This window comes from Tachysurus fulvidraco, chromosome 15 (assembly GCF_022655615.1).
Source record: "Tachysurus fulvidraco isolate hzauxx_2018 chromosome 15, HZAU_PFXX_2.0, whole genome shotgun sequence".
NCBI lineage: Eukaryota > Metazoa > Chordata > Actinopteri > Siluriformes > Bagridae > Tachysurus > Tachysurus fulvidraco.
In genome coordinates, this window is record NC_062532.1 from 14908609 (window position 1) to 15052787 (window position 144179).

At 36.7% G+C, this 144179-nt stretch overlaps 3 protein-coding genes and 1 long non-coding RNA gene across 13 annotated transcripts; 1 reads left to right on the plus strand and 3 right to left on the minus strand.

Moving 5' to 3' along the window:
- Window positions 1-36364: 36364 nt before the first annotated feature.
- On the minus strand, window positions 36365-45006 carry copz2 (COPI coat complex subunit zeta 2). 5 transcript variants are annotated; one of them, XR_007137811.1, is made up of 11 exons: window positions 44850-45006; window positions 43413-43481; window positions 42887-42971; window positions 41543-41634; window positions 41349-41404; window positions 40879-40956; window positions 40505-40556; window positions 39931-40109; window positions 38337-38375; window positions 37924-37956; window positions 37149-37256 (listed from the first exon to the last, which is right to left on the minus strand). XR_007137811.1 is itself a non-coding variant. In XM_027138996.2 (10 exons), the coding sequence occupies exons 1-10, from the start codon at window positions 44865-44867 to the stop codon at window positions 37209-37211; spliced, it is 570 nt and encodes a 189-aa protein (XP_026994797.1). In that variant the 5' UTR covers window positions 44868-45005; the 3' UTR covers window positions 36365-37208. The 5 variants fall into 5 exon arrangements, 2 of the variants coding, with proteins under 2 accessions (XP_026994797.1, XP_026994798.1); XR_007137810.1 differs by lacking the exon at window positions 37924-37956 and having other exon boundaries at window positions 36365-37256; window positions 39935-40109; XR_007137812.1 differs by lacking the exon at window positions 37924-37956 and having other exon boundaries at window positions 36365-37256.
- A 1874-nt stretch (window positions 45007-46880) lies between these two features.
- Window positions 46881-56823, plus strand: nfe2l1a (nfe2 like bZIP transcription factor 1a). Of its 4 annotated transcripts, none has more exons than XM_027138994.2 (6): window positions 46881-47028; window positions 48679-49285; window positions 52544-52732; window positions 53526-53615; window positions 53735-53878; window positions 54400-56823. In XM_027138994.2, exons 2-6 carry the CDS (start codon window positions 48776-48778, stop codon window positions 55669-55671), a joined length of 2205 nt encoding a protein of 734 aa, XP_026994795.2. In that variant the 5' UTR covers window positions 46881-47028; window positions 48679-48775; the 3' UTR covers window positions 55672-56823. The 4 variants fall into 4 exon arrangements, with proteins under 4 accessions (XP_026994795.2, XP_026994791.2, XP_026994792.2 ...); XM_027138990.2 differs by lacking the exon at window positions 46881-47028 and adding an exon at window positions 47335-47474; XM_027138991.2 differs by lacking the exon at window positions 46881-47028 and adding an exon at window positions 47438-47589.
- Window positions 56824-58130: 1307 nt separating this feature from the next.
- cbx1a (chromobox homolog 1a (HP1 beta homolog Drosophila)) lies at window positions 58131-75720 on the minus strand. 3 transcript variants are annotated; one of them, XM_047800482.1, is made up of 6 exons: window positions 75486-75720; window positions 68179-68282; window positions 63973-64147; window positions 63259-63436; window positions 62982-63073; window positions 58131-58672 (listed from the first exon to the last, which is right to left on the minus strand). In XM_047800482.1, the coding sequence occupies exons 2-6, from the start codon at window positions 68225-68227 to the stop codon at window positions 58528-58530; spliced, it is 639 nt and encodes a 212-aa protein (XP_047656438.1). In that variant the 5' UTR covers window positions 68228-68282; window positions 75486-75720; the 3' UTR covers window positions 58131-58527. The 3 variants fall into 3 exon arrangements, with proteins under 3 accessions (XP_047656438.1, XP_047656437.1, XP_047656436.1); XM_047800481.1 differs by having other exon boundaries at window positions 62982-63094; XM_047800480.1 differs by having other exon boundaries at window positions 62982-63100.
- A 22704-nt stretch (window positions 75721-98424) lies between these two features.
- LOC113638046 lies at window positions 98425-104431 on the minus strand. Its single transcript, XR_003439499.2, has 3 exons — window positions 104283-104431; window positions 100700-102005; window positions 98425-99944 (listed from the first exon to the last, which is right to left on the minus strand). It is a non-coding gene; the product is annotated as an uncharacterized LOC113638046 (long non-coding RNA).
- Between the last annotated feature and the right edge of the window lie 39748 nt (window positions 104432-144179).

Below are 144179 nucleotides of genomic sequence, written 5' to 3' on the forward strand. Positions count from 1 at the left end.
GTTCTGGGTGAGCTTCATGCAAATGTTTTTCAGAAGCACCTAGAAGAATTGATTTGCTTTAAAAAGACCACAGAAAGACTAGACTAATTTGGGGGTGTGATGGATGTCAGAAATGATTTTTACAGTGTAACCACGTTTCCACAAATTTTTCTTTGGAGGCTTTGGATTCTAACTGTAGAAACAGAAGACTTTTACATTAAACTTCACACATAACATTAATACCTTTTAGATACTTCTCATGCTTCACATGTTTGACCTGTAGTGTTTTACCTTTTTATGTGTGAATTTTACACATGATTCATTTACTTTCATATGTATGAAATAATTGTATTTATTGTTATATTCACATATACAGAATATAAGATCTTTCATCTGTTTTCACATGGAGTCACACACATTGCTTACATAATCACATGGAAAATATAAAATAGCCGTGTGATTTCTTTAGAGTCAGTTGGAGTGATGTACTATCATGACTGGAGATCTAAAATCTCTTGGCAGTGGCTCGGAAATCAAGTCAAGTGATACACTAACAGCTGTCTTCATTAATATGACTAATTAAAATGCAGCATCCCTTATGGCTTGGTTACGAGATGTGATTGAATATGACAGTGATCAAGTTGTCAACAAAAGTTTTTTTTTCCAGTCATGCACTCATACACACCATCAAACAGAAGACCGGTCTGTGTTCTGTCACACACATACGCATACAGACTCAGCTCATGGAAACGACTTTAGCCCAAACTTACATCCTGTCTCCAATCATCCTACTAGGAGTCATGTTTCTGCTTCCAGTTACCAGAACCCTGCCAATCAATGATTTTCAAATCCCACTGTGAGTGTGTGTGTCAGTGTATGTGGGTTTGTGTGTGTGTGTGTTTTTAAGGAAGTGAGAGACATAGCACACATGGCCTGCTGACCTGGAACTTCCATTTATTACCCACGTGAAGTCAAATTGACCGTCGTAAAGGCTGTGTGAAAGCACAGACCAGAATCCAGCCAACTACTGACACTGCACAGAGCTGAAAGTGTGTGTATGATTCATAGAGGACAAATAAACTTCTGACAGATCGAGTTGATCAGCCAGAACAGAGACCTGGGCTTTCTTCAGTCATGAAAGACTTTTTTCATTCGTCTGTATCTGGTCAAACTACAAGCCAAAAATATCCTATTAGTTATTGCTGTGATGTATATTAATTATTGCTTTAGCTTCCATTATTTAATAATATTTAAAGAATTAAATTCTTAAAAACATATTCATTTGGCCATACTGTATTCCTCCTTAGACTGTTTTGGTTTATGGCTTAACATCCCTGACGTTTCTCAAAGCCCCACCCCCTTGAGTACCATAACTAAATCTAGCCAGCTTTCAAACCCAGCATGTTAAATATGACAGTTTTAATTACATATAATTATTGAATTAGTAGTATCGCAATGTCTCAGTAGTGCAATAATGCTAAAAATATAATAGTTAAACCCTGCAGATTCTGGTCTCCTTCAACAAGTTTTTTTCATAGAGAGTATACAGGGGAGGTTAATATATGATAAATAAAACATGGCAGGATGACGATTCACCTTGGATCTCATCTTGGATAATTTGCCCCCAAGAAAAAGAAAAAGAAAAAAAAACATGTTCTGAAGATTCTTATTCCTCTAATATTTCCAAACTTTCTATTTGTCTCTCTTGTTGTCAAAACTGCAAAAAAACAGCTTTTCATGTTAAGTCACATTTCCAAGAAACCCCAAAGCATGACATCTCAGACTCTTTATTATTATCCATAAAATATGCAGATATGCTTCCATACAGGTCCTTGTTAATGATTTTAAAACAGAAATGATAACGTAGTAGAAAGAGCACATTTATGTAAACCACATCTAATAATCGTTAATTAAATTTAATAATGAGTTCAATCACTGAGTTCAGTTGTATATGCTAGTGAATTTTTCAATAGCAAAGAAAAGCTCTTTAAGCTAAACATGCTGACTGGTTAGTTAAATATATATCTCTCTTTCTTTGGCCTGTGTAAGTAAAATTGTGCCTAAATTAAGATACAGTAGAAGCAAATCTGTATAAAATATTATATTTCACACATGAGCTACAGGCAAAAAGGTGTTAGTTGTGCTCAGATGTAAGCTAGATTTAGTTAGCTAGATTAGCAGGGAGTTTACAGGCTAATAACTAATAACATACTGATTATCTAGCCACAGAATTAGCATGTAGTATAATAAATAACACTGACTGACTTTTCTGAACTGGACTCATCTATTCGCTTTATTATCAGTGATGAATTCAAATCATTTTACTGCAATGTAATTTCAAAAACAAAAGCAAGCTAGCTTTTTAAACTCTCTTTTCCCCTTTTTTCTGGGGCACAGAAAATAATGTTCTATAAAGTTACAAGAAACTAATACAATGGATTTTTCAAATGGCATCTAAAACAAGGCAGAAATAAAAACCCCAGGCATGACTTAACATTTATTCTTTAGCAGATAATAGCTTTTAGCCCGGGGAGAAAGTTCACACTGGCATCCTTCATCATGGTTTTCTAGAATAATTTAATTATGAGGGGAAAAGACTTAAAAGACTCACTTACATGTGCCTGCTTTTCTGCTAACAATGAGAGTATACACCAGAATGGATAGATAGACGCTTTCTGAACTAGCCACCAGTGCAGCATGCTAGCAATGAGTTAGCCAGCATTAGCTACAACCAAGGCACCAAAACGGACAGAAAAATTCATAACCAAAATTATATCTGAGTATAAAATTAATTTGAATTAAGTTTCAAAATCTCAATTAATACATGGAAATTTTGTAAATATAGGATTTTTGACCAAAGCTAAATTTTTTTTAGAATATTGAAAAACTACCTAGCTTACATCTAAGCCATCAAATTTCATATAGAAACAAATAAGATATTTGAGGAACCAATGACTGCTGCATCTCAGTATATACGTATACTATGTACTACTCTTTTTTGTAAAGAAACACTATATACATTAGAGTGTGTAGCAAAAGAGTACTCAGACATACTTAAACGTCACATAGCAGAAGAGAACGTTGTTGTCTAGTTATAAACACTGTCAACGTAAACAAGCTCCTTGTTGCATTTCAGTTATTTTTCGTTCATTGTTCCTTGTATAATTTATACTGTATGTATTTCTACAAGTCACTAAGTACCCAACTAGGACAATATTAGGACACATAACAAGTAAATTAGGACACAGAAAATGGCATTTACGGGCCTATTTAAATCAGGCCAGGAATTTAGTATTATATAATACGTTTGTAGAGTGTGATGGTAAATTGTCTTCTTGATAACATACAATAATCAGTAATAGATGTTTGGCAATTAAATTCAGGCACCTTAATAAAACACTCCACCTATGAGCTGAGATTCTCACTAATTCTTTCCTGGCATATTTGTATATATATTCCATTGACCAACACATCATTTAAAGTTAAACCCACAAATACAGAGATGAAGCACAATGTTAATCTAAACGCAAATATGATTTAAATCTCACTGAATAATAATAAATACAGACCATGTTTTATCACATAATTTACTCATTTGACTCATGTTGCTTTTTAATGATGGTAACAATCTGCATGCAGTACAAACACCCACACAAGCAGACACACAAGCAGGCATAGAGCAACTGCCAGATGTCTTTTCCAGTCTCTTGTCGCCAGCAGGACTTTCTGTACAAACAGCAGGGGTCACTCAGCAGCCCTCTGAAAGGTCAGAGGTCAGGTTCCCAGCATAGGGTAGCCATGGAGACAGCATCTGGAGAGTGGCAGCTAGGGTGGAATTCTGTTGCCCTTTCAATCTGTCCACTATTTCTACAACCCACAAACACATACACATGCAACGTATACAAAATAATCTGGTTTATTTTCAACATTTTGAAATCCTAAAATATTTTATGCTTTTTAAAACGAAATGTAAATTGAAGTACTAAAAGAATGCTGTTATTTGGTGTTCTAAGTCTAAATAACACACACACACACACACACACACACACACACACACACACACACACACACACACACACACACACACACACACACACACACACACACACACACACAAAATCAAATAAATATGACTATATTTCTGAAGACTATATTTCTGGTGTCCTTCATTTTGGCTTTATACACACACACACACACACACACACACACACACACACACACACACACACACACACACACACACACACACACACACACAAATATGGTTATATTTCTGCTAATTTTATTATTAGTTTATAATAGACTTTATTTATTGGTGTCCTTAATGTGTTCAGTGTCCTTCATTTGGGCTTTATTCAAGCACACACACACACACACACACACACACACACACACACACACACACACACACACACACACACACACACACACACGTCCCTATTCCCCAGATTTCATCCCTCAGGCCTCGGCTGCGGAAGAGCACAGAGTAAACCAACGTCTGCCGTCCTTCCTTCAGCATTCTAGCGGAAAACGTTCCTGCTCACCGAAACCCAGGCTTGTGGAACAGAGCAGCCTTATGCTTTTTTGCTGAGCAGTGTCCATTTCACCATGCCTGGAAGGGACGTTACGACATGGTCAAAGGTCGAGGCTGCCAAGAGTTTGGGGAACGGAGCTGGAACGGCTTGCTGGGTGGCCTTTTCCTCAATGGACATTACTGTCTAATGCTTAAAAACACGATTGCAATCTATCACATTCATTAGCATTAGCAGCTAATGTAATTACATACTATATTTGTATGATGAAATGCAAGCATTCCCAGATGCAGCATGGACTGGGATTTGAATAGAGGGGGCATGGGATTATACTGTCAGTTGGGACTAAATGAGAATTTGTTTTTAAAGATGTCTATAATATTTAAACATTACATTGTCAAAAATGAAAACATATGGTAAACAATGCCATGATAAAAGATTATAAATATGTATTAGATATGCATTCTATTCCAGCAGTTTATTATTATAACACTTCTGTAATCAAACAATGTTTTGCCATAGTTGATATTTACTGAGATATCTTCAAGTACAAAATTGGGAAGCTGTTGAATCTCAGTGAATGTAAATAATATGGTTTATGTAAAACATCTCATTGAAATTGAATTTTGAGAAGTCTACTGTAGGCTTATATCATTTGTACAGTTATTAGCTTTCTCTTGGTAACATCACAAGAGGATTTGTTTACTGTGCACTATAAAGCTTTATGAAAGACGTACATTTGTTGGTTTAAACATCAAAACAGATCGCTGTTGATGGGTTCAAAAGTTCAGCAATTCACATGCAGCAAACATAAAATGAGTTTATGAAACAAATCTAAGAAAAATCTAACCGCTGACATACACAATTTAAAGATGAAACATCATGTTATGCTTTAATATTTTTTATTATTAATTATAAATGTATCACTTATTTCTTATTATGTGCAATATAAAATCACTCTTTCCATTTAACAGAAGGATTAAAACATGCAGAATAAGTTTGTCATGAAATGGCACTGCAGTAAATCAACTAAACCAACATTCTGTGATCGTTTTCTTTTTTCCAAACAAACTAATTTATCTCTCAGCCTTTGCTGCACTCGTGTACAAAACACTCCATATTAAATACAGACAACTGTTTAAAACTTTCCTGGTCTAGATTCTCTATGTTTGAAAGTTTTTCTACTTGATGAATAACGGATCTGTTTGAGCTTTGTGTGAAAAGAAAGTCAGGATTGTTCAGATTTTTGAGTGGTGAGAGATTTTAAGTGAGAATCTTCTTGTATTGTGTTCAGCTGCCACAAAGGTATCAGTGATGATTGTGTGTGTGTATGTGTTGTATCAGGTGTCAGGTAGGGTGAGGGGAGCAGACAGCGATATGTGGGTTGTTTGATGATACTGTTGTAAATTCAGAAGGGGCATTTGACAGTGATGTAAATGACAGGTTTGGGTATAGATGTGTGTGCATGCATTTGTGTGTTGAAGTAAGCTGTAATTGTAACCTTAGTGTTAGAAAAACAACACTTTTGCCCTTGTGTTATCAGATAGCAAAATTCCTTATACACACACACACACACACACACACACACACACACACACACACACACACACACACACACACACACACACACACACACACACACTCTCTCTCTCTCTCTCTCTCTCTCTCTCTCTGTTTTTGCCTTTGTAGTATTTCCTTTCTAATCTGTGTGTAAGGCCCGACTGTCACATTTCCTTTTTCCCTACTCACACAGATCAGCCTTTCCAGCACAGACAATAGTCAGACGCTCTCACATTCCAACAAGCTATTTCCATAGACATCTTCAGCATGCCTTTCAGCTCTACATCTCCACTGTCAATCATGCTGCTGAATTATGGCCTTTCTGAGTTGCCGTTGGCCTGGTTGCTGCATATCACAGACTGGCTCAATTCGCTCTTTGTGAGCTTTCTCTGTATCTGTGTGTGAATGATCTGTGTTTGAAAAGCACTCCCTTTCTCTTCACTACTCTGAAGGGCCTGACCCCATCGCCATAAAACACGGACTACGCTCTCTTTGAATGACACACGCAAGCAGGCTCTCACACACATACACGTGTGCCCAAGCGTTTAAAAAAGATATGAATATGAAAATTCTCTTGTCTGCAACACATTACTAGCCAAGAAATTGAAATATGAGGAGCAGTTCAAAGGTCTTTGTGTTTGCCAGCTGACTCAGTGATGGACGTATGACGTTTAATTAGAAGTGGACAACAATGCGTCAGTGCTTTCAAATACACTAATGATGACCATTGTGTGTGTGTGTGTGTGTGTGTGTGTGTGTGTGTGTGTGTGTGTGTGTGTGTGTGTGTGTGTGTGTGTGTGTGAGCTAGTACTCTAATAGAGCAGCCTGTAATAGAAATATTCTTGCTGAAATACAATGTGATTAATTTAATAAATCTTTGTCATAAGGTAGCCTGAAAGGTCAAAATGAATGTAAAAGCAACATTGTAGCATTTTTATGCTAATTTACTATTTTACAATATTCGTAGTGCAAAAGACGAATATTTTGCCACGATTTCCTGTACAGAGAAAAGAAAGCCTGTTTACTCTAAACTTAATGAGGATAGAAGTTTAAGGGAGGTTTAAAAGTCTGTTACAAAACATACAAAACACAGGTTGTCTGTGGAAGTGTATAAAGTAGATCGTTTTGGTATTGAGATTCTGATTGGCTGAGCTGTTTGAAACTGTTGTAAAATCCTCAAGGTACACACATCTATTTGTGTATAAATTCAGCAGGTTGTATACCATTAAAACCATCTTACAGCTACTGTTCTGTCCATGCCTTTATCTTTGGCTGTTGTGTTGCTTAGCAACCAAAGCTTGCTGTTACTGTAACTGGCATTGTGGAAGCATTGTATAATGTGAATATTTGTAATAATAAATTCAATTATTTATTGAACAGTGGATTATATCGTACTGTTTATGTAAGAAGCAATAAGCCACATCATAACATTACACATATTTGGAATTTTACGCTTACAAACAGATGTAAAATATCTGTCAGTGGTAAGCAAGGGTATGCTAGAGAGGTTTAGAGATTATGTTAAAATGCTATGGCATGTCTTTGATACTTGTTCTAGTGATTTAGACTTTAGCAATACCAAGCTAGGCATCTGCATCATCACCATCACTGCAAGCGTGTTGCTATGACTACCATCACAATGGCATTTTGGTGGCCAATTGGAGTCATTGCTGATGTAAACAAGAGCTGGAAAAACATCAAGGCCGAAAGTGACCAAGCTATAGGAAAATTTTACATCCTCAAAACCAGTGTTTTATTTTAAGCAAACCAGTGGTTTGTGTAGTTGCTTGCTGTATCAGAGGGTGTGAATACAACGTGCAAGCATATGTGTGTAAGTGTGTGAGTGTGTATATTTGTGAGCGTGCATGCAATTTGCATTGAGAAGGCAAAGATGGTCCCAGCAGTCCATAGTACTTGCCAGGAAAATAGATATCATTATGGAACTGTTTGATATGCATACTGACATGCTCAGGCTCCCCATGCTCTCACACACACACATACACACACACACACACAGAAGCACCTGACACTCCATCATGATGTCGTCCCTGCGCCTCCCGGGGGGCTGCAGGCGCGAGTCGGCGTCAGAAACACATTACAGAGGAGAGATTGAGGAGCCAGAGGCCATTATCTCTCCTCTACAGCACAGTGCAGCTCTTCTCCTGCAGAGAGAGAGAGGGAGAGAGAGAGAGAGAGAGAGAGAGAGAGAGAGAGAGAGAGAGAGAGACAGAGACAGAGACAGAGACAGAGACAGAGACAGAGAGACAGAGAGCATGAGCATCAGAGAAGCAAAACAGGGAATCCTAGAGAAAAATACATTTGTGTGCATGAGCATGTTTATATGTGTACACATGCAAGTTGTTCCTTTACTTGCTCTGACAGAAAGAAGAGTAACACAAGAACTCACAAAAGGAGAGAGAGAAAACATTAAAATAAAGAAATTCAGAGATATTCCTTCAGGTAGTCTTTATTTTTTTAATTAAATGTTGAATCCTTTTGTTTTTTTGTATCTTTTCTATAACATTTCTTAAAAGCTTCTTCGAGAATACTGGATAACTAAAGTGGACCTAATCACTGACAGATCTGTATTAAGTATTGATGCCTTTTTTTCCCCATGAAAATTATATTGATGTTTGTCAGAATAATGTTTTTATAACCAAATCAAGGTTTTGTGTATTGATGTTTTTAATGATAGGCCATTGATGCTTTTTAGACTCATTAGACCCTGGAAGTATGCATCTCTATGGATTGTATTCACATAACGGTTTCCTTAGTCATTGGCAATCAATTGCTTAAGGAAGCTGCAGAGAATCTCCTGTGTTTAAAGGTAGTGAATAGAAAGTAAATGTAGCATTAGGTTTTATATTTTTCAGTTTCCTGTTTCATGTACACTGCTGCGTAGACCAAATAAGAGCAAACGTGGATTTACTTCTGTTTAAAAAAAAAAGAAAAGAAAGAAAGAAATATCCTCAAAATGAATTAGTATCTGTTTTTATGGTAACATTCTCATTCCACACTCTGAAATATATTGTAGTAGCTGAACTAAATTGGGAATACGCATGTAGTGTATTGATATTGCATAAAAAAGTGAATGATGATCCCTCGATTATGCAGCTTTTGCAATTATGTCATTTTATTGCAGTGTGTAAAATGATTACACTGTAATGACAAACCTAGCCATGGTGTAAAGCTGAACATAAATTTCTACATGGAAATTGGAAAGTCCTGTAAATTCTACTTTTGCTTATTAGACTGTCATATTATCATAGAGAATAAATTCTGGCTGTGTTTAATATACTTTCATGTTTCTGCAGAAGGACTGTGTAATATCATTTATACGTGTGTGTCTGTGTGTGTGTGTCTGTGTGTGTGTGTCTGTGTGTGTGTGTGTGTGTGTGTGTGTGTGTGTGTGTGTGTGTGTGTGTGTGTGTGTGTGTGTGTGTGTGTGTGTGTGTGTGTCTGTATAATGTGTGCACTTTTCCAGCCACTGCAGTGACCAGTTCGGGACCAGGCAAGGGTCAGAGATCTGCCAGGAAAGACAGATGTCCCCCATGATTTCATTTCATCTGGAGATGAACTACATAATACTTCTCTGAGGTGGAAAAACTGGTACAAAAAAGAGGAGCGTGAGGGAGAGAGAAAAAGAAAAGACAGCAGACCAGGAGAGAAAGGCCCTTTTTAAGCCATATAAACGCTTCTGTCTCAGCTCTGACACATACTATGACAAATTAGGATTAAGTAAGGCCTCCCATGCTCCCAGCAGCGAGTGATTATTAGACAAAGCTGGAAGTTGTCTTCTTCTCATCTAGCTCCAGGATTAAGGCGATCGTAATGAATCGCCCTCAACTAGCTGTTTAAGGTTTGTTTGGAAACACACAGCATGGTGATGAGAGGAGAAAGTAGAGCTTATTTTCACAACGGTATTAGACAGGTTTTGGATGGAGTCATAGGGAACAACCTGGAACGTAGAGCAGATTTTTTTGGTCTATGTGTACAGTGCGTCGAGAGAATGATAAAACATTGTAAAGTCGAGAATTAACGTATTTTTCTTGAGCTGTCTCATACTGTTAAGCTGTAATGACTAGTACTTTTTTATTCACACTGATCTAACCTTTAACACCAACAAACATGTCCACATGAAAATAAATAGAATTTTATATTGGGGCAGTAAAATAATGTCTGTGTTAGTAGAAAGTAATATAAAACTAAAAAGGAAGATTTTAGCAGACCTGACATTTAAACATTTAAATGTTTCTTGATTTGCCTAATACTAATATTCGCCACCTCTATGACACACATAATAAAATCAAAAAATGGCAACTGTGACAACTGCTATGAAGTATTAACTTGCCGCCTATGAAGTTTGTCACGCTTGACTTCACCCCGCCTCAACGAGCTCTCAGACTTTTGATTGGTCACTTGATAAAAGTCATTCATCATGAGTGGACATAAACCAACAGCAACGCTTATGACAGCTGCCATGTTCCCTTTCTGCTTTAGAATTGCACAGTGACAGAGTTTGTTGGTTAAAGTGTTACTGACAAACGTTTAATCAAGCCAAATGTAACATCTACAGCCAGAAGGGACTTTCGTAATGAGGAATAATGAAACTAGCCTTCTGGAGGTTTGGAAACACATTCCTCCACTCAGCATTAACCCTAACGTGTGATGAATGCTGCAACATAGAGCACTGTGGGTTTCATAGAGTTTGTTATCAAAGTTATCAAATATGTATCAACTATTTATCATATACAGCAAATATAATATAATATAATATAATATAATATAATATAATATAATATAATATAATATAATATAATATAATATAATATAATGAATGCCTGATTATTCAATTATTTTAGCTTTGTAATGTTTGGCATGCACACAATTTGAAATGAAAAGCTGGACTCTGAAAGCTGTGAATAAAGTTTCTTATTTCTTCCTTCAGCTGTTTATTGCATCAGGTGCACTTACTTGATAATAAATTATTAACAACAAAACTAGTGCAAGTTATATTTTTGAAAAAAATCTTTAAAAAAATTCTAAGGAGAGAAAATATCACTGTGCACCTTCACCAAGTACTAGGCCCTTATTTCTGCAGTGAGCTGAAAGCAGCACTACAAGATTTGTAGGGAGATGGAGATTTATAGAGAGGAAGAGATGAAGAGAAAAGGTTGCAGCTGGACTGTCCTATATACATGGAAGGTCTGGAGAGCGGGAAAGGGTTTCTTAGGGATGGGGGTGGGGTCTTGTGGGGTGGATGTAAAGCAGTGTTTGCCCTCAGGGGTATGTGGCAGGCCAGCGTGGGGAGGGGAGGGGGGTCTTGACCCTCATCAATCTCACTCAAAGCCACAGTAGTGGGGCGCAGCCCTTAGGCACAGACAAACCCCAGCTCCATACACACAAGGGCAAGGAAGAGACCCTGCTATTATACACAGCAGGAGGATGACACACACATACACACACAGCCATACTGACAGTGAGGTCCTGCCAGTGAGAATGGAGTAAGAGAGAGAGAGAGAGAGAGAGAGAGAGAGAGAGAGAGAGAGAGAGAGAGAGAGAGAGAGAGAGAGAGAGAGAGAGAGAGAATGAGGAAAAGAAACTGACTAAAGAGTGAGCCTGTGTGCTAGAATGATTTAAGATGATTAGAGATGATCGAAGATGATTTTCTAGGAGTGAAAAAGTTCTCAGACTCTGTCAAATATGAGTATAAGTCTTTATTAGTACCATTTCATGTATTTAATACTTGATAAAAAAAAACACACGGTGTCTCAAGGCTGGGATAATCTATCTTCAATATGACACGGCACCTGTCAAATGTATTTACTAAATGTATAGTAAAAATGATGAAACATCAGTGTCATAGTAAAGTGTGTAAGGAGAGAGAGAGAGAGAAAGAGAGAGAGAGAGAGAGAGAGAGAGAGAGAGAGAGAGAGAGAGAGAGAGAGAGAGAGAGAGAGAGAGAGAGAGAGAGAGAGAGAGAGAGAGAGAGAGAGAGAGAGAGAGAGAGGCAATGTAGAAATAGAGTGATGCTGTAAGCAGGAATATCCACTGGCATGTATAATGCAACAAAAAATATGTTGCATTATATTCCAGGACAGTTTTTAGCAGAAGCCCCTCACCTCCATCATACTACACACAATCTGTTTGTAGTATGTTCAAGTTCAAACAAAAGGCTGCGGTCAACCAAATTGTCATTTAATATTTAATATGTAATGTAAGTAATAAATAAAGACCAAACCCAAATCATTCTTCTGTCATCAGAACACAAATCAAAGCCCACACTCTGCGGTAGTGAAAAGCAGAAGAGGAACACTGTTTAACAGCCTGCTTTGCGTTTAAGCATTCCACTTATTAGAGTGCAAATAAAGTCAATTATTTCCATTGACTAAAGTTTCTGATATGTACATGAAAGATGCAGTGAAAGAGGGAGAAATGGGGAAAAAGAATGAGAGAGGGGAAGGCAGAGGACAAGGACCAAAATGCAAAAATCAATTTGCCGACTAAAACAGATGACCCTAAATGCTGGATGGGGCCGGTAATGGCGGGGGGCCCTCCCACGGTAAATTCAATTTGCCCAGCCCCACCAACTCAATTTACGCTTCTATTTGGAGGCAGGAGAGAGGAGCGGCGCCACGGGATCAAACATCCCCACGGCCCCTGCGGCTCTTCTACATATGTTCCTCTTCCCAAACCTAATCAGACTGCTTTCAGCTGGAGCAAGGTTGCTTTCTCGCTACCTTTCTCTATTAGCTTATGCCTCTCTACCTCTCCCTTTACCACTCTCTCTACCTCTTTCTACCTCTCTACCTATTTCAACCTCTCACTCAACCTCTTTCTCTCTTTTTCTACTAAATGGAAATGCTTGAGCATAAAAAAACACGTAGTTACCACTGCCTGACATTAAAAATTGAAAAGTAGCTCAGCAGTCAAACATGTATATTCATATATTAGTATATATTTTGCTTACATTATCAAAATCTCTCTGTTTCCTTGTCCTTGACTTCATTCTATAAAAACTTTCACATCCGTACAATTTACATGTTTATCTTCCTGCAAGATCAGAGATCAAGTTAGATAGAAATTTTGTTCATGTCTTATTCACTCCTTAAACTTTCACATTATTATTATTATTATTATTATTATTATTATTATTATTATTATTATTATTATTATTATTATTATTATTATTATTATTATTATTATTATTAAGTAATCAGCTTAGATATTATTCTATCAGCTCATATTATTCAGTAGCTATTATTATCTATTCAGTAACTCCATTGAAACTAACAACAAAGGTATGTAGATACAAAATTAAGGAATGTAATTTTGGGCCCACTGAAAGCTCTTGGGACTTTAAGGAGTTAATAGTACTGGTCCGAAAATGAATAATTCAGATATAATGATTATTCTGATATTCTGAAACATTACTCATGTGAATAGCAATGATTAGCAAGTATCTCCTTTTTAATGATGTGCTATTCTTTATAAAAAGCAAGCTAAAAAAACAACATGTATTTATGATTTATAATGCATATGGTCACACAGGGATAATTATTATGCCATGAAAAAATATGCATCCAGACACGCCAGTGATTGTCAGTCAGTATAATCATTATATCATTACGGACACAGTAAAAATACAAGGAATAAAAGTACAAAAATACTCAAAGATTTGTTTACACTGCTATTTTTGGTCTGTTGAACAAGACACAAATACAAATTATTTTTGCTTAAATCCAGAAGTTATAATAACCTTACAGTATATCTTACACTTCAATATTTCAATTGTATGATGTCACTTGATTGTATATATAAAAATCAAGTCAAGTCAAACAGCCTTCATTAGAATCTCCACCTCTTTTACTCATTCTGTCTCTCTCTATTTTCTCTCACGTGATTGTTCTCTCTCTCTCTTTCTCTCTCTCTCTCTCTCTCTCTCTCTCTCTCTCTCTCTTCTCACTGATTGGATAGAAAGGTGCTTTTCTCTATTCTTATTGGATCTCTCTCTCTCTCTCTCTCTCTCTCTCTCTCTCTCTCTCTCTCTCTCTCTCTCTCTCTCTCTCTCTCTCTCTCTCTCTCTCTCTCTCCTTCCTTCCCTCCCATGATGCTTGAGCTCGGTGAGCAGGAGCCAGAAGTCCGTCCAATCATTGTCTGAGCTATCAATCAAAGCTGACGGGCCCAAGCGACATGAAAAGAACCCTCAGTGGCAGCCATTAACTGAGCGCCCCCTCCCCTCCTTCCCTCTCTCTCTCTCTCCCGTTTGCGCTCTCTCTCAGCCCCCCACGCTTTGTTTTCCTTTCAGCGGACAAAAACAGACTGACAAGATGGAGGGCTGGACATTAATCAAACCCCCATGGAACCACCTCTTCCTCCAAGATAATAAATAAATTCAGCTCCTCTCATTGGACAGATGCTCATGATGGTTGGACCCCTCTCTCTCTCTTTCTTGCTTTCACTCTCTCTAATTTTAAGGGTCCTCATCTGCTCTTGAGCAGGGTAATTCCCTACAGATCAGACGAGGGCAGGTGTTCTGCTTGCCAGCCGAGACCAGGCGCCCCCTTTCCTCTCTGGGGGCCTGGTGTTGCCCTGACAACTGGCCAACCTGTGCCCCGTCTCGCTCTCGTTCACACTCCTTCTCCCTCTCTCTATTCCATGCTTGCCTTTTAACCGTTGAACAGGACTTACTGCTTTCGGTGGTTGCCAACGGTCAACCCATGTCTCTGCATGTCTGGTTTATCCATATGCCTGACAAACGCCTCTGTCTATCGTTCACTCTCTCTGGTGTTACTCTATCTTGCCTGTCTCAGACATTTTCCTGGCTGTGATATTTCCTGAATTAGAATATGTATGAGCACAAATACATTTGTGAGTGTGCATTGGGTGGCGGTTACCTGTCTACATCACACTGATACACACATTACTCAAAATCACAGCTTGCCCTCATAACAGAATGTATCACAAAAAATCACACAGGTAATGAAGCACAAACTCAAGGCAGGAAAAAGTCAGAACACATGAAGACAAATGAAAGTAATCAAATGGCTTATCTTTTCTGTCCCATTAGAGCGATCACATTGCATTTTGCTGCATGGGCTATCCAGAGCCAGCTATAGCATTTTTTATTTTTTTTATTATTCATTATATTCATTTTATTATTTTATTATTCATTTTATTATTCATTTTTTACTTTTTTTATTATTCACAGCAAAGAATTCATGCTAACTCAGGGATTAGCATGTGTGACCCTCTAGAGCTACTGAAGGCATTTGAGATTCCTCTTTGAATTAACATGAACATAGTTATTTACTTGTACACATATGATCTTGGCTAGTGGGGAAAATAAAGACATATGAAAAGTTAACGTGGCACATGGAGGTGTGTGTGTCTGCTACAACGGGTACCACGGCACCCTGCCATGCAGGGCATTGTGGGATATGTCCTTCGCTGGCGTAGCTACTCAAATGATGTATTACAGCTCAGTGGGAATCGTATGGTGCTGCAGGAGGAGGTGCTACACCAGCATTCTGCAAACATTTAATTTCTGCTTTCCTTCTTCATGTTCTTGACCAGGTTCATTTGGAGCCCTGCTGTGGGCCTACGCATGTTTGTGTTGGCCCCATTACATAAGCATAAGGAGCTTGAAAGGAAGTCCCATCAAGCCTCCTATCATCAAACAGCGTAAAGGTTTTAAAGCTATATCATCATGCAGAGCATTTTGTCCTAAAAACACAAACAATATTATTTCAGATATGAAATTCTCCTTTTGTTAGGTGATATGAGAACCTGGCACATCTAGCACACATACTCCAGATAGCAGATAAGAAAAGAACACAATAAGGATGTCCAAAAATTGTAGCTACAAAAGAACGGCATTGATTTCCTGTTAGCAGATCTCCTGCATGAAAATGGAGGAGGGGGACTCGAAGATGGCTGGATCCTGAAAGATATGGTCCCAGTACCAAACTGTTGTTTTTTTTCCGTGCTCTGATCTGTTGTATCATTGACATATGAATGGATTAGGTTCATGTATCACTGATAATGGCCCATCCCATTGCTCGTATGTCAGTGAGCCAGTGTGTGTGTGTGATAAGCCCTATTGATTATGTACCATATGCAGTTCCCACGCCGTCCTTTGTCCCCAGTTCTTCACTGTTTTTTCCTCCCTTATTTTAGTAGGGGGAGGGGAGAGGTGGCACAGCTGGCTGGTGGAAAGATGAGTTACTCACAAAGCAGCTTGCAGTAGATCTGGGCCTAAATCTTTTCTGTGTATGTAGGGATACAATGGATACAAGAGACACTAAGATATTCTGGACCCTAAGAAAAGTCTGTGGTTATTACCAGAGCAGGTACTTTCCTGGCAGATTCAGCTAATTGTAAAGATTTTTTTATGGTTTTAAATAAAAATTAAATCAGAGTATTTAGTCTTTTATTGTTTAAATCATTTGTATTTATTAGTATAAATATAGCTGGCAACACACCTGATTAGCAAAGCTATGACAACAAATGTGCATCCTTATCCATCCTTTTCAACATTTTTGTACAACCTGGTATTATTGCTGACCAGGCAACAAAAATGCACATTCATGCAATTCATTCAAAAATGGATAAAAGTCATTGCTGAAGAAACACGTTTTATTTATTTATTTATTTATTTATTTTTATTACCAGAACACATAACAAAACTATACAAAGCTCCTCATTTAATATACATCCAGATCACAGACCTTAATATCCTCATTTCTAATTCCAGATTTCAGATTCATGTTATTTGTCACTCTTAAGCACTTTTGTATGTTGCTCTGGATAGGGCGTCTGCCAAATGCTTAAATGTAAATGTAAATAAAGATTACCTGTAAAATCGGCAGCAAAACCTTTAGGTTAAGATTCACTTTACTAATATTTAACCAATATAAACCTTACAAAATGTTGATAAAACAATGAACAATTGTCTTGTTTATACAAAATGTCTGCTAATTTTTAAGCTAATTTATCACATATTGGTTAATGCAGGTGTTCATTCATTCATTCATTCATTCATTCATTCATTCATTCATTCATAGTCCATTCATATTTAAGCAACATTAATTAATTTTTAACAAGTCGAACTATATGTTTAGGAATTTGTAGATGATTTTATTTCTAGTTCATTGATATTGAACTTTTTTAAAGACCTGTTACAAAATCTTTTGATTTAACGTGTTATTGATGTTCAATTTCATGTTTATTAACGTTGACTAATGCAGTGATGCAGGCATTTTTCTGTGATGGGAACATGACGGGAACATTAATTACTTAATTACAAATTAATTGAAATGTTAGTTGATTTTGGTAATTGTGAAAATTTTAATCATGGATGGAATAAATAACAGTAAATATTAATCAATGTTAATTAAATAACCATTAATTAGTTTTTGTTAATGTTAATTACTACACATTAATATTAATGCCTATGGTTTAATGTAAGCTAATGACAATTAATACTGCTTGTTAAGGGTAGTTTAATGTAAAGCGTTATCAAGACAGCTACTTAAGACAGCTGTTAAAATTTCTGTCTGCACAGCTTCAAAAACATTCAAAAGAATTTAAAAAATCCACCATGTGCGTAAGTAGGTTCACAATTACATTTATCTTGGCCCAAATTGGTCTGTGAAATAATACTTAATTACTTAATTTGATACAACAACTATGTTTACTCTGTGCTAGAGTGTAACATTCCGGACAACCTCTCTTGTAAAAATGAAGAAGGAAAAAAAAAAAGCAATGCAGCTTATTGGTCAGTTTGTGTGCTGTGGACTCTGTGATTAACAAGGAGGAATGTTGTTGAAATAACATTCATAAATGCCTGTTTTTATTACAAGCATTTTATTACATCAAACATATGAGAATATGTCAAGGATTTGCATTTTCTTTGTGGCTTTTAAGATTTCATACATTCATATTAAAATGAAGGACATAATACTTTATATACTATATTGTACTTTTAAATTGTGCTCTTCTTATTCAAATGAATTCAATAATGAAAAGCTTTTCTCACTATTCTGTCAAGAGCAACATTAAACCACAGCAAAGTAGACAAAAGAGTGCAGACACACTCGAAGGTACTAACAAAGTGATGGCATTTTATAGCCATCTATTTTCTATGATTAAGTCCATACAATCACATGTAGCTATGAATTGCCAGATTTATACCTGATGAACCTCCAGTTCCAACCTATACAATAAAATCCAGTAAATGAAGACTGTTTTTTCTAATGATAAAAAGATCTAAACATACTAGCAACACATGTCCTTTGTAGCCAGTAACAAGATCATAGACAAAACCAAATCTAGGATAAAAATTACCTCATGGATGATTCACTCCTGACCGTCTTCCAATTTATATCAAAGCCAAATCCCTAATGGCAAGAGTGCTAGTGGAGGATTGGGTCTGGAAGCTGATTGGCTGCAAAGTTTCCCTCTTGCACCCTATGAATTTTGGATGGGGTATTTTCCAAATGCTGTACAAGACAAGACACATCCAGATATTGACCCAGTTTGCACAAAGTTATATGATTAGTGATTTATATGCATTTTGGAATAAAATATTTGAACATCTAAGATTCTGAGTTATTAAAAGTTATTAATTTACAACCTACATACCACTAAAGAATTAATGACACAATTCATTACAATAAACAGTCTTAATTCATCCATCTTTTTCCTTGTATGCACTCCTATTTTTACCAACATGCTCATGGTGTATAGTTCCAGTTGTCATAAAAATGACACATGGTTAAGTTAAGGTTCACATTTTCAAGCTTTGTCTCAGGGCTTCTTTAGTGCACACCTTTCAAACACTATTTTTGACATATAATACTTGTTTAGAGATTTTTTTAAAATTGTAATTTACTTATTTGACAGTTCAAGGTTATATGCTTTGCTCAAATGCTTAGCAGTTTTAGCTTGCCACTGCTGGAGTTTGAACTCACTGTCCAATTGTCCAATTCTTAAACATGTTTAGGTCTTTGCCTCTATCACCTTCTTCCTTACTGCACTCAAATATTTGTTATTATGGCTCTGGTTTGGAATTTATTACTGCTCTTTTATTTATAGTAGGTCACACATTCATGAATAGGTGGTGAGTACCAAAGGAATTTCATATGTGTGCAACCTAACAATTATATCCCTAGGGAACAACAGCAACAGTAAAGCTCCTGCACTCTCAGAAACATTGCACTAAATTGTATCTTTCATTGTTGCAAGGTTTGTACACTTAAGTTTTACATTTTGTACATTTAAAATCTGTTTTATTTTGAAACTTGTTAGTCTACCTTTAAAAATAATTTAAGGTACCATAATTAGTTCTAGAGGACAGCTTGATATGTACCTACTGTACAGGTAAAATACTGCATAATGTACAAACGTTGTATGCTTGAGGGCAGAACCCTCCACTTCTATGTGATTGGGACGATTCAGTCTTGAATCATTGTGCGATATTTATTTTATACCTCCATTTTTGCCCATTGATTCCACTGACAGCCAACCAATACCTATGCAGTCCTATGTGAGAATTTTCTGTAAGAGCTGATTTTCTCCTTAAGGCAGTCCATCTGTCTCTGTGCTCAACATCATGGTGATAACATTTACCCTTGAGCAGGTTTGGAGATTACTGTAAACCTGTAATAACAGCATTACAGCTATGACAATACAGCACAACAACACATAAGCACTCTATACACAGATAAGAACACAAGACTGCAATGTCTCACTTTTATATGGTGGCAATCTCATGGACTGAACAGTTTATTGATTTCAGCCTCTAAAACGGATTGTAGTTGTGATAGACTGAGACATTCAATTCCCTCTTTTGATTTTTTTCTTCAATTTTTAACAAAATGTTCAACAGGAAAAGAAATGTGTACCCCATTTAAACAGATACAGATAATGCACACATGTAAAAACTATCTTCGTATCAAATCATATAAGAAGAGATGAATATTAAACTAATCATTTTTACTGATTGAATGCAGGACAGTTTGTGTAACATAGTTAGATTGGAAAACTAACATGCCACTAATGGTATTTTGAATTAAAGCAAAAATTAAAATGCAGCCCATTTCTGAAGATTCATATCAAACTCTTTTAGTGATATTGATGTTAATTGAGACATATTCTTGATAAAGAGCGCAATAAGCCACTGAATTTTCAAACAATCCACAGATGGAACTGCAGTGAGAGAATTCATTTCAACAGGCTGTTGTTATTTCAGTGAGAGAAACCAGATCCTGGTTATCAGCATCAGAGGATCAGCATCACCTAGTAGACTGTAAGGCAGTTGGCATCATTAACCGGACTTGGAGCTTTCCCTTGGGTGGCCACCACACGGGCTAATTAGCCAAATGGCTAATGTTTACATCCGCCCGAGAGTTAGCAATGACATATCACTGCAGCTGCTTTAAATTTGCTTTCTCTGTTTCCATCCATCCATCCATCCATCCTCATGTTTTCTCTACTAATAGGATTGGTTTATATGTGTATATATATGAACACTGACAAGAAATTCTTAAATGACTTCCAGTAGGTGTAAAAACTACAACAAAGATAAATCCTTTCTTTACACAGTAGTGTCCAGCGGCCTAAGACTACATTGAAAAACTGAAGTTGAACATTTTTGAAATTAACATATTCAAATTTAAGTATACATAGTTTCAGTCACTATTATTGTAAGCTTCTAATTTATAAATAAACTATAAATTTAAGCAGTTTTGTGATATTGACTATTTTAAAGGTCAGAGTTTCTGTGAGTTTCTCTGGTTTACTGGAGCTCATTGAATAACATTCACATGGATCTGACATGGATCATCAGGTTTTACACAATGTGTAGAGTCCATGGCAGCTTGAGTGTGTGCTTTCATTAAAGCACAAAGTGAGCTTGTAAAATATTAAAAACTAAGAACCAAATAGTCACCAAATGCTTCATATACCAAATACAGAAAATTGTGTGAATATTTTTAAGATTCTACTTTTTATTCAAGTAATTGCTGATAATATAATTTGTAATGAAAAGACAACATTTTCTAAAAAAAAAAATGTAAAAAAAATAAAATAAATAAAAACAGTTAAAACCTTATTAAGACATATTAAAAATATCTCCATTCATTAAAGGTATTTTTGTTAGTTGGTTAGTTAGTTGGTTAGTTAGTTAGTTAGTTAGTTAGTTAGTTAGTTAGTTAGTTAGTTAGTTAGTTAGTTAGTTAGTTAGTTAGTTAGTTAGTTTTTTTGTTGTTGTTTTTTAATTTTTTTTACTGATGAGAAAAACTAGAAAAAAAAACCTGTAATGAAGTTTTTGGTTTATTATTTTATTACTACACCTAGTTACTTCACCTTTCTTATCACGCTACTTAAATTACAAAATAACCATATATTTTGGTGTGTTTTGAGATAAATAGTTAGAAAAGTTAGAGTAAATTTTGCTTATTTCCATTTAATCTTCACCTTCATAGTGTCCAAAACTAAATTCTCACTCAATTATCTTTAAGAAACGACAATTCTCTCCTTGTAGTCAATTCACTCTCTGATTCTCGTCTTAGTTTGGTTTGTGAGAGCACAGATGCTGGAGAAAGGTTGAACAAAATTTGACCCTCTCTAGTTCCAGGTGACCCAGGGGGAATACTAAATGTGTCCGGAAACACCTGAGGTTCTGGAAGTGGAGTCTGAGCAGAGATTCCTAGGGGAAATCCGGAGGGATTAAGAGCCGGGGTGGAAGGGGGAAGCTAGGGTTTGGGTTGCAGGGGAGCTGAGCACTCATTAACACATCCTATGCTCACAGAACTAAGAGTCAAAGGCTAATAAAGTGTCTGCTTGCCTTCGTGTGGATCTTTGGCTAGATGAGCAGATGCTGTACAGCCTGAAGGAATACAGAGCATTGTGTTTAATAGTCTTTTTTTTTTGTCATAGGCAAGATTTGCATTCGGTTTTATTTCATTAGGGTACACCGTTGCAACTTCAATGTATAGCTTACAGAAAAATCATGTGCTTGTGATTAAAAATAAATTAATCATGTGACAAAAATTAGATCTGAAAAATGCAAACACATGCCCTAACATATAAATTTGTTAAAAAAAAGAAAAGAAAATAGAAACACATGCACTCTGTGAGCATGTGCGAAACCCAACATGTTTGAAGTGTCTGAAAACCACATGTGTAAATTTCATATGTGAAGTTCATGTGACTTTTCTGTAAGGGTATTTATTGTTGGCTTTATTGAAACAGAAAGAGTTGTGTTCTATAGAGTCAAAACATATTATAAATCTTTAACTAGAACAGGATGTTATTCACCACTGAGTCTATCATTGTACAGTAGCACATCCTGGCCTGGCAATATTTTCCCACTTTTTCATGATAAAAATTCTAGATCTAATAAATTATAATGGCATCTTCTGTACACAGCATTCCGGTCACCCCACAGATATCAGTTGGTTTCACTTTATGGCTAAGCTGTTCATACATACTGATCATTCAAAGCCACTCCTTTGTTGATTTGGATGTATGCTTTGGGTTATTGCTCGGCTGAAAAGAGAAATTCCTGAAAAGAGATTCTGCACTTAAATTCAACTGGTATTCATGATTCCTGAATGTATATTTACAATCACACCCATCAGTGGCATCCAAATCAGGATGGGTTCCCTTTTGAGTCTGGTTCCTCTCAAGGTTTCTTCCTCTTACATCTCAGGGAGTTTTTCCTTGTCACAGTAGCCTCAGTAATCTCAGGCTTGCTCAGTGGGGATAAATACAAACACATTTTAATATAAGTCTAATATCAATATTGAATTTTTTTATATAATATTAATCTTTGAATAATATTCAACTTTTGTATTTTGTTTATTATGTTCTGTAAAGCTGCTTTGAGACAATGTCCATTGTTACAATTGCTATACATTTTAATTGAACTGAATTGATTCCCATCACCTTAAAAAAAACACAAAAACAACAAAACTCCAGTTTCTGGCAGAAGAAAAGCAGCACTAAAGCATGATGCTGCCACCACCCTGCTGCTCCATGCATGGTGTTCCTTCGGTGGTGTACTTTTTATTTCACCCAAAACATGCCTATTGGAATTTTTATACATTTTTGGAAAAGGTCTCATCAGACCATAATACATTTTGCCATGTTCAGGGTGATTTATATAGTTGAACTTGTTTAGTTGAATGTTGTCCATGTAGCCATTCAAATCCCATAGCCTAGACATGGGAAGAATATGAGATATTGTTGTCACATTAAGAGAGTATTCAGTTGGCAGCTATTTTTACAGCTTCTTTAATAGTGTCATAGGTCTCTTGGCAGCCTCCTTGGTATTTTTTTTGTCTTGTTGTTAATATTTTTAATTTCTGATAGACATCCTATTCTTGGTGATGTCACTGCAGTGATTCATTTTCTGCATTTGTTGATGATGGCCTTGGCACATCTTATTTTTTGGAAACATAATTCTGTAAGGAGATATGACAGTGTTTATTGGATTTGTTCCTCAATTTCTACAGCACTGTTGATTTCTCTGATTTAAATGGTCAGAAAGTGTTGTATAATGTTGAGTGCTAGCTGACAGGAAAATCACAAGTTTATATTAATACATTTGTCTAATATATTCTAAGAGTTATCTGACCTTTGTGACAGACACTTTATCAGAATTAATCCTAAACCTATAAATAATATGGTGACGCTTTCTGTGAAATATGTATATAACATATAAATATATAACTTGAGTTTGAAGAGTTAGTGCTTTGTAGATGTCAGAGGTAAATCTGTTGCGTTAAGCTTTCTGTCATGAAAGAATGGACAAACTGGCACTTTGTGGTGTCTCTGTTATAAACTGCATTGTCTCTTACTATCTTCAAGATGTCCCACAACAGTAAATGCTGTCTTGTCATTCTACAATGAATAAATAATTGAATTGTTGAATAAATGCTATGGAAAGAGTAATTTGTGCTGTTATAGAAGCTCAATAGACTTCAGGGTGGTAATCACAACACCCCATTGTTGATTATTTTCATATAAGCGCACACCCTGTCGGGTTTTTTTGTTAAATAGTAAAAAGTACACACAGTTGTTCCTTTCAGAGGAACTCAAACTTTGCATCGATTTTTTTTTTTTGAAAAATGGCTTTGTTTCTTGCTTGTTGCTCTCTTTCTTTCTCCCTGCGGGGTTTAAGAGTCGATAGGACCCAAAAAGAGCTCATACATTGGCACTGAGTGAGTTTTGATTGACCAGACGGGGTTGTCTGTGATGACCTTTGACCAAATCCCATCATCAAGAGGGACAGCTTAAACCATTTAAGGGACAAAGAGAAGAGTCAGTCACCCAGGCGACGATGATTCCTAGGGACCAAACAAGGGAAGGCCTCACACATCACACACACTTTTTTATGCCTTCAGAACCAGTGGTCAGTTTTTTTTATGAAGGTATTGACTATTTTCATTTTATTGTTTCTTTAAAAAAAAAAGCATGGCAGGAATTCGGAATTTAGCAGAATTAATTTGAAAGAGTTGTTTGATATTCTATGTATCTTGTGTGTGTGTTTGTGTGTGTGTGTGTGTGTGTGTGTGTGTGTGTGTGTGTGTGTGTGTGTGTGTGTGTGTGTGTGTGTGTGTGTGTGTGTGTGTGTGTGTGTGTGTGTGTGTGTGTGTGTGTGTGTGTGTGTGTGTGTGTGTGTGTGTGTGTGTGTGTGTGTGTGTGTGTGTGTGTGTGTGTGTGTGTGTGTGTGTTTTGCTCCACACACACATCTCTACAGCTCTTTACTGCTGATGGACAGCTTGAAGGCATACTCAGCAGTGTGCGACTCAGTAAGACTCCCTGCCATGCCAATGCCTTCTTTTATTGCCAAAGCTTTATCCCCACACTGACTTCATAAATATGCAGAAGCTGCAGTTACAAAGCTTTTCCAAAATACTTGGCATGGAAAGAGCAAAGGCCAACACTTCTGTTCCAGACAATGCAGGCCATTCCGTGTCCAGGGCACCAGCGTGGACATGATGCCACAGTAGGCAGGCCATGTGAATGATGAAATAACCAGTTAGGTAAATTAGTTTGTGAATTTAATCATTGTAGTGATGATTAAATAATGATTTTATGTTGTATCATAAAAAGTGATTAGAAAGTTCTGAGTTCATGTGAGAAAAGTTATTTAAGGGGGACACAAAAATGGGTAAAAAAAATAAGAAAAATATTTGGGTCCCTCATGCCGAATTAACCCAGCATGACACAAATGAACAGTGGTAATGCAGAATCATGTTAACACTGCAGATCTTACTTTAGCACTGTAATCAATTTGTTTTATTCTTGATGAAGAGGGCAAGCAAGCTTCTCCTATCCATTGTATGGCACATTTTTGAAGCAAATGAAAAGGTATATGAAAAACTGCTACAAAACTTGCCTTGTGGTCTTTATCACGTTCTAGAACTTTCCAAAGCAATCTGCATGTCCTCAGCCAGGGATGTGCTCTGCTCAGCATCAGCCATTTTGGCCTTTAAGGGATTACAGTGATGTCATTGGCAAGGTCTCACCCCTATTGGCAGTCATCCTGCTGCAGGTCACAGTTAAGTCTGAGCAGCATGGCTTTTGCATGTGCAATAATTCAGAGTTTGACTTTGATGATAATAGCACTAATAACGGTTTGACAGTGACGGATGGATGAAGGCGGTTTGGAAGCTTGTGAAGTGACCCTGAGCCCAATCACAGCACTTCCAGGTTAAATGTGACCTCAGGCTGCTTAAAATGGGGTGCTTTGCAAAGCTGCAAAAGGTGCTGAATGGAGAAAGGAGAGAGGAAGCGAGAAAAAGAAATGTGAGCTGTGAAGGGACAGGTTGAAACACAAAGTCATGTAATACATATGCATTATTATCTATGAAATGTAACATGGATCCCAGTGTCTTCTGGCTCTCAACAGTGCACTTAAGAGATGCAACAGAAATGCCATGATCAGCACACAGCACAAATGTTGCATTTAACACACTGCCTCCACGGCCATGCCGCGGTCTCCTGATCAACCCAGACGCCTTCCTCACCAGTGGTGGGAATGCACGGACAGGCCATGTGTTAGACATTAAATGCAATCAGAGAGTGCGTTTTTTGCGAGTGATCCAAGAGATTGAGAGAAAAGCAGATCCAGGCTGATGAATAGCAGAGCCCTTCTCATGCCTGTCTGCTTACAAGGAGCCTGGATAATCAAACCATGGCCTGTTTTCTTTATTTACGCCACACGTCAACGTGGGAGATTTATCGTGATTGTGCAATGACTCTTGATTAGCAGGAATATGTGGTCAAATAGCTGCAGAAACGTCCACTAGTGTTTCTCATGCAAGAATGAGTTTTGTTGTGGGTTGTGATGAGCAGTGTCACAGGAGAAAAATGCATGGGTGAAATTGTTTTGAAAATAGAGCGGTGACAGGGACAAAGTATCCTTTGTGGCAAAGAAAATGGCAAATTTTGCATTGTCTGATTATTACCAATGAAGCATCTTCTAGTCCAGCTCATAGACAACTGACATCTGCTTACTATGCTGGATATATAAAGAAAACCATAAAGAAGCCAGACAGAGGAAAATATACCAAGATCTTTAATTATATCTGTGCCATGATTTAGATCTCCACATCAAACAACATTAAAAATACATCTCAATAAATCAAATAAACACACTGCAGGAAGTCTTCTGATGCACATTGCTAACACACGATGCTGTGTCATATGCTGCCCAAGGCAAGAATAATCAGCACCGTGTTCTTCCACACTTTCTACTGAAGTTAAGAATAAGCCATTGTCTAACATTCCTCACTCTTTCCATTGATCCTAATCTATCACCTTTAATCACTACCAAAGCCCAGCTAGAGAAGTGCTAAGTAACACACTACCTGTCAAATCCACTGGGGTAAGAATTAATTGAATCATGGGGGAAAGTTTGGACAGTGAGTGGTGTGAATGGGCCGAGTACTGAGACCTGGGGCACCCCTGAAAGTCATAACTCAGAGCTTAAGAGCGGCAGCCCGCTCAAGGAAGCACCGTCTGCCAATTGATTTACTATCATCCCAGGTCTCAACCCCTTCATATGATTATGTGCCTTATTAAGTGATTTGCTGAGCATGACAGATTTACTTTATTAGCTACTTTCCTTGGCTGCTTTTGCTGCTTTTGCACTTGAGGACATTTCTTTGAATTGGCTCTTGGTTCTGCCTTAATGGCGTTCAAATTGTTATTCATTCTACCTTGCCTGAAGGATGTCCATATTACGCTATTTGAAAGAGATCCAAATAATTAGAATCATTTTTGTCCTTTCAGATATGGACTACTAGGACTACCACTTTTTTAAAGTGCTAATCTTGTAAGTTAACTACTTTATGGTAATGTTCACATCATTTTGCACAGTAAGGTAAATACCTTTTTGAGATTTTACAGACATTTTTGAGTGGGAGTGGCTAATTGACAGATTTTGAAGGAGCAAGACAACTTTAGGAGCAACCTAGCCTCTAGCAATGTTAAGTTGAGGGGGTAAAGGCAGCGAGTAAATTTTGGTAAACCTTGTAATAGACAAGAAACAACAAAACTTGAATGAACTTGAAACAAACTAACCATGGTGCCTTTAGAAAGTATACATGCCCTCGTGATTGGTTCTTTTTGAAAGCAATACATAAATTTTAAGCAAATCAGTTTTTTCCTGCTCATTTTGAAGCTGTCTACAAAGATTTAAATAAATAAAGTATTTTTATTAATATTTACTTGAATTATTCTATTGCCGAAGTTACAGATTTGAGTTATACTTGATGTATCTCTATGAGTTTTGCACATTTTAATTTTGGAAATTTCTCTCTCATTCCTGAATGCAAATTCACATGGAGAACACTGGGCAGTTCTTTTTTGGTCAGGCCAAATACCAAAAAAAGAAAAACCATTGCTTTGTAGTTGTCGCCCAGTGCTTCAGCTCATTTTTTCCACTGGAGCAAATATTTTCACTTTAAAAGTAGATATCTGGCTGATTATAACATGTTCTCCTCAACAATCTACTTATACATCAATGTTGCCCAGAATAGCAGCAGGCTTTTCAGATTCTCCTGCTGAAAACCAACCCTAGAGCATGATGATCCCACCAACACGCTTGATCTCAGGAATGGTCTTACCAGACACTTGGGTTGTATATTATGGTTTGTCTTTAGACTAAATGGCTCAATTTAATCTCATCAGCCCACATTTTTTACAAAAACTCTCAAATTTTATGAAATGCCCTTTCTCAGAAGTGGATTTTTTCTGGGTACACTCTAGTAGAGGCTAAGTCTACAGAAAGCTGATATTTCTGACTACTGAGACGTGTAACACCTTTAGCATTAAGCTTTTTCTGACATTTGCTTTTCTCATCCAGTTTGGCTTGATCTTGGTATACATCTAGTGTGTGGTATGTGTCATATTTTTTTAACTTTATTTTAAATGATTTCAAAGTGCTTTTAAGAAGGTTCAAAACTTTGCAGCTGTTTTGATAACCTTTTCCAGTTTTTTGAACATTTTTCACTTCCTAACAACAATTCTCAAAGCTTTATGGCAGTTCCTTGGTCTACATGACAGCTTAACTAATCTGATTTGGCATTTCAGCTGAGACCTGCCAAAATAAGAGATATTCTATACTAGTTCTAATTTAGACTGTTAAAAGAAAGGGGTATGAATACTTATGTATTAAGCAGATCTATTTTTATTTTATTTTATTTATTATTTTTAAAAAATAACCATCTAATCTACATAATTCATAAATAAATAAATTACTTTATTTTATTTTTGTAGATGGTCAGTTCAGAATGAGCAAAAAAAAAAAAACCCTCCTGTTTCAATATACTTCAATTTTATGTTATAATACCACAAAAAGAGAACAAGGAATGAATGTGTTCTGGAGGCACTGTATGTACAACAATAGACTAAAACTTCCTGATAACTTACAATAAAACCTGCTGTGTTCAATATAGCAGGTGTGGTTCCCATTGTCACTGTGTGTGATAACTGTGGGTTTAATATTATAATAATAAGCATAAGCTAAATATAACATATTCCACAACTCTCAGGTATGAATTTGGGAAGTGGATGCTGAATGTTTAAGGCTCTAGGCAAGTGATTTGGATAAGTAATTGCAGAAATAGATAGAAGTAATAGATAAAATGGGTAGGCAAAAAAGTCCGCCTCAAGCATTCAATTAAGCATAAACATAAATGTTGCCGGTCTATTGCCACTATAACACTGATGTAAAGGCATGGTGTGGTATTTAGTGTGTATTTAGATTGATAGCGTGAACTTCTGGATTTGGCTAAGGAAAAACATTTGTGTGTGTGCGTGTGTGCGTGTGTGTGTGTGTGTGTGTGTGTGTGTGTGTGTGTGTGTGTGTGTGTGTGTGTGTGTGTGTGTGTGTGTGTATTTGGCACACAGTTTAAGATTGCCATCAGAGATTAGACTTAGTCCTGACACAGATATTTCCCCAACACTTTGCACTATAGAGGGTCACTCTGCAGCCTATTCATTGAATGCTTACTCACCAGGCGCTGACTGCATAGGCCAACAACAGAGGCAGGCAGTGGCCCTGAATGCCCTTAATGCTGACTAGACTCTAACAGCCAATGAATGGAGCTGTCACTACTGTCAGTCTCACTTTTTGTGGCACAATCGCCCTATCACACCCACGCATGCCATCCTGTCTGCCTCAATTACAGCCCAAAAGGGACAAGTCCAGGAAAACGCTCCACCTCCTTTGTGACAATGTTGAAAGAACCAATCGAGTCACTCAGCACCAAGAGAAAGAGAGTGAGAGAGAGAGAGAGAGAGTGAGAGAGAGAGAGAGAGAGAGAGAGAGAGAGAGAGAGAGAGAGAGAGAGAGAGAGAGAGAGAGAGAGAGAAAGAATTTGCATATACTGTACATGAATCTCAAACTTTAGCTAAAGGGATGTAACTTAACTGCATATTTAATCATATAGATTTTAAAATGTGTTACTTTTTATGTGAATGTAACTGTTGTCATTATTTAAATTATACTAGGCAAATTTAAAATACAGACATTAAGAATTTAAAATATGTTTCAAAATGCTAATATACAGTATTTGTGACAGTATTTGTGACGGTATTTGAACACACCATTAATAAAATTATAAATGTCCTTTAATAAAAATATTAGCATATGTAGCGCAAAATCAGGATTGCAAACATTGCTATAACTGGTCTAAAACGTAGTAAATCTCTGTTATGGCTCTTATCAATAGGATGTTTTTAAACGCCATGGTAATACTCGCTCGCCCTCTGCTGGTCGAATTAAGCCATGCACAGTACTTCCTGCGGCCCTTTGCAGCACTCTCAGTGATTTGTCTCTGCAGTAAACTCTAGTCAGCTACCGCAAAAAGCAAAGCAATATCGTAGATTTATTAAGTCCGAAATATAATTAATTATAAATATATATATATATATATTTAGAATTAATGCAACGTGCAATAAGTAAAGATAGTGTTTTGTTATCTGTTTGCAAATGACCCAAATTCAAAATATTAATTAATTATAACGTAAGTTAAAACCTTATATAACTACATGCATGAAACATGTATTTACCTATAATATATGTTAATGTAATATAATATATGTTAATGTAATATTATTTGTAATAATTTCTAAGAATAATAAGCACATAACATGTAGACCTTTGTGTCTGTAGGTCAGCAGGAAATATTTTAATGTTTTAATATTTACACATCGACACTGTTCACTGTTTTTTATTGTTAATTATCATTTACTACTCACAATAGTAATAATAACAGTAATAATAAAATAGTAGTAGAAGCAGTGTGTGTAGTAGAAATAATAGTATTACTGATCTTAGTGTTGTTTGTGTTATTGTGATAAGGATTTATATATTATTAATAGTAGTATTTCTAATATTACTAATACTACTACGATTTAAATCCTTATGACAATTTATATTTGTATTTTTATTACTATATATATACGTATATATATATATATATATATATATATATATATATATATATATATATACGTATATATAGTATATATATATATATATATATATATATATATATATATATATATATATACGTATATATATACGTATATATATATACGTGTATATATATATATATATATATATATATATATATATATATATATATATATATATATATATATATATATATATTAGTAATGTTTTTTCTACTACTTTTACTACTACTACAAATAATAATAATACATCGTAGTAGTTGTAGTAGTAGTAGTAGTAGTAGTAGTAGTAGTAGTCGTAGTAGTGTTGCAGTTCTGCGAGAGAGAATTCTATAATAATAATAATAATAATAATAATAATAATAATAATAATAATAATAATAATAGCCTATGCAAAAAGCACATAATGTTCAGAGTTTAATAACGTCATAATGCAATATTTAATTATAAGATATGAAACATTAAATAGATCTATATCTGTATATCTATACGACTGTGTTATATATATATATATATATATATATATATATATATATATATATATATATAACACAGTATCAATAAAATACACACACATCACACACAAAAACATAGATAGATAGATAAATAGATAGATAGATAGATAGATAGATAGATAGATAGATAGATAGATAGATAGATAGATAGATAGATAGACTCCATTTTCAAAACTACTAGTGTTTTATCCTCGAAATTCTCAGAGGCTTCACTCAGGCTCACATCTCACCAGACTAGTATAAATTTTAGAGGTTAAAAAATCCCCATTGCGTGGAATCATTTATTTCCCCCAAACGACTTCAACTGCGCTCGCCACTGATTACTTTCCTGTTCTAGATATATTATGTAAAACCTCGACACTCCACCTTCACATTATTTTCAGGAACCTGTCGGCATGTTTACTCTTCGCGAGGATAAATCGTCTTTTCTTCCCCCGCTCGTTCGCTTCCATCTCCCTCCTTAACTGTGCTGAGCCCGAGGCCTACAGTTGCGCTCGGGCTTATTTGTTTAGGATGGCTGTGCTATTTATTTCCCGCGCTGTGTTTGGGCAGATGGCGGCTAAAGCAGTGCCAAGCGCGCCCGCGTGTTTATTTGAAATGACCGTGTGGCACGCGAGCCTGGCGGAGAGGCCCTCGCGCGCCATGTGCTTCTCGGGGCCTGTGCGCCCGAGCCGAGAGGCTGCCAGGCGCCGTTTGCTTCTGACAAGAAGCAGGCGAGAAAATGGCGCTGGCGCGGACAGAGCGCTTTTCTGTGAGCGCAGGAACTCCATACGGAAAGCGCCTGGCTTTTACGGATGGAATAATGTAGTGTAGCAACGAGTTCAGACATATAACTCAATGTTCATTCATTCAGTGTTCTAACTCTGGCAGCTTCTACAGAATTTTGTCATAAAGAAAGTAACCAGACCGAAAGCTATGGAACATTACAATTTCCTGTGTCACGTTAAATGGTCTTCAACGCTATTTACCACCATCTATTTAATTTGAAAATGCTTTGCATATATCTAAAAAAAAACCATAATATAGAATTCATATGGTACTAATAACCTACTGAAATATCTCTCTTGCTCCAACAATGTTCAGTATAAATATTTTATTGTAAAACCTTCTGTCATCTATTTCATTCTCTACTCTGACTTTATACATTCCAACACCACCATACAGTATTGGGTCTCGTTATTATTACTGCTACAAAGTTGTAGCAAACTTCTACTACAACCAAAAATTTTCAAGAAGTCCTTTGTGTGAAAGGTCCAGTTGATTGACAGCAAAAATTATGTTAGCCACACCCCCGTGAATTTAGCCATGCCCATCTCACTGATACGTCACTTCATGAAAAACCAATCGTTAAGAGACCGATCCATCAATGTCAGCTTATTCACCAATCAGAGTGAACCTATTAAACTATTTCCAGCCAATCATATACACTCTGTTCTCATCACTCCGTATATATGCACGGACTCACTCATGAATGAGCGTGTTATTATGAATTTACAGGGCCTAAACACTTGATTAGATCTGATAAAGGAAGGAAAAAATAATAGACACCTATGTGTACTTTGGGATTAGTACCTTTTATCGATTTGTTTCTGAACTGTCACAAATTACAAACAGTGCACAGAATGCACCGTTTAATAAAAATAAAAAAAAAAATCCTGCACAAATGCACAAAAATTTACCAGTTTTTGTTTTTGATGTTCTTCCCAAACCTGTCTTCCCAAAAATGTCTTTCATTATTGTGAAACTCTCGCAAAACAATAGCACAGATGAACATTCACCCACCGCGCGCGCGCACACACACACACACACACACACACACACACACACACACACACACACACACACACACACACACACACACACACACACACACACAAGCGCATGCGCGCAGGTCAGCGACGTGCAAGGAATTGAAAAATGAGTATTAGTTCAAAGGTCTTACCATTCACCAGCTGACTCTGTGACACAACACGACATCATTTAATTCTTGTCATGCCATATGGAAGAGAGAACATCACTGCTCGATGTTTAAAGCGTAAGTTGTTACATAGCATCTATAAAGAGTACTGCCATACAGTCCCTGTGTAACCCTTAACCCCAACTCCTCAGTTCTGTGTCGCATTACATATAAAAGCCTCTCCCAAATGATCAAATGTACCCTTTGAGAAAGGGGACCATTAAGGATACAACTTTTGTACATTTATTATGTATCTTCATACATTTAAATATAATTGAAACTATATTTAGACTTTAAAGACCACCAATTTTATTATTATTACTATTAAAGCCAGATCGAACCACACCATATGTACATTTCCAGTGGAAAGGTTACGTACTAAAGTTTAAAATATGTATTTTAATGGTAGCAGCACCGCGACAAAGGAAATACAGTTTGGTACCTTTATTGCTGGATGTGCAAGAGGAGCTATCCGTGGTGCTGTCATTAGGGCTTGCTTTTTAAAGTCAGAAAACGCCCTTACAACATCCTTTCAACACATAGTACTGTTTGACTTTATAGAATAGAGCTTTAGAAGTGTAAACAATTTATTATCCTAGTGTCCAGTGAAGAAAATTAACTAAAAATTAAAGTCCCACAAAAATTAAACTGAATAGATTAAATTGTTTATATACAAACCAGGTTGGAGTTCTCTTATAAACATTACACGTAGGTAAGATGTTCTAAACTTCATCATGCTTTAAGAAAAACAGTTTGAATGTGCTTCAAGTTTTAAATTCTATCTCTTTGGGTACAAACACCTGGGGTGCTTCAGACGGGACTGCAACATTTGCCTATTAATCTAGAGGTTTTAAGATATACAATTGGAACTGAATGGCCACAGTATCATGAAGAACAATAGTTTGACTCAGACTAATCCTGAACTGCTTAGCTGCTTAAATTAGATCCTGACTCACGTGTTAGTTGCTTTTTAAATGTAAATGCGGAAGAATGCAACTGAAGGTCATGTAACTCAGACTGTCATTACAGCTGCAATTACGTTGATGCTGTTTTGTGTGGCACGTTTTGATGAATTACCTATGAACGGCTTGTGACAGCTGGAAATAAGTCCGAAATCTTTTAACACCACTGGCTGTTAAAGCGTCCTTCTTGAGGATACAGTGACACATGCGTGACATCCCTCTCCTGTCTGCTCCGTTAACACGCAAGGAAATGGAAAAAGAAAAAGAACAGCAGCGTATGGTGGTATGGATGAGTCAGAGTAAGGAAGTATGAAATCATAGATTAATCAGCAAGATCATATAGCTTTTTGGCCACTAGATGGGGCCATTCCTTGTGTCGTCGAGAAACACACACACACACACACACACACACACACACACACACACACACACACACACACACACACACACACACACACACACACACACACACACACTTAGATAATAATAATAATAATAATAATAATAATAATAATAATAATAATAATAATAATAATAATAATATATTACAAACAAATAATAATATTACAAACAAAACTTTTACAATTAAAAACAGATTGTTATTATTATTATTATTGTTGTTGTTGTTGTTGTTGTTGTTGTTGTTGTTGTTGTTTATACATTCCAACACCACCATACAGTATGGGGTCTCGTTTTTATTACTGGAACCGCAGAACAAAATTCATTTTTAAATGGAAAAGCATCTATCTATTTAACTATCTATCTATCTATTCAGTCAGCTTGAAGACTCAAACTGCAAGTCTAATTAGCGTTTCAAATGTGTTTTTCCTATAATAAAATAATTAGTGTAGATCGTTTATATAAAATCCAGATAATGAATTGGCATTTTTGGTGTTTGCAAGATCTGCTTTTAAAAAACCCTGTGGTAGTAAAAATGCAGTTTTCAAAACATATTAAATGGGTTATTAATATTTTCCCAAGTGTAGCTTTTAAGGTACTCTGTGGAAATTAAACCGCTGATTCTTTAATCTAACGAATATCACAGGATTATTATCCGTATACACAATCATGCCTGGGTGTGTTAAAAACAATGTACAATGATTTAAACGTTTAACTACGAAGTGTATTGTTTAGAATTTATATATGCTGATGTAAATTACAAACTTTTTGCTTAACCTCACAGTCGCCACTATTAGTTCCAATAATGTAATCACTTGCATACTTTGCGAATAAATAAATAAATAAATAAATAAATAAATAAATAAATAAATAAATAAATAAATAAATAAATAACGTGGCTCAGGTATTATTTACACTTTTTAAACATTATCTAACTTTAAGTCAAATAACTGCAATTCGGTGATGAATATATTAATATTTTTACAGTATTGTCTGAACCGTGTAACTCAGTCTGCTTTAGAAAAAATAGACCTTTCACATATTGTCATATACCCAGTTTATTATTTTAATTATGTCTCATTTGTCATCTGCTAACGAAGTATTAAAGATGTAGTATTCATTAAACATTTGTATTAATTGAATAAAACTAAACTAGTGGCGATAACATTACAAAACTGGCTTCTTATTTTTTTTGACGGTAAAAACAGAGGTGGGTTTGGATAAAACCAATCAGGTTTGCCTGCAATCCCTATTGGTTCTAAAATACAGGCGGCGCACCGACGTCACTCTCAGTAAGTTTAAGTGTCCAATAGTATTGCGAGATACGCCCCCTGCCTCATTAATATTCATATATACAGAGCATCCAAGCGGGCGCAAATGCTATTGGACAGTTCTTTCCCGGACCTCCTCCCACCAGCACGAGTCAATGTCTAGTCAAGAAAAGAAGCTGGAAGACAAGACTGTGTTATGAAAATGTTTATTAACATCCACAGCTAATTACCAGATCCGTTTTAAGTGTTTCTAAAATAAAACATCACTCAGACTATTTCTACCAAAATAAAAACGACGGATTACTCAATGCATAATAGAATTATTAATTCCTTTTACGCGCAATAAGGTTACAGGTCACCTTATGTCATATTAAAGTTTTCGTTACAGACAGCTTAAATAAATGTATCTAATGATAAATACAGGGCATGAAAATTCCGTCCTTATATTTATTCAGTAAGATACAAGTTTATCTTTACATTTCTCTTTGGTTTCTTAACAAAACATTCAAAAACATCTGGATAGTGCTGGGCCTGCTAATAGGCCCAGTGTAACAAAAAATACAGACGTAAACCAAAGTAACAAAACCACTTGTACGAAGTGTCTCCGATCTCCTATTATAAAGCAGATATAAGTTTGGCTACAACTGAAAGAAGTGTGCTACAATCTTAAAATAATAAATACAAAACTAAGTCACAAGTTTTGATTACTCTCAGTTTGTTTGTTTTAAATTATAGCATCTGGTGCACATGCTGAACATATTCAGTGCAAATCAGGTCGATTATTACCGTCCAAATTATTAAATACAAGGAACTTCTGGAACAACTGCAATCAAACTTAAAATGTGTTGAAAATAACTCTTCTTCTTATTTTTATGCACAGTATAACCTGTTTAATAAAGCATTCAAATCTGAATGGCTTAATAATAAAAACAGCTGAACCTACAGCTAGTATTATAATTAATTAGCCTAGTGGGTTTCATACAATATAAAATCGAATGGCTGCAATATTACAAATCCAGTCAGTGTGAAGGGGATTATTTCAGTATTGACCACTTGATCTGTTCTTTTGCCGTCTGTAACACCTGAAAAAAGGGGACAAAAATTAATAATAGTTTTAATGTTAATTTAATTTTAATTAACTTTAACATAAACAAGTAATATTTTTTAATATATATTTTAGCTTATACTTATTAAGGAAATTAATAATAGAGTTTTTTTGTTGTGGTTCAAAATAAAACTTAATTAAAGGCAATGTAATAATAATAATAATAAAAATAAAAAAAACACGGATAATAACGATCTATAAATATGACGGACCAACGCATAAAATCCGAAATAAACAAAAAGATTTTGGCCACCAGGGGGCGCCTGGAGCTCGCTATAAAACAGCTACATTAACTCTCTGAGTTTTCCATATAGCACTTATATTTTATATAGTAAATACGATCAGAACTGAGATATAAACCGACTATCAGTTAAATATTCAATACTTTTATGATTAAATTTCTGAGCAGAGATTTTTAAATCATCTCGGTATACAACTGTCAGTGTGGACTCTTATTTTGTATTCTACTAAACTAAATATTCATTCATTCTTTCATTCATTCATTTTCTACCGCTTATCCGAACTTGATCTCAGGCGTCTAAACTAAATATTTCCTACTAAAATATGTGTTTGGTCCAAGCTATTCTGTTTGCATATACATGTGTATTTGTAGTGATTATATGTTTTAGTGTTAATACACTTACATTAGATGTGATAGCCAGTTTCTCAGTGATATGCTGCATAAATTATGGTTTTGGAGCAAGGTTAGTACAGGACAGTTATCTCAGAAGGTAAACACAAAGCATTACTGAAATGTTAAATTAGCAACATGCACAAGCAAAGACTGAGTTAATCTCTTAATCTTAGTTAAATTGTTAAGAAGAAGAAGAAAGAGTCAGCTGCAATGTGTAAAAAAACAAAAGCCTATAAAGCAACATGTGGGTTAGGATTTAGTTAGAAATTTAATATAAAATTGACTGCACAAACACTTTAGTCTTCTAAATATCAGGAATATGTAATTATGTAACCGTTTCATCACCAGCTATTCAGTGCTCTATGTCTGGTATATGGAGGTGTGTGATGTGTAAGTGTTTAGAATGTGTGTATGTTGATTCACCTGAGCCACACTGTGTTCTGAGAGCGGGTTGTCATCAGTCTGAAAGAGAAGCCAAGATTGTTATACTAAGCAAGAATCTAAAGCACATTTATATGCAAGATACACAGGTAAGAAGAAGAGGTCTAAGACAGAAAAAGTGTGTTCAAACAGAAAAAGAAAGAGAGAGAGAGAGAGAGAGAGAGAGAGAGAGAGAGAGAGAGAGAGAGAGAGAGAGAGAGAGAGAGAGAGAGAGATTAATTTGTACTTGTTGAATTTGGACTGTTATTAGTTTGGCTGAACTTAAAAGAAAATTCCACCCTGAAACATGATTATATTGAAATATTTGTCATGTATACTAATTTGTTGGTTGGCGCTGTACTCTTGCAATTTCTTTGAGAAGCTATTGGTCATGGAAAATCAATATCTCAAATATTACGACTAACAATCAGATGTCACCATTATCTTTTAAAAACAAAAGAACAAAAGCTTCTTTTATCACTGATGTTCAATGTTATCTTAAATTCAGTGAAGAAGTATTGGAGACAGCAAATGTGCAAATAAAAGATGAAGAAGAAAGTAGCTTTATGATGCAGTTATGGCAGGGATACAACTAGGCTAGTTAGTGATTAGTGATGCACTGAGAAGAAGTAGGTAGATGAGCTAAGAAATTACAGAAATTTTAAATGTTTAAAGTTAAAAAAACAAAACATTAGATTACAAATAAGTAATGAAGATTGCATATTAATTCTAAAGATTATTATTAAAGTTGTTGGTGTATTTTCTTTTAATTTCATCATGTCAACACATTTATGGGAAACTGAAGCAAAATATGAAATGGACACATGCAAATTAATCTCCTCTTAGATCAATATTCTAAGACATCAAAAAGGAAATCCAAGTAAAGGCAATTGCCATACAGACCAGCAGTGATTACTGAGAACTATTACTCAATCTGAGGCAATGACATATTGACTGGATCGAGGCAAATTTGCAGAAAACGTACATATACATGCTAGGGGTGTAAGAATACATCGTGAAACGATGCATTGCAAAGCAAATGTGTAATATCAACATTCTATTGTAACTGAATGTAATGCAATTGCACTGCCTGAACACCAGAGGTCCCAATCTGCACAACCCATAGAGAGAGATTGAGCTATAGAGGGCTAAGAAATGATTGATAGTCTCATAGCTCCTGATTGCAACGACCAACACACAGTGTATATATTATATATCTGTTATCCAGTCACATTATCACGTTATACTGTTTTTAATGTTCTTGTAATGCTCAGTACTTTCAAAGAACACCATTCCACACCTCTGTGATCTACGGTACCGGAAATCAGAAGTTATCAATAAACACATTGTTTATTGAATTAAAAATTTTGATAGAACTTTTTGATTTTTATGATATGTTGATGCTTTTATGATATTGTTTAGAATATTAACCTCTGTTTTCAGCATTTTTTATTTAGTTTTCAGAGACAAATGAATAGAATAGAATCGTGACCGGAGTGTATCATTACACCCCAAATACATACTAAGTCTCACACCTTACTGTGAAGTTTGTTCCTGCTTCAAAAAGAGAACACACTTATCCACTCCATGCAGTTACCTGCCTATATCCTCTCTCCCTTCCCATCCACTTTTTCCACTTCTCTCTCTTTACTGTGAGAAGGAGGTAGAGAGGAAGGGTGTCTTTTCTTAAAAAGCCTGGCTCTTCTGTGCCTGTCCCTCCATGTTACTTGTGATGTAATCGAACAGGACAAAGCCAAAGCCTTGCTCTGACACACACTGACAAGGTAGAGGAGTGTAAATATCACTGTGTGAAACAGTGTGCATGCATACAGCATGGATTACAATGCTATCTATTATGTTTTATGTTATTAACAACACAAGCATGGAGATAATCGGTGTAGATTAAAAGACATGAAGCAAAATCACTTTTTCACCCGTCTGCCACATTTCTTTTAACAATAGCTGACCAATTAACTACTAAACCCAAGTCCCATGAAGACCCCTGGACCAAGGAGTCCACCTTTTAAAAAACAGATTCAGCAAATAGAAGCAGACAGCACGAGCTTAGTATGATTTGTACGCTTCTGCCATTAGGCCACATAGAGCCTGTAGCGGCCATGTTGACTTTTGTTGAAATGTGTTTGCTTTCCTCACAGTGTTAGTGCTCTTACCCTGTAGTTGACCTTCTCAACTACCTGCTGAGGGTCGCTCTCCAGGATCACCCTGTCAACCAAGACCAGCAAACAATCAGAGGCCAGATTTAAATAAAGAATGTGCTGAGTTACTGTCTCTTACTGTATGTATACTGTGTATACTGTAATCACACTGCTATATACTGCATTAGAGATACCTTAGTACAAGCAATTGTGTGATGTCACTGCATTAAGATACATTTAAGGTTTTTAAAGTGCTCCAATGCCATGATTTACTACAACCCCAAAGAAAGCCTATGTGACCACTTCAATTTTACATTAATAATTAAACAAGTAAAAAAAAAAAAAGATATAAATCAGCCCTGTTTGTGTTCATACACTAAAGTTCTCACCCTCCATCAATGATCTCATCCACCACCAGAAAAGCTCCATCCAAATTATCCAGAAGACATCTTTTCTCCACGTTTTTCCTAAATGAAAGGGAGACTTAATTTTAGTCATTTTTAGATCCTCTATTACCTTTTTACTGAATGAATAATAATAATAAGAATCTGAGTATTGGTTTTGTTTAAAAAAAAAAAAAAAGCAGAGCACAGTTCTCAATTTGTATTTATTATATAATAATAGAAGCATGTATTTTTTTTTAGCTCTTTAAGAAGTTGCCATGAATGTGGCAATCATGAGCTTGACTGTATATCTGAGTAATTTAACAGTCTGGGTGCTTGGCATGGCAGAAGTATCCCAATTATAACAGTTAGTCATAAATACAAACAGTTCCTTGTGGTAGACTACGAACGTAGGGGTTTTGGATACAAGTACAAGTATATATTTGAGGTGAATTGTGTAATTAATGTAAACAAACCTCAGGATCTGATTTAGAGACTCAAACAGACAGTTCAACACTGCCATCAACATCAGCTGTGGAAAATGAGAGAGTTATATATGTTACAATTTCTCTGTTTGGTTGTTTAGTTGTATTTGATCCATTATAATGTAACACTTTATACAGGGTACATGATAATACACAGAGTACTCGTGTTGTACAGAAAAGCTCACCTCATTCTCCTGTGCACTGCCCACAACATAGAAGAACAGGTCTATGCTGCTCTTGTACACTATAGTCATGCCCTCCAGGAAGGCTATTTCATCTGAGAGGTCAAAAGGAGAAAAGTAGCTATGGCTGTTTTTCAATATCATTCGATAATTCCACAGGATTATTTGAGACCACTCACACACACACACACACACACACACACACACACACACACACACACACACACACACACACACACACACACACACATACACACACATACACACACATACACACACACACACACACACACACATACACACACACACACACACACAAAAGCACACACAAGTACACACAAGTACACACAAGCACACACACAGTCACACACACAGTCACACACACAGTCACACACACAGTCACACACAAGCACACACAAGCACACACAAGCACACAGACCATGCCTGGGGACTGATATTTCTGAAATAAAAGTTTCAAACTAGATAAGTAACAACCCACAGAAACTGTGTCAGTGAATCACTATTCAATTTCATTTCTTTTAGAAATAAAGGAGTAGTAAACATATAGGTCATGCATTATTACCATGACATAAGGGTCTAAAATAAGGGTGGGAACAACAGAGTGGGTTAGCAGTACAATATCTCACAGTATCACCTCATGGGCCAGAGGGGAACTTTCTATTGTATGTGTTTCATTCATAAGTCAGAAAGAAACAGCTGAAAATGGATGAAACTGTTGTTCCTGCCCTGTTGTTTAAACGTAATCTGAGATACAGGTGTGAAAGGGACACTGTGTGGTTTCTAATCCCAAAGAGACATGTTTGGAGATGTTGTATACATTTTGCTAAGCATTTTAATCAATATGTCTGTAAAAAATTAAGACAAATTCATACTGGTCAGGGGGTTAATCAGTAAACTGAAATAAATTGTCTAACATTGAAAATGTTTTAGTTAGGCAAAGTGCAGAATAAAGTTTCTAAATTTAACTCTGTAATTGTCTCTTAGACATTCCCTTTGTCCCTCTGGGGAAATACTTCTATGATTCTATGAAAGACCATCCAAGGAACCTTGAATGTTGAAATTGACTTGCTTTTCATGTTACATCACACACAGAAAAATATGCTTAAGTTGAAATGATCTTTATTATTTCATGTACCATGTCAGAAAAATGACACCAAAATAAATAAATTGTCATTTATGGTCACTATACTTTTACTTACTACAGCAATATTTACTTACTCTTCATTCGCTGTCATTTTAAACTGAAACAAGTGCTTTATACCATCAGTATTACACTTTTTTACTCATACACATTCTCAAACACAAACAGAAAGCTGAAAAACCTACTGTCTGCTTTATGTGTTTTGTTGAAGACGTTCTTCTCGAAATTTTTCTGCTCCTTCATAGAGGGATACAGGTCTGTGTCATAGTACTGAAAGTACAAAACAGTCCATTGTAAATCACAAGCTTTAGACACACACACACACACACACATACACATACACATACACACACACACACACACATACACATACACATACACACACATACACACAGCACAAAATAATCCAATCAAAACCAAATCAAACAATAATCCTATTCATTGTATCAGCCTATGCTAGTCTTTAATAGTAATGTTGCTCATTGGGTGGAGTATGTATGGTGTAATCGAGATTAAGCCTCGTATATGATAATCATTCTAGTTAAGGTGAGGCTTAAGGGTGTGTTCATTTTCATTTTTCATTTGACTATCATCAGAAGCAGGACCGCAGCAGAGCTCAGTTGACTAGTGCAGAAGAGGAAAATGTTTTTATAACTGATTTATAAAAAGATAAAGCTGTAAACAATAATCAGAAAAAAACGTGCAATTCACCTTTGAAAGAAGTCGATTTCCATCATTATCCAAGATAAAGACTGCTTTAACTGTGTACAATGAAGGTTCCTGTGTAAAAACAATATGTTTATTAAACAATATCTTACAGGGTTTTCACTTTTAAGTACATATTTATCATATATCTATATATATGGAAACACTGATCAATAAATAAATAAGCTTAAAAACACTAGGTTATGGAAGCAAACAGGTATTGCTGTACAGAGCACTTCTTCTTCTCACACATTCATTTTGCAAAATCTCTTCAGACCAAAGTTCTGTTATGCACTGACTGCCACAGATCCAGAGTCAGAGTGTACCACAGAACTTGGGCCTGGAGGACTGACGTGGGCGAAATGGTGGCTGCAGAAAAACTCAGCACCTCACTTTTACTGTAAGAGATTCAGTTAATAAATATTATGATTAGGTTACATTCAAGAGTAGCGAAAAAGTGCAGGAAAAAAGGCTCCACAGAGGGATAGTTGTCTGTTCCCAATATCAGATGAAGCATTTGGTACAGTGTGCATTTACACACCAACTTGTCTGAAAATACATATTTCTGCCCTAAAAGACAAATGTCAGCAAGCTTAAAGGCCATTGTTATAGCTGTGGTTGGATGAGTGTGTAAAAAAAAAAAAAAAGAATAATCATGGTGGCTGTGCATAGATATGGACCTTGCTAAACCTTTGAGAGTCAACTACTTCAAAAGGAGTGAAATGAGCAAGGAAATCGTTTCCCAGCTCTGAAAAGACACGGTGAAGAGATCCACCTGTGGAATGAATTAGACTGCTGTGCTGAGGAGCTTCATAACAGAGGACGTGGCACCCACATCCCACCAGGCAGTGCGCACACAGCACAACTCTTAACTCCACACAACTTTATACAACTGGCAATCAAACACAGCATCAAACAAAACAAAGGCATTGCACCTCGATCTCAGTACAGATTATTTACATATATATATATTTACATATATTTACATATATATATATATATATATATATATATATATATATATATATATATATATATATATATATATACACACTATAGTATCAGTACACTTCTGTGTTATTATTGATACATTTTGCCATATACGTAACATATGAGTAACATTTGTTACTATCGCCTGCTGATCCACGTATTTTCCGTTCAAGTGTCACGTCACTGCGTGCATTTTGATTCTTCAACGCATATGTTTTCTACGGATTTTAGTCCCCTTCTGTCTAGCTCGGTCATAAAACAATCTACAGGTCTTTAAAATACTCATGTTAGCACGACAGCTTGTTTTAATCACGTCAAGATCAGAGCGTGCTGTTGGGACAATCTAAGCCAACATGATCTTTTATCAAGACTAATCAACAGGTGGCTTGTTACACCGCGACAATGAACATAAAATATATGTCTGAAAAGAAAAGAAAATGTCAGATAGCCTACCAGAGTCACGGAGTCCATGGTGGTGTTTTAGTGTTGACGTGGACAGCTTTGAGCTGTCACTACTGGAGCTCTCGTAAAAACCTCTGACTCATACGGGGGTGGAGCGAATCCGCTAAAAAAAAAAAAGGCCAAATCCAACCATACGCACTTCACAACTAAATAGTGCGCTCTAATAGATACTACACCGCGTATAGTGACATTTAGTACGGAAGTGCGCGGTGCTAAAGCTAGCGAGGTAAACGGAATTTAAACTGTGTTCTATTCGCCGCCATTGTGGATCTCAACCCCTGTACAGTCTGATTCCGTAATGCTCCGTTACAGAAACAGAATGGCTGCAGTTGCACGGTAATATGAGTCTCAATTGGCTTGGAGTTTGGAGGAATCGCGTTGGCGTCTGAGACTTTTACCATATGAGCATTTTTTTTACTTAATATTTAATATATAGCCGTAGTTGAGTGAACTCAGTAAAGATAAGATAAGATAAAATAAGATAAGATAAGGTTAGATAAGATGAGATCAGATGAGATAAGGTGAGATAAGATGAGGTAAAGCAAGATAAGGTAAGGTAAGATGAGATAAGGTATGATAAGGTAATGTAAGATAAGATAGAATTGTGTTAATCAAAAAAGGATTTTTTTCCAGAGACTGCTTCAGTGTACACAAGAAAAATAATTATAAATGAAATATGCAATAATTATAAATAAATATACAAAAAGGTACAAAAAAGGTGCGTTAGAATTAAGATAATATTGCACATGATGTGATCTGTTGTGGGGGGCACGGTGGCTTAGTGGGTGGCATGGTGGCACGTTCGCCTCACACCTCCAGGGTCGGGGTTCGATTCTCACCTCCGCCTTGTGTGTGCGGAGTTTGCATGTTCTCCCCGTGCCTCTGAGGTTTCCTCCGGGTACTCTGGTTTCCTCCCCCGGTCCAAAGACAGGTTGATTGGCATCTCTGGAAAAATTGTCTGTAGTGTGTGATTGCGTGCCCTGTGATGGGTTGGCACTCCGTCCAGGGTGTATCCTGCCTTGATGCCTGATGACGCCTGAGATAGGTGTTTTGTGTGTTTTGTTGAAGACGTTCTTCTCAAAATTTTTCTGCTCCTTCATAGAGGGATACAGGTCTGTGTCATAGTACTGAAAGTACAAAACAGTCCATTGTAAATCACAAGCTTTAGACACACACACACACACACGGGTAAGACATGCATGGTAGGTTGATTGGCATCTCTGGAAAAATTGTCTGTAGTGTGTGATTGCGTGCCCTGCGATGGGTTGGCACTCCGTCCATGGTGTATCCTGCCTTGATGCCCGATGACGCCTGAGACGCCTGAGGCTCCCCGTGACCCGAGGTAGTTCAGATAAGCAGTAGAAAATTAGTGAGAGAGTGATCTGTTGTACATTTCCCATGCAATACATACATACAAAATTGTACAAAAATGTACAAAAGTGCTTTGAAGTTTCTATCAATGAATACATCAACACTGGTTCACTAAGTTACAGATTTAGGATACCATCAACCTAAAACTCTGTTGGAAGCTTTTTTTACACATAAAAAAAAGAACAAAACAAACAACCAGTGACTCAGCTGTGTGGACATCTAGGGGACGTTCATTTCACCACCTCAGTGCCAGAACAGAAGAGGGTCTTGATGTACAGTAGTCTCAAAATGACAAGAGACTGAACAAGCACCTGAGCAGCCTGTGTGGATGAAAATGGTTGAATCTCTCTGATGTTGTGGAGAAGAAACCTACATGATCATGTCACATTAGCAACATATGAGGAAAACAACAGCAGATTGTCTGTGGTTACCCCAAGGTTGTGAGCAGTGGCTGAAGGGGAGATCAAATTGAGAATAACTTTGAGGCTTAAGTCTCCAGGCCATTCCCATGCACTTTTTTTTTTTTTAGACATTTCTAAGAGTAACATATTTCCAGTGGCAGGAGGAAGTTTGACATTTGTCACTGAACACGTTTCTAGTTGGTCCTAAGGGTGTCAGTTACTCATGACACTGTGGCATATGTTTTCCAGGTGATTCACACTGACAGAGGTGGTTTGTTACATCTGTAAGTCAAGATACACATCAGCAGGCGAATTGGTTGTACTTCTGCCTCACACCCAGTTTCTTGGATCGGCTCCAAGTGCACCACAACCCTGATCAATATAAATGGTTACTGAAAGTGAGTGTAAAATGTTATAAATTGTAACCAGTTTGTATCAGTCAAACTGTATATAAACTTTTTTTTTTTTCCTTTGTAGCCTGTTTTCTTTTTTCTGGTGAAGGTGATTTGGTAAAATGTGTAATATTATACACAAACCAAAAAAGTTCTCATCAAAGATATATAAAATTCATTATCATGATTCAGCTGTCTCTGGTGTAAATAAGCAACAGCAATAACACATGCCAGACAGAACAACAGTTACGAGGATATGTAAAGCAAAGGCAACACTGGTTTGTAAAAAAAAAAAACCCACTAGTGTCATCGAGCAGGGAGGGCTGATTACTGAGCAGCCACTCAGCACATAAATACACACCCCCTGTTCCACAGAGAAACACTAAAGCAGGTTCGCCGGTAGGAAGAGGAAAATTTTGCCCTAACTTCTGATAGTTTCGTCTGTTGGTAAGGTAAGGAGTACAGATTTATTACTCATTTGAATCACGGTTAGTTTATAGACCCCATAGCGCGAGACACACGTGATACAAAAGTGCCGGTGGAAAAGCTTGAAAAGTTCCAGTTACTGTAAGTATCAAAATAGTTACAATTACATGAGTTCGGACTAAGCAAGGCTTAAACAATCAATCCTTTGCCGTTATTTTTTGGAAGGTATATAGATATAGCATATAGCACAGTCTTCGGTTAGCAAAAATATGTTGCAGCTGTTTTTCTCATCCCAGATTAGATCTTTGTCACGTTTCTTAGTTACGAAAGAAAAATTTGGGTTGAGTAACTGGCATGACACCAAACCCAAACTGTCAGCTATATTTCCCGGGAAGCGTTCAGGTTACGTCACGCGCTGGAACTCAACCGCCGTTTGAGGTAAACAAAGAGGTCAGCGCGACACGACATCTGTCTTAATAACTATTTTAGTTCAAAAACACTGCTTTATCTTTTAAATGTTTAGTCTTTCTGTCAGTTTCGAGACACACCACTAGTTGGATGCATTCCAATAAGGAAATCTAATGACCTTATATGGAGTCCCATTATTTGCATATGGGTTTATATTGAATTATATTCCTTTATGGCTATATGGGACCTGTAGGGCATACTATTCAAAATAATACATTTTTAAATAAATGGAATGCTTATTTAAACTCCATGTTTAACAAGTGTATCATGTAAGTGATAATATTTTGTGGGATGGTTGAATTTCAGTAAACATATGATTCAATATTATATTGAAATCTATTAAATATATAACATTTTAATGGTGGTATTGTGATAGCATTGCCACCTCTCAACTCCATGGTTCCATATTCAGTCCCAAGCTCGAGCTACCCTCTGTATGAAGTGCCACCTCCAAAAAACATGCCAGGTGGTGTGTTGTTGTTGTTTTTTTTTTTTTATTTCCCCTAAGTATGACTGGGTGTGTGAAAGGATCTGTGCTAAAAACGGACTGGCGTCCCATTCAGTAAATGTACGTGTGACATAAGTTGCATGTATGTAGATATGTTAACAAAAATAATGATCTTGTTAAATTATATGTTATGATTATTTATAATCTACAGCATGTCCCCCGTATAGTATGGGCACAAAGGGACATGGCTTAGTTTATTTGTCAATCCAGGAAAATATTTACAACAATCTAAGTCATAATATTCTTACTTTTAGGACTTTCTGAGACGCATCACATTCTGAAAAACAGGTCTGTGTATTGAAATACACTACTTCATCTGCCATACTGCTGATAAAGATCCCATGCAGGGCCATGCAACCCCTGAAGAAGTACTTTACAGAAGGCCTAATTCAGGTGGCCATTGTCCTCAGTTTAGCTGGGATACATGTAGATGTGGATCCTTACCTTCCTCCAAATAACATCAATATCGAAAGCCCAGATCTGACCCAGTTCAGTAAACCTAAGAACTCCCCACAAGGATATGGTCTCCACATGAAGAGCCCAGATGTGGCATCTGTTCCAGCTCCCAGGTTGATGCACTGGGTGCGCTCTCTGCCGCATCTGAACATTCCATCAGCACAGCTTGAGGCCTGGCTGGTTCACAGCGAGTCTGACAACAGTGGAATGACTTTACCTAGTCTAACTGGTTCTTGGGATGGTGGTGGCGATCTGGTGGACATGGAGGACTCAGCAAGTTTGACCTTGAGGATGGGAGGTGGAGGGATTGGAGAATTGGGGAATGATCCATTCATGGATGATGGAAGTTTAAGGGTGGTGACAACACACTCAAGAAGTCAAATGGATAGTGAAGACGTTAAAGAGGTAAGTAGCATATTATAGATTGAGGTTTAGAAAAATGGTGCATTTTTGCTTCGTAAAGTCTGATTAAAAGAAACAAGGACTGACACTGATTTATTCTTGTACTGTACCAGTACAAGCATATTATTTCCTAGTTATGTTTTTCTTTAAATGCTTGTCATGCCTGATTACAAAAAAGTTTTTTTGAGGACTAATTTTATTAAAAAAATATATGTTTAATTCACTGAGAATACTATTGTCACAATAACCTTTATTGTTGATGTGCACACAACAAGAGTTTTCTGTCTTTTTGTGATTTATCGAGCAATATAGAATAAAAACCTGAATATTCATCAAGGTATGTCAGGGTCTTTGCAACAGCAGTCAATTTATACAATGCTGGCAAGAACGTGTCAACCTACAATCAGTGTAGGTTGAATATTTCTCTGCTCCACAACAGCTGGATTCAGAAATGCTGAGCTGATCTTTGTGTTAAGAAGTGTTGTCAGTAATACAAGCAACATATGCACACACAAAAATGTACACTGATAAAATCTGCATTTCATTCGCGCACACAGCATATGTAAGATGTTTTGTTTAGCTAAACGTCTTTTAGATTTTTCTTTTCTTAAGATAAGTTCCATGTAGTACTAGAATATAATGTTTATGCAAATTACATGAATATTTATGGACAGTGCTGAGGTTAATATGTGAGCCAGTGTCACAGACAGTATGATAAGTGGTGACAGACAGTGTCTGTGTCCAGACTGAAGGTGCTCAAATCCTTTACCAAGTTCCAGCATGCATTTGGCTTTAAGCCCAAATTAACTGGCAGCTGGGGACTTTATTTCAGTATTTTACTTTCATTCCATCATCATGTGGAGAGCTGGGGGAATTTTGCCTTTGCTTTTCACTTTCATTGCCAAAGATGCCACAAATACATGGCTACATATAATAGCACCCCTAGTGGCTCAACCTGCCCACACCATAGAAGGCAGATTACATACTGGATATTGTCACTTGTTGTGTCAGGAAACAATAACCTTCTCATGTTACATTCTCAAAAAAAAACCCCTAAAATTCTCATGTTGATCTATGAATTTCAGGTAAATGAATTCTTACAAAAAAGACATGTGATGGAAAATCTATACAGTTATCAGTCGAGGTCAGACAGGCTTGCCTCTACATGACCTGTCAATCTATTTTTGGATTAAAGAACATGCTTGTTGCTCTAGTACAGAAACAGTTGTTGGTTGTTATGATGTGTGCAACAGGCTTTGTCTTTGTCATATTTTATACTTAACCCAGCAGCCTGTCTTATTATTAACATTCGATACAGATGTATATAAAAATTATGGATTTTAGACTTTGAACCTCAGGTGCTTCTGTTGTCTATAACTGTAGTCTATTTACTTTCTACCGGGACTGACAAAATTTACAAAGACCCCACACTGGCAGAACAGATGAAGAGTCTTATTTGGGACATTAGCCACCCCTCCCTTTCATATTCAAAATCCCCATAAATGTCTTACTGTTGGCTTTATAGAGGTTCTTGCATTTACTAGGCAGGCTAGTTGTGACCTGTACCCTGAAGTATGGATTCAGTTTGGCATCAGAGCTTGTGTTTGTTTTTAGCACAGCTTGGCTGACCCCAGACTGAAATGTTTTGTAATTTAAGGAGGCATCATTTGGACCAGCATGTACATTCACTTTTGCAATGCTTGTTTACCAGCTGATGATTAAGTAACTCCGAAGCTTCAGTATACTCAAATCCACAAGATACTCAAATCCACAAGATACACAAGCATCAGAAGTCATTGCTAATCATTTATTTCTATTTCAAATTTGGCCACAAAAAATGAATTATATTTATTTAGCATTTATAAATGTTCTGTCCAGACCAAGATAATGGTTGTTTTTATGCTTCTGATCTCCTGGCTTGCACATTCACTGGGATATTCCATAATGGGAAAGGGGTTTTCAAATCTAATTTTATTAGCCCAATGACACATATAAGCTGTTGCTTTCACTACATCCTGGCTAGAATGGTTTATTTATATGCAGTAGGTGCCTTTTAAACAGGTCAGGGAACATATGGTGAGTATATAAAAATAGGTGCTAGATTAATAAAATCGCTAAAGGCCCTGATTGACTAGATTTGCTAAGAATAAATGAGCCACCAGTAAGGAAGAGCTCTAGAGGTTACTGAATACCTTGATGGGAATTTCCTAGAGAAATATAACAGTAAATGGTTGGTTGTAATGGATCACAGATTAATTAGTCTGGTTATAATTATAGTTCTGTACATGTCCTAACTTGTAAATGATTTAAAGACTATTTAAAAACATATAGTAGTGTTGACTAGCTAGCCATGGTGTTTGAGACACAAAATATCAAAAGGTTTTTTTTTTACACAGTCTTAAGATTTACAGATTATGGGTTACAAAGTGAGGTCTGGGGACCCCCAGGGGTCCATGAAGTACAGTCATGAAGTACATTTCTTTTAATTTGTTACAATAATGGAAATCAATCTACAATCATTGAAGGTATCAGATTTACTTTCTTCTAACAGTGAATTGGCTGAATTGCAGTGTAGTTGGCTGTATTTTATAAATGATTGTTAACGATCGATAAGTATGATGTATGACAGACATGATGTATGACCAAAAAAAAAAATTCTAAATTAAAAATCCAGAATACTATTGTGCAGCCAGAATTTAAATTTTGTGCCCATTATGTAAACAATTCAATTGTGTTCATAAAGTAAATTGTACAGAAGTTTGAGAATCTACATATGAGTATGAGTAAGGTTATGTCCTTTTATTGATTGGCACCCTGTCCATGACCATGCCATGATTCTCTTAGGAAAGGCTCTAGGGTCCCCACAACCTCGAGTCGGATAAGCAGTACAGAAAATGGATGGATGGGAGTGCCTGACAAAACAAGCTATACTTGGCCTCGACGTAATATGGCTTAAAGACACCATTATCGACGCTGTTGTTGATTAACAGCTAACTAGTCGTGCCATATATAAAGCAAGTTGCTGTTTGAGTAGCCACAAGAAAAATTCTTACTTGAGCTTTATATTATATATCACAACGTACTGTAATGATTCATCTTTTGAATAGACAAAGGGTGTCTTAGGACAATTGTCCAGCCAGAGTTTTTGTGTGATGGTCAGGTGTCCAAAAATAATTGCCAACATAGTGTAAATAATCTGGTCCACAAACATGTTACAGAACATTAGTATGCGGTGTTGAACTTGAAATCTTGTATCCACAGGAAGTAGATGAATTTTCAATATGGCAGCAAGAATTTAACCAAAATATGGGCCAGGATCAACTTCTTCAAGGACAAAATCAGTATTTCAGTCTGATTAATGAAGACGATGAGGATGAGCTCATGATGGATGGATGGCGGCACGCAAACCCATTTTGTAACCCATTGACCGGCATGCGAGAGGACGTACAGGTATTAAAACTATTTATAATACAGAAATATGAACAATAATAAACATTGTGCACAAAAATAGTCTGATCAGAGAATTGGTGACAGTATGTAGAACCGAATTAGAAGAAATTTTGGCGGCTGTGGGTTATGTTTCACAGGACAGGAACTCGCTATTCTTGTAAAAGCATGTGTAATGGACTACTTGTTGTACTTAAAGCAAAAATTCTAAAAAAAAAAAAAAAAAAAAAAAAGTTTATGCTTCATGGTTTTCTATTTGTTTATTAGATGCATTTTTAAGACTACATTATAAAATGATTGTGTCTGTAATGCTGCATTCTTTCATTTCAGTGATTTCCTTTCATTGCTAAAGTAGTGGTGTTTTTGGCTTCTTCTGTAATTATAGTTTGTAACATTGGCAGCCAGGGCTAATGATCTAGTGTTAACAAGCAGAAAGTCATTTGAAACTCACCTGTTTTATGCTTTACAAAGAGCCTATTTTTAATTGGGGTTGAGATTTATTTATTTTTTTAAAATTATGAACGGTTTGAAGATATATTTTCAAATTTCGAGACTTTTAAGGACCATAATTTCCGTCTAGATAGTCTGACAAAGCTTACCATTTTAAAAATTGATAGCTCAGCTTTTTTCTTTTGTTTGCATTTTGAAACTAACAAATCTAACTTGTCTGAATGATTTGTTTACACGCTTCAGTTCAAGTTTCTTATATTGGTTCTTTGTCTTATACTCCAAAGAAGCACATACACATACCCTGGCTGAAATCATAAATGTACATCTTCTGCTTATATTCTATCAGTTCACAGGTTTACAGGAAGATAACTCCTTGTCTACTGAGGAATGTTTGCGTTTATTGGAGGCTGGTTTCCCACTAGGACATGAACAATATGTAAGTTGGCCAGCTGGATTTTGGCCAAAATCACATGGAACTTATCATTCATTATCAGTTTAGAGTGATTATGCCTAACATGTATGATATTATCAGATATATGAGGTTTTTTTCCCCAGTTGACAGATCTTGACCCAGTCAGAATGGATGAAGACCCACTGCAACACCACAGGTCTCTTTACTCAACTCTGTTATCTCAGCAAGAGCCTGTGCTGGACCTAGAAGAGCAATGGCAAGATGTTTTGTCTGTCTTGGGACCACAGGTAACCACAACACCTTTTCTTTGTATCTCAAGGCATCTGTTGTTTCATGTTTTGAATGTTTAAATGCTATTACCATCAACAGGACATTGAAGTGACTAGAAAAGTGACAGCATAGCATATCAACAGGTCTAATTACCTTAGAATGAAAATATTGCCTGTGATTGCAATGGTTCTCTTGTCTTTAAAGACATTAGTTGGTGGACTGGCTATGTCAAATTACTACATGTTAAAAAAATTTTTGTATGCATACATGTGCCCGAGTATCATCCAGGCTGAAGTGGTTACTGAAGACGATGAATAAATATTTCTAAAATAAATCACACAACTTGCAATTTGTAATTATTTTCTTTTTTAATACGAAGTCCTGGATGGTCAAATCACTATAGCTTATTTTTTTCCACATGCTGTATCTTGTATTGAGTCAGCATGTGCTGCATAAGAACACACTAAAATGCACAAAATTAGATGTCTTCAGACATTTGAATCTGTTTTGGAAATAAAATTAAATGTTCTCTCTGCAGGACACGAATGGAGATGATTCATTGGACAGTTCCCACTCCAGTAATGGAGGAAGATCAAGAGAAACCAGGAATTTGGGGAATCCAATACAGCAAAATCTAAGCTTAGATCAACCTTCTTTTTCAAGATCCAGTCCAATCTCCTTTGCAAGCGAAACAGCCTCTAGAGACGACAGTTACATTTCTAACCAGGACGATTCCTCTTTAAATGTTTCAAACTCCTCTAATGTTAATTTGAATTTTAATGACCCAGACATCATAGACTTTCTCCTGTCACCTACACCAGAGAGCTCAAATGGAATCATACGCAGTTTCTCTGTGGAGGAACTGAGTCAGTTAGGTCATTTTAGACCTCTGTTAGAAGAATCCATGTTTGGTGAGAATAGTCTGTTGGATCTAACACTGGACGATGGATCTGACCAGTCGGAGGTTCCCAAAAAAGAGGACCAAACAGACTCCGACTCTGGACTCTCTTTGGACTACAGCCAAAGTCCAGCTTCCCCAAGTAGATCTGAATCCTCATGTTGCTCATCATCGTCATCAGTGTCATCAACATACTCATTTCCTGAGACAGGGGCTGTAGGATACACTCCCATCAAAGAGGAACTGATGGATGAGGAAGGTGCAGTTGGAGGTTATACCCCAGAGCTGAACAAAATGGACTACACAAATTACACGCAATTCCAGTATTCCCCCTGGTTTGAACATATAGGCCATGATCATACCTACAACCATCCCCACTATACCAATCAAAGAAAGCCCTTTAATGAGTACTCTGAAGAGCCCCTGGAATATAAACTCCAAGAGGATCTCGACACCAAGGATGAGAAGCGAGCACGTGCCATGAGGATTCCATTTTCAACTGACCATATTATTAACTTGCCTGTTGAAGAGTTCAATGAGCTTCTTGCCAAGCACCGCTTAAGTGAAGCTCAACTCGCACTTATTAGAGACATTCGGCGTAGGGGCAAGAACAAAGTCGCTGCCCAAAACTGCCGGCGCAGGAAGATCGATATCCTACAGGATTTGGAACATAGCGTTGATGGCCTGCAGCGTCACCGTACAAGACTTCTCAGGGAGAAATTGGACGTTCTGCACTCAGTTAGAGAGATGAAACAACGCCTTAATGACCTCTATCAAGAGGTGAGGAGTAGACTCAGGGAGGTGGATAGGATTCCCTGCTCAGCCATGGAATTTGCTCTGCAACCAGGCAATGACGACCATGTTTCAAAATCCAGACGGAAGTCTGACAAGAAGCAGAAAGACAAGGAGTGAAGTTGAGACTGAATAATTCATGTTCTGTTTGCACCTGTAAGCCAGACATTGAAAGATCCAATGCAGAGGTCATGTCAGAAATTACCTAACCATTCATTTTGCAGTAGAGTGGATTTCTGAGGTTATTTGGGGGCTAAAAATTATACCCAGCTACAGTTATGTGAAGTGGTTGATTGAGGAATGTGTGCAGTTTAAGCAAAGCATCAAACATCTATTTCATCAGTCAATTGAAATCTCTTTGAAAACGGAGAAGATACTGGCAGTGATAACATTGGATTTATCCTAAAGTAGTGGGGTCTGGGCACCTCAAGTGGGTGTGTATTTTTGTTTTTATTTTTTATTTATTTATGTATATATATTTTTTACAGTTGAGGATATCACAAAACAATTATCAAAATGAAATGTATTATTGAGCTCTTGCTGTTATTCACCTCATCAAATCTGTTCATCACAAACAAATACCTGAATCTGATCTGTTATGCCTGGGGAATGTTTTTAAGAATAGGAAGCTACAATAAATAGCAATAAAATGACTATACACATGCAAATACTGAGCATAAGAGTGATGCTCATAAAATAAATCTGTGTAGGGACTGTGAAATGTATTTTTTACAATTAAACGTGTCCCTGGATGCAAAAGGATTGAGAAGCCTGATCCTAAGAGGTTCTGTGTTGAGACCACGACTGTTAGAAATGTTAAAACAAGGTGCTATTCTAGAAGTTTGGAATAAACAAGTCCCATTTATGCAGCTTCCCTTACCCCCAGACAAAAGAATGAACTACACCGTAGATGATGTACTGTAACTGCAGGCAATACTGTTAAGTTGTTGATCAGAACTGAATAGCATTCATGGACTCGAAAAGCCTTACTGTCAATCAAGGTTTAAGTCTAGCTCAGATGTTATTCAAATCCTGTTATCTTTTCAAAGTGTTTTCTGACTCAACACATTTACACACTGGTTACTCACTGGTTACACACCATCTTTAGACATTTTTTGGTACTTGTTTTCTACTTCTCTTCTGTACTGCATTATGTTGGTTGCATTGATAAGAGTTTGCATATGCTATATTCTTACTTTTGTGCAAGTTCTCGATAACAAGCAGGGCTTGTAGTTTTTGTTCTCTTTTTTTGATTAAAGAGATTAGATACGATCTGTGTCGTGGCTCTACTTAAATTTTTAAGGCAGTCAGTTTTACACGTTGTTTGAAGATGAAACAAAGCTGCAAAAGAGAGGTTAAAGAGCAGACACTCTTAATAAAAAGTATTTATTTGAAAAAAAAAAAAAGAAACCAAAAGATGACAACCGCATTTTAGACTGATAGTAAACATCTAAAAGAGGAAAAATACAGATGAATTTACAAGAACCATGACAAGTAACAGAAAGAAAGAAAGAGAACACAATAGGGTTTGTTTTTTATAAAGAAAAAAAAAAACAAAAAAAAAAACAAACACTAATTGTGTCTTATAACACAAATATCCAATGTGCTATCTACTCACTAACAATGAGAAAGTAGCATTTTTAACTAGTGGGATGCAATTCTGAATCTTGTTTACCTGTGAAAATTTGAATTTATTCATTTATTTTTAAAAAGAAGTTGATTAACCCATTTTTCAGAAGCTAATGTGTCACCATTAGCCTGAGCCACACATACCTTTGATAACCCTGTAATTCATTTTCCATTACAGTGGATCACCTGTGCCCACTGCATCCATCTATTAAATGTAAATTGTCCAGATGCAAAATCTATACCCACTAAACAAACAAAAAAACATGCGATAGGATTATAGGAAAAGTAGCTTCCAAAGCTTAGCGAGAGGTTGTAAAAGTCAAAGCAGATATTAATTTAAAAACATGTTCCACTTCATCCTCAGTTTATATGAAGCTTCAATCAATCAATACAATTCCCAGAGCACAGCAGATGCAGGAATTGAAACGTACACACGCAAAGATTCCACTTTTTAGAGCAGGATGCATTTTTAAATCATGAAATCTAGTTCCTGTATTGTTAAATAATGCTGCAGTCATAGACAGCATTATCAGTTTACACTATGGCATGAAGCAACAGGTCATCATTTAATACACTACAGCAACTAAAGGCTGATGACAGAAGTGGACAATGAATGCAACAGACCTGAAAACAACCACTATATAACATCAAGAGGTATTGGGCTTTGGATAAACGTTATAATTGCTATTAATTACGCTCTCTGAAAGACTGAAAGTAGGGAGAGACCATAAACTTGCTTTGATGATAATATTAAAAGTGAGCACTTTTGCAATAATTATTAAACCGAAACTGACCAGACATCATAAATATGTAAATACAAAGAATTTTCTTTTTTTTTTTTACATTTATTTTGAAAGTGTATTCAATGTTCTATTAATGTACTACAGAAGTTCTGTGAAGACCTGGACAGTGAAAAGTATTTTTAAAAATGACATTAAAAAAACAGAGAATATTAATGAACTGTATAAGTTTATTCTTGCTTAAAAAAATACTGATGTCTATGCTTCACAACACATCATAACAGCAAGAGTGTACTCACATAAAACCATATCTAAGACAAACATTGACTTGCAGCTTGGTAGACTACATTTCCCATAATCCCAAAAGAAAACAAAAAAAAAGGGAGAAAGGAGATGGATTAAATGGACAAGAGTTTCTGCTGTTGCTATCCAGACTCTTTAATATTTAATCTCCAGAAAACCCCACCACTGTATGTGTTCTACACAATTTCCAAGTGTCCAAGATTTATGGCAAAAGTTAAAAAGTTTATTAAAAAAACAAAAAAAAGGCAAACCAATATCTGCCACTCTGCCAATAACAACCATGCTGCTCATTTCTGCTTGCTTTTTAGTTTTTGTCATCTTTCTTCTCCTCTTCCTCATTGGGGTACGAGTGCCACGTTAGCCGTTCCTCATAGAATGAAATAACTACTTGTGGACACTTCACGTTTGCTTCCTTTGCTGGCACAAGATCTGCCTCATCTGAATTTTTCCTGCAAACAGAGAAAACATTCAGGTGTAATTCATATAACTTTTTCCCCCTCACATTTTTGTAAATATTTTATTATAACTTTTCATGTGACAACACTTACGAAATGACACTTTGCTACAATGTAAAGTAGTGAGTGTACAGCATGTACAATAACAGTGTAAATTTGCTGTAGCTATAACTCAACACAGCCATTAATGTCTAACCCGCTGGCCACAAACGTGAGTACACCCCTAAGTGAAAATGTCCAAATTGGGCCTAAAGTGTCAATATTGTGTGTGGCCACCATTATTTTCCAGCACTGCCTTAACCCTCTTGGGTATGGAGTTCACCAGGGCATCACAGGTTGTCATCATGGAGCTCTTCCACTGCTCCATGAGGACATTGCAGAGCTAGTGGATGTTAGACAACTTGTGCTCCTCCACCTTCCGTTTGAGGCTTCCCCACAGATGCTGAATAGGGTTTAGGTCTGGATACATGATTTGGCAGTCCATCCCCTTTAAACCCAGCTTCTTTAGCAAGGCAATGGTCATCTTGGAGGTGTGTTTGGGGTAGTTATATTGGAATCTAGAGTCCCTGAAGGCAGGGGATCATGCTCTGCTTCAGTATGTCATAGTACATGTTGGCATTCATGGTTTCCTCAATGAACTGTAGCTCCCAAGTGCTGGCAGCACTTATGCAGCCCCAGACCATGACACTCCCACCACCATGCTTGACTGTAGCCATCTGGTAAATTTTTTTTATTCAGGAAAATGTTCCATTATTATATCTCTGTGAGGGGCAAAAGTATTTGAACCTCTAAGATTAGTATTTACATTCAAGGTCAAATTAGAGTCAATGAGATGACAATCAGGTCTCCAAGAGTGCCCTAATCTATTTAAAGAACAGAGAAATATCAAAGCCTAATGTTCATGACACGGGTTCATGGAAGTGGATCATGGCAAAAACAAGGGAGATTTCTGATGACTTCAGAAAAAGTTATTGCTGCTCATCAGGCTGGAAAAGGTTACAATATCATCTTCAAAGAGTTTTGATTTCATAAATCTATAGTCGGATAAATTCTGTACAAATGGAGGAAGATAAAGACCATTTGTACCAAAAACCTGGAGAGATGGTGCCATGAGAACAATCTTCTCCTGAATGTCAGCAAGACTAATGAGTTGATAGTGGACTTCAGCACAAAGCAGGAGCGGTCATACCAACCGCTAAACATCAACAGGACTCCAGTGGAGAGAGTGGACAGTTTCCGATACCTTGGTGTTCACATCAAACAGGACCTGTCTTGGTCCTGTCACATCAACACCCTGGTGAAGAAGGCGTCTGTACCATCTGAGATGCTTAAGGGACTTCAAACTCTCTCAGGTGCTAAAGACTTTCTACACCTGCAACATTGAGAGCGTCCTGACGGGTAGCATCACTTGCTAATTCGGGAACAGCACCATGCAGGACAGACGAGCCCTCCAGAGGGTGGTGCAGTCAGCTAAACGTACCATACACACCGAGCTCCCTGACCTGCAGGGCATCGACAACACGCGGTGCCAGACCAGGGCAAGGAAGATTGTAAATGATCTCAGCCATCCCAACAATGGACTCTTTTCTTTGTTGCATTCAGGGAAACGCTTCCGCTCCTTGAAAGCAAACACAGAGAGAATGAGGAGAAGCTTCTTCCCGCAGGCCATTCCGAGTCTAAATCAGGAAACACTCAGGATCTGGATCTAGTACTGGACTTCTCCCCTTCACTGTTTTTCTGCAAACCTTTTTGCACTGTCACTTTAACTCTGGACTTGCACAGCACAGTACCACTTTATACACACACCATACTGCACAAAGACAATAATTAAAAACCATACGCATTTATGTATATACATTATTTTTCACTTATATTTTCATATTTGATAGTTTCTTCTTATATAGTTTATACTTTATTTATCTACCTCGTTTTAGTTATATTTTTATCCCAAATTGCATTCCTTATGTTTGAATACCGGACAGATGCAAAAAGCATTTCACTGCATGTTGTACTCTGTATGTATGTGTATGACAAATAAAACTGAATTGAGTTGATACCCTCCCCAGAAGTGGTCAACCAACAAAGATCACTCCAAATGCCAGACCTGTATTAGTCTGTTGGGTCAGAAAGGAACACACAGTAACTTCTAAGCAACTAAAGTCCTCTTTTACTTTGGCTTATGTTAATGTTCATGAGTCTGCCATCAGGTGAACACTGAACAACCTTCAGTGAGGAAAGCCACTACTCTCCAAAAAGATCATTGCTACCCATGAAGTTTGCAAAAGATCATGTGGACAAGCCAGAGGACTATTGGAAAAGAAAATATGTGGAGGAATGAGACTAAAATAAATCGCTTTGGTTTAAAATGAGAAGTCTTATTGGAGAAAGGAAAATACTAAATTCCAGCATAAGAACCTTATACCTTCTGTGAAACATGGTGGTGGTAGTATCATGCTTTTGGCCTGTATTGCTGCATCTGGGTCAGGACAGCTAACCATCATTGATGGAATAGTGTATTCAGAATTATACCAGTGAATTCTAAAGGAAAATGGCAGGACATTGTGTCCTGATGGACACCTCTGTCTATGAACTGCATCTCAAGTGAAAATAGGTCATACACCAAGACAACGATTACAAGCATCCAAGTCTGTCTACCAAATAATGATTAAAGAAGAACAAGGATAATGTTTTGGAATGGCAAAGTCAAAGTCCTGACTTTAATCCAAAAGAAAAATTGTGGAAGGACCTGAAGCAAGCAGTTCATGTGAGGACACCCACTACAATCAGAGTGTTGAAGTTCTTCTGTACTGAGAAATGAGAAAATTCTTCCAAGACATTGTGCAGGATTGATCACGTTACTGGGCGCTTGCAGTTATTGCTCCACGAGGGATCACAACAGATACCGAAATCAAAGGTTCAAATATTTGCAAGCAGATGTGTAATGCTGGATCGTTTTTCACTATAATTAAATGAAGAACTATAATATTATTGCCTCATTTGTTTGATCGTGTTCACTTTGCTTACATTTAGGACTTGTGTGAAAATCTGATGTTTTTGGCATATTTATGCAGAAACATAGGAATTTCTAAAGGGTTCACAAACTTTCAAGTGACACTATGTGCGCATATATACATGTACACACACACACAACCCCCACCTGTGGATGTCGGGCCCTCATACCACCCTCAAACTGTCAGGAACAGACTCCATGAGGGTGGTATGAGGGCCCGACGTCCACAGATTGGGGTTGTGCTTGCAGCCCAACGTTCTGCTGCCTGCAACATTCTCCAGCATGACCGGTTTGGCAGTAATGGTGTGGGGTGGCATTTCTATGGAGGGCTGTGCTCGCCAGAGGTGGCCTGACTGCCATTAGGTACCGAGATGAGATCCTCAGACACCTTGGGAGACCATATGCCGGTGCAGTTGGCCCTGGGTTCCTCCTAATGCAAGACAATGCTAGACCTCATGTGGCTGGAGTGTGTCAGTCAGTTCCTGCAAAACAAAGGCATTGATGCTATGGACTGGCCCGCCCGTTCCACAGACCTGAATCCAATTGAGCATATCTGGGACATCATGTCTCGCTCCACCCACCAAGGCCACGTTGCACCACAGACTGTCCAGGAGTTGGCGGATGCTTTAGTCTAGGTCTGGGAGGAGTTCCCTCAGGAGACCATCCGCTACCTCATCAGGAGCATGTCCAAGCATTGTAGGGAGGTCATACAGGCACGTGGAGACCACACACACTACTGAGCCTCGTTTTGACTTGTTTTAAGGACAATACATCAAAGTTGGATCAGCCTCTAGTGTGTTTTGCCACTTGAATTTTGAGTGTGACTCCAAATCCAGACATCCATGGGTTAATAAATTTGATTTTCATTGATAATTTTTGTGTGATTTTGTTGTCAGCACATTCAAATATGTAAAGAATACTTTGTATTTAATAAGACTTTCATTCATTCAGATCTAGGATGTGTTGCTTAAGTGTTCCTTTTATTTTTTTGAGCAGTGTGTGTGTTTATAATGGTATATTATGGTATATTATGGTATTATATATAAGACTGGAAAAAATATATACCCTGGTCTGATTCTTGAATTTGCTGTTAATAGCAAAAATCAAGAGGTTACATTGATATGTGAATAGGGCAAAATGAGAAAACTTTTAATAATAATAATTCTACCTTAATATATGGCCTCAATGTTGGCCTCCAAGAACCCAACTCTAGAATCTCTGCTCTAATAACTCATTTGTTTGACTGACAAACAGGGATGCATGTTGTCTGAACAGAAAGATATCTTCACCCACCATTTCATGAGGAACATCAGCTCTCCGCTGGAATCTGTGGCTCCAATAATGCGTTCAGGATCCAATCCTCGAGCAAAGCCTCTTGGCTTTTCCTGCAACAGGATAGGAGATCCCTGCAACTTTCATACATTGATTTAAATTTGGGTTTACTGCTTTTCAATTACTTAAAAAGTACCACTTATCTTAAAAACCATAATGAAAGACTATTTACATGCTGTAGGTTAAGCCTACTAGTGTTAATTTGCACTAGTGTCCATAAAGCAAATCCATTCCTTACCTCATCTTTCCTCTTCTTAGGCCTGTCTTCACTGCCTGTCTCGTTATCTGACTCTCCCACTTTCCTTTTGCCACCCACATCTTTTTTCTCATCTACTGCCTTCTTCTGTGACTGCAGGAACTCTGCTATCAGGTCTGGACAGTCTAGGTTATCTTCAGGCTCCCATGTGTTGTCCTCACTAAATAGGACATTAAAAGTATAAAACATTACAAATGTTTTTCAAAATGTTATATTAATAAAATAGAATTGTTCATCAATGTAAGCAAAAATGACCAGGGAAATAATTCGTAACTCCAAGAAAGATTCCATGCCAAAACACAGTAGACCTGGGATTCGAACTCATGACCTATCAACCGGTAGTCCAACACCTTCAGCACTAGGCTACCACACCCCAACGAATTTATTTACCCATATTTACTATGGTTATTATGGGTAATGTAATCTATGTTCTCCATACATTGTATGTGTTCTTGTTAATTAAGGTCCTGCTGCAAGAACACAATTTTCCTCAAGGATCGGTAAAGTACATCCCCCCACACACCAAACCATTAGCTAGTAGTCCAGTGGTATAGTGGGTAATGTAAGAAACCATCAACCAAAGTGAATGTGGACCAAAATTTTAATGAAAGATGGGATCATAAAAGTATTTCAAAATGATGTGCAAGTCATTCAGTTTTCCTTGAAGTAAGGTTAAGCCTTAATGCCTTCACTCACTCTGTGAAGCCCTTCCATTTGAGCAGGTACTCGACTCTGCCCTTCACCACCCGCCGGTCGAGAACTTTCTCCACCACATATTCTTCCTCTTCCTCTTCTACCACCTCCTCCACCTTCTTCTTGGTGTGCTTCTTTCCTCCGGTGGATGCCAGTTTGACAGTTGCCGGTGCAGGTTCTAAAGCACAGAAAAGAACATGGAGTCTAGCTTTGTCTTTTTGTTTCCCTTGAATATATCTTATCTAGTGCAGATTAAAATGTAGAGAACAATCCAATAAAAAGAAATGCAGCACTGGGCAGGGTTGAAGCCAAAGTTTGTGTTTTGTATTCCATTTATCTGTCGACAAGTCCACATATTTGTGCTTTTTTTTTTTTTTTTTTACATGTAATTATTGGTGAAATAACAACAATAAACTATCATTTAAAGTCATTAAAAAACAATCATGTGTATGAGCGCTACTACTCAGTCCTGAGGATTGTGTGTGCAGTTTGTAGATAGCATGAACATTAAATGTCCCTATGTACACTGGCTGTGTAGGTACGACGTGCAAATTTGTTATTTTGAATAGTAAAACCTTCATCCACATACAAATATACCCAAACTAGTCTAAAAAACCGTTTGTTTATAAGTGATGCTTTAAAAATGTCCCTTTTAGCTTGTAAGCCATTTAGAGTTTATGGTAGCTAATAGCACTAGGACTTTTTGTGTTTTTAAACAAGCAATGCCTAGTACAAGGTGTCCGATGCAGTAGCTGCTGGTCGTAAAGAAAAGCATGTACACTAGTGCAGGAACTTAAACATTCCCTGGAATCACAAACCCAGAATCTAAAGTCCATCATGTGGCTTCAATGTCATCATGATGTTAAAGAACACATTTTAGACCTGGCATATAGCATCATTGTAAACTACTGCAGGCTTTACAGAAAACAGCAAAATAAACTTATTAGCATTCAATTTACAATGAATACACAATTATTAGGCAAGTAAGTACTATGATCGGTTAATTATTTCTATGCATTTTACTCAAGTGCAAATCCAATCATATATAAACAGAATGCTAATTCTGCATATAAGATGTGCATAATTATTAGGCAGCTTCTCTACCTCAGGAAAATGGGAGTGGTGTGGTGAAAAAGAGAGAGTGGTGTGGTGGAAAAAAAAAGACCTAATGTGTGATATTGCCAGGTCCCTGTTAGCCTTTAGTGCCAGTGTTTCAGTACTGCAACATTCCTGGAGTGTCCAGAAGCGCGAGCGGTCAAGTGCTTGGTGATTAGGCTAAGGTAAGAAAGGCTGAAACACATTTTTCCACTGAATGATACTCAGAAGCTGAACCATCATGACTGGACCAAGAAATACCTGAAGACCTGTTTCTCATGGGTTTTATGGAGACCGATGAAATTAGAGCAACTCTAAGTGGATCAGTGGACCACTAATGGGCACAGAGTATCAGCTTGGGGGCAGGCACCAGCAAGGAGGAGAATGGGTACTGCTGTGGGCTGTTTCTACAAGACTCTTTCTTCAAGCAGTGGTACAGAAAGACATCAACATTCAAGAAGTTGATCTTTAAGCAGGACAATATTGTGTGGCTAGCTAGGAAAGGAATCAAAGACAGCAGAATGATGACCTGGACCTCTTCCTCACCTGACCCTAGTGAGAGGTTCTCAAGTGTAAAACAAGACAATTTCACCTATGTGACCATGCTATGGAAAGTTGTGGTGGCTGCTTCAGCTAGAATTGATCATAAGCAGATCAAGAAACAGATTGAGTGGACAGAAGGCACGGGAAAGTTAGTGAAAATTAGAGTGTCTATATTCATCACTGAAATGTTCTAAAGGGCCAAAAATGTCTTTTGGTACTTCATTTATGTTTGCTATATGTTTAATAATAATTTCAGGATGAAGTCACAAGTGGAAAAAACGTATTCAACATGTGGTTGCATAATAAATTTACATGCTAATAATTTCCCCAGAGAAAGAAAAAATATATATATATTTTGGATAAACATTCTATTTTTATGTTTAATACAAACTTCAGATCAAAAGTGACCATTCTATTTGCTCACCAATAAAATGTAGCTGAGAAATATGCCTAATAATTACGCATGCAGTGTAAACGCAGGGTATTAGACCGATGGCTGTCAAGCTAAACACCAAGTCTTCAGTAAAATATATAATGTCATTAAACCAGCAACAATTTTACTGTTAGGAACCCAGTATTGCTCCTTTCCACCAATAACTATAATTTAATCTGAGTTGGAAACCTTTTACATTTTCAGTTCAAAATGAGGGGCAGGGAAAGGGACTTTAGAGCAGAACTAGCACATGACTGGGAAATAAGCAAACACAAAGTGCTCATATTTATAATTAATTCAAAGATAAAGCGGATACGCAGAAAAAAAGTCAACAAATTAAGCGTTTCAGATGATATAAGTGATATTCTTGCTTATAGCTCAAAGTAACATTTTGTGTATAACCTAAACTTCTAAAATTGCAACACATTATTAGTTTATTTATTTATTTATTTTAAATCTTTGAAATTTCTAAGTAACAATCCTTGCAAAAATGTTTCATTTGGCTCATGCTCTCTCTCACACACACACACACACACACACACACACACACACACACACACACACACACACACACGTACGTCATGGTGGTGTTGCTACTGGTGCTGGGGATGACGTTCCCTTGATCCTCATTGGATTTACCACCAAACCTAGTGCCAAGGCCAGAAAGTTGTATTTTATACTAGAGAACACTTTTCCTCATGCCTGCCTACGTCCTGACTACAAACAGGATTTCATGCAGCTCCCTGAAAGGCTTTCTTCAGAGAGATCTTCAATAAAGCCTAGTTTTGTAGAATGTCCAGGTTGTCCTGTGAACAGCTTCTCACATCTGATATTTGGCTTTCTTGTCTCTCAGTTGTTTCTTGTACCATAGCCTATTGGCTCTTTGTAGAGTTGCAGTTTTGCCTCTTAAAGTCAGTTTAAAATAATTATACACACTATTGAATTTGTCCTTATATCACCATATATAATCCTGATCAAGTCCATTCAAGTTCCAAGTTGAAACCAAAACAAGCATGAAGTGGATAGATGGCAAAAAAAACATACCTATTTCAAACAGATATATATATATATATATATATATATATATATATATATATATATATTATATATATATATATACGTATATATATATATATATATATATATATATACGTATATATATATATATACGTATATATATACGTATATATATATATATATACGTATATATATATATATATATATATATATATATATACACATACATATGTATATGTATATATATAATATATATATATATATATATATATATATATATATATATATATATATATATATATATACGTATATATATATATATATATATATATATATATATAAAAAACACAACACTATTTTTAATGACCTTTTGTATGGCAATATTAAAAAAGGGTGTGTGGTTTTTAGTTTGGTTTTACTTCAAGCATTATAAAGCACAAAGCCTAAACTGAAAATGGTATATCTCCTCCTCTGCCACCACTCAGCAACTTAACTTAAAGTGGCCTATAGCAAGAAGCCATGATCAAAGAATAAAGTGCAGATGAAGTGGTATTACGGAAAAGAAACAATCACCATACAGAAGCCAAAAGCACACTGTGTAAACCGGTACTCTTTGCCTCAAATGAGGTTTTTGGAGCATTTGCATTGCTGCCAGTACAGACCATGGCAAATATTGCATCTGTCCCTTCATGTTAAATTAAGTTTATGGAAAATTTTAATTTTTAGCATTTCCTACCAATCAGCAATTTTCTATCCTCATGCTTTATTTAGATTACAGCCAGATCTTAGCCCAGTTTCATTAGACAAAGATTTAGTGCAAGATGTAACTTTACATTTTCACAAAATGTCCATTCATATTCAAAGGAGGACCAAAAGACTATTGAAAAATGGATCTATATTTAGATTCCTGGCCTGGCTCCTACTGTACATATAGCTGCACAAATAGAAGTATGTAAATGCTAAAGTAGTGTAGGTAATCTGAAAGTTATTTAAAAGCAATTCTAATTCATTTAAATTTACTTTTAAATAGGCTGTGCAACCGACATCACCACCACCAACACCACCCCATTCCCAAAACACACGGCAGAGAGAGTGAAGCGTAATAGAAAGTTGTGCAACACCTGAGGTGACACCGGCAGCATCACTAGTGTTGTCTGTTGGCTGGCTCATAATCGTCGGGGAAGAGTCTGCGGAACCTTCTGGTTCCTTGTCAACGTCAAAAGAGCTGAACAGAGTGAAAGTGCAGATTAGGGAGGGGTCAAGGGGTTCATAAATTAAGTGATATCAGGAGGAGAATAACAAGGCAGAAACATATGATTGGTAAGGACATACAACATTAATACTACCAGATATAACAACAATAATAAAAATAAATTTTAAATCACTTAAAAATTGTTAACTAACAGGTTTTTAAAATATAGTACGTCAAACACAAGCTCCACATTCAACCCATTAATAATTCCTGTCGACTATAAATCACTTTCAGCTTAAAAACTGCCTCATGCTGTTTTGTGCAGTACTTCAAATGTACATTTTAAGACTGGGTTACAATTAAACTCAGGTTTTAAACCAACACCAAACCAGCAAACTGTGCATCTGTAGTCGCATCAGTTTGGCTTTAACGGTTACGAAAGCAGAGATATTCACCCAAGCACAGCAATTATCCAGAAAAAGAATGTTTTTAACATGGCTGTGTAATTAATTACACAGCTTACTAAATCACAGCTTTGGCCTCTACAATTTGTCAATTCAACAGGCTCCAGTTAAGATATTTTCTTCAAATGGCATCCTCGCTGGCTATTAATGGATTAATATCATAATTAAGCATCTCTAGCTATAACCCACTTATCTTGACTTGACATCAATTTATTAAGCTCACCTAAGTGATGCGAACGTGTGCCACATGCAAGACTGCACATTACCTTATTAAACTGTTTGTGAGTGTCTTTAAGTCCTTCAAACTACTTTTGGATTGCCTGAAATCCTTCAGAAGTGAAGTCTGTAGCATCAAACATTACAAAATGCTGGAGAATCAAATTATTTCTTTTTACTTGAAGATAAACTTGTTAACCAATATCTTTTATATGGCGGTTGATGGCTGACAAGAACATGGCAAAAATGAATAAGAGGAGGAAACCCTATGAAGAGCCACTAGACAATTAGATTAGGTGGACTATAGGTTAAAATGTTACATTACCATGTGTATTATATAAACTCTACATTCCCATGTTGCTTGTTTGTAAATCTGAGTGGTTGCACTATTGCTGCCAAACACGGTTTATACTATCTATAGTGTTTTTGATTGTAAAGTTGCACACAGGATATATATACATATGTTAAAATTGCATTATTCTTCATTTCTTTTATAGCATAACATTACATTGTACTTGTGCCATGACAAAGATATTCTGGTCGATAATTACTGTGTATCTTATTGCACCAATGTTAAAATCACAAACATAATGCAATAAAATAATGCAATATTTAAAAAAAAAATCTTTCTGCTTTCAGTTTATTTGTACACATTTACATGGTGGTGTGAGGGATGTGGTATCCTAATGTTTAAGGTGTCGAACTACTGATCGGAAGGTCATAAGTTCAAATCCAACATTCTGCCAATGCTGGGCCCTTGAGCAAGGCCCTTAACCCTCAATTGCTCAGATTTTTAAATCTCTGGATAAAGGTGTCTGCAAAATACCAGAAATGTAAATGTGTGTGCATCAACTTGAACATGCTAGTCACGTTTTAGTTAATATTTCAGTTATTGAATATTGTTATATCATCATCATCATTCTAAACTCTACCGGCATTTCAACAACAAAACCCACATTCTGAGTTTTTCCTATGAGCAGGAAACCATGTTTCCGGCGCACCTGCGCACTAAAAAAAAAAAGGGCTAAATGTTTAGTAATGAGCGATTAAAGAAAATAAAAATAATTTCTGCAATCCAGACAATGCAGCACAGGCCATGGCACATATCTGTGACCTGTGTAAAGAAAAAGAAAAAAACACTGCCCCTGCAGTTTTTCAAAAGCACCGTGAGACCAGCGTGAAGTTGGCCCCCACCCAATGCAAAACGTCAGCAAAATAGTCTCGTTCGTTGCTGCAAAAATTTTGCTTGTGCTGCTTTGGTTTTTTAGATATTAAAAGAATAATTATAGGTAAATCTAGGTCACTCAGCCCCCCCACATGCTCCAAATTCACCCAACATAGTCTCCTTCGTTTGTGCTGTTTTGGTTTATTAAATAGTAAACACTGAATTATTGGCCGATGACGTCATCAGCCCCACACATGCACCAAATTCAACAAAAATTGTCTCGTTCGTTTGTGCTGGTTTGTCCCGGTAAAACTTTCATTTGTGCTGTTTTGCTTTTTATAATATTAAAATAATATTAGGTGGTCATTCTAAGGGCACTCAGTCAAGTCAAGGTAAGATCCATACAGCAAACCAAATCACATTAAATTGTCGCATTCACTATTTACCGTGCGCCTTCAGCTTTTAACGGACACAGCGATATGTGGAATGTAACAAACTCCAAGTTTTTACTTGGTACTCAATGTTCTGATGTGAATAACAGTAGTAATAGTAACACGGTCATAAATGCTCACACCAATAAGCATATAAACATATACAGTACCAGTCACTCTTTTTGGGTGGAACCGCTAGGCCTCTCCAGTTTTCAACAGCGTCTTCATTTGTCGGATGGACACTTGTGACAGTATCAGACTTCCCAGAACAGAAAGCTTCCATTTCTGGTTTAACATCTACACTAGAAGTTGTAGTGGGTAGTGGATTGGCTCCTGTGACGATCACTGTTCCAAAAGCTGCATCCTCTTCACCTTTTACCTTATCTTTTTGTTTTGCAGAACAAATCCACATGTTGCCTTCGATGAAGGACAGATGTCGTGCAATAAATCGATCCACCGAAATAGGCAAGTTTTCATGCTCGAAAAGACCGTGTTTGATGTTTTTGAACATTGCTTCAACATTGGCAGAACTTGCTGTGAGGCTGGTGCTTCGGAAGTGAGGGATCATTACCCCTGTCCAGAGTGGCAAGTAATTTGCCAGCCAGATTATATTTGGAATAATCTCAGGGAGGAAGTGCACATTGTCATGATCACCATTATCCATGGCAAGTGACCTGCTCTCCTCACATATGTCTGTCACCCACTGCCATAGGTCTGTCTGTGTTTGCTCACATGGATCCACTTTTTCCAGGTCCTCACCCTCTATATCTGGAATGATGACACACTCTTCTGCAATTCGAGCTTTCAGGTATTTCTTGCATCTTTCTGATATGTTGGGGGCTCCAGAGCTGTCATTTCCCTCTGTTTCACTGAGAGCCACAATAGTAATATTGTGTAGTAGCTCTCTTGCATCCTCCATGGACTGTGACATGAGAAGCTGTGCCATTGACCTCACAAAGAAATCTTTTATGTGATGCGTTTTTTTCTTCAAGCAGTCCCACTGGCAGATCATCTTGATGCAATGTGCAACATCAACTCGAACAAAACAAGGTGGTACTTTTGTTGACTGTTTACCAAGTAAGACACCATAACACTCATTGATGTAGGTCTTTAGATCAGGATGAGGAGTAAAAGCCTTGACCAGAGCTCCGAGCAAAGGCAGAGAAAAGTCACTCACAACCTCTTTTGGAGTTGGTGCACCTGCGCGTATCCATTCTGTCAGCCAATTTGTTATTGCGTTAACATCGTGTCTCTCTGACAGCATTTGCACCACTGGGACACTTGAGTGCTCATCCCCTGCCAAAACACCCTGATACAAAAATATATGGCCAGATTTGCCAATTGGTCTCTGTAGTTTCCTCACTACTGAGCCAGTTGCTTCAAAACTCACAACTGGGTTAGTAGACGTCTTTGATAAGGATTTGTACATGTGCATTTGTGTTTGACTCCAATAGTGACAGAAAAATTTGTTCAGTCCAATGTCTTTAATGCTTCCACTGTGAGGTTCACTGTATTTTAACATTTGCAGAGAAAAAATGGGATCCTTGTCACCTAACTCCAAGTCATTTCTCTCTTGCTTTGCTTTGCGCATGGTGGCCAAATTAGGCAGATGACTTGGCTCAGGATATCCAAAATCCATCAGCTTGGTTGCCTCCGATGCCCTCCATACATGGGGTTCCATTCTACCCTCACACAGTTCTTTGCAAACCTGCACATGCAAGTTACTGGACATTGCACGCTTGGAACAGCCAGTGTGAATGGAACAATCAGTGTTTTTAATTAAACAGTTGAGCACCACTGGGCAGTTTATTTCAGGCTCTCCGTCACATTTTATGTGAATGTGGCCATGACACTCCTTACAGTTGCCTCTGATTTCAATGTATTTCTCAGTGGCTGATAGATAGACCTTGGCTCTTTTAAAGACAAATGTGCAGAAGCATTTCACTTCTTGCCAAATTTGATGATTTATCACATGTTTCCAGATGCCACGCTTCAAAATTGTGCATTCCCTTTTTTGTGTTATAGATAACTTGTTTTTGTATTTTACTGTTTCAGGCATGAATTCAATCCATTTCTGAAATGGAACTTCAAGATCAAAAGTCCAGGAATCTTTTGGTCTGGGGGAAAGGGACCCTGGCTCAAAATCAGTGTCATCACTACTGCCACTTGTTTCATGATCACTTTCGTGAGAAATTCCTAAAGCGGTCCAGATGTTGTGCCTGTTTAATTTAACAAAGGTGTATAGAGCCTTTGCAGTAATCTTGTTTTGTAGCTGCTTACTAAGCTCTGTCCAGACAACCTGAATAGGCGTAGCTATATTGCCATTTTGGACTATGGCATCTTTTGCTGAACACAAGACGGTGAAAATGGAATCCCTGTCAACTGTTGGTTTCTTGGGCATCTGGGATAAGCAAAACATAATTACCCACTTAAATAATCCTGACTCAAAAATGTCATGTACAGTTGAAACTTATTTTCATGCATTACTATATTGGTCTGAATACATATTATAGTAATAATATATAAGGATAATATATCTTTATTAGGAGTGACCTTAGAATGACCACCTAATAAAATGTTAAATATTTAATATACTGAAACAGCACAAACGAAACTTTCACCGGCACAAACCAGATTATTTAGGACTATTAAGATCTGTAAGGACCAAAAGGAGAGAAAAAATGTAAATTTTACACCAATTATTAAGAAAGTTAAAAAAAATATTAAACCCCTGATTAATGAGAGATTTGTCATTAAAAGGAAAAATATTATTATCTAAAACTGAAGGGTTGTCACGCTTAGTGTATACATCTCTTGCACTAGATGTTCCACAATCTGTTACAAAAGAGGTAGATACAATTTTTTTCTATTTCATCTGGAAAAACCGACCACATTATTAAAAAGAAGTTATATGTAACCCAATTTAAGATAGTGGTCTAAATGTACTTGACTTTAATACTGCTAACTGTGTATTTAAAAACAAATGGCTAAAGAACTACTTGAACTCTAAAGACAATATTTGGAATATCATCCCTGAATTAATTTTTGATAAATTGGGGGGTTTAGAATTTTTGAGGTGTAATTTTGATGTAAACAAGGTTCTGATAAAGCGTTTTTTTTTTTTTTTTAATTATGGATGCTCATTTTTAAGCAGAACTTTTGTCCAGACAACTCTATAATTTGGAACAACAAATATATTAAGTTTAAAAATAAATCTTTATTTTACAGAAATTGGTACGATAATGGTATAATTTTGGTGATGCAGCTATTTAAGAATAACGGACAGCTCTTTAATTACTGTGAATTCCTAAACCATTATAAGATCCCTGTAACTGCTAAAGAGTTTGCAGTAGTATACCATTCCTAGTGGTCTTATTCAACTTATCAGGCAATATATCTTCTGAGCCTATTCCATTATATACAGATCAGTTAAGCATTAATGGTGTAAAAATTATAGATATAAAATTTCACTTTTATATTAAAAAAAATTAAGTACATTGTTGCCTAAATGCAAACCTTTGTGGAACTCGAAGTATAATCAGATTGAATGGAAAGAGGTCTAGAGTTTACCTAGTAAATACTGCCTCACCAATAAATTTATCCAGCAAGACAAGTAGTCTCAAGATTTTTCAGAGACATGGAAACTACATGTGTCTTTTGTAATTCAGAAGAAGAATTCATAAAAAAATATTTTTTGAATGTGTATTTACAGAATCGTTTTGGATTGATATTGAATATCCAATATTCAAATTCACAAAATTAAAGATTCGACTATCTGGTAAAGATAGATTTTTGTTATATAAAAATAAGATTTGGAGCAAAATTTGGTGATTAACTTAGTAATTATGTATGGAAAATATCATATACACAAACAGAAATGTTATAATAAACCTAAAATTATATTATTTAAAATATTGAGGCCCTAAAAGATGCAAGAAATAAAAAAGCGAAACAGATGTATAGAATTTTTTAATCCTTTTCTTTTTGGAACAATAAGTTTTCCCCCTGTATAGTTTTCTTTCTTTCTTTTATTTATTTATGTATTTATTTTCCCTTTTCTTTCTGTTGTTTCCTTTTATGCTACTATGAACGTAATACAATATAGTTGAACACACTGTGATCCGGTTCATGTTATGCAATAAAATAAAAAAATATAATAAATAAACAAACGGAGCACAAACGAACGAGACTATTTTGCTGACGTTTTGCGCGCGGGGGGCTAGGCAACTTCACGCTGGTATTCTGAGTTGTTCTATAAGCAGGAAACCATGTTTCCGGCGCGCCTGCGCACTAAAAAAAAAGGCTAAATGTTTAGTAATGAGCGATTAAAGAATATAAAAAATTCTGCAATCTCGATTACAATCCATACAATGACACAGGCCATGGCACATATCTGTGACCTGTGTAAAGAAAAAAAACACGATCGCCCCTGCAGTTTTTCAAAAGCACCGGGAGAGGAGGCGTTTCTTTGTTTCTACAGGGCGAGTGGGCAGAACCAACTGAAGCTAGCTGGGTTACGTTTACTCATCGCAATGCCCTAAGACATATCTCAATAGGGTTAACAATAAAATGAGAGCCACGACGGCAAAACGTTAAATAAAAAAAATACACGAGCTGTCATAATGTGGTTGCTTAGTAACGCGGTATCTCAATACAGCCCCTTTACAAAAGCTAGCTCGGCCCGCGCAAGAAGCTAACAGTGATTAGCGCGAACACAACACGCCTCGTTCTCCATGTTGACCTGCAGCTCACAACCACGGACTGAAGTAGTTCAATTTCAGGACCAGCTGACTGACTTACACAAGTGCATGAGCAGTTATTTAGCACTGGAAATAACATTAGTTGCCACACGTTAAAATGTTCAGTAAATCATTGCATACGCGACCGAAGACATTATTCAGTCTATCACTGAGCTAACGATAGTAAAGAAAAAATATGGCGACAAAACAACGTGACTTACCTTCGGATGAATAAAATATCGGCACAGCAACACTCCAAATGAGTGCTAATTTATGAGATTTTTTTTATTTAAAAAGAAGCCCAGGGCGTTTGAAATTGTTTTAAGAAAAGGTTTTTACAGAAATACACTCGTTACTCGGCCAGACAAAAGATTTTGCGACCCGCCAATTCCGACCGAGGCTGATGACGTATGAAGGTGGAATCATGGGAGTTGAAGTTTTGAGAAGGCACTAGATGTTAACAAGCAACTCGCACTTTGCGGCCTTGTCCCAAATGGCACACTAAGCCCTCCTCCAAGCCGCAATTGGATGATGTCGTCGAGTCTCGACCCACTTAGAGCTGCATTTTAAGCCTCATTGATACTATACATTATTTTACTATTAAATTATTATTATGACCCAGCAAATCATTAATCATGGCAAAGAACTCAAATTTATTATTCACTCAAAAACGCCTGTTGATTATATGAGAAATGTTTGCTGTGTGATGGCTGGTAAACTTTTAATCTTCATTTTCCATTTAGAGACAAATGAAGTACATGATGCTTAAAACATTGAACCCATCTGGTCCTGACAGACAATTGCAAAGGGACATTGGATAACTAATTGCTATGATTTAGGGTTTGCCAAAGAGCTTGATAAATATACATGGAGGACATTCACAAACACCCCTTTGAAACATAAAATGTGAAATAAAACACATTCTCATGGACCTACAAGTGAGTCTTATGGGCCAGGGCTGACCACTAATAGTGAATGGGTTTGATCAGGGCAAAAAGAGGCATGAAAGGAGAGAACAATGTCATGCTGTGTCTTTTAATATTAATCATGTCATGCAGCAGTATAATAAATGATTAAACTTAGTATCAACAATTACTTACAAATTCAAATTCTCCACTATACACAGGATTTTCAGTATAATCTTTGTACCATTTCTGCTTTGGTATTTAGACAGTTTACACTGATTTCCTGTTTGTAGCTCAGACACTAAATATGGGACTCTCTGCTATATAGTGAAGCATCACAAATGCACCACAATAAACACAACAGGAAACATTGAAAAATGTCCCAAAGGCTCACTTTTACACCCTCAACCCATTGATCACAGGTGCACAATGGTTCTGCACTTAACACCCCACGAGTGCAGAATAGGTGAAGGACGAAGGAAGTAGAAGAGGTGATATCAAGCATAGAGGAAACTTCAATAAAGTCATACCATAGTTTTAGCTAATATCATTAAAAGTAACAGTTTTTCCTAACTTGCCATATCTTAACGTTCCAGTTCACCTAAAGTTGAATGGTCTAACATAGCCAGATCTGCAGTCTCATAGCAAAAGTTCTCCGACTCCATAGTAGCTTTTATTGGCCAAGTACTGCCCAAGACTGTTTCTGATTTACATGTAAATCAATCAAAAGTTCGGTTTTCTCAGCATCATGCTAAGGGGCACGAAAATGTAAATGAATGTCCCTACGAAAACAGCCCAGTGTGCAAATGAATGAGTCTATACCGTGAATATCATTTACAAATTTCTGGCATTTAGCTGATCCTCATAAGCACCCACTGTCACAGCTGTAAACACAACAGCTTCCTTCTTCCATGAGAGATGTAGAGCCTCATGAAGGTTTTGTTTTCAGGCAGACCATTAGTAGCAGACCATCTCACAAAGTCAGATGACATATGTATCAAATGAGAATATATGTGAGTGAAAGAGAGAGTGTGTACATGCATTGTGCCCTGTAATAAACTTGCATCTCATTCAGTGTTCTCAGTATTAGCAGTATTTGTCTGAACTCACTGTGACTCATTTCTAGCATGTTATTTAACCAGCCTTACAGGCTTTCTCTTTGTTACCTTGATTCAGCTACATCGATAAATATATAATTACATAGTACAAGACCTTGCTTGAGCATGATGCTTCTGCAGTACACGTCCCCCAAATAACACTAGATACAGATGTCTTTTATAGTTTAGAAGATATTTTATTAATAAAATCATTCAGAAAAATGACAACAGTCATGATTAATCATTACAATGGGTAAGATAAAAATAAACCAAATAAACAATAATAATAAAAAATGTAGAAAAGACAGTACAATATTGACAGAAAAAAAAGACTCATTCACAGAAATAAAAAGAAACTTTTTGACCAGAAAATAGACAAAAACACTAAGAACCCACAAGACATTAGTCGGAAAATTCTGACAAATGTGAATCACAGGGACTTTTCTGGGGGAGACTAAATGCACTACACAGTGTGTGTGTGTGTGTGTGTGTGTGTGTGTGTGTGTATCAGTTTTGGCAAGTGTGTGGAACTGAACATTTTATAGATAGTAGTTGTAACAAATACCTAAAGTGTATTTATCACTCAGTTAAGATGTGCAGCTCTCTCACTCTCTCTCTCTCTCTCTCTCTCTCTCTCTCTCTCTCTCTCTCTGTGTGTGTGTGTGCGTGTGTGTATGCACTCTGCTTTGTATTGAGTCAGTCAGGATTTACATCAATTTCCTGATGTAGTGTTAGATTGTGTCAGTTTCTCCCATTTTTTTTTACACACAAGCTGCTGGTGTGTGTGTGTGTAATATATATAAATATATTCACCATCTATCTGTCAGGATAAAATGTCATATTTATTCACCCATTTTCAGTAAAACTGCTATATTTGTACACGGTGAGGTACACATTGAAGAACAAGAAGCCATGCGCGCGCGGGCGCACACACACACACACACACACACACACACACACACACACGCGAGCTGCACTGCTGTTGTTTTGACCTTTACCTTTTATGAAACTTAATGTCCTCTTGTGAGCCTGTGAAACCAATATGCAACTGAACACTTTCCAGTTTTGTCTCCAACTCTTCTATGTTCCTCCTCAAGGCATTATTTTCTTTTGTTTTGTTATCAGTTAGGTCCAAGGTTCTTGGAGCTCCTCAGTAATCGTGCTCCTGTGTCGTTGCTTTCTTATCATACTCCATCTCTTCCCACTCAGTCGAAGGACATCTTTGCCGACTGACCCATACACTCGGTGTGTGTGTGTGTGTGTGTGTGTGTGTGTGTGTGTGTGTGTGTGTGTGTGTGTGTGTGTGTGTGTGTGTGTAGTCATTAAAAGTGAACAGTAAAGGCGCAGTTCCTTATTGAGCCTCAGCAATCCCCCATCAGCTGGAACAGCAAAATCACTAAATGTCGACTGCACACTCTCTTATACTTTGTCGAATGAAATCGTCCCTTCAACCCAACAACACAGAATCGACCGGAAACATATGAAAAGCTTAATGTGGCACACAGCAATACAGTGAATTCACTTACAGTATCCTGGCGTTGGTCAGTCACCCTTTTCTGTTTAACGCCGAAAATGCTCATACTAGCGATAAAACATATTTTATTCTTAACAAACTGCACATTAGCAAACTTCTTAGTAAGTGGTACAGGACACACACACACACACTCGTACCCCAGAAGTAAGAGGGCGCCATCTTGTGTACGCATCATCGTCATTATTGTTGTTATATTTTAATCATGTAATTATAAAAAGAACCGAACAAGATATGTTAAATACCACACATATATTTATATTTTTTTAAATTTTCAACAATTTAATGTCAAGGTGAGGCTAAAACATAGATAGATAGATAGATAGATAGATAGATAGATAGATAGATAGATAGATAGATAGATAGATAGATAGATAGATAGATAGATAGATAGATAGATAGATAGATGGATGGATGGATGGATAGATAGATAGATAGATAGATAGATAGATAGATAGATAGATAGATAGATAGATAGATAGATAGATAGATTTTAGCTTTTCAGTTGTATGATCACAAATGAACAAACAGCTACTGTGAGAAATACAATAAATACAACGTTAACAACAGCAACAGTGAGAAATACAATAAATATGTATAATACATGCAATAAGTTCTTTAATTATGTTTTGTGCACATTTTAATATATAAGTAATTGTATTTCTCAATAGGAGAGGGAGATGAAGGATAAGAAGGTGTATCAGGTGCATGGGCGATTATACTGTTTTTGTATTGGTGATTAAAAATGTTCTTTAAGGCCCACGTCTGCTCATGTGTTTAATGGCTTCTGGAAAGAGGCTGTTCACACGTCTGGCTGTATTGACACTCAGTTATTTATAGGACCTGCCAGAAGGAAGTTTAATTAAGGAGTGTCCAGGATGTGTGGTAACAGCAATGAATTTCACTGCCTGTTTCCTGAGTAGAGAGGAGGTTGTGAAGAAAGGGCAGGTTTTTGCCAGTGATATTCTGTGTCCTGGTTGATAGTGCCTCAGAAACCTGAAAGATGGATACAGTGCTGTTTAAAATGGTAAGAATGTACTGTGTTGTGGGAAAGGAATAAATAAATCCAGTGAATATAAACAATGAATGAATGAATACAAAATATTGTGGTCATTTAATTAAAAATCAAATTGTCTCTAATGCCAAGTGACTTTTTTTTTTATTTCATTTATAATACTCTTAACATAACCTTCTCTAATACATGACTGACCCTGTGCTCTGATCCAAACTTCCTATAACAAGCTAGGCTATGAGATTAAAATATTTTTATTGTATTGTATTTACAAAAAGATTTTGTTTTAACTGCAAATATGCCATGAAATGATTATGCTATATTATGCAATTTTTTTCATATATTAAAAACGTACTATTTTTAGACTTGTTACAAGACCTAATTCTTGACAGTGTTTCCAGTCCTAGGGACATACGATCCTAAACAGATCAAATTTTAAACTATGAAAACATTTGATCCAGATAATTTAAGCCTTTCATGTGTGGTTTTAGGTAATTTAGTGATAGAGAATAATTAGAAACCAGCAGACAGATTTCATCAACTAAGAAACTATATATTGTATTTATTTTTCATTCAAGTTGGTTCCAATAGCATCTTTCTTGTTAAAACTGTGATTGCACAAAATGAGAAAAAATGTCTGATTATCATGCAATTTAATGCTAGGTATAAATTACACTGTAAGGTACTGTCTCTATCTGCCTGCTTCACACACACACACCACCATATCCAGGTCTTACACAACATTACCTAAGAGGAATATCAGTCTTGTGTGAAGATCCCGCGGTAACAACTTTTTTTAGCCTTGAAAGCTGGATGATTCATGACTTTGCTTCCGTGACTAAAATTAGTGGATTAACCTTTGAAGGGAATCAGTACTGCTAAAGAATAAAAATAGCTTAAGAAAAGAGTACTAGACAATACAAGAAGCATTACTAGACAATTGATGTAATGGTTTTCAGTTTCCCAAATAAAAAAAGTAGCCCCCCCCCCCCATCTATGTAACAATAGTTTCTTGAATTTCACATCATCTACTGCTATAAATGGTAATGGTAATGACAAAACATTTTAAGATACAGTCATAGCTCGATATACAACATTTCAATAGAAAAATATACACTTATAACTGGTGTTTTTTAACTTTTTAGCTTAACATATAGATACAGTGTTCAATGAGATTAATGTAGAACTTGCTTAAGATGTTATAATTAAAGATATGAGATATTTTTGGTGCATGAACAAAAAAGCTTGTCACCATATGAACATTATGCCCATAGTGAAGCATGGTGGTGGCAGCATCATGCTATTTGGCTACTTCCCTTTAGCTGGCACTCAAGATAGGGAGAATTATGGATAGTTCCATACACCAATATATTTTGCCCAAAAATGACACAGCTGGTGATTTGGTGAAAAGAGGAAGTCCCAAATTCAAATTCTTTTGAAAACCTGTAAATGTTCTTTTGGGTGTGCACAATGCCCTTTTATTTGTAATACATCTGAAGCAAGCAAATGTGTGATAGAATTGTTAAATCAAGATGTCCTTATTTGGTGGTGCAATGATCATATTTGGTCATTTGCTATATTATAGTATTAAAGGTCTATAAACATATGATATGATTAAGCTTGGTTGTATTTTTTTGAAAATCCTTTTTTGCATTTTTGTTATAAAAGGGGTGTGTATACTTTTTATATCCACTGAATTTACCCACAATTCGTACTTCTTTCAGTATGTGGACTATGAATATTATGTGGATGAAAAGACAAGCCTATATCTAATCTTGTGCTCAAGTTGCATTCAGGAGGAAAATGTGAGTTGCTCTGTGTTCTCTTGGTGGTCTTTGTAGTTTTCTTTGATCAATATCTTTTGAAGTGTAAAGGATCAAGGAGCTCAGTAGAGACTTTACTTTCTTCCACTGCAGATTCATGTCTTGGTCTGAATTGGAACAACAGCTGCGCTATACAATCCTCAGTTCCAGTACTTCATTCTGACCAGAAACTGAAAATAGCTGTGTTTTTTTCTAAGTCAATGAGACATACACATGCACGCATGCACAAATAGTTATCTTACTGTCCTTGTGAGGACCATCCATCAACATAATTATTAATGTAGCTAATTAATGCTGTGCTACTTCCATGCTACTTTTTTGTATAAAAGTCAGTTTTTGTCATTGGTCAGGTTAAGCAAATTGTCCCTATAAGATATGTGTGTGTGTGTGTGTGTGTGTGTGTGTGTGTGTGTGTGTGTGTGTGTGTGTGTGTGTGTGTGTGTGTGTGTGTGTGTGTGTGTGTGTGTGTGTGCTGGGGTAATGTAGAGGAAAGAGTTCTGATATGGAATGTGTGGAAAGCAAAGAAGGAGTAATAACAAAATTTATCACTGGCACAAGCACCATGATTGAGTTAATTACCCCATTATTCATGTAGGCCAGCAACTCTAAGTGTTGAGGGACATAGTGATACTTCACAGAGGAAGTGACACAGAGGAGAGCTGAATCCTCTCTCTCTCTTGCAGAGAGCTACAGTAACAGCAACGATTCTTTTAATGACCATTAATCGATGTTCACTTATAGTTCACAGAATATATAAAACCATTCGATGTGTTTAAGAACCTCAATTCCAGAGGATTAAATAACTGAAATGAGACTCAGAAGTTCTTTGGATGAAAAATACTAGTTTCTTGGATCGGTCCGATAATAAGATCAATATTTGGGAATTGAAGAAGATACAGTGACATTGTTTTTTTGAGCTAGCTCCAGCAATAATGATCTGTTTTATTTTAATTAACATGGCCAAATTTCAAGCTAAGCACATTGATCTTGTGCCTAATTTCTCCACTATATGATCAACAGTATATAAGGACACATGACCATAACACCTATATGAGCTTGTTGTTCCTCCCATTCTAAAACCACTTGCAACTATAACAGTATCTGTGTGGAATGTATGCCTATCCTATGAAAAGAGCCTATGTACTGTAAGGTCAGGCACTGATGTTGGATGATGAGGGTGTTCAGCAGGATTGAGGTCAGCCAGACCACCAGAGATGCTCAACATCAAACAAATCAGGAAAGATCTTTCCCCAAATTTGGAAGCATACAATTGTCTAAATTGTCTTGGTATGCTGTAGCATTAACATTGCCCTTCACTGGAACTAAGGGTCCTAGCCCAAACCCTAAAAACAAAGCCCCAGACCATTATCCCTCCTACACTTACTTTATTAGTGGCACTATGTATTCCGGTGGGTAGTTTTCTCCTAGCACCCCGAAAACCCAGATTCATCCATCAGATTTCCAGATAGTTAAGTGTGATTAATCATTCCAGAGAACACATTTCCATTGCTTTAAAGTCCAGTGACAGCATGCTTTATGCCACTCCAGCTGATGCTTGGTACTACGCATAGTGATCTTAGGCTTGTGCACAGGTACTCAGCTGTGAATACCCTCGTCATGAAGCTCCGACTGCACACTACTTGTACTGATGTTGCTTCCAGAGGCAGTTTAGACCTCTGTAGTGAGTGATGCAACTATGGATTTTTATGTGCTATACATATCAGCAGTTGACAGCCCCACTCTGAGAGTCTGCATGGTCTACTGCTTCATGGCTCCCAGACATTTCCATCTCACAATAATAGCACTTACAGTTGACTGGGCAGATCCAGATGGGCAGAAATTTCATAAATTTGACTTGTAGCAAGGGAAACACCACATGACAATACAATGTTTGGAGTCACTGAGCACAGTTTTATTTTTATTTTTTTTATTTTTTATTTTTGAATTACACTGCTTTCTGATGTCCACAGTAGAAGTATCTCTTCACACTCTTGGCTTGGTACCGAAGGGACCTGCAAACTCATAGATTCTTAGATTTGTAAAAGGAAGATAATTGTAGCTCAGTGGTTGTAGCTACTGGACTACTGATTAGAAGGTTGTGAGTTTAAATCTCATCACTGCCAAGCTGCTTTACCAAGGCCTGTAACCCTCAACTGCTCTGTGGTGAACTGAAATAAATGTAAGTTTCTCTAGTAGGACTCTTTCTACTGCTATTGTTTGTTTATGGACATTGCAAGGATATATGCCGGATTTTGGACTATTAGTAAATGGTGTGTTTGAACCATTCCTTAAGAAATGTAAACTCCACATTCCATGAACTGTTTCTTCTGACAGTTTTATTAATAAGCTATGTTTTATACCACATACTGCCAGCAGGAATTAGTGTAGTTTAAAAATAGCATTTTGTATTTTCTATACCTCAGTGCAGAATAGCTTTTGATAATCTCAGCTGAGTACTGTAGACCTGTAACTAAGAACTGCTGTTGTAGCCATAAAGACCATGAAATTCAAATTCACCAAACAACTGTGGAAATTTCTAAAGTACTGAGTAATAACTAGTCAAATGTCATAATTACTAAACATATTATCTTATCTGAATTAAGTTATAAAATCTCAGTTACTTCATTTGTGTGTGAAACTGTAACTGAGCACAACCATGTGACAAGATTTAATTACATAATTATAATTATTAGCTTTAATGTAGATCAAAATTATTCTTTGAAATTTTTCTTAAACACCTGATACAAAAAGTCCTTGTTGTGTTCTTTCACCTAAACATCAATGCAGTTAGATAACAGACAGTGAACAGTCTAGGCCACCCTGCTAAGCATCCCACTCAGTTAATATTTGTCAAGGTCTCTGCAACCCTGATATGGATAAAGATAGTTGCTGTTAATTTTTATATTTAGCTTTATAAGCAAAAGAACATTAAAAAAATTAAGCAAGTGTAACAAAGAATAAATTCTGTAAAATTAAATATTTTCTGTCACAAAGTTACAAACAAAAATAGAAATGAGAAAGGGATCTGTACTGCAAGAGAACAAAAGCCCAAAACATTGTACATGAAGGAAAAAAAGAGGTTATTTTTTTTTAATATTTGAGGAATATCTTTAGAAAAACAAGCAAAGATTGGCCAAGGTACTTCTAAAGACTATACTCGGCTGCCCCCTGCTGCCCAGCAAACACATTACAGTGTAAGGCGCAGACTGTAGAAAAACTATCCAATGGCGCCACCTTTTGGCCATAAATAAAATAACCTCAGAATTTTGAAACCTAGCTGGATTGTAAAACTAGTTTCTTTTGGCATTTAGGTGGAATTGATTTTCCGCTGATTTTGCTACAAAGTTATTTTACACAATAAATAGTCATCATTTAATCATAAGCGTTTACACAGATTGTACAGATGTTCAATTTAGTCAATGATGAAGAGAGAAAAAAAACACAAATGAACACATTTTTAGAGAAAATAAAACTAAGTATATTGGTGTATATCAGCCTTAGTCCACCATCACAACACGGAGGATTATAGCCCATGGATTTATTATACCACGGGGAGATGTGTATTCCTTAAACTTAATAAATCTCAAGCATGTGGATCCACGGTGAATAATTTTCTATCATCTCTTGCCTGATGTTCCCGTAGAGCTCAGCGGATCTCATACTAATAATCTACAGCATGGGCCTGGAGGGGAATGAAAATCAATATATCATCATAGCAGCCCAAGAGTGGAATCTTTGCTCAGCCTGTGTTTATCTGATGCTCTGTTCATACCATGGACTAGAATTAAACCCTGCTGTCCAATATGAGTGTTTATGGATCTTTTTAAACGACTGATCTGTGGTTTAACGGCTATTGACCACCAGGTGGCGCTTGGGTGCTGAATAATTCTGGACATTCAGCTTCAACAACAACAACAACAACAACAACAACAACAACAACAACAACAATCTTTATTCATATACCACTAACTTTAACCCAGTCAAAGTGCTTTACATTGAATAAAGAATGAGCAATTAGACTTAACAACTTGACATAAGTAAACCAAGGAAAAGGCACATCATAAGTCAGTTCTAAATATTCTGTCCAGCAGAAGAAGAAGAAGAAGAAGAAGAAGAAGAAGAAGAAGAAGAAGAAGAAGAAGAAGAAAACAACAACAACAACAACAACAACAACAACAACAATGTATAAAAATAGTAATAATATAGAATATATAGAAAAAACAGTGAGGATGAAATAACTTTAAAATACATTATAAATAACAATAACAATAACAATAACAATAACAATAACAACAACAACAACAACAATAATAATAATAATAATAATAATAATAATAATAATAATAATAATAATAAAATATAATAATAACAAACAAGGTATAGGCACAACAAAAATCAAAGTATTCTGGGCTAATAATCAAATCATGTTTAAATTGTGACAGATTTAAAACAAACAAACAAACAAACAACAACAGATAAAATTAGACTAAGAATAATACAATAAACAAAAAAGATCAAGAGAACTTGAAAGTAAAATACTTTTTTTTGTTAATTTTCAAAACAAAAAATATGAAAAATCACAGGGAAGGTAATTCATTAATGAAATTAGCACAACAAGTAATACATAGATTTGTCATGTTTATTTAGGTTGAAGACTATGTTCTGATGACATGGTAATGATAACTCTGTCTTACACCAGTCACAACTTACTAAAGTCATCCTTTACTTGGAATAGTTCTCAAACTTGTCTGTATTGAAGTCACAAAATGAAATATTCCACCTGAAGAATGTTTTGTGAAACATAAATCTTCTCATCTCTCTTTCTCTGTCTTCTGTGTCCTGCTGTGTAAGGTGGTATAATATGTCTATGCTCCATATGTGCAATGCTACTTTAAATTCTTTCCTCTGCACATAAGCAATGGTGGTGCTGTATTATTCACATACATCACATCTCACACAGAGGGAGACTCCGTGTGTTTTCTGTCCCCTGTCTTGGTTTCATTTCCCCTATCTTTGTGAAAGGCTGAAGAGTGAGGTCATGCAGAGTTTGAAATGGCGAAGGCAACACAAAAACCCACATTGCTTTGAATGTTGTCGCTCTCATCCTCTCATTTTTTTCCACATCACTCATTTGCCTGACATCTTGGTCCTGTCATGTCTTCATCTTTCTTTTTTTTCATCACAAGCCTTGCTTTTCTTTTTCTCACCCGCCTTACTATCTGATCCCCTCCCTTTCCTCATATTCCTCTTGACTTCCATCATTCCCCCCTCTTAATAAATCCTGGTTTCACTCATCATCAGCTTCCATCTTTGTTTAATTAAATGTATTTTCAGTTTGTAGCTGTGAACAAAATGGTGTTTGCAGACAAATAGAGACATAATATTGGAATAATCAGTTCAGGAGTAACAGAAATGTAAATGTGCAAATATGATGATTTTGCTTGTCTGGTTTCTGATTTCTGGTCAGACCTATTTGAGACAAAAGAGGATAGTGGAGGAAAATGAGTTCAGTTTGCTTGCTTTCATGTGAGCTTAGAGAATAATGTTTTGCTTCATGAGTCATTATTACCCTTTAGCTGTTCTCTATTGATCTCTTGAGTTCAAGCAAAATTGTGAGATTGAAGACTTTTTGTGTCCGTTGCCCCAGGACATGGTAGTATTACAAGTTTCGTTGAGACTGTGTTCACGGTCAGGTCAAACCCGTTACTGCCTCAGCTCACGCCTAAGTCAAAGGTGTTTGAGAACAAGAGAACAGAAAAGAAGGAGAAAGCATGGTGGGCAAAAGGAATAATGAAGAAAGGAAGAGCCTAGAAACTGACCTTTGGCCCCAGTCTTCCTTTCCTCTTTCACTTTCTCTCCCACCCTATGTTTCTCCACTTGTTCTATTCTGCTGAGTTACCAGAGACTCTTTGTGTCCAGGCCTGCCCTGACCTCAGGCAGTGCCCTTTGTGACCTCTTTGTGGGTCATTCAGAGGACACAGCAATGGAGGGGTCAGTCTGCGGTCTCGGGTCACTTTGTGGTCAACATCATGTCACATAGCAGTCAACATCAGTGGTGTGAGTTTGGGACCCTAAAGCAACAAAATCCTTTTTTGGGTAGGATATCTCTTATCAAAAACGTAGTTTTGTTGTGTGAACTCTGGTTCAAAGGTTCTTTGAAATGTGATCTTATGTGAAATTATTTTATTAGGGCAAAGCATTTCTGCCAAGAGCCCTTAGACATAAAAACAAAACAAAACAAAACAAGCGGATTGTGTGTAAGCGGATTCTAAAAATGTAAAAATACTCAAAGAAATAGCAGTAATCACTAATACAAATTGTATTGTTTTGAGCAGTGCTTACTTACGAGCTAGCCACCGAGGGAATGTATTTCCCCATATTCGCTATGACTGACCTTGGAATAACCCCTGGCCAATTCGGGTCATTTTTTGGTCATCCACAGAGAGACACTTAGCACAGACATGGTTTACACATGTTGTAATTAGCACAGTGGGAAATTAAAAAGTCTGCTTTGGACCATACCCAGAGGTCAGCCAGTAGCTGACATTAAGACATACATTCAGTCCGCTGTACAACGAATCCAAGAAATATTGTGTTTAACAGAAATGAACTGATGTGATTGAACCCCAAAAGCAATCTACCTGCAGCTGTGGGTCATCTCCTGGTCAACATCACACACAATGTTAAAAAGTGTTTTGTAACATTGAAGAGCAGTGGCTTGCCCCTGATTATTACTTCTGACCTCTTATGCAATGCTGAATGTGATTTATTGCCATTGTATTACAGGATGTTCTTATTTTTGGTCTTCACAAGCTGATTTAGTTGATGTCTTGCAGGCATCTCTGTATTATACAAGCATTTGATACCACCTGCCTCTGAGCAGATTTATGTGCTTTTCACCACTATGTTCTATTACAATACATTTTGTTACATTGTTGTGAAATATTTTGACAGTTTTACATTATCGTGCCTGTTTGTAGAACAATCTGTAGTAGATTTAAGCGTGAACAAGCATGCTTTGGCAAACCCCAGTGCATATAAAGGCTTACAGGAACCCTGAAAACATTCATATAGGACCAACAGGGAAGTTTTTTTTTACATGGCATCACAGAATATTTGGAGTAAAATATTAAATCCATGAGCATGTTATGCAGGTAGAAGCTACCATTCATAGATTCATAGATTTATTATTTCCTTATCATTGCTAACAGTATGCCGATAGCATTTGTTTTCCATACCATACATTAGAACATTTAAATTTTGTCGCACGTCCATGAATATTAATGTGACCTCAAATTCACCCGGAATCCGGCAGGTTGTCTGGCGGTCAGCAGCGTGGGGTGTGTTCAAGCCCTTCAATGTTACTCAGCATCCTAAAGAAGCAAATTGAGTGGATGATAGTCTGGGCATGGCTATTGAAATCTATTTGAAGTGCATTTGACCAGGATCTGACCTACTGGAAGCCAGGGTCACTTGGCGGTCATCTTGAGGGTTAGGCTTGGACAGTGCCCTCTGAGCCGCTATAGGATGGCAGAGCATCCAGGCCAGCAGACTGCCTGTCAGGTGAGCCTATGGCCTCATTTATCCTGCCTCTAATCATTACAAATGGGGACGAGTCGCGTAAACAGGCATCATTAGGGCGACTCGTCACAGGCACTCACGTCCACTTTAAAGCACCATTATAACTCCAAGGGGCCATCGATAATGCACTCTCCAGGGGAATGAGAAAAAGAGAGGGAGAGAGAAACAAAGACGAAAAATGCAAGAGAGAAAGAGAGAGAGAGGATGAAGTCATTTTGAGGTCTTGTGTGACTTAGACAGTGCAGTTTGAATGGTAATTATGCATTTGAGTGCATTTCAGTGTGGTCAGAAATGTGCCAAGGCCTGTTTCATGTTGAGTCATGAGTTTACACTGTTGTCTTAATTGTGATGTGTGGAATTACAAACAAATTACTCTAGCCTTTCCAATACAGAATAGAATGGTGATTTCGGAGTGGACCACATTGCTGGGTGACAAAAATCTCCAACATCTTTATGAGATGCATATCTGATGATCTGATGATGCTTTTCTGAGGTTGTGTGTGATTGTGTGTGTATGTGTAAGAGAGCAGGAGGAGGATCTTGTACGCAACGAGTTCATCGGCAGGGCAATGACAGACTCTCCATTCTCAATCACACTGTAGTCCCCTGGGGCGTGCAATGCCTCTGCCTTGTGTGCGCGAGCGTGAGTGTTTGCGTGGGTGAGAGAAAGAAAGAGACAGAAAGTGTGAGACAGTGAGAGGAAATAAAGGAAAGAAAGGAGCGTATTAAGGAGACAAAAAGGAAAGAACAAAAAGGGAACAAGGTTTAGAAAGAGTAAGTGAGGTGAGGCGCTCTTATAGACACTAAAGAAACATTAAGGACAGATGTATTTTGGAGAAAATTTCTTTCTTCTTTGTAGTTCACTAAAAGTGTGTGTGCTAAATTGAATACTGGTACACAAATGACATCAGAGGCACGCCATGTGGCATTGCCATGGCAATATCCATAATCAGTAGGCAGCTACACTTCCCTGAAACTCCTTATTAGCGCCTAACTAACAACCCCTGCATTTCTCTCTTTTTCTTTCTCTCTCTCTCTCCACCTGCTCTTCACCCCATCAGTGCTGGGGTCATTGTGAGGTCAGAAGGAAAAATGAAGCACGTTCTCTACGCTGCGTAATGCTGTTCCATGCCTGCTGATGGAATTCTCTCTCTCTCTCTCTCTCTCTCTCTCTCTCTCTCTCTCTCTCTCTCTCTCTCTCTCTCTCTCTCTCTCTCACACACACACACACACACTTCCGCTCGCTCTATCCGCCTCTCCCACACTTCATTTCTTTGCCCAATCTCCTGGCTTATCTTGTCTCTACATACCCTCAGGCTTTCATTTCTCATCCCTCCTTTTGTTCAGGAGGACAGAAGATGGACAGATGTGATGAAGGACTCAGCGAGTAAAGTACACAGTGGCCATTCTGCAGCTTGATGTTGATGTTGTGATCATTAAGTCAAGCTTTGAATGTTGGTGTCACCTCTAAAAAAGAATTACACAAAGGGAATACAACATACTGGGGTGTTTAGTATATACTAAGGGTAAGCTGGTTTCTGGTTTGGTGCTGGGAAATCCTATCTGTCTGGGCCAAGCTGAAGAAATAGACTCTTTCAATGTGGCTTACTGGTTAGGTCGAGAATTCGGCAGATAAATCAGAATGATAACACGGTTTTAGATGGAATCTGTTGCAGATTAACACGTACTTAGGCAGTTCAACAAGCGGTGAATGAAGTTTCTAAAGAAAGTGTAATGGCATATGTGACCTCCCATAGCTACATTTCTGCAAAAATCATATTCCAACAAAAGACAACTAATATAAGCTTATTAATTTCTGCCATTTTTCATGACTTCAATTGAATTTTTTTAATCTTACTTGGTTAATCATTCATTGTTCAAGAAAGGTTTCAGAGAACTCGTGCTCGGACTACAAAAATGAGCCAGTCAGCATTTTGTGGAAAATATCCCAAGGCTTTAATAGCTAATTCCAAGATCTCAAGAACTACTGGTGTGATTCAGAGTTATGTTAGTCTCTCAAGTAGAAAGCCTTTGTTTTATTGGCCCTAAAAACATCCTACTTGGGTCTTTTCTTCTATATAAACTGTCCTATAGTATATTCAGGGGTGCCGTGGTTCAGGTTTGACCCATTTTAGACATAGTCATTACACAGTGACAGTCAACTCTATGAACTCTATGTGTGTGTGTGTGTCTGTGTGTCTGTGTGTGTGTGTGTGTGTGTGTGTGTGTGTGTGTGTGTGTGTGTGTGTGTGTGTGTGTGTGTGTGTGTGTGTGTCTGTGTGTGTGTGTGTGTGTGTGTGTGTGTGTGTGTGTGCACGCGTGTGTATATATATACACACACTTTAAAATAATAATAAACAGAATAATAATAAGCAGTAGAAAGTGTGCTGAGTAAAGTGTGGAAAGAGAGTACCACCTTTTGGTCTCTAGATGTCAGCAGTGGCTGATCGAGGTGATAATGACTTTCCAGAGACAGATATTTTAGAGATAGTCTAATACCTCCTGTATTGATAAGTACCATCAGTATCAAAAAAGCTCACTGACACTGTAATTCAGTAGAAACTAAGTCTAATCTGCGTCTGGAAGATTGCACTGTTGAGATTTGTATTGATTGCCATCAATTCTACTAAGTTTTGTGTGGTAGGAAAAGACTCATAACAAAGGTTATATAAACAGAGCAAAGGTTATGTAATTACATCTGAATATATACCTGTATATGTAGGAGAGCATAGTAATATAGTATACAATTACATTTTATTATAATATTATTCATAGTCAGTTGTGTAAATGATTCATTTTCACGTGTTCTTTAGTTAAGTTAAACTGTTAAACTGCAATAATTATTAAATAATCTATAACGCATTATATTTATGAAGATTATTGTATGTTATGTGACTTAAATACATTTTTTAGAAGAAATAATAGTGTTTGGTTTTATTTTTTGCATTGTATAATGGATAATACGATACATTTAGAATTAATGGACTGTATTTAAGCCATCAGTGTACAATGTGGAGTATGCATGAATGCTTTTTTAATACTCAACAATACTTTAAAGCAAAACAAAACACTGCTAAGTTGTATATATTGTACACTGAAAGTAAGACTTGCAGGTACTACATCTACGAGTCTGATCTATGATTATGATCTACTCAATTTTAATTGAACATTTTTGATTGTCGTTCTGCTGAATATAAATAAAATCGCTCGAAACGATAGTCTTAAACCTTAATTTATTATTTATTTATTTATTTATTTATTTATTTATTTATTTATTTATTTATTTATTTATTTATTTATACAGAGAAATAGATACTCATATTTTTTTTGCAGGAGTTACTATGAAAATTAAAGTCTAATGTGCAACATATGTACTGCATCTCTAACTATTAAATATGAGACTCTTTAAAAAAATGTGCTACTACTAAAGAACAAATGGATGAATAGGACAGTGAGTTGTGTATGCATACTGTATTGTTTCAGCAGTGCTGTTTGCCTTCGGATATGTTGGGCAGAAATGAGGATAGTGAAGACTTATGGTTCTCTAAGATATGCAAACAAACTCCAAGCACAAGAAACAGATGACTCCTCCGCAGTGTCTAAATGACCTGTGGTAGGTTCCACAGTCGACAGTAAGCAGGGCTGTTTGTGAGGCCCCTTTCCATCCCAATGCCTGAAGTCCTCCATGATCACTAGTTTATGCTGAGCCTATCCGGTGTGCAATGACAGTGTTGTAATTTATGCGTTCTAAAAAAGCACTGCCCACTCCCAAATGACCAGACTTTGCACATTCCAGGGCTCCCATGAGAGAAATTCAGCGGCAAAGTGTCTCAGGACTCCCAGGTGGACTCGATACTTATATACTGGTTATATCCTCGTATGGTTACACTCTGCAACTGGAAACACACCAGATTATGGATGTTTATGCAAAAAGAGATTTAAGATGATTTGATGTGCTTTTTAGAGCTAGGGGGATGCTGACTGCATGAAATATAGTGCACCGGTTGAAAATGGTATTATCTAAAATGAAAAGCTTGGCATAAGAGAGCAAGATATAAAGCTAGAATAGGATGCAGGGGCAGGGACTTAATCTGAGAAAAAAGTAATCTACTGTAGCTATGCGTGTGCTGATCTACCTATGTGTGTGTTGAATAATATATAATGTGTGATTGATCACTCACATTTGTGAGTTTTGTGAATACTGTGACAATATTGTCAAACACGGCATTTTGGTGGAGCCTCATAATGACCTGTTGTGAAATTAGAGCAGGGTATCTGGACATTAATAATCTTGATTTCCATGAAATTGCTATCACATCACTACTCCTTTCCTTTTTTAATAGAGGACAGAGGGCATTTCTAATGGAAGTTTGCCGTTTTCTTCTGGGAATCATATAACAGCCCTGACTCTGCATAGTCGAGCATGTTCCATCTGCTTTAGGTTCCTGAGAATAAATCAGCTCCCGTAGTGAAACTGCAGGGGATTCAAACAGAATCTCTGACATCTGGAATCAAGACTATGGGTCCTGATCAACACACTCTGCACTTTCTCAGCACTTTGTGCATTCATATTTGATTATTTGAGGCCAACTGTATGCTTAATGTGCATACTACATATGCTTAATGTGTGTATAACATACATTATGGTTCATCTGCCCAAAATCAGTATTCTTGGATACACAGCTGTGTACACTTACATGCGAGGCAAGTGGCTTGGAACAGGGAGTGTGTGCATATTTGTGTACATGTATAAATGAGTGTTTGTGTCTGTGTGTGTGTGTGTGTGTGTGTGTGTGTGTGTGTGTGCGTGTGTGTGGGGTGTGGACAGCTGGCATTCTTTTGCCCATTCTACTGGAAACTATGCCAACCTGGCCATCACGGCACCTGCCATCCATGGCAACTAGTCATGCCCGGTCGTCAAGCCACCAGTTGCCTGGACAACCTCGGCCCAAAGCCCACCAAACAAAAGGTGAAATTATGATTGAGCGATGCTGGAAAGGGGAAACCAGAAAAAGATTAAAAATTAAAGATTAGCAGTTCTTTAAAAATCCCTTTTAAATATAATATTTTATTTTGATCCTAAAACACAAAATATATTATCATTCTGTTATTCAGGAAATGTGATTATTTGTAAATAACATAAATAATGTGTGAGGCATGCTGTGTAGTTGCTTTCTGTATGATATACATGCTATTATTACCTCCATCATTCAGTTAGAATAAATGTACAACAATTCAAAAAATTTAATTAATATGAAACTATGTATTGTTTATCATAATGACATCATTTGAAACTGTATAAACTCTTGGTGTTATTTTCTGTTTCTGTAATACATTTCCCCATCAAATTCTAAATAAATATTGCACTGCAGCATGAAGTATTCTGTACACACAGTTTTCACACTATATAGTTTAATATCCAACTCATCTGTGTCACATTACTCATATCTAGCTGTTATATACTAGATGTTATGGTCCTGAATACATTTTTAAAAATACTAATGTTCAACATATTATTTTGTGGTTAAAATGGAACGTTAAAGATTTTTTTTGCAGTGTATTGAAGTGGAAAGGGCCGTGAAACAGAGAAACTCCTTCAAATGCGGACATCATTTTGCTGCCTGCATGAACACAGCGAGTTCTTCATTAGCAGAGGAAATCATCCCCCCCACCCATTCACTCCCCATCTCCAAATGTCAGAGAGGAGGGAGGTTTGTGTGTGTGTGTGTGTGTGTGTGTGTGTGTGTGTGTGTGTGTGTGTGTGTGTGTGTGTGTGTGTGTGTGTGTGTGAGTGTGTGTGTGTAAAGATGCCAGATGGATGGTGGCATGAGACACTATTTCATGTTTCACTGTGCCACACGCTGTGTGGAGGAGATGTGTGTGCGTGCCTATATGTGTGTGTGCGTGTGTGTCAGGAGCGTCTGTGCACAGCGAGAGATTAATTCTGCTAAATTAATTGGGCTGAGATTGAAAATGAGAGAGTGAGCAGGTCGCAGCTGAGTGCGTGAGCCACCCGCCTCGCCCTGTGAGTGCAACACACACATGCTTATTTGCTCGACACCCCTGTTTGTTTGCATGTGTGAGTGTGCACACACACACACTCATTGCTAGATGGAATGTATATATGCACAAGCTGCTGCAGTCAGAATTGTATTCAAACTCTTTCTTGCGCACTCTCTCTCTCTCTCTCTCTCTCTCTCTCTCTCTCTCTCTCTCTCTCTCTCTCTCTCTCTCTCTCTCTCTCCTACACACACACGCACTCAAACCATGGTGTGCAAGGGGACAATGTGCTGCTTTTGAGAGAAGCCTTCTGCCATAAATCTCTCCCCATAGAGAAGAATGTAGCCTACACTGTGAGTCAAGAGAACATTGCAATCTGGAGAGAGAAAAATTGATAGAAAGAAGAAAAAATAAGAAACTGAACACTTCCTCCACGTTCTCAACATTTTGCTACAAATGTACACCTTTTATTTTATGGCCTTATGCATTATTACATTATCTCACATTATACATTTAGTGCAGGGTACTAAGAAAGACTCGACGCTCAATGAGAGATAGAAAAGACAGACATATAAAGGGAAAAGACAGAAAAAGAAAGGAGAAGACAGAGGCAGCTTCACCAGTCTGACTGCGTGTATCTTTACAGAGCTCTGTTGCACTTGAATGAGCAACTCAATTATCCCCGTTAATACTGCCTCAGTCTCGAACACCGATCCCATTACGCGAGAACACATCGCCTCTAGGCTACACACACACTGCTGTAGTGACAACAGGACATTGCCTACAAGCGCACACACATTTTTATCAAGATGAAAATAAAGCGTTTTATATCTCAGCATTTTAAAACAGTGCAAACTAAACACACAAACCCACTAAATGGTTGCAAGTCTATGGAAATCCAGGAATCTATTCTAAGACACTGAGACATGTTGGACAAACTGGAGGCATGAAAACATAAGTTTCAGATGTTCTTTAGATATTAAGCATTATGTATCCATCCTGTACACATGTATCCATCCTGTAGTCTGTTTGGTCCATTGTTTGTACACACTTTCAGAAATTAACTGCATGGTACAGTACAATACTGAAATAAATACTGGAACAATGTAAACAGACCAAACAAACTGCTGAGTCTCAAATCACATACTGTGAAAGACAGTTGCTGAAACTTGGTGTTTTTCCTGTTTCTTCTTTATGATTATTGTTTGAATTTTAAAGCATTTAACCTTGATAAAAAGCCTGTTAAACAAGTCTACTAGATAAGTAAATACTTCTGAATGTAAGGTCAAATTTTTAGATAACACCAATTATGACACTTGCAGAAAGTTTGAACACTGCTGTGCATGAAATTGTGTATGTTCTTGTGATGGCCAGGTTTAGAGAGTCACTTTTCATGCCCAATTCTCTACATGTACATCAGGAAAAGAGATGTATATGTGAACAATGGCTTTTGTGTTGCTGCTGCTTCTATACACGACAGCTTTACCCAGGCTGTTCAAGCTTTACCTATGCACTTAGTTCTGGAGAGATGCATGTCATTCTGGTAGCCACATCTTTCAAAAACCACAACAAACAAGTGGGGGCATGAAGACAGAATGTAGGACGCTATGCCTTCAGTTCACTATAGCTGCAGTTCACCAAGTCAATCCTGAGCCTGGGATACTGCCTTGCAAGCTTTTCCTGTTTGTTTCCTCCAAGTTCTCTAGTTTCCTCTCTCCTTCCAAATTGACTGGGATCCCGTGCTGTGTGTATTTCCACTGCACTCCCAGCGTTCTTGGTATAAGTGTCTGGATCAGATAAAAATATGTGCAAAAATGGCAAATAAACATAAAATAAGTAATATATTTATAAATTAACTACAATGAGTAGAAGAAAGTGAGAATGATTACTCTCTTATCTTTTATTAAAAACGTTTAATTGAGATAATAATATTTTAGTATACTTTCTAAGCAAGTACAGTGTAGAACAATGGCAGAGTCTTAAACAAAATCTAATGTAAAGTCTGTGACTGCAGACAGATTAATGCATCTCTCATCTCCAGCCTGACTACACATAGCTCATCATTATTGTCAACTCCAGTGCAGTGCGAGTGAGTGAAGGAAAGAGACAGAGACAGAGACAGAGACAGAGAGAGAGAGAGAGAGAGAGAGGGAGAGAGAGAGAGAGAGGGAGAGAGAGAGAGAGAGAGAGAGAGAGAGAGAGAAAGAGAGAGAGAGAGAGAGCACACATCTGTGTGTTAGACAATATGAAGAGAGAATATAAAGGTGGAATATGTGAAGAGCATGAGGGCATTTAGGGAAAACAAGAGGCATATGGTTCAAATAAAATGAGTGTAATAGAAGGAAAGTAGTGGTTAGTAAGCGACATGTGAAATTAATTTTGGAGAACAGATGAATGAAAAAAGAATATTTGATAATGATAGTTCTGTCTTTTTAATTTTTTTATTTATTAATTTTAAAATTTTGTCACAGTAATATAACTCACCACGATTCACAGCAATACAAATGAGTTGTCCTAGTTATTAGCCTGTTTTGTGATCTTGTTTTATATTTAATATAAACCTTAATAACAAAAACACAATTAGTCCTATAAATTACAGATAAAGACTTTATATGTTGAATGTAATTAATATCTTGAATCTAATGACATTTTTTAATTATAAATGTGCTTGATGGGTGGATAAAAAACTATGTGGATCCAAATGAACAGTTACACATATTACACAGTTATACACATTTGCCTGGAATTTAAATAGTAAAAATAGGTTTGTAGTGTTCCACTAACAAGAAAAAACCCTGATTCTCTTTTTTTGTCTAGCATAGCAGTTATAATTCTGAGTCTATTATCATTATATAGCTTAAGGATCATCTTAAGGGTCATAAGCTCCATAAAGTCTCAGCTTATTATTCATTAACTACAGCAAAACTAAATAAGACAAGGTATATGGTTACAAAGGAGGACTGTAAATCTGGACATACTGACAGATTTTGTAAGTTGAAGCAGAGTAAAGATTACATATCAGAGATTCCAGTTTTGTTCTTCATCATGCTGCGGGTGCTAAGCACAAGTACTTCACTAAGAAGTTCACTATGAAAGCAAATGTTGAGATAGGAATGTGACGAGATGTCTAAATGTCATGTCAACATTTAGACACGAAAGCCCTCACAGGTGATTGCTTCAAGTCTGAATGAAAAGAACAATTTGACACAAGTAAATGTTCAGACTTTATTCTTGCACAAAAAAATACATGATCACACTCAACTATTGTGTTTCATGTTCACTTTTAACCTGCTTTCAATATTAATGTGTAGATGAAGGTGTTCATAATATTAAAAATTCACTGGACAAACTCTGTAAACCCTGTAAACCCTGGCTTGCAACAGGATCCCTGATATGTTTGAGCATAGTGTGTCCTAATGCAGTAAAGATGAATATTTTTATGTCATCTTTACTGCATATTTTTACTTACATATTTATATATAAACATAATTTATGTCTTCATCCAAAAGGTACATATTCTTTGGGAGTTAATGTATATCATGTGTTTATAAAACAGCATTAATACATGTATATAGTTTGTCCTGGTCAGGGTTGGGGTGGACACACTGCTGCGGAATAAAAACTCAGAAACAAAACAAAACAAAACAAAACAAAACAAAACAAAACAAAAAAACAGATAAAAAAACAGATAAAAAAACCCCCAAACCTGCAGACCTCAGAAATAAAGTAAACTTAAACCCTATGGCCGATGTCACCCTTATGGTGACTGACAGCCAAGCTAATTTTAAACACACTATTTAGCTATTATCTGCTTAGTTGCTGTTAACGATTTTTTATAAATGGTAAATGTAAATAATTTATAAATATAGTGCACTCAGCTCAGTTGATTTTGCTTTTATTTGCTACATTCATAATAATTTGGTAGGTAGCATTTTTACATACTATTATTATTATTATTATTATTATTATTATTATTATTATTATTATTATTATTATTATTATTATTAGTAGTAGTAGTAGTAGTAGTAGTAGTAGTAGTAATAATAATAATAATAATAATAATAATAATAATAATAATACAAATTCTTGCTTTGATTTGTATAGATCTATTAATTTGTACATTTCTATGAACTAATGTAAACCATCAAATACGAACCAGTTATGCCGCATGGGATCATTTTTGTTTTAGTTTTTGGGATCCTGTGCTGTGTGGATTGCTGCTGACAAACTGAATATAAATATTTCTCAATTTCTGTTATTATCAGTAGCCTTTCTATATTTGGAGAAGGCAATGTTTTATGTAGCCTTGATAACAATTTAGAAATAGTCTAGCAGATTTATATTTATATTAGCTAGAGCATATTTACACTGTCTGATTCTCTACTCTATGTGTGCATGCCTTGGATGGTCCATGCTGCCAACTTCTATAAATATTTGGATTGGATTTGGCATTGCTTTTTGTCTGAATCCAAATATGCATGTGTTTTTGTGTGCAACTGGCAGAGTATGAGGGATTAAAACAGAACGCAAATCTCAAAACTAAATGGATGTAAAACAAAAGATTATAATTAGACAGGAAGGTGAATGCTAGCTGGTGGTCTATGGGTCCATGGAAGAAAAACCACAACAGCAGCAGAAGTTTAGTGAGTTGGCCCCAAGCACTTCCACAACTGTCAAAAGTAAGTTGATGACTTATTGCTCAGACAGTGTGCTTGAACGATGTCAGGAGTCCTATTTTATTGAAAAAAGAAAACAAATTTGTGGTCTGCTGTTAGAAATGAAAAGCTGTAAATTCAGTAAATGGTGTAATGCATAATTCTTTACTTCATACAGCATACTGATGTCTAAGTTTAACGACAAATAAGTTTTATAATTGATATGTTTTTAAGTATACGTCCTCAAGAGAAACAGATGAAAAATAGTTTTAAAGTTAAATCTGGAATGGTTTAACTTGTTTTGCACAAATTTATCATGGAATATCTTTGTCATGTCACACTGTCACACTCCACAGTGGTGGTTAATATAAAAATAGATGCTCAGGACTTTAGGAATTTGTAATTACTCATCTGTTTCTATTTTTACCAAGCCTATTAGGGGCTAGATTAACATTTTTTGTTTGTTTGTTGATCATTTTTATTTTTAATTTTTTTTTTATTCACACAAATGCTGAAATAATTAATCTTTAAAATAAATGTTGATATCAAACCCATTTCTGCTCTGTGAAATGCCCTAAGTGTTTTTTCATAAGCATCTAATATAGAAGGTGTTAATCAACCACTATAATTCTGTGTAAGGTTATCGAGCAGAGGTAAAAACATCTCACAGTGAAAGTCAACAGTGACCTGACTAATTTTATATCAGACTTGCAGCAATAAAATAATTTATTTGTTTATACTGATTGAAAACTTCTCATAAGTCGATTTCCCAGTGTACAGGTACAGTAAAAAGGGTTAGATCTTCCACCATTAGACTTTAAATATACTTACACTCCCCTGGGTGCCTTCCTGGCCTCGTAGTGTCGCAAGAATGCATTCTTCAACTGTAAAGTCTTGTCTGCGCATTTCCTAATGTCTGGGAAGCAGACACTCTGCTTGAATGGCCCAGACTGTCGAGTCAAAAAGAAAAAGATAAAGAGGTATAGACAATCCCCAATATTTGGTCCATACAGTGCCTCCCAGCCCTCTATTAATGACTCCCGCAGTAAACAGGAAACTATGGACAGAGTGCACCTCATCGATTCTGCTGCCTCAAGATCCGAAGTGGTGCATCTTAAGGGGAATTTGTTTGAGTGTGCATGTGTAGAATATGGGTAGGATAGACAGTTTATTGTTGCATTATGCGGCTGAGGTTGCAGGAGCCATTTCTAAGTGTGCTTGGAGCCAGACAAAGTTAATCAAGACTCTTTGGAATAGAGCTGCTGGCTGCAGAACTTCATATATATGGCAGCCAAAAGGAAGCATAAGCTTCACAAGCTGCTTGAGTATGTAACTGTAAGATTTGTTTTGTCTAATGATGCTGAATCCTAAAGGGAGTCATTCTGGTGGATGCAAGTGCATTAGAGTCTAGGCTAAGAGTCATTCAGGAACTAGTGTTATTTGGAAGCAAGCAAAATGTGGAAAAAAAACTGAACAGTAAATAGTGAGGAGAAGTAGAGAGAAAATGAAAAGAAAGACACAGATAGCAGCTTGGGTGTGCACTTTTTTAGAAACCCCAGGAATGCACATATTCTCTACAGATGGACTGTGCTCAAGGTGAGAACCGGAAGTGTAGAGCTGTTGAAGCCTCCCTGCTGCTTGCCCTCTCTGTCCTTCAAATAACAAACCAGCACAATCTCTGAGGATGGCCGAGGCCATTGGCTGAATAGTCAGTTCACACGCTACAGTGACGAGAACCAAAAACAACATCCGTGTCAGATTTATGATCTTGGAATGGCCAGAGCCCCCGTCAGGCAGCCACAGGTGAGAGCTGGAGAATAACAGCAGGGATTCAGGGCCAGTCTGTACTGAGCATGCCCAGTTGCTCAGGAAATATTCATCTGGGAAACAGAAAGCAACGTGGAAGGCTGTGTGGGAAGTGACCTGATGACGTGAAGAATGACCCCTGGCACAGACCCCATGTCAGGCATTGAAGGAACGCAGGAGTGGAGAGGAACTGGATGGGAGTAACAGGGAAATAAGACTAAAGTGCCGCAGCACCCTGGGGGTTTTTCTGTAGATGCAAAATTCTTGCCCAATGTCCTTTATTTCCATCAGAGCAATCTGTTTGTATGTAGAACAGTGATGGATGGAGTGACTGAAAAAAAACAACAGGGCAGTTTTTGTGCATTGTGTTGAATCTTGTCAAATTTAACTATCACAATTGCTCCTGTTTTTGCATTTAAATCCTTACTGCCTTCATTCTGTCTTTTTCTATTTGCCTAAAAAGTGGTTCATTATATACTACTTTGTTTACTTACAATCAAATATTAATTCTTCTAGAACATTTCATTTTTAATAGGCAAAAGTAATGTTTAGAAATCTACTTAGTAAGACTAATGACTTAATAATAATATAATTAAACATCTAATATAAAATGTGTAATATAACTAAAGAGACTTAAAGGGCCATCTGTACACAGTCTTGGTCATTTTGGTGTGTGTGTGTGTGTGTGTGTGTGTGTGTGTGTGTGTGTGTGTGTGTGTGTGTGTGTGTGTGTGTGTGTGTGTCTCCGGCTGCCCTCAACTTCCTGTCTGTCCATGGAGTGCTTCTGCTTCCTTTGAATACACAAAGCTGATTCCTCATGGATACTCACACAAAAACACTAAAACTGAACAAACATTTTAAAAGTACATTTAAAAACTAAACAACAGAAGAATGAGATGTACAAAAATGTCAGATCACATATATCAAAAAGGACTTTTGAGGGTAATTAGAATCCTTCTCCATCCCTGGCCATTGAAACTACTTATATGTACTTGGCCACTTTTCTTTTAGTAGGCCACTTGCTGAACTGAATCATTAGGCATGTGCATAAGCACATTAGAATCCTATTTCTGTTTAATTGTATAGCCTGTGGTCAACTGCTACCCTGCTGGCTAGCTGAGGACAAAGCAGCTTAGCTCAAGCACGGCGAGGGGCTTATCTTGGTAACCCACATTAATTCTTATCCACTTTTTCTAATTGCTAATATTTTTTCTAAAATATAAAAAAAAAAAAAATTTTAAACCTTTTTTCAACATTATACTTGTTAATAAAAGTCAGGATCAAATTAATAGTTTTTAGAGATTCAGTGAAGGAATGGTGGTATAGATTAATTCTACTGAATCTATAGAATTAATCAAATAAAAACAATCAAAAGAATTAATATAAAATATATGAATTCTTAATAATCACTAGAATTGGTTAATTAACTCTATGAATTCTATCGAATTCTATTAATTCTTGAAAAATTCATATAGAAGTATTCTCAATTGTTTGATTTTAATAGCTTAGTCACAGAGCTTCAGAAGAAAGTCATTAATTCAATTCACTTAAAATTCAATTCAATTCAAATTGATTTGTATAGCGGTTTTAACAATGGACATTGTCTCGAAGCAGCTTTACAGAACATAAGAAACATAATACAAAAGTTTAAAATTATACAAAGATTAATACGATTAATAATTAATAATTAATAATAAGTGAAAAGAATATGCTATAATATAAATATTTATCATAAGATGATATGTTAACATAATGTTTATGTAATAGTAAAATAGTATAAAATAGTGTTTATTTTAGCACAATTAGCCTAATAGCACAGCACAACTTGTGGTTACACAATGGTTAGTTTAGGCAAAATGCGGTAAACCAAATATACCATCAAATGTAATGAAATTGTTGTACATGTAATGAAAATGTTTGTACATGTTTGCTGTTATAAAAAGCACTGAAATTTCTTATTTTTTGTGTTAATCCTTTGGTCTCATTCCAGAGTCCCAGGTACACTTTTTACAGTTTTTATGAAAACATTAACTGGTATGTTTTTCCAAGCCTCTTGTAGAACCTGTCACAGATCATTTGGAGCCTTTGACTATCATACTTGTCTTTTTTGCCTAAAAATTGGTCCATTATATAACACTACTTTGTTTACTTACAATCAAATATAGACTTTTCTAGAACATTTAATTCCTAATAGGCAAAAGTAATGTTTGGAAATATACTTAGTAAGACTAATGACTTAGTAAGGCATAAAATAGTAAGTTATAAAATAAATAAACATCTAAAATAAAATGTAAAAATTCAGGGTGACTGTCTTTTGCAGAATACTGTACATTGTATTTATGTACTGCATCTATTGTAGCAATGTCATGATTGTAACATGGGAACAGATGAGCATGGGAACTAATAGAAGATCTGTTCCTAATCTCTAAAGTTCAGTTAGCATGATATTTGATAGTGATAGTTTACACTGATGAGTATTAATCACATCTGTTACAGTTGAGGTTTTTTAGGAACTGATTAAGTCTGAAGCTAAATAGCCACCTGACTTAAAAAAAAAAGATTATAGAGAAATTATGCATAATGAATAATGCATAAGATTTTTACATACCTGGTCGATTAGTTCAGATCCTGCAATGTTGTATTTTTAAAATGTGCCTGAGACGAGTCAGTTATTTCACTTATCCACAACTGAACTTCACCCTAAACACTAGTACAGTGTCGAGATCTATCCTACCAAAATACACAAACCATGTCAATATTGACCCGCTTCAAATGTTGCATATCAAAATGGGTGGTGTATTATTTCTGGTGCCACATTACCATGTGGAACATTGTACACTGCCCACATGGGACCAATCCAAAAAAGCCTTTGATCGGTTCAAGAACACCTTTAAAAATATCAGTACATGTTTAAACTGAGGAGATTCACAAACTCATTTGAACCAGGAGAAAATTGCATTGCATTAGATGGATTCTAAAGGGTATAATTAAGATAAACTTGAACTACTGCACTCTGCTGCACAACTGATTTTATTGCCATTTATTATAGTTCTCCTCAGCCTTGTGTACTTTCTCTTTACATTATAGAAACTTTTTTTGTTTGTTTATCAGGATATCATGTTAAGTTCATGCATTTGCACACATATGACTACGAGTGTGTTTATGTATAGCAGTTTTACAATGGACATTGTCTCAAATTTGCTTTACTTTTTTTTATGTATTCCTAATGAGCAATCCAGTGGCGATGGTGGCAAGGATATGAGGATATTAGGAATTAATATTGAGAGGAACTAGAATTAATAGAGAACTTCATCTGAATGACACCAGATAGTATGATTATTAATAATTTCCTTTCTATATCTGTGTACTATAGGGTCAGAATTGGTCAACTATGTAACCAGGGAATTCTTTTTACTTTTAACATGAAATCTATATGCTGAAGATCAGCTGCTGTGTTTCTGTGTGTAAGAATAATCATAGCTAGGAGGATATATATATATATATATATATATATATATATATATATATATATATATATATATATATATATATATATATATATTCAAATTGATTATTCTGGACAGATTTCATAAACAAGTTCTTGAAGAAAGGTAGAATAAGACTGCCCAAGTTTTACCTTCTCTCAAGAGAGACCTAAATCAATATCAGATGGTTATAAGAGTGGTGGCATTTGCAGCAGTAATGCCCTTGGTGTTTAATTTGTGAGCAGTCAGGTCTGGGAATCGCCATAACTTATAAATGCTGTTCTGTTAATCATAAGTGATGTCATGTTGGTGTGTCATACAGGGGTCTGTATCTGTCACTCACCTAGTTTATGGCCCTTGGGAATTGTCGTATCGATTTGTCACTAATTAGGCCTGGATTAAGAGGTGCACTAGTGTGAAGTAAACATGAGTGGAGTGCACTATTTCATAGCACTGCATTGATTTCTGCTAATGCTTCACTGAGGCCATCCGCAAAGCCAGCACATAATGGTGTGACACAGAGGAGGTTTGGAGTTTGGTAGAAATTACACTTAACTGGTGGTCTGAACCACTTATGCAGTTTCTGTGATGATAAAAGCACATTTTACTGACTCTGAATCAGTTGTTAAAGTCAGTAAGAAGGTGAGTGAGCAATATTTTTAATCTGTTTCTTACATGTAATAAAAGACAGGAAAAGTTTTAATAATAATATAGTATTAATCTTTCATGGTATTGAGGTAATGCATTAAACTGGAAAGCTTGTAAAAAAAAAAGCCTAGAACTGAAGTATACAAAGCTCTCATTCCTAGACAGTCCCCTACACATTTCATTTATTTCACCTTGAGGTTTGTGATTGAAATAAACTTAATGTGTGTTAAATATTTAATTTTATGGCGTATTTCCTTTAATACATGCCAATGAGGATAAATTTTCATGAGGGGATACATTTTCATTTCATCTCTGCCTGTAGATTAGATTAGCTGTTTCATTTTGTTATTAAACATTAAATTGCCACATTATATGAAATGCCACTAGAGAGTATTTCAGAGAGGTACTTACCAATGAACAGCTTCTGCAAAAGTAGTTGACAGAAATGGTAGAAGACAGTTTAGTGTTCGTCAAATCTAAAAAGATTTCTTCCCTTTAAGCGACAACTCTAGTATACAAGCCCGATAATTTCCTGTAAATAGAGTCTACAATAGAGTTGTGTTTGATTAAGAAAAAGATCACCACGGGGCATGTGGCTGTAGGAAAATAATCAATGATGAAGTGGTGTGATGTGGCCAGATACAGAGTAGAGGGATATTACCACACGATAGTAACACAGCATACCCCAAAATCTCATTCCTCTTAAAGACAGTGATTTGTCAATGATATTCATATAAAGAATGACACATCATAATTTTATTTGTCGATGGTCACATTTAATATTGAACAGCTGTGAAACAAGTTAATTCTTATTTTCAGTTACATTATAGCAGCATCTGCTCCAAATTGTCTCTTTTTCTTTAAACTTTAGAAACCACTGGAAAACTGAAAGTGAATGTCTCTCCCACTTGATAAATATTCATTAAAAGTACTGTAACAAAATTCACTGGTTATTTTTATTTTATTTATAAGCATCATAGATTATTAGAATGATTATATTTATTTATGCCATTGATTTGTCTTGTATTTATAAAAATATCTGTGAAATCAGAATCTTGAATTAAAGATCACTGTAACAGTATACAGTACTCCTAACAGCCGATTACAGTAACTGCTGTATTCAAATCTCCCATAATTTCTGGTCCTGTTACACAAATGTTGACATAATCGTTCATTGTTTCTAAACAGAAGCCTCATTTGTGTTATATGTGATAGTTGAGCTATTATAGACATATAAAGCAAATTGGTCATTAGCCATTTTATCTGTACATTTCTGCTCTCCTCTGTTTGAGAGCTGCTGAGAGATTAGGTGGCCGTTTCTTTTTACTCTTGGCACTATGAGCCAGATGGTTCGTTTACAGTTGGTGGGAACAGAGGGACTCTCTAATGCCCATCGTGGGGGAGGCATTGAACCAGCTTCCCTCAGTGAGTGATTTACTGGCTTAGATCTGAATTGCTTAACTCCAAAAGCTGGGGAAGGCACCGGCTTTTGCTTTCTTTGTGTCACATTATCCACCATTGTCTGAATTTTGTGTGCTCTAGCCGACCTTGAGGAGAGACAGAATTGTCTGTGATGTGTGAAAACACAGAAAATGACTGGGCAGCTTGTGCTGACTTGGTTTGGAGAGGGTGGAATGTCAGAAAACCTAGAAGCTGGCCAAATGTTGAAAGTGTGTGTTGATGGAACAGACAGAAAGAGAATGTTTGTGCATATGTGTGAGTGAGTATGTGTGTAGGTTTGTTGTGGAGGAGTACAGGCTGATTGTTTCAATGAAGCAATTTGATTCAATTTTCCACTCAATAAAATTAGCCATCAGGACTGGGGCCGTTTGGCTGTCCGCACTCACTCATTTCCAGATTCCTCTCCTAATTGAACGAGTTTATGTACTTGTCTCTGGGAAATTGGAAAAATTCATCACCTGGAAAATGTTATATTTTTCTCCCTCCCGGCTGTGCACAGCTTGTCCCCCCTCAACCCCTCTCTCTTTCTTAACTTCATCACAGTGATGAGCAGCTATGAAATTAATTTGTTAGTATATAACAGGAGGTGCTCTCCAGAATGCTGTGTGTGTGTGTGTGTGTGTGTGTGTGTGTGTGTGTGTGTGTGTGTGTGTGTGTGTGTGTGTGTGTGTGTGTGTGTGTGTGTGTGTGTGTGTGTGTGTGTGTGTGTTATAAATCTGTTGGATAGTATATTGCAGGTTAATCTGCATTAAAATGGTGGCCTTGACAGTACAATAATTGCACAAAGCCTTTTTCTTTCCATTTTGAAGATTTTTTGGTGAATTAAAATCCAGCATTCCCAGTTATTACAGTGTTAATGATGTCAGCTATTAGCACTCTAACAACGCATGACTTTCTTGTGATGTTCTGCATGTCATAGAAGCACTCTGATGAATCCCAACTTTATGTAGTGAGAATGTAAAAAATAAATATATTTTCATGGATTTTAAGCAGTTTATACATTCATTATCTTTACATAATTGCTTAATATTCATTATCATTAAGAATTATCAAGCCAAAATTATATGAATGCATATCTAGGAAAACCTGGGAATGTGGTCAGTACCACAAAGATTCAGAAAGCAAAAAGATGACATGACAACATTTTTTTTCTTTTTCTCAATTCAATTCAATTCAATTCAATTTGAATTTGAAAGTTTATTTGTATAGTGTTTTTTTTTTTTTTTTACAATTGACAGAACATAAACATATAACAAAAGTTTAATTTAAAGAAGAATATAAAGACTAATAGAATACAAAATTCAATTAAAATTAGATATGTTTAAATATGTATGTATTTATCCCCAATGAGCAAGTCTGAGGTGACTTAGGCAGCAGTGGCAAGAAAAACTCCCTTGAATGGAAGGAAGAAACATTGAGAGGAACCAGACTCAAAGGGAAACCTCATCCTCATATGAGTGACAGTGGAGGGATTTTCTCCCATTTCTTTACCAGAGGTTTATGGCCTAGCTTTAAGCTTAGGTGTAGAATTTTTATTAAAAACATATGTATAATTCTCGTAATTTTTTCACTGCTTTCACCCTTCATTAGTGTGCATTTTTGTTCCATTTTGTGTATTTATAATCTGTGTATTTAAATAGGTTTTGCACTTGATGAAGCTCTGTGTAGCCTGTTACTGTATTGTTGTGTTGCACCATGGTCTGGAGGAAATGCCATCCCATTACACTGTATATGCTCTATTAAAGATGTTGTTATTGTCAGATAGGCTGGTTTGAGTTTTTTAGAACCTGATGAGCTCCTGGGATTTCCATGCACATAATCTCCATAGATTACAAGGGTATGGAGAAATCAATCAATCAAACAAAAACATCCAATGAGTGATTGTTTTTGTTGAGAGAGGTCAGTGGAGAATGGTCTGGTTTGAGCTGACAGGAAGGCTCTCAATATAACTTGAATTTATAACTTAAAAGATAACTTAAATAACCATTCTTTGCAGCCATGCTATGCAGAAAAGCATCTCAGTAAGGCAGAAGCCTACAACAACAACACACTACAACTATCAGACTTCAATCCGAAAAACAAAGTATGTGGTCTTAATTCACTGCTTCTGGGTTTGTGCCATTAATATCACTATAGCATACTGTAATGTAATACACTATATAGCCGATTGTCTGTCTTCATGGACCTCTCCTTGTGCAGAGCAACATTGTCATATTCCAGTGACAATGGATCAAATACATGAACAGAATATAAAAAACGTCCTATGAAATTGTTTACCGCCCTACTTTATGGCAAGAGATTTGGAAAGAGCCACATATAGGTTTTATGGTCAGATGCCCATGAATATTTGACCATGTAGTGTATAATGTGGCTACTTTTACATAAATACTCGATGAATACTTGAGTTACTTCAAGTATAATGAGGTATCATTACTTGTTAAGTACACGCTTGATATTTATGGGTCTTGATTGGTCTTAACATGATATCACATACTGTATAGTAACTCATAAGTAACAAAGTAACAGTAGTTACATTCATCTTTTTTTATTTCATTTTCTTTATAATTCTGAAGATACTAAACAGAAACTGCTGAAACTGTCCGCTTATATTTTATTGTGGCACAGAAATGATATCATTTCTGTGCAGTATTCATGTAACTCGACAAAAATAACATTGCACTCATAATACAAATATATAGACACATTCTGTGACAAACAGGAAAATCATCATCTTGGAAAAACAGCAGTTGATATAAATGCAATTACCTTCACTGTATTTTACAAGTTTAGATAATTACTTGAAGGTCAGTATCCTGTTACAGCTGCCAAGACTCATTTGCGTATGTACAGTACACAAACCTAAACATTATGTGATACTTATTAGGTGTATTACTTCTAACAGTACATGCATCAACATTTGCAATTTAGCTGTATTTATAATGTGTATGTAATGAAACAGGTATTAGAGATAATGTAAAGTAGGACTAATTTCTTAAAAAGATTGAGTCTCTTAAGAAAAGGTTTTACAGATGGATGATGCACCGTAATGCTAAAAGAGAAATATGTGTAAGATTAGAGAGATGATCTAAGCTAGACATGTTGAAAGCAGCTGAATTTTGTTTAATAGTAATACTACCATCTTGGAAACAAAACTCACTATATATACAGAAAGAAATGTGTGTGTGTGTGTGTGTGTGTGTGTGTGTGTGTGTGTGTGTGTGTGTGTGTGTGTGTGTGTGTGTGTGTGTGTGTGTGTGTGTGTGTGTGTGTGTGTGAAAGAGAGAGAGAGAGAGAGAGAGAGAGAGAGAGAGAGAGAGAGAGAGAGAGAGAGAGAGAGAGAGAGAGAGAGAGAGAGAGAGAGGGAGAGAGAGTCTAAGCTCATCACACCAGGCCATATGGGGCGCAGTAGAGGGACCCTGCACACAGATGGCAGATCACACAACATTTTCTCTTCCATCTCTCTCTCTCTCTCTCTCTCTCTCTCTCTCTCTCTCTCTCTCTCTCTCTCTCTCTCTCTCTCTCTCTCACACACACACACACACACACACACACACACACACACATAAGCACACACAGTGAACTAATTCAGGCACACATATACAAAGACACGCCTGAAACTCAAAGAGCTCATTTCAGAACTCGATGATCCCATCTGTGTTCTGTATATGATAGATATGATGTTGATTTATTGATTCCCGCTTACTATAACAGCCCTGAAGTAATTAAATTACAAATCATGATTTGGTGGCAGTAGCTTTGTGATGACAGTTAGACCATCTTGTCATTCCACATTAAAAATGCTCAGGTTCGAGAGAACAGCAGCTCATTTAAAAGAAATTTAAAGAGAATCTATAAATTTAGACTTTGATATTATCATCTGATCTCTCAAACACACACACACACACACACACACACACACACACACACACACACACACACACCCATATACACATACGCAGATGCATCATGGCGGTGGTGATGGACAGGCACCTCGAGGTCTGCCAACATAAAATGAGCACCATTAGCAACAGGGGCAGCAAAGCCTGTGCCACATTAAGTGATCCAGCCGAGCAGAAACTCGAATGAATATGTCTGCCGCTCCTCACGGGAACACCAAAAACAGCAGCTACCAGTAATGACATCACCTGAAAATGCCATACTAAACTACAGAGGCTAATTCTTATATCCTGCCATCAATACATGACAAAATAACATCCACACTGTTATGACTAAATGCTTATCTAGACCAGATCTTATGTGTAAGGCTGTCATTAATGTACAGGAGCAAACCTACATCCACAAAATAACATGACAAAATAACATCCACACTGTTATGTCTAACCGCTTATCTAGACCAGATCTTATGTGTAAGGCTGTCAATAATGTACAGGAGCAAACCTAGGACATGATAACTCATATTTATCTATGTAAACAGGCTGAATATGTAAGATAATTAGTTTTGATTGATTCCCCGCAATTAATTATTTAGAATTTGGTGTCTGTCTAAGCAAACCCAGACGGGGAGACGGAGAGATTGTGAGTGAGAGTGAAAATGAGAGATTGGCGCTGATTGAGCTGGTCTGTGGTGAAGAGTCCCTCACAGATCGATAGCAGAGAGGAAGAGTCGAGGTTTTGCTTTTTCGCTTCCAGTAATAGTGAAGCATTACTGTGAGGCGGTGGCTCTCACTTCATATTAGCATACAATAAGAAAGACCTTGATGTTTTGAGAAAAAGCATACACCTAAAGCAAGATGGATGATATACAGTATGAGCCACTGTGTACTTATCATGAACATTACAGGCAAACTTTGCACAGTAAGAAGATGAGTAGTTATATCTTAAAGCACATACACTTTATTTTACTATACTATTCACTGTGTAGGTTTGCGTTGCATCATCTGGTTTTGGTATTCAGCTATCACTATGAAGCTCTTTGCCTTGACAAGCATGTGACAAAACAAAGATTTAAAAAAATAAATTAAATCTGGTATTGTTTTAATCCTACATGCTCAGTGCCACATTTACCTGTTTTTTACACATTCGCATGTTGTAGAGCCTTAAAACGTATGCTGATATTATTCAGTGTTTCAAGATGACCAATATGTTTTTGCTATATTACCAGACAGAGCTATGGTGGAGAAGACAGCAGCACAAGAACATACTCTCGGATTCTTATAATTTTTTTTTTTTTAATATAAATGTCAAAGTCATTGTCATCCTCAAACCCGGTACATCTGTAATTCTTTAAATGATTAAAAATAAACAGATTTTTAGAATTTTACATGTAAATTAAAAACCAAATGAGTATATTATGCAGATACAAAACTAATTTGGTTTAACCTTGAAAAAACAAACTTTGACACATTGCAAATGTATACGTTAGAGTGAGTAAGCACTTATTGATTCTACGCATTGCACCCTGAACACAGTCTGACTTGCTGTTTCACTGAATTTATGGAGAGAGTTCCCAGAAGGAAGTTGATTCTTAACTTCCACTTTCTGGATTAAGTTCTAAAGTTATTCCTCTCATGGTCTGCGTGCATATCTCCTGGCCCATTCATCTGATTCGCAGGATACACAGGCGGATGGAAACGCTTAATTATTAATTGGCTTGTTGTGTTTGTGCCAAGAGGCAATAAATAACGCTCTCGTCTAATGAATAATGGGGTTGGTTAGTGGGCCCGGCTCAAGCACGGATCCCCACAGTGAGCCGTTAATGGTTTACAGTGTCTCCAGCGCTTGGAGCGAGCCAGTTTCTGGCCAGCCCATTAACCCAGCACTGGGGAGGCAGCGCTTGGACCCACTCTGAGCCAACATGGCCAATTCTAGTGGCTCCAGAGGACGTGTGTAGCCTTTAGGGTCAGCTACGGGCCATTGGAGGGGAACAAGAGGGTGTGCGGGTGGCTGCTCAGAAGTTTTATGCCATGGTTAGCAGTTAGGGCTAGTAATGGCAGTTCGTGCAATGCCACAGGGTTGCAAGCTCTGTTAGCTTTGGACTGATGTCAGAATTTCAAATGAGTTATCGGAAACAGATATACTTGTTACAAGCACAGTCTGTGTTCATCAATAGGTCAAAGTTGTTTAAGCATGTAAATAGAAATATTTCAGTTTTTTTTTCAATATTTCACATTCTAGCTTTCTATAATTATGTATGATGTGGTTATGCTCATGCTTGTTCATTCTTTTTCCCCAAATCCACACATACACAGGAACACAACTTCTAAGGTTTAGCTCTCTCCTATATACATATACTACACACACATGAATCATGTATATATACATGCACACATGCATACTACATATACACACACTCCTTTCTTCATGTCACTTGATCTACTTTAAGAGGCTCTAAGAGGCCATTAGTCAGTCAGAGTGAGAGAGAAACCCATTCTGAGATTAGATTGATTTCTCCCAAAACTTCACAGAGATCCAGCAGGAAACCTCACAAATCAACACTGCCTTACCTCCTGCTGAAAGACCTTTGCAGTCTGAGTGTAGGTATGTGTCAGTGTGTGGGATGTACTTGAGAGAAAATGGAAAATTTAAAGGCTTCCTCAGATCTGCTTAAGACAGAATATGTTTGAGAAAGTGTATTTAAGAATTTATCAGTGCTACAAATAAACCATAGCATGCATTAAACAAGTGTATCTATATATATCTGTCATGTCACCTGTGTGTATAACAAATTGTACAGCCTCAGTAGCTGACCTCTCTCTCTCTCTCTCTCTCTCTCTCTCTCTCTATATATATATATATATATATATATATATATATATATATATATATATATATATATATATATATATATATATATAATTTTTTTTCCTTAGTATCTCTGTTTGGTCTGTTCATTGTGGGGATCTGGGAAAGAGAAGGAGGCAGTCAAAGGGAGAGTAGGAACCTTTTGCCTTCATCAGTATGCATGGCGTGGCCCAATAGACCCGTGGGGGGAAGAGTTAGGGTGCGACATGCATGGCTTCCCTGCGTTAATTTCCCTCCATTTGAGAACATTAGGCCTGCCAAAGACAAGGAGGAGGGGACTACGACAACAAACAGAGACAGAAAAGGATAGCCGGAAAAGGAGGAGAGTGAGGTGAAAAACGGAAAAGCAGAAGAATGGGAGAAATGTGGGTGGAAGGGGGAGAGAGTGAGAGAGAGAGAGAGAGAGAGAGAGAGAGAGAGAGAGAGAGAGAGAGAGAGAGAGAGAGAGAGAGAGAGAGAGAGAGAGAGAGAGAGAGAGAGAGAGAGAGAGAGAGAAGATAAGCCTGGATAAATAAATGTGTTTGCACTTTGCATTTGTCGTTCTCAGAAACTTTCAGAATGCCGCTGACATAATAACATAAATTTTTATTTGAGAAATATTAAATTATTCTTTTGTACTTGCACCACATGTGCACCATTTTCCTAGAATGACAAATCGTCACCCTTGCATTTATATCAGATAAGTACACAAAAACAAGACTGTAATACATTTACAGAGCTATATAAATTTTTAATTCAAATATTATCCCTCTGTTACATAATGACCCATGTAGTTCTCTAAAACTCACAGCTCATTGTTGACCTTTTACAATATCAGCACAAATGCTCTCTATGTTGTCTGATTATGTTGGAATTGGTTACCCAGCTCAAAGTCCAAAATAACTAACAAATAAGGACCTCAGGCTGAGATCAGAGGCCTAACGCACGGTTGTTGCCACACTCTCTGGGTGTTGGCTTGCCTAAAGTCTTAGGGCTCGCTGAGTTAGAGGCATTTCAAATGTTCCCTCTTTCTCAAGAGAGCAGTGAAGATGGTCCAACAACTTGGGCTGTGAAATTTCCAAGGAGCCAGAACAAGCCTTTGAAGCGGCGAGGAAAAACAAGCAGCTCGCCCTGTGGGTTCAAACCCCACCATACACTCACAGCAAGAGTGATAGACAGACAAGGAGAGAAAACCAGAGGTCATCAGTGTGTTTTTATTCTGTCCATACAGGTGAGTAAACAAATGTAGTGCTGAGCAGTGTGCCACTGAAGCAGATGACAGTCTATAGTCTAGTTCTGCAAAGTGTACACACTGACACACAAGTACACAGTCCTCTCAGTGTGTCTCTAAGTGCATCAGATGCAGTCTATCATCACCACCAAATCTTACTGCTCTGTGTGTGTGTGTGTGTGTGTGTGTGTGTGTGTGTGTGTGTGTGTGTGTGTGTGTGTGTGTGTGTGTGTGTGTGTGTGTGTGTGTGTGTGTGTGTGTGTGTGTGTGTGTGTGTGTGTGTGTGTGTGTGTGTGTGTGTGTGTGTGTGTGTGCGTGCATGTGTGCGTGTGTGCCTGTGTGCATGTGTGCGTGTGTATGTGTGTGCTCATGTTGTTTTGAAAATCTGTCCTCTTGACCTACACAGTGCTTTATGTCTCAGTGCTCTGTTTTATGTCAGTTTTTTTCAAGTAAAGATAAAAAAATATTATTTTTCAAAGCACTCTTACCCTAAACCTAATATATATTGACATTACTATGAAAATATAACATGCTTAACAGCTAAAGCTTCAGAAAGATTTACAGGCTAATTAATAAATATGTTACATTTTATTTTGTCATATAAGTATTATTAATACTTATAGTATAAATGATAAATTTAGAATTAAAGTGATTGTTATTTTGACTGTTTGAGAATTGTCCTGTTTTCTTTCTATTCCTAAAAATTTAGAAATGTATTTATTGCCTTATAAGTGTCATATAAAACATTTGTACAAAGTCACCAATACTATGATATTAAGATGCTTAAAATTACTATTACAGTATCCAAATATCAATATTTCATGAAACATTTTAAACACAAAGAATTATGTAGTAGTCTATAATATTCTTGTAATTTTGGTGAAACTAGCTGTTTGGCACGATAGATAAATAATTAGAATGACCTCTCACCTCTATGATGTCACTGTTATGCTGGTCTTTATTACAGAGAGGATGACTTCATGAGGCCTTGTAACCATAAGATGACTGCTTTGAAACTTTCCTTCTGTCTCTCTGAGGAACTCGACTCTGCCGCTTCTGCTTTTATGGATCTCTTTCATGGCCTCTCTGATCTCCATTTCCACCCCAGAGCTCCCAGCTTGTGTATTCTGGGGCCATGAGGATTCCCTCCACACGTTAGGTGCCTGATTGTGAAGAGGTCAAGGTTCGATCCTTCGGGTTGCACACTTTATCTGAAGAGCTCAGCATTAAAAAATTTTTTAAAATAATAAAAATGGGGACTTTAAGAAAAGTACTGTACATGACTGTACTGTATATGAGTATACAATAAAGATGTGAAATACGTTACAACAAAGAGATTGTCATTAAATATGCGTTTTCAAAAGCACATGTCAAGCACTTGTGTATAGTCAGAAGCAAAATTAACTAATGGAATTAAACTAAATCAGACTAAACAAAATCTGTTTAGTAATAGAGTAAATGGTATTTTATATTATATATAATAACCTGTAATAATATTAATAATAATATTTACTTTATTCAAAAACTCTTCAATTCCATGCGTAACATGGAATTGAATGTTTAACGGTTTCGGCCAAAATGTTGCTTAAAGCTATTTTAAAAATGTATCTAACCTTAACGGAATTCTGAAGCCTTTATTATATTATTCCAATGTTAGAAATTAGAAATATTAAGTAAGCCCAAATATCATGAGGTGATGAAACAATGCATTAAGCATTATGAAGAAAACAGGCAAGTTGAAAGAACTCAGGTTTGAAAATTAAAGTAACATTCTTCCTTTCAACAGATGATTTTTTTTGGAAAAGCATGCTCTGAAAAGTAACAAAAGCAAGTTAAGTATTTTGCTTGGCCTTGTCTTTCATCACTTCAACCATTTAAATCTGCTTCTATTAGGACATACAAATGCCACCACCAACAAGGAGAAATGAATCGAATTATACAGGAAAGGAATGAAGACCCTCTGAGCTTTTTTGTTAAATCGCTTTGCATTTGTCTTTCAGCATAGCTGCATTGTGTGGCTCAGTGTGCAGCTTGAACTTCAATGTTAGACAGGGAGGCCGAGTCCATCGTCGTCTGCGGGAAGTGGACGTCCATCTATTAACACCTCATCCAGCCTTGGCCTCCTCTCCACCTTGTAGGCCCGTCTACTCAGATCATGAGAGGAAACCACCAATCATTCATCACTCTAGTAAAGAGCCCATTATTAGCCATGACTTTGCCGGTCGCCTCCAAAATGCACTTCTACCTTCCCACTTTTAAAGGCATCCATCCAGCAGGACAAATGGAGGGAGGAAAGAAAGATGATAGAGGGATAGCGGAAGAGAGATGGTGGCTGAGCACAAATGGGAGGATAAGAGGGAAGATTCAGATGCTAGTGAAATCTTTTGTCACGACACTGTCAACTTTGGGCCGCTGGTGAGGAGGAGTAATGTGGCAGGATTTAGGAAATCCCAAAATTTAGATTTTCCAATCCATATTATTGTAATTGAAGTTTAATTTGTATTTGTTACATAGCACATTAATAATAATAATTACACTCACTCACTCACACACTCACTTACTCACTCTCGCACTCACTCACATGCTTGGTCATTTACAGTAGTTATAAACCGCTGAAAATGCTAACAGACACTGATAAAGAATGGGTAATTGAGGCAAGTGAGGATATATAGGACAAAATTTAACACAACTACTGACACCCAGAAATTCAAAGTCTGTACCATTAGAACTGACAGCAAAGGCGAGTCTACAAGGGAGGGGGACTGATTATGTTTCCTCAAACTGAGCGTAGGAGTGATGGTTGAAGGAGAACCAATCAGACTCTTTCTGAATATGAGGGTGGAGCTTTTTCAGTCTTTGAGAAGGAGTCGAACAGGGAACTGTGCAACTGAGTGAACTGGGATGGTGGTGGTTGTGGTAGTGTGGGGGCATTATAGGGGCTGATAAATGAAAGCAAGGAGAAGTAAAGGGGGTGGAGGTGGGAGTCAAATCAAGGACATGTTCAGGTTTACTTGAACTCTACTTGGGGTCGAGAGGAGGGCACGCTTTGTTGATTCATATGGCAGATTACAGATGATAAAAGGAGAAGGATAGAGGAAGGGAGGTGAAGAGATGCAGACAGAAAACAGAAGGTGTACACTATGTGTAAAGGAGGTAACAAGAAACAATAAAAATGAAGATAATAGCTATGACTAATGGACATCTTGGCTAGTATAAAGACTAGCATCATTAGAACAATTTTGCTCTTTTCCAGCATTGGGCTGGGATTTGAATCCTTTCTACCTTAATAACACATTGATTACTAAGCCACTACTATGATTATAAATAGGTAAAACACATTAATATATGGTTTCAGTGAACTAAATTCACCACACCCTGTTCATCTTCTTTCTTTTTTGTCCTTTGGCATAGAGGAGAGTTAAAAGTAATGATGTCTCACATCTTGAAATACCGCTGTGTTCATTAGTAAAGTTTATCGAGTTTATTGAGTGTGTGCAATTTCACCGAGGCCCCTGTGGATATAGTAATCACTGCTGCAGCGCAGACTGACAAGAGGAACATGGCAAATATGACTCCAAACAATAAAGTTGAGCTGAATTGAAAACACAAAGTCAGACGAACACAATAAAGAAGCTGTTTAAAATGTTTTGTGCCATGGCACAGGGGGTCAGATTTTTGCATTGTGCTCTGGGTAAATATGTGCCATAAGTCACACGGGGTAGCAGCGCTCTTGTTTAAGCGTTCATGTGTATAATTATTTTCGAGTATGTCTCCATTTTCTCTGTTTCGCTTCAAATCAATTTTTATGGCAGCTGAGTTTTATGGCACTCATCAGGGTGGCTCAGAGACGGCCCGCTTCTGCTTCAGGGGGAACACACTGTCGAAATGAGAGTTATAAATATGAACGCTTTTCCTCTGCCTTCTGGCGGGATTCTGAGTGGATTTTATGTTTGTTCTGTGTGCATGGGTACGGCTGTGTGTGTGCATGTGTGTTTGTAGTATAGGTAGAGGAAGCTGATGTTTCCTCAAAGTGACCCTTGACCTGATCCCTCATCATCCTTCCTTGGGTGACTCTTTGATTGTTATTGAAGCCAGGGTTATAATGCTACTTTTGAGCACTGTAAATTCTATAAAGTGACCTATAAAATTTGTCTAGGTCACTTAAATCTAATAAAAGAGATTATGATAAATAAATGAATGATACATTAGGACTCTCTGGATAGTTGAAGTTTACAGATCATAAGCTTTGGAGCAGACATTATAACTGCAGAATGTTTTCCGTGGAAGTAAATAAATTTACTGAATAAAAAAACAAGAAAAAATATTTATATACAGCATATTGTCACAATAAATAGTGACATGAATGTATGTGTTTGTTATTCACATATTAATGAAGATCATTATTTACTTGTTTGAATTACACTGAAAATGACACATCCCATTTGACATGTAACTGAACTTGTCACTTTTGCTCATCAATGCCCTGGGTGTGGAGTGATTAGTTTTTCTGGTAGTCCTGCCTCTAGTGGTTGACATCTTGCCACCCCTGCCACCCGACCCCAAGTTTAAAATGCACCTTTAATTTCTTTCTTCATCAACATCCATTTCATTTCATGACGATCAAAGTCATTGTTGCAAAATGCCATGTTACATGTTTACCTCTAGAGCAGCTATGTTTCATTAATAAAGACTAATCAAATCTAATATGCAAAAACAATCCCTCAAAATTTCCTGCCACATAATTTAAATAGATGAAAGGTAGGGCTTAGGAAAAATTCAAGAATGTCTTTTGTGTGTATGGCCTTTATTAAACATTAAACAATCAATTATTGTTAATTCTTATATATTATAGCTTTATTAAGGATTAATTTAACCTAAACAGTTAGTTACATTTTTCAAATTAACAAAGTTTTACTTTTTTTCTTTTATTTGTATTTATTACTCACTAATAATAATAATAATAATAATAATAATAATAATAATAATAATAATAATAATAATAATAATAATAACAACAATAATATATTATTATTGTTGTTGTTGTTGTTGTTGTTGTTATTATTATTATTATTATTATTATTATTATTATTATTATTATTATTATTATTATTATTATTATTATTATTATTATTATTATTTAACATTTAGTTAGTTATTCAGTACAAACATTTTATTTTGTCAAGAACCGTTCTCCATTTGGTTTCCTCTTGGCTGGGCCTCCCATTATCCCTCTTCTGAGTGTCAGAACCCTCTCTATTGGCCGTGATAAGACCAAGCACGAGTGTCAGCCTGATGCATGGCAGGATTAGCACTGTACAAACACACCAGGCTACACTTTAAAGCGGACTGAGGAGAGGGCACAGGCCGGCACTCTTCAAAGCTGAAGCGACCCATTCTGCATGAAGGGTTTGGAGGAATTAATGAGGGTAAATATTAACACCTGCCCTTGTGTAAATATTAGCCCATGTCTCTTAGGTACAGGCAGCAGGGCAAGTTTTCTGTTGAGCCTTGAAGCCACTGAAGTGGATAAAGGGAGGTGGGATATCCTCCTTCCGCTAAACTGTTCAGAGAGGAAATGCAGCTCTCCATATATCTATCCATCTTCAGTGAAATCTTTAATGACACTGTAGAGACAATATAATGATCTGTTTCCATTGGGAGGAAGGCAAAGCATTTTAAACTCATACACTGAGTTTAAAATGCAAAGCGGATCCTCAGAGCCAAGCTGCACTTCCATCTATCCTGGCAGATGGCAGTGTCACAAATGTTGGCTTTTTCCACCCAGTTCAACATTAGTGCGTCTCCCAGCTAATGAGTACACTTTCAAAGGCAGGCCATGGTTTGCAAAGGTCAAAAGTAAGTGCTTTCAAACACTAAATTGAATTCTCCCTTGCTTTAGAAAAACTGCTTTCTGCATTCTGTCTGAGTAGCACCACCTTTCTGATTCCTCCATCGATCCTGGGTGATAGATACCATGAGTCTCATAGCTGACATATCACTGTGCCATCTGCTGTACACATGTTGTACTACAACCTCTTCTTCTCGTTCCACGTATTGCCTGATTCTAAGAGCAGGTTTCCATGGAAATAGTCTCCAAGACTCCATTACCCTGACATGACCAGTTTGTTGACCTGTTGTTATTATGTGTCAGTGTAATGCACTTTGCTCCAGAGCTGCACAGTGAATTGGTAGTTGTGCAGTAGTGTAAATGGGCATCTCAGTATCAGATGTTACTGTTATGCTGATGACGTTCTCCCAATCTAGACTCAATCTGCCTGTTAAAGGATTCACCTGAAACCTATTGTTATCAGACCATGTCTCAGACCTTTAATGCACATTCAAAGATATCCTTTCTTTTCATATCCATATTTCATATTCCTTCTGACAGTTACAGTTAAGAAACAAATAAAGGTAAAATAAAAAAAGTATTACTGTTTTCTTCTTGATTTTTTTGTCATAAACAAAATGCCTTGTTCTGCCTCTCTTTAAGGAGACTTCAAGACCGCATACCAAAGTACATCATCTTAGATTTCAGATGTCACTAAAGAGCCAAGTCTGTAATTAAGCCTCCATTCAGGAAATACATAAATAACTGACAGGTAGAGAACGCACTGAAACCAATTTTCCTCCAAAAGACATAATGATGATTAATAGAGACATTAATTCAGGTGGAGTTTTGTCCCAAAACCTTACTCATCTTTCCTCATAATAATGGATAATTACAATATATGGGTATTGTCAGAGACTGATTGCACATTAAACCTTCCATGCTGAAAATGAAACGCTGGAGAAGAAAAAAAAAAGGAAGCAGCGTTTATAGATAGGTATTCACTCTGTTCATTGCACCTGGTCATCAAGACAGAGGACATCTGAGAAAGATGCAGGATGTGGTCTGATTATTTTCAATTAATAAAGCAACACATAGGTTTAAATGTAGGTATTAGTAACATTGCAGATAGAAATGTTACAACCAAAAAATCCAAGAAATGGCATATGATAAGAATGTGTGTGTGAAACCTTTCTAAAGGTTTCTGGGACCTTTATAAAGGTATCTTAACTACTAATTTAAATATATATTTATGAGAGTGACATATTTATCCAGCTTTATATAATTGAGCAGTTGAGAGTTGAGAACCTTCTGACTTGTTGTCCATCATACTGTAGTCCAGCTGTATGTACTGCTTAAAGGCTTATTTCTGAACCCCATCTTTTGTACCTGTCCCACAAGAAACATCAGTTTATGGAAAGAGAATTGTTCCTATAAAGCAATATCATATCCAATAAGATATCTTGAAAACTGATGAAAGCACAGTTTCTCAAAGGAATCATAAAAATAAACCTGCAACCTGAAGCTCACTTTGACAATTAAACAACAATCTTTGAGTTGTTTTGCTTTTGATAAATTCAATCCTGTGTTATGCCTGCTTAAATTTGAAAGATTTTGTGCCTAGCACTCAAGTTTTCTTCAGTTTGTCCCACAGAGGGAACTTCATTGTATAAGAAAGAGAGAAAAAATACCATAGTAGAACCCCTGTAGGCTGTCCAGAACACCTGGGATACCATTAGCAAGCGTTTACAGATTAAACTTACAAATTAAATTCATGATGCTCATTAAAAGGTTTAATCTGATGTAAAAATTTAAAATCTGTCCAGAGACGGGGTGATTCAGGGATGCATTCTGGGAGTTCTCCACAGGATAGCGCTATAGGCTCAATTTTGATATGAATTCACTCTGTCCCAACCCCCACCACCATGTTCTCTCAGTCTCCTCCTATACTTCCTTCCTTCTTGTCATCCAGCTCCTCCTCTGTCTGTGAATATTCATATGTCATTGTACTCCCTCATGCAGGTAATTAGATGATCCAACCCTTGCTCTCTAGCTCGATCACTTTACATCTTGTTGGTTGGTTCAGAATAGTTTTGGACAAATATGCATGCATGTGTGTATGTGAGCAAAAACTGATGGTTATTTACTCATTTGGTTTGGCGATTCTGTGGTGTATCATAATTAATAACTGACTTGGACTGGTCTTTTTATTGTGTATCAGGAAGACTACCCTGATGCAGCTAGAGGCTGTGGGAAAAAAAATCCAGTATCTGCCTGCAAACCTTACATCATACTTTTCACAGTTAAGGAACCACTTTGGCATGTGAGAAGTAAAAAAATTGATTGATAATCCCTGTGTCTGTAAAACAGATCAGTAGCTGGGCTTCTGTGTATCTTTGTTTCTGTGTGGGATTTGTTCTCGTATCTTATTGATGTCTCTGTGTAGTCATTTAGAACGGTTTATCAACCTAGCACTCACAGACCACTCATGAGACACAAGCAATGGAGAACCCTTTCCAGATAAGAGTGAGAGGCAGAGAAAGAGCGATTGCTTCCTGTTCCTTCGTCTCTCTGAAGAGCGGCGAGCCAAGTTTCCGGACCCCAAATCACACCTAGTTTTGGACTATGAGGAATTTTCTGCAGAGAATGACCAGTGACTTTGTGATTCATTCAAGGAAAGGGCTTAATTTGTGTCCGGAAGACCTGTCCCTGAAGTGAAGGATTGCCTCTCGTCTACATTTAGAAAAGCCAGCACAGTGACAAATTTTGTTATCGTTTTCATATCACTCAAATGGTTCAGTCAAGTAGGTTGAACTTTGGCCTTACTGTAATCTTTTTTTGCAGTGTTGGAAATATAATGAATCATTATTTTAAAATAGACCTTCTTGTGATTTTATGTCTTATATATTAAGAAAGTATAGATCGTTGGACATTGTGAAAGCAGTGACATGATGAAAGCTGAAGAAACAAACAACTGGTTCACTTTATTTGAAATGAGTTTTAGATCTTTGATCTAATAATGCAACTACTGTAGGAACCAAATTTAAATAAAGATTATTTTCTGTTAATTTGATTCAATCTTAAAGGTAAGCTCCTAAAACACAGTCTAATTTTTATCCAGACCAACTTGCAAAATTTAAGTGAATATTAATGATTGCTGTAAGCACGTGTTGCGGCATTCGGCTCAAACACACAGCACTTACGCCATAGCATCCTTCAGCCGCGAGTGACGTCCAGCAAGAGACAGACTGTCATTATTTATCTGTGTGTCTGAGCCAGCACCCTGATGTCACATTGCTCATCCGTTAGCAGCTCACCAGCCTCTTAAACTTAATTTGGCTTGATTTGTGTTGTTTGCAAGTCAAGCCTCTGCATTGATTACAGTGTCACAGGATAGCACTCATGCGCTGATGGTGTTCCTTTACAGTGTGTGGAGTAAGGCAGTTGCTAAGCATATATCTGTGAGGGTGTGTTGCAAGAAGAATGGTAGACTGTTAAACCTGCTGCAAATGTGTGGAAATCTCAGTATACTCTGACATTTCAGAATACTCATAACTTTGTCCACTTTAAAGGTCATTGGGTGTAAACAGACATGTTCACTTGATTCTGACCTTCATTCACCTTAGTCACTATCTTAAGAGTAGAGTGAATTAGTCATCGCTCATGTGTAGTCATGAGCTCAGATGAAATATATATTCTAATATGTCCTAACATTTAAAAAAAAAAAAAACATACAAAAAAAACACGACCAACAAAATTAGTAGCTACTAGCTACTAGATGAAGCAACCAAGTTTCAAAATGAGGATTTAAAAAGCATTATAGATTTAAAACATTTTTGTATTAAAAGGAGGGTTCGATTTTTGTTCTGATTTAAATCTCAAACTGAAATGATGATCCAACACAAAAACCTCATTTCTTTTAGCTTGCAAGCTATTATGGCAATACTACCTAAATATCATTATCATTATCATTAAATTTCAAACAGTGCTACATCTACATGTTGCTTTTGCTCTCTCTGGACTAATGTTTTGAACCTGAAGCTGGTAAATAACAAAAAATACACAAACAGAATAAATAAAGAATCCCAAATACTCATAATAATATATTTTTATTTGCTAGTGTCATTTTTTTTCTCATAAACATACATACATATCCACTATACAAATGCATATATTTGCACTGGTGTGTGCGATAGAAGTTAACTGAAGTAAGACACCTGATATTACGCAATACATTACAGCATCAGCCATAAATGTACACACCAAAAGATTCCTGCTGTTGAAACACAGTAAGCAGTTGTGTACATTTGTAAATGTCTCCTCTAGTGCTGATGTGATGTAACTTACTGAAAAAAGTATTTTATCTGAGGACAGATTTTATCTGAGGCTAGACCATGCCAAAATAAAATGAGTGGACAAGCATGTGTGTTCATATTTTCAATCTGCCACATCATTGAATTTGTGAACGGTGAGGCTGTTTGCGTGCATTTCTATCAATGCCAGCCTGTGTATGTGGATGAGATTTATTCAGCTAGTCCAGTGCTCCTTCATTATTGTGGAGCTTTTCAAGAGTGGGGGATCTCCAAACAATTTATGACAGACACCTTTATTGGTCCCTATAAAAAAGAGAGGCGAAGATGGATCATCTCTCTCTTTTCCCTGTGCGTCTGTCCTATGGGCTTGGCACGGCCCATTAAAGAGGGATCTCTGCTTTACAGCGTTTTAAACGGGCATATGTCTGGTCACCACTGGCGCTCAGATGTAAGGGCAGTTTTAGGACCCAGAGCATTATCGTTCCCATCTAAATGTAAGGCCTGTTGTTTCTGCTGTCTGAGTTTACAGTGATGTGCATTTTTTAATTGTGACACTAAATAACATCCATGTATTATTTAATAGCCTCTTATTGGGTTGTCTAATTGGCAGGCTTGAAGGTTCCCTGATCATTAAAAAGCACAAGAATAGCCTGCTTGTTAGCTGATTTTTTTTTTTTTTTTTGTGTGTGTGTGTGTGTGTGTGTGTGTGTGTGTGTGTGTGTGTGTGTGTGTGTGTGTGTGTGTGTGTGTGTGTGTGTGTGTGTGTGTGTGTGTGTTCCGCAGTACACCATTAAGACAGAATCTGCCTGTCATTTAATATTGACTACATTTGCAAGTCAAACAGCTGTACTACTAAAATGTGTCCTAACAAATTACTGACATTTAACATATGAGTGTTTCAATGATGATAACCATTTTCTGCAAATCCAGATGTGTATTCTGAGATTGTTCTGATGAATCACAATTATTTGTGTTTTCTGCCACGTCCACAATTACTCCCGATACCACTTAATTACTCTGATTGTGATATCAATCAGCACAGTTAATCTGCATACTTCTTTAGTTACATACTGTTTCTTGTGCCTTTGAAATAAATAAATAGACTAATCATGGAAATGATGTGCTTAATGTGTGGGTTTTTATGACATGTATAATTGTTATGTATTAGAACATTCTTTCAGCGACCATGCTGATCTAGGGTCAGCTCTTCTGGTTTCTTCTCTTCTCTTGTGGTTTTTGTGAAGATAGCGGGAGTATTAATCAAACTGAGATTAGAAGAAGAAGAAGAAATACAAATCCACATTAACTCTAATGGCCACCAGAACTTTGGAAATTGTTAAAGATTGCAGTTTGATAGTCTGATGAAGAATGACATGGAGCAGGCTTCAGAATTCAGGATTCATTTATATGATGATAATAATATGAACACAGACGCTGTATTGTGGAAAACAGGTTCGGCCATTTTGTAATGCAAGCATTCTTTCCCTCACACATACACATAGACAAATACATGTTTTGTTTTTTTTTCTTCATATATATGCATACCTGGACATCCAGAAAACCTATCAGTGGGTTCATAGTAGGACACAATAAGATTAGCTAAGCCACCCTCCCACCCCCCACACACACTCGCACATCTGTCAGTGAGTTCTGTGCATACGCACCTAGGCCTAATTAAACTGCATGTGTCGTGTGATCTGTGTGCGCGTGGGCACTGCTGTCAGCATCTGAGCCAGTGATTTACATAAGAGCACTCAGGGGACTAAATGCATTGTCCCTAATTGAGACTCAAGTCAATCAGCGACCTTGCTAGTGGCTGAGGCAAAACCTCAACGTGCACTCAAACTAAAACAGAGGCCTAATGGCTTTTTTTAACCTATACAAAGCAAACACTGGTATATTTTTATTACACATTACCTTTTTTCCAGAGCCTCTTTTAATTCAGTGATCTTTGCATGATTAGTATATAAAAAAATAAGTATCTACAGATGGTGGCAATTTAAACAGTGTGTTCAAGCTGCCAATAAATTTATACAGAACTCAAAAGACGCAATAAAAATGAAAGAACAACATAAAAAGGGAATTACAGAAACCTGTAAAAATGAAGATAAAATCCTGCTGGGCCGCTGATACCAAATCCGCTGGGCTGATTAAACTGAAGAGCAATAGAGACAGAAGCAGTGCTGGTGTGCACCTTGCCTTATGCTGCAATCAGAACAGTGAACTGGGGAACACATGAAAATGCACCGTATTCCCAGTTCAACCTGTTTATCCCTTTTTATTTTCCTTGCAAGTTAAAATGGTGGTTGTACAGTACGTTTTTATCTTTATATCAGCACATGCTGTACAGGTAGAGAAAGAAACAAGAAAGAAACAAACTTAGTAGGATGTTAAGCTATCACAAGCCATTAGAACTGCTAAAACGCACCTTGTCATGGATTCTCCAGAACTCTCTAAAACTTTACTTGAGAGATAGATGCCATTCTTCCAAATGATATTCCATTAGATGGTGTTTTTAATGATGGTGGTGGAGAGAGCGCTGTCTCACATGTCAGTCCAAAATCTTCCAAAAGTCTTCAACTGGATTGATTGAGATTGTAAATGTCATATCATGTGATTTCCACCATTTAATTATTTTCAAACCATTCGGTGAAGACTCATGCTCTATAAGTAGAGTTAGCCACTCCCATAAGGATAGAAATGTTTTATTATAGGATAAAGGTGATCAATTAGAAGAGCTGAATTGAAGTGACACTTCCTTCAGGACAGCATAAAAGAAACACCTGACCAACTTACTAGGGATCTTACATTCAGGGCTTTACTGTTCTCTCTTGTGCACCACACATGCTCTCACCAAGCTTCCAATTTACCAACAGTCCATGTATATTTGGATTTTCACAGTATGTGATATGCATAAATGTAGGACACCTGTACCACATACACCACAGATACTGTACCACAACAAAAAAAATTTAATTGAATATAAAATTATAGATGAATAATGATAATTTTATCAGGGTAAAGAAACATCATTCCATAGACTTGCAATGGCTTATGAAAGATTCTAAACCCTGTTAATGTCATGGAGGCGCTGATGTATGAAAGTAGATCGCAACAGTGGGTAATTCGGCATATAATGAAGAAATGCTTTGGTCTGTTGAAAGTGGGTCTCTGAGAAAAAAACATTGTTTTAATATTATTTATATTAAAATTACTGAAATGGTGAAATTTTTAAGAACTGTTTGCATTTGATTCCCGGCCACTATCAGAAAAATCAAGACTGTTACAAAGCCAGCGTATTTCTGGCTACGTTTTATAAGTCAATGTGAAAGATTTCCCAGTTGGTTCCCAGTGGTAATTATAGCTTCTCCCTTATGATGTAAATGTGGCATTATGACCAACAGCTTAGATTTTCTGTCTGTTTCTTTGTGCAGCTCTACTGTCATATAGTGAACCTTTCTAAATACATGACTTGCAGGTGTGTGCTGGTACTGCGTGTGGTTATGTGATGGAGTGGGTGAGCGGGAAGAATGAGGTCTACGGCGTCTTGGTGGCTTCTGTTCTGCAGCGCCCCTGTTCTATTCACAGAAGACTCGTCTGTCCTGCCATACTTCTCCTCATGAAGTTCATCCTGAGGTCACACAGGCAGAGCGGTCATGGCAAGGTCATGAGCACACAGTGTCACAAAGGATGCTTATGCAGCAAACATGCACAGTCTAGGAAAAAAAAATCACATACACACAGAATTCTCAGAGGGATTTGATGGTGAATCCACATCCATTCTTAGAGCTTACCTTGTGATATCTGGCACAATTGTAAACAAACTCGTGTACAGGTCACTTTTTTTTCTATCGTACAAAGGTATGTAAATGCAATCTTAAAGGTAAAACACAAGCCAATTATATACCTTAAATAAGTCTTGAAGATATTCTATATTATTTAGATTCTCTCATTAAAGATATATAAGGCATATCAAAATGATTCTGAAGCTTGAAACCCCATTTTAGTACACTATGCAGTTTTTGGTCATTAGGAAATTTTGCAATGAAAAATTCAAATGTATTCATTATTTTCTAGTCATTCTAAAAACATAAGCAAAATGTGACTTTTTCGGTGAAATTATATGCGCTTTCCCTGTAGCCTATTTTGAATTTGTAGCCCAAGTAACACTTAGACTAGGTGCATATATGCTGTTCAATACATACTCAATGTTATCCCAAAACTCAAGCGCCACTGGCATCATGGAGTGCCTTGGACTACGATTAGGCTGTCTGGATGCTTGCCGCTTGGGCCTGTCCATCACAGTGCCGCTGGGCTTCTATCTCTAAGGAGTCCAATTGATTTTAGGGAGCCCTGCAGGCCTGTGGTGCATTTTCATCAGAACTACAAAATCAATGCTAAGAAGATTTAGACTCTCGTCACGAGTCATATTTCAGCCATCGCCCTCGCTAATGCTGACGCGTCCACTGCGGCCATTATTACCCACCATTAGCATTACTGTCGCCGCCATTACAAATTCAGCTGTTCCACCTCATTTACATTCACCACGCAAGGGGCCGTGTGAATGTGTGCATGTGTATGTGTGTGTTGGAGCGCTGCTAAGTTTGGATAAAGGAAAACTAAAGACTGTAGCAAAGGGAGTGTTAGTGTAGCATTGATCGCTTACCTAACGTTAAAACCGTGAAAACGGCTTTGAGTTTCATTCAAAACAATAAATCAATTATTTGATTAAATATATTTTTATGTATGTAACTACATTATTTAAAGTTATGCTTTATTTAAAGTTTAAAGTTAAATGTATTTCTAATGTACATTTCACTCACTAGTTTTTTGTATGATTATTATATAGAGCAAATTTATAAAGTGAACAAAGAGGAATGCAAATAACAGGCCTGGTTGTCATCTTGTGTCTTATTTAAAGACCTGTAAATATGCAGTTCTCATGTTTTAGGTGCTTGCATTTGCATTTCACTGTGGAGTGGAGAGCACAAGCACACTTGCAGTCTGTTTTATTATCTACTTTTACTCACTCTACTGTTCACCTGTATTGCTTTATTGCCCAACATCCATTGTGTAAACATGTCACGATGCTGGTCTGTCTGTCGGTCTGTCTATCTGTCTCTTCCCCTCTTACTCTGTCTATACTAAGGAAAGTGTTGATCGGGGTCACGACCTCAGGCTGAACTCTGCTGCCTGGTTAAGCAGCAGGTTGTGTGGGAGCTGATTAGCAGAGGGCACTGCCTCGAGGCTGAATGGCACTGTTGGCATCATACACTGTTTTGGGCATTAGGGACATGTGATTAACCTGATGAAGCCTCCATGGGATCTCCTCCATCCCCAAACACATCTCTATCAATTAGGAAGTGCACCTATAGACATGCACCCATATATGATTGGCTGTGTATTGATATTATGGATAATGCAATAGATATGTGTTAAAAAAAATTTACATTTACATCTATACATAATCTTTATGCATTTATCTGTGTATGCTCCCATGCAGGTACAAATATATTAGCAATGCTACATATATTACCATTTTTTTCTCTATGCTACCAATGTCAAAGAATGGATTTAGGAATGGATTTTCAAAATCCATTCCTGTTTTTATTTTGGAAATAAGTAGATACATCCAGCTTTGAAATGATCTTAACTGTAATAAATTCAAAAAATAATTAAGTTATCACAGTAACGGGTTAAAATGGTACATTTGTAAACTATTACAGTGTATGTAACAGATCTTTATTGAATTTGTTGTAAAAAGGGGTTCCCTCGGTGGGCCAGGCACTGCAGCATGTCAAAAAGCAGACATCAGTCTACTCTAATGGAAACAGAAAACCAAATCAGTATACACTTGCACTTTAAATGAAGTGTCCCTGTAATTGAATTGAAGCATGGACTCTCTCAGTCTTCTCTGCCTGTGTCTGATCAATAAATAGGCACAGTACAGTACCTAAAGATCACTGGACAGAGGATTTACAAAAATAACCTCCAGTTACCTCAAGACTTGTCCTAAACACAGAATCTCTAAATGAACAGTAAAAAGTGTTTAAATAAAGAACACCAGGTTCTGTTTAAACTAACACTCTGCAAAAGGGTTGTAAGGATGATATTCCGGTGTATACAACAGAAAATAATGTATGAAGTGCAAGAAATTTTATGTTTTGTTACTTGCTGTAAAGATTTCAAGATGAAGTGGGCATCAGAGTCAAGCTGTGTGTGTGTGTGTGTGTGTGTGTGTGTGTGTGTGTGTGTGTGTGTGTGTGTGTGTGTGTGTGTGTGTGTGTGTGTGTGTGTGTGTGTGTGTGTGTGTGTGTGTGTGTGTGTGCGTGTGTGTGCGCGCCTGGCATGTGTGCATGTCTGTGTGTATACGTGAGGGTGTGTGCATGTCTGTGTAAGAAAAAGGAGCTCTCTACCTCACCCTGAAGATTTACAGCAGCTCCATTCACATCAGTAACTAAGAACACAATTGCTATCTGACTCACACTGCCTCACAGCTGCACACACACACACACACACACACACACACACACACACACACACACACACACACACACACACACACACACACACACACACACACACACAAACTTGAACAGAGCCTTGCTGATGCTGAAGTAACTATTCAAGGGAAATTAAATCACTCTCTCTCTCTCTCTCTCTCTCTCTCTCTCTCTCTCTCTCTCTCTCTCTCTCTCTCTGTCTCTCTCTCTCTCAATCACACACACACACACACACACACACACACACACACACACACACACACACACACACACACACACACACACACACATGCGTGCACACACCCTTTATCTGCCTATGTATCACAGTGAACATCTTGAGACTATAAAAGTACAGAAAAAAAATTGATATATTCAAATTGTACAATTCTGAAGTAATTAAAAATTCATTTCTTAAAAGTAATTAAAAAGTCATTTCTCATACAAACGGATATTAACACAGAAAGTTTGGGTACAACCAGAAGCAGTATGGTTACCCAGGGTCATTGTTGAACATATGAGTATCAATGGATATGATATTAATAATCAGTCATGCTTTAGTTTAAAGAGCAAATATATTTTCCGTTTTTGTTTTTTAATAATTGTCACAGAAGAAAAACACAAATTTGCTTTTTCCAGCAAATATCAACCTTAATAATGCAGAGGTGTGCTCTTACATGCTCATCTAGTTTTAAATTCATTAACTTTTTCCAAAGAAGAAATAAGCAGCTTTCCCTCATCATATTGCGCTACAATGAAGAAGATTTTAAGATTAGGTTTTGTATGGGTTTGTTTTTGAGAAGCCATTTATATCTGATTAAGAAATTAGTTAAAGCAGCTTCTCATCTGTTACATGGACAGTGTCACACGTTTGCTCTCTCACAGATTACCACAGACTCCCTGTTGAGCTCACTTCCAAGTAAACATGCACCTAATCAAACAGTGCTGTAACCAGACCTAAAATGGCTGACCATTTACAAGCTCAAAGACAACAACTAATCATCAGGATGCAACGTCCCTCCCCCATGCATCCTATTGACACTGTCGTAAAAATTCCTTTCTCTTTTCGGGCTGTCCTGTTTTTTCTATCTGTGTCACATATTTAGATTTTGGTTGCTGTTTCACATAGAGGCCAGGTTCAGGGAGCACATAGAAAAAATGTTAAAGTTTAAAAGGCTGTTTTAAAATGTAAAATAATGTGCTTATATTATTGTGCACTTTCTTGCCCTTCTATTTTCTTTTGTGCAATAATGAATCTCACATGCACATGTGAACAAACACAAAACTGGGCAAATATACGACTGCATCCTTACTGTAAATTCAGTTGTGAGGACTGTCTACTGTCTACTGTTTGGATAGTTTACAAAAGGCTAAAGTAATGAATGAACTTGCTCTGCTCCAGTGACATTTACAGGCAGAGAAGGCCTTGTGATAATTCAAAACTTTACACCATAATAAATTTCTTTTTACTCTTCTAAAAATAATTCAGGATCCTTTATATAAACCTGTGATCTTCCATGAAGCAATAAGCTTCACACTGACATAATTTATGGGAGTGCAATAATTTATAGGTGTGGGATGGTTTATACGAACCGTTTCTTCTTGAATGCACATTTTGAAAGGGCCTTTTGTGGAAAGCGCAGTGAACATAGCAGTGTTTAACACGAAAGCAGAACTTTTCCATGGTGAAATCAGCCTGGATTTAATTTGCACTGTGTGTGTGTGTGTGTGTGTGTGTGTGTGTGTGTGTGTGTGTGTGTGTGTGTGTGTGTGTGTGTGTGTGTGTGTGTGTGTGTGTGTGTGTGTGTGTGTAGAAACTCATTTGGCCTGCTCTCTGATGGAGCTGAGAAGCAGAATGACAACAGCAGAATGGTTTTGCGAGGGAATCTGTGGCATAATTAGCATGCCAAGACACAAACATTTCATCATATCAGGCTGTTTCTTCCTCATGTTGTCTCTGGGTAGCTCTCCCTGATGTGCTCTTTTACACACACATGCTTTCACTTCATTGTGGACCTGCCGAATTGCCCACCCAAAACTCATTGCGCTGGGCTTTCTGAAAACAGATTAAGCCTAGTCGTGGGATAAATGATGCTGTCAGTAGTGATTTTTCCATTGAACAGTGGCCAGTACTAAATGATGACATTCTTTGTCTTTCTTTAATCACTCTATCTCTCATTATTTCTTCCTTGGCTTCATTCGTTTTAGTCTTTAATTCATTTCCCAAATGTGCCGTAACCACAAACATGTTCTACATGAAGCTGACTGACTAGGATATGCACTCTCACCCACCAGACACACACACACACACACACACACACACACACACACACACACACACACACACACACACACACACACACACACACACACACACACACACACACACAAAATAAATAAATAAATAAAAACTAGCAAGGTTATTTTTCCCATTAGGAGTGAGCCATGTGAAGCCTGGCCAGCTCACAGCCTATTTGGTATGGTGTATTGTGCATGTGCTGTTGTGAGAAGGTTGTCATTGGCAGAAGGCTGTGTTTGGCTTGGCTTGTGAAAAGGTCTGACTATGCTAAGCCAGAGGATAGGTAGGGAGGTTAACCTTCAGATGAGACCTGTGTTCCTGTCTGCAACTGCAAAAGAGACACAGGATTTTTTTTTATGCATAGCATATTTGCAAAGAGTATACTGTGTGAAGGAGACTGAAGTGGGCATGACAAGGAAGGAAGGTGGTGGGATGAAGTAGAGCTGAGCAAGAATGAGAGACAGAGGTAAAATCAGGGCACATTAAAAGTTCATTATAATGTAAACTACCATGTTTTTTTTCTTTTAGTATTTTTCACTCAGTACAACTATAGAGTAACACGTAGAATTATGCAGCCTAATGTCAAGTATTAATATTTTAAAAAACGTTTTTTGAAAAACAATTTATTAAATATTCAGGATTTATACAATGATATTAACTTCACTATTTACATTTGTTAAGGAAGAGATTTCAACCATAACCTTTAACAAAATGTCTTTAAGAAAAATCATTCAAATTTCAAATGTTTGACTAGTATTTAACCTCTTTACCACTTTCTTAATTCTTCTTTTATTTGATATGATAGTGCCATTATGTTAGTACCTTTACCTGCAGTAAAACAAATCATTTTGAGTCTTGGCGAGACTCAAATTACAAGTTCAATATGGCTGCAACACTGGTGAAAAATAACCAAAGCAAATAATGAGCTTGAAAAAAGTGAATGAGTAACAGCAAGATGCTGGGCCCATGGGGCTCTGTAATGCAGCCAGTGGCCTATTCCAGAGGCACAGATGTTCACACAACCTTTCCCTCACTTTTGGTGGATAATTAAACCCCAATCACTGCACTCTCAGGTGGCAATGTGTCACTTGTGGAGAGAAAAACGTAGGTATGTGCAATTTTGTGTTTACTGGCATGGTTCCACTCTTTGCTTGGAGGTAATATAGTTTTAAGTCATTAAAATAGCATTTTAAAATCAAAGACAGGTGCTAATTATTATTTCACGGCTGGCACTCAAAAATATCCCACATGAGACCAAACTGATTTGTTTGTAGAGTTGTAAAAGAAAAACAAATATCACACAAGAACATATTTTTCCTTACTTTTATTGACTTTAGTTGTTGTAAGGTAACACAGAAATGCCAGGCCTAGCAAAAATGTAAATTAGTTTGTGATCAGCCTCATAGGTAAAATACGTTCCTGCTGTTTGACATCTCAAGGGCACAAATATATGCGCTTATATTAAAGAGAAGGAGCTCTAATGCTCTCTTAGTACCTTCAAAGTAGTCTCAGTAGAACATTGTTGGTCTCCACTGTACCATGCATAAAGCTAATCTGAGCTGAGAACGAGTTACAGAGTAACGTCAATCACTTAGTTAAGATGATGGCAAGGCTAATAGAATGCAGATGACGCAGTCCTGAACTCACACTGTACAATGGAGAAAGCCTTACTTCAAGTGTTACGTACATTGTTCTATGGTTCTGATTCAGTCAGGCAGGAGATAGCTGAATACTTTAAAGAACAGAACTAATTCAGAGTCTATTTTTGACTTACATATTCATATATGAAAGGCCTTGACACAGCTTGGTGTGATTACAGGTGACAAAACCAGCTCATATCTCATCAGCTTAAGTGTATTAGCTTGTACAGACTTCTTTCAGTAACACTTCTTTGACAGTCTGTGACCAAAGTACCCTGAGTTAATAGCGCTAAAGGCAAATTAGACAATGAAAGTGAGACCAAAAACTTCTTTCGTCAACCTTCATGTTCATAAATAAAAAAAATAAATATGACTAGGAGAATATTATCTATCTATCTATCTATCTATCTATCTATCTATCTATCTATCTATCTATCTATCTATCTATCTATCTATCTATCTATCTATCTATCTATCAGTAACACAAGTTGTCAAAAGCCTTATTTTTTATAATCCTGTAACTTAATACATGTTTTATTTATTACCAGTCCCATTTTTGATTTTATAATTTACATGAACAATTATAATAAATATATGGAAAGTTTATGTAAAGTTAAAGTTTGCCAGAGTAATTTGTGAAAATGTTTAATGGCACTTGAAAAGAAACGAAATGTACAGCAATGATCACCAAAACATTCCTTAGTCAAGTACAATGATATTATTTGTGAATTATTGAATAATAAATTAATACATGGATGTGCTTTACAAGAGACTGATATATTTACAAACTTTAAAGATTGATATTTGTTTACATTTATCCATTCAGTTTATGATTCCATACCCATAACCCACTATAGAAAAGAGGAAATCTGCACTTATGCATCTATGTTTATTTAAAGATTTTGCAATAGTGATAAACTTCAAAACTATTATAATTATAATTATTATAACTATATAACTATAGTATTATAATCTATTTCTAATCTAAATTCGAATAATATTTATAAAGCCGCAGTCCACACGCATGACAGATCACAACTTACCCGAACAACTTCAATCTGCTTTGTTAAAATAGGACCTTGGAAGAAAAAAAAAGAAAAAAAAAAGAAAGAAACGACGCAGGAAGCCGATTAGGCGTTCACGATTGTGACTCCTCTGTTTCAGCCATTATAAAGCACATGATCTTTAGAGAAAGTGCGAACTTTTTTTTTGACAGTTTCGAAAAGGATGACGCAGAAAAATGGGTTGGTTGGAGCATCGTGTCGCAGTGACTCTCATTCAATTCTGTACAAATAGGAAGGCGCGGTACACACACACACACACACACACACACACACACACACACACACACACACACACACACACACACACACACACACACACACACACACACACACACACACACACTTGTTTCTATGCGAAGAAGTGCACTTTCAGTGTGACGCAATCCTCTTTCTTTCTTTCTTTCTTTCTTTCTTTCTTTCTTTCTTTCTTTCTTTCTTTCTTTCTTTCTTGTCCAATAGATTCTCCTAGCAGTTTTCGGGTGATTATATTCTCTTTTACGATGTTAAAATTACCCAGGCACTGAGGTGTTACACAATAAGGGCTCAATGAGGGCTTTTCATATTTTTGTCTTGTTCAACCATACACAGTTATTTTAAATTAATTAAACAAAATGTCAATAGTCTTATATATTTAAACAGCAAAAAAAGGGCAAAATGCCATGTGGTTAAAATACAAAGATGAATCATTTTGAGAAAACGGAGGTTAATTTGAACCATATCTTATAATTTTGGAGCTGATTTGAAATATATAAAGACTAATCCAGCTAGAAAACTTGTCGTGTGTATGAACGAAAATCTATTTCATCCAAAGAGTTTTTCTGTGAAGTCTTTAAGCTGGTCGTATTACTGTTTCAGTAAAAAAAAAAAGATTTCCCCCTGATTTATTTCATATACATTAAAAGTTAATTCCCAATGAGATAACAACTAAACTTTTAAATAATTCCTTCTGTTTAATTTTTCATGAGTGTAACATGTAACCTGGCTGTGTTTGTTAACTGCATTAAGCCTATATGTGTAATCAATATTTCCGTGTAAAATAAAATTAGGCCCATACAAATCAAAATAATGGGCAGAATGATACGCCTAATCGTTGAGTTTATTCTGTGCTAAGTGTTTTATATAGCCTAATGTGGGTTTAAGATTAATTTCGAATGTATTCTGGGCTACAGTCACTTTCCAGAGCCAACATTCTGTGCAGACGGAATAAAGAGGAAGGTACAAGATTTATGAATTCTTACATATTATGTATAAAACAAAATATGTGTTTTTCTCATATATGCTAATCCGTCTCCAATACACAGAGACTATATAATTAATAAAGCTATTTCACTTGTCCCAAGCGAGTCAATAGTGTGTCTACTGAAAAATAGGCAACTGGAAACTTTTTGTCCGTAAGAGTAAAAGTAATCTAATAGATGGATTTAGTAGTATAAATAGACTGTAGGACATATACTGTGTATCTGAACTCTTTATAAACACGCAGGATGAAGTTTCAATTTAAAATTTTAATGTAGGCTTATTCAATAAGACAACAAATATTTGTATTCAAAATTGGTGCAAATGATGCAACCTTTCAACCAAATCACAAATCATGGCTTAACATCTTACAAACTGCACGTAGAAATAATCACACATTTGCTTCAAAGTACTTAGTACTTTCAAAAAGATTTGTATGGGTGGCTGGATTCAAGGACACGCAGAGTACAGGATCCATACAGATCCAATAAATGAATTATAAGTTATAATAAATTAGTACCAATTAAGCGTAATTCTTTATTATAGGGCTGTATAATTTTGTAATAAATACATATACCAGAAAACAATGCACTGCCTGATAACGCCATCGATATACCTTTAATGGTTTAAAATGATTTTTATTGTTTAGAGAAAAGAGAGAATATAATAGTTATGAATTGGCTTCTCATCCAATGTTTATTTACTATTCACTGGATACACTGCGGATTCATCCCGAACAAATAGGTTAATAAAGATGAATGAATGAATGAATGAATGAATGAATGAATGAATAAAATAATTTATTAAACCATTTTATATAGAAAAGGAATTATTAAATAAAATGAAAATGTATACTATTAAAGGAAAGATTATTCTATAGACTATTTATTAATGACAAAAAAAAATCCAATCCGTATTACGAATATATTTATTCCTCCTTTTTCTCTACATAAAACATGATCAGGTGTTGCGATGAGCTGCGTATTAGTTTTTAAGGCGAGAATGTTTTGAATGTAAAAACGCACAGCTCAGCATACAGTGTAGTTCTAATGTAAAAAAAAAACAAACAAAAAAAAAACTTATTTATAGTTACGCCAGTCATCGAGGAAGATACACGTGGCGAATGTCGGAAACTATAAATCTCCGTCTTGTCTGGGTGATAATTATGGGACATTAGAAAGAGGAATGCACAGAGGCCTGCTACAGCTGATCAACACACATAACAAATTCCTGTGGGCTCAAGCAAGGCTGAAATATTTATGGCCACACAATGACCTCAGCGTATTCTGGGTGCTCATAAGCTTTATCCTAACAAATGCCAAAATACATAGGAACTAAACATGTTTATGAACAAATGAATTTTTTACTAAACACTTCATCATGTAGGTATTGACTAATTAATCTCAGTAAACACGTCATAACATTGCAAGTGAAGCAGTTTAGAAGATTTCCAAAAACAAACAGCAGGTGGCGCAAAGCAACCCACATGACGTTTACTCTCTGGACTGAACCCTGGTCCACACAGAGAAATAAAAATGCTTCGAAGGAGAAGAGACATGGGGCAGACTTGAATATTTGTGAACTGTACGTATTTAGGATGAATTAATTAGAATTAACAGTTAGAAATTAAGCACAAATAAAAAATAATCAAATTTCGTAAGATTTTTTATCATCTTTTTACTGCAAATAGTCTAATTTATTTAATATATATTTCTGTATACGATTATGAAACGATTAAATAAGGATTTGTCCCTAAGAAATAAAATTCTTGCTACAATAATCCTTATATTAAATCTAAATAATATTTTTGTAATTTAGATTATTATATTTAATAATGGATGATTTCACTCTTAGCGTAACGTAAGTAGACCATGTGTTATTTTGAAAATATTTTGCATGTTTTATGATTATTGGATTATTTTGTTCTTGGTTTGGATTATATTCAGTTCTGTGTCAGTTTGCTTATAATAGAAAAATACTGACAACCTCCACGTGCGCCGCTTTTACGTAAATATGTTTTCTTAATGAGTTTCTGTGCTCAGTATTAAATATAAAATATTTAATTGTATTATATTGTTATTTTATAACAATAAACATTTTAGGCATATTAAAACTAAGTAGACTATTAAAAGTAAAAAAAAAAAAAAGCTACACGGTGCTGCATATAAAAGTAACTTTTGTGTCCCCCTTATATTCTAGGAAAACGTTTGATTCTTTATCGAAAATAATACATTTTGATGTAAAAAGAAACTTTATATACTGAATTAATTTATTTTAAAAATTTCCAGTGTCGCACTATCACCGTCAGCAATTATTGCTTGGATATATAATACATTAATATTTACATGATACTCTATATGTCTAAAAAAAAAAATCCCTAAATAAAACTAGTGATCATAAAACTCTTAATAAACTATATATTTTTTTATAAATATTGTGAATTGTTTAGTTGAGACCTCGACGGTTTCGAAATGAAAGTATTTCTGAAGACTAATATAATTGAAAATAATTTGGCAAATAATATTCGGTAGCGATTTCTTGATATTATGGAATAAAATTTTCAATTTGTAGTTTGACAGCCTCCATATTACTTTGACAAGTAAAATAATGATAAATCTTAAAAGTAATATATTATTTATATTTTCACGTACATATATTTTACGTTTATTAGCAGCATATAAGTCATAAAATAGTTGTTCGATGTGTCGCATTATAAATTTATATCTATCTATTAAGTACATTTCCGTAGAGCCGCGTACTTAACTGATGCTGCCATTAAAGAGCGGAAATGTATACACTCTCTCTCTCTCTCTCTCTCTCTCTCTCTCTCTCTCTCTCTCTCTCTCTCTCTCTCTCTCTCTCTCTCTCTCTCTCTCTCTCTCTCTCTCACACACACACACACACACACACACACACACACACACACACACACACACACACACACACACACACACACACACACACACATTAAGTGATAGGGCCAATGTTAAGATGGTATCGAGGACTGAGAGTTAACGTTAAGCCGTAGCACAAACTAGCTACCTAACAGGCTCAAAAGAAAAAAATAGGTCATTCTGGATATGTTTTTATTTATTGTATTTATTATTTTCTAGTTATACAATTACCAACATTTTAATATTAAATACAAGAAAAGCTTAACGTAAAAAAAGGACGTGATTCTGTGGGAGTTTGTGGACTATATCTGTTAAAATGTAGACATATAAAAATACACCTAATTACTTGTCTAGGTAAAAATGTTACATAAAAAAATATTTTTTCATTTTACAAATTGTAAAATTTGTAAAAATAAAACAAAACCTTCAGACACACAAGAAACTTCACTTAAACGTTTTGTGTAAACCACTTCCTAATGAATATCAATTGAATAACAATTAGCCTACAAAGCACAAAATGTGATATAACAATCAGGACAGTTTATACAAACTTGGTTCTCCAAATGCTAGGAGGCATTTAGTACTGTAAGCTATATGATCGCTGACAAGCATAATGTTGAAGGAAATATGAAAATGTAGAGATACCTACACAGGATTTTTGTTTTTATGAGTCACAGAGGGCTGGAGTGTGGGGATATCCCTTTTAAAAATGGATAAATGAGTCACGTGTCACTGAGCAGGGTAATCACCAAACCAGCCTCCTGATTTAAATAATCTTACAGTGAAGAAGGATATGTAGACATCTAATATGAGTTCCTGTAACAATCATAACATCTAGTGTGTGTTTGGGTTTGGATTTGTGTGTGTACTCGCTCAGACATTGGTTACTATTATTGGTGTGTAAGCTCTGAGGACTAGGTGGAGAACATGTCAGCTCAGGACGCAATAAGACTGGCTCCTGTGTGTCTGGTTTAGAGACAGTTATTTTTGTGCTTGTGTGTACAGGATTTATCTCATGGATATGATACACACACAAGATGGGAGAGATGAAACCACTCTTCTGTGTTTACCCATATTGTGGTTCAGCTTGTTCTGCTAAAAACTCTTATCTTTTACATAGCGTGCGAATTCACACGCAAAAAAAGTGTACCATAATTCTGTTTTGATTTTCTGAAACTTGGAAAATCACAGGTTAATAAACCAGGTCTCTCTTCCTCTCTTCATTATTCTGAAAGACCACCTGCAGATGTGTGTGTGTGTGTGTGTGTGTGTGTGTGTGTGTGTGTGTGTGTGTGTGTGTGTGTGTGTGTGTGTGTGTGTGTGTGTGTGTGTGTGTGTGTGTGTGTGTGTGTGTGTGTGTAAGTAGTTGGAGAGTTATCCGGATAATAGTAGCAAACACAAACACAGTTGTGAGTGATAGACTACTGGCAGACACACAGCACTGAGACAGATCAATTAGTGCTGAGGAAACAGGGGCAGTAAATATAATTAGCGTGTTTAAAGGTGAAGCTTTTGTCTGTTTCTCCTTCAGTGTCTTCCCATCTTTTCATTATCCTCCTTCTATCCCTCTTCCACTCTTGTTTTTTCCCTTCACTTTTTCTTGCTTTGGCATTTCCAATTTTTTTTATATATAATCTCTTAAACGTTATATTAAAAAAGATCTCTTCTTGAGTAATGTTTTTGTTTTTGCTTCCTCCTTACTGTATATCAAGACTAACAGTCAGTATTGTTTATTTTATACGTAATAGACTTTTCCTGATATGCAAGATCACATGATATCTAGTCTAAATGCAGTTATTTTTGCATACATGGTGCCCTCTGCAATTTGTGGGGCAATATCAACATGCTACACTGTCATTTAAATCTTCTAACATCATACTGATGTATGAAATTATATTACAGATTCTAAGATAAACTGATAACTCTTTCTGTACACAATTTGGCATGGTACACTCTTGTGTTTCCAGCTTAGAGAGAAAAAGGAAAAGAAGGACAGGGTGAGAAAGAGTGAAAGAAGACAGTAAACATCTTTTGGGTTAAAGGTCAGCGCAGTTTTTTTGGCAGTAGTGGTATGAGGTCAGATTAAGGGTGATTTCATTGGTGTAAGGGACAGTGCAAGCCTTCTTCTGTGTGGCATGCAGGGAGATACGAGGCATCTTTGTGCATTCATCCTAGATTATGAGATATCTTATTTGTGCATTCATTTAAGCAAAGGAGCTGCCATTTTTAACTGCGTAGAAACATGGCGAAGAAGAACGTGATACTTGCCACACACTCACACTAGTTTTGAGTTCCTTTTTTAAAACTAAATATATATAGAGGGGAGGCCTGTCAAACGGAAATGGTCTTCTAGTGAAGAGGAATGTTGGGTTAACAGAGTCAGAACATGATTTTGTCTGTGTGTGTATTTGTGTGTGTGTGTCCGTGTGTGTCTGTGTTGTATTTGACCGCGTTCTGACCTCCCCTGGGTGCCCCCTTACCTCCCCTTCACCCTTTCCTCCCATCCTTCACCTCCGCTGCCTTCTCTTCATTCCTCCTTCCACAACAGACTGATGGGCAGAGGGCCCCTTACATTCTTCTGCCAAACAGACATACACACACACACACACACACACACACACACACACACACACACACACACACACACACACACACACACACACACACAAAAGGGCATCAGTGACCTCTCACTAACCCTCCTTAACCCAGCCATGACCCTTATTGGAACAGTAAGTAGATTTTACCGTAGATATAAACAAACTAATCACTCCTTTAATTAAATAGATCATAATTATACCATCTTTGTAATAAATAAAATACATTAAATAGCTATTCAGTAACTATTGATCACATAATTTGTATAAATGTCAAAGATATAATGCAATATTGTTATATGGGTCATGCAGAACACTGTACAATGTAACACCTGTATCTTTGTGGACACTTTTAATATGAGTATATTGTATTTATGATCCACAAAAATGGGTTTTTCCCTAAAATAGATGACTGGATCTCAATGATGTCCTAGTACTTTATATGATCTTTTACATTATGTAGCATTCTTTATTTTTATTCTACACACAGCTTTATGTTACATTTTTGAGATTTCAAAGCTATGCATATCCTTTTGGGAAACATCTTGGAGCAGCTGTCCTAATGTGCAAAA

Excerpts from the sequence above, each read along its gene's own strand:
- copz2 (XM_027138996.2), bottom strand. Across the intron at positions 41,635-42,886 it reads CAAAACACATAAAGCAGACA|ATGAAATAGCCTTCCTGGAG; the intron begins GTAGGTTTTTCA and ends TTGACCTCTCAG. Across the intron at positions 37,957-38,336 it reads CAGAACACAGTGTGGCTCAG|CATATCACTGAGAAACTGGC; the intron begins GTGAATCAACAT and ends TAATTTATGCAG.
- nfe2l1a (XM_027138994.2), top strand. The coding sequence starts at position 48,776 with ATGCAACCCCTGAAGAAGTACTTTACAGAAGGCCTAATTCAGGTGGCC. Across the intron at positions 49,286-52,543 it reads ATAGTGAAGACGTTAAAGAG|GAAGTAGATGAATTTTCAAT; the intron begins GTAAGTAGCATA and ends TTGTATCCACAG. Across the intron at positions 53,616-53,734 it reads CACTAGGACATGAACAATAT|TTGACAGATCTTGACCCAGT; the intron begins GTAAGTTGGCCA and ends TTTTTTCCCCAG.
- cbx1a (XM_047800480.1), bottom strand. The coding sequence starts at position 68,227 with ATGAGCCAGCCAACAGACAACACTAGTGATGCTGCCGGTGTCACCTCA. Across the intron at positions 63,437-63,972 it reads AAATGGAAGGGCTTCACAGA|TGAGGACAACACATGGGAGC; the intron begins GTGAGTGAAGGC and ends TGTCCTATTTAG. Across the intron at positions 63,101-63,258 it reads CTAAGAAGAGGAAAGATGAG|TTGCAGGGATCTCCTATCCT; the intron begins GTAAGGAATGGA and ends AATGTATGAAAG.